The sequence below is a fragment of the Vanacampus margaritifer genome, chromosome 19 (assembly GCF_051991255.1).
Source record: "Vanacampus margaritifer isolate UIUO_Vmar chromosome 19, RoL_Vmar_1.0, whole genome shotgun sequence".
In the NCBI taxonomy this organism is placed as follows: domain Eukaryota; kingdom Metazoa; phylum Chordata; class Actinopteri; order Syngnathiformes; family Syngnathidae; genus Vanacampus; species Vanacampus margaritifer.
The window spans coordinates 15,402,406-15,524,301 of NC_135450.1; the positions used below are offsets into that span (position 1 = coordinate 15,402,406).

Genomic DNA, 121,896 nt, shown 5'->3' on the forward strand with positions numbered 1-121,896 from the left:
TCAAACACGATGACCCCCCCCCCCCCTTCCGACACATCTCCCTTCCTCTATAATGCCAGTTTGCTGAGTTTTTGTTTTCCCAAATCCAAACTGTTCTTGCCTTTCATGAGCTCATTCTGGGGTTCATCCTCACGTATTCTTTTGTTTTTCTTTTCATCTGCGAAAATGGGACACTGTAAAAAGTGACCTGGCGGATTCCTTAGCAAACAACATAAAATTGTCGATGTTGGATGGATGTAGTTCACTTTTCTTTCTTTTTTTTTTTGCGAATTTACTGAAAATGCGCAAAATGGACATGCGACTAAAGCCCGTTTCCGTCTGTTCTTCTTAAGTGAGTATTGAGAGGGGATTGTAATAACAATAACAACAATAACAGGAAACGACTGCACCGTGCGATGACGTCGTATGAGTTTGCTTTTTGTTATTCTTGATAAACGTTTCTTTGCTGTTTTCCATCTAAAATTGCATTCATATTCGCTCTTCCTTAATTAATTCCAAAAAGATTTCTCTTTCGTTGTCCGCCCAAACATACTTTACTTTATCGTCCGCCATTGCTTTGTGACTACAAAGGTACGTGTGACGTCATATCCGCTCAAAACGTGCGACGTGTATCCGGCCTTGTCAGCGTTTATTCGCAAAACCAAAGTTCGCGTTTACCTTTCATTCGTTACTCTTCGAAATCCACCCCGGTCGTAAAAAAAAAAAAGCGTAAAAATTTTAATAAAAATGGGTGGATGGAAGCCCCACTTCGTTCCATGGACTCCAAGCCTTTGCATCTGCACCTACGCTTGATTCCGTGACTGCGGCCCAGGCGACTGCATTCCGTCACGTCTCTAACTGTGTCGTGACCGATCGCGCAAACACCCGTCACCTCGACACGATCGCACCCGGAGGGTCAGCGCTGCGCGTTGTCGCCATTCGCCGCGCTTTCGCTAACTTGCATCAAAGCGGGCATGTAGTCGTCAGGATTAGAGGAGCGTGGAGAAAGGAGAGCCCCCAACCCTTTCACGGCTGGCACGGCCGCCGCCGCCGCCGCCGCCACCTCCTCCTCCTCAGCACCAGCGAGTTTTTAATGCATCCCATTTAAGTTTAATTACTCCAATCTCGGCGAGGGCACACAGGAAGAAAAGGCCCGGGCGCTTGTGCCGAGCAGATTACCCCACTGCCCTGCCAAGTCCGCGGCGCGCTGCATCCTAAGATAGAATTCAAATTCAAATGCGGGGCTAAAGAAAGTGCAGCTGTCACCCCTCTGGCCTGCGAAGCCCCAACCAGATCAAAGATGAGCTGTCCTCCTCCCCTGCCTGTGTAAAAATGAGCTGTCCTGGCCGTGCCAGTGTCTCGTCCCCCCGGGGCAGCTAATCCTCCTCTCCTGACTCCACACTGACAGTCTGAATAAAGGCGTTAAACCCCGCAAAATAATTACCAATTAAAACGGATGGAGAAGTCATCAGGTAGAGGCTGCCGCCGCCGCCGCCGCCGCCGCCGCCGCTGTTGCTGCTGGTGGGGCGGAGGCTTTTCCTCGTCTTCTGCTCCTTCTCCGTCTGTGCCAAGAACAACCTGTGCTTGCTCCTTTATGGCTGAGTGACCTTACAGAGTCCTATCACAGCGCCAACAGACTTCTTGGATGTCGCAGGAAGTTTGTTACCGCCCACGACCCCCCCGGAAGAAAAAAAAAAAAGCAGCCTGTACGCCAGCCAGCCAAAGTTTCGCCAAAGAGAACTCGTCTAATCTTCTTCCTACCTGGACCGCTCTCAGGGTACACGCTCATGATTGGCTTACACTGACAACTTGAAGGAAATCTGCTCCAACTTATGTTGATTCCTACTAATACTGACAAGTAGATTCGGCCTGGATGTTTTACTTCCAAATTTGTGGCTTGAGATACAAGAGCATCGGTGTCAAATGTACGGCCCGCGGGCCGGATCGGTGGTTTAATCCGGCCCGCGAGATGATTTTTTGAAATTGTATTGTTGGACCATTTAACCCTGTAGAACCCAAGAACCCTTTCTTCTTTGGAAAATTATGAATTATACATTAAATGATTGCTATAAATTCACTGAACACCAAAATATATGTTTTTTCAATTTTAACCCTTTTTTTTTAACTAGCTCAGAGTTGCTAATTTATCAAAATATATATATAAAACATACTCCTAGGCATTCTGCAACATGATATGAAATAGATTAACAAAAAAAACCCACAATTTTACCATCTGATGGTTTGCTGAGTAGATGGTTTTTGTTTGGATTGATTTCCAGCTCAACAAAACAGCATGTTGCCAGCCATCTTGTCACCACCACTCTGGCTCATGTAAGTGCAATATTCATCCACTAGATGGCCCCATGCATGGGGTCAGAAGTGGCACTCTGGACTTTTGAAGTTAAATTTGTAAAAAAAAAATAAGGTCTTTGTTATTTGAGTAGCAGAATTTATAGGGGCCAAATTTGACCCCGTGGGTTCTCCAGGGTTTATATAAATATATATATATAAATTCATAATTTCACAAGCAACTTGTACACAAAATCGTCCTGGATGTCATTATATTGCACAGCCTGAAATCACGGTTTGTTTAAAAAAAAAAAATATATATATATATATATATATATATATAGCCGTGCAGAAAAACGAAATATTGATTCCGGCGTCTGCAGGGTCGCACAAATATGTTTTTTTTAAATGACTGTACAAAGTCTATTGATATTATTATTATTAAATCCGACTTAAGTCGAAATTCGGGCTACATCGCCTTGCACATTGTACCTGTTTGAAGGAGAGAGAAAAAAAGAGTACGATATAAGGAGTTTAAACGATGAACGTCAACATGGCGGAGGTTCACTGACTTGTCATTGAATGCCTCACTTCTCGCCACCACTCATGTACTTGAATTTGAAAAAAAGAATGTCACCCGGGCACGGTGACCATGAAGGTGGCGTCCTAAACGACACTATTGTAGCCTAGCTGATGGTGGCCACAAAGAACGTCTCTCTTGGCGTCCTAATGCGTTGAGAGGCGCTCTGACATCACTCGGCCTTGGAGCAGCACAATGGCGGAGAAGACGAGCCGAGGCCTCAAAGTCTGCGCCGGTGATTGCGCTTCAATAATGACGCCTTCGTTTTTTTTTTTTTTTTTCTCACACGCACGCCTTCTTGTTTGTCCTTCACGAGGCAATTATCGAACAATGTCGTCAAAAGGCTTTGGACTTGCTGCGGTCTGCTAATGACGAGCAGGCACGGGAACTAAAGTGGGCTCTCTAATGAAGATGGCCTGGAGGCCTTGTATCGCTTTTATAGGCAAATCATTTTGTTTTGTTGTCTTTGTCCTTACTAAATGATCAAAATTGTCCTTCCACCTTAAAGATTGTCGTCTTTCAAGCAGACACTAAAACGCCAGGCCGCTCGGGAAAATGCAAATGAACGGAGAAAGCTTGAGATTGACTGTTGATTACACAAACATTGCGCATGTTTGTCTAGCGCCTACTTGATTTGATTTGTACATCATTTACCTTCCTTTTGCCATAGGAAATAATCAAAGTAAAAATGATTGCAGGGTCAAACTGTCACATTATCATATTCGGGAATGGCACACAGGTGGGGAAGTCAACCGTTCGTCAACGGTAAAAACTATGATTCTGAAAGACTTAATTCTGTACCCAAAAATGTTGGTCAAAATCTGAACTCCTTAACCTTAATTACAATCTCAAAACTATATGTTTACTGTAATGTAGAATGACAGCGTCGCAATGTGCCGTACATGTCTCATTAATATTCATAAGTCATAAAATGAGCTTCAAAATCATTCAACTGTCAATCAAATACCAACCTGGAAAAAAATGGATGCTACTTTGTGTAGCATTTTTCTTATGGGAATTATAATGTTAGGGCTACCTAAGACTGATCCTATCTCAGGGGTGTCAAACTCATATTAGCTCAGTTATCCACCGTTTTTTTTTTTGCTATTTGCCGGCAAGCCTTAAATTGCGGGACTCAACTGTAAATATATTGTTCCAAAAATAATGCAAATGGAACACGGCAACACTTTGCCCGTATGAGTTTCGGGCATTTTATATCTACCTGTTTTGCATTTATATTGTTCCCGGAATGCATTGTGTGGCGCAGTTAATGAAGTTATAAGGATGTTAATCCTTGTTAAATGTGTTTGTGTCACCAATAGTTGAATGTGTGTCGTATTTAGCATGTTTAAGTTTCGTTTATGTTGATCTGTTAACAATTTTGTATTTTTTTTAAACATTGCTCATCTGAGGATTGCTTGTGGCTGGCCGATTAATTACTCATAACAAAATCTTGCGGGCCTGATCCGGCCCACGAGCCGTACGTTTGGAAACCCATGCTCTATTTCACCAGGTTGACAACGAGGCGCTCTAAATTAGCCATACCAGCCCAAAGCCGAGGTCCACACATCCTAAGTTCAGACTTTTATTCTATTTGATCTCAACTCCTGGTTGCTTCGAGCTTTCTCAGAGTGACTTGCACACACACTCACAGCCAGCAACGAGGCACTCTAAATTAGCCATACCAGCCCAAAGCCGAGGTCCACACATCCTAAGTTCAGACTTTTATTCTATTTGATCTCAACTCCTGGTTGCTTCGAGCTTTCTCAGAGTGACTTGCACACACACTCACAGCCAGCAACGAGGCACTCTAAATTAGCCATACCAGCCCAAAGCCGAGGTCCACACATCCTAAGTCCGACTTTTATTCTATTTGATCTCAACTCCTGGTGCTTCGAGCTTTCTCAGAGTGACTTGCACACACACTCACAGCCAGCAACGAGGCACTCTAAAGTAGCCATGTGAGCCATCTGAGGGGAGGATGTCATTTTGAAGTGTAGAATTAGCTAGCTACAAAATAACCAAAGTCAAGGTCAACTGTATTTTTGCACAAATCAACATTGTTGCTCTCAAAAGCGTTCCGACAATTCTTCTCTTCATTGGGCTTGAAAAATGCTACAATCTGCTCTTTTTTTCTTTTTTAACAACAATTGGATGTGGTTAAGCATTCAATCCGTTTCTTGAGCCCTTAAACGTCTTTTAATGTGCGACACATCAAAGTGGTCAACGCTCCACTGACTTTGTCTTGATTGCATCAAAACATGACATTTATTCAGCGCGCGTTTGCACCCCAAATCCCGAATTAAAAGCCTCTCTGGTTGCTTAAAAGTCTTTATACAGATCGCAGGCTTTACAGCGTGTCAGAGTTTGTCAGTCCGCCACCGCGCACGTTTGCGCGCCAGCTGCATTAAAGCTGTTCGACGAGTTAGTCCGACCATTAATGACATGCGAGTGTTCCCTGCTGAAGGTTGACTGAGTGCAAACACTTCCAAGGATCAATTAAATCCACAGGTTAACTCAAAGCATTCTGATCTTTTTTTTTCGTTTTTTTGGGGGGCGGTACATTTTGTATTTGATTGTATTGATATTTGGCCATTCGTGCTTGTAGGAACTTGGTATCATAAAACAAAGTAACAACAATCAGCTCAATTCTTGACACAGTTTGAGAGTCAAAGACAGTAGAGGAAGACGACGTACATGTTTTGAAGGTCATTCCTGGTGACCAGTGGAGATACTTTGCGTTAACGGTTGTCAGAACTTTGTTGTTACTTTGTTATACTAAACTAGCTGCTCGATTCTTGATGGCTTTTGTTTATCCTCAAACTAAAGTCGATGGCGTAAGAAGTTGTACTTATTTTGAAGGACAGTTCTGTTAACCAGTGTAGATAATTGTCATGAACCGTTGTTGGTTAGTTGCGTAAAACAAAGTAACAACAATCGGCTCAATTCTTGACGATGGTGGGAGCCTTCGAAACACAGCAACGGCAATCGGCTCGATTCATGGCCGTGTTGGGAGTCTTAAAAACAATGAAGGAGGAGACCGTGTGTGTTTTGAAGTGTTCTTTTGGCGATGAATGGAGATATGTTTCATCCATGATTGTCAGAATGTGCATAAAAACAAAATAACAACAATCGGCTTGATTCTTAACCGTTTGTGTTGTCAGTCCGGAAAACAAAGTGAATGAGGAAGAGTACATGGAACGTCCAAAAAATGGACTTGAAAGGTTTGCAGTTTGGTTTATTAAAACAAAGTAACAACAATCAGCTCTATTCTTGTTTGATGTGGTGAGTCTGCTACGAAAAGTGAATGGAGGAAGTTGATGTCAGCGTTTTTTTTTTTTGGTAGGTTTTGAACTAAAATCAGTCAAAATGCTCTTAAATGGATGAGAAACTTCGCTGAAAACAGCTCGCAGTCAACGAGCTAAACGTGTTCCCGTTGGTTCTAATGTTTACCTTTGTACTTTTAACAGTACACGGAGAATGTCATTCAAACTGGTGGACTTAATTAACTCTTTGACTGCCAAAAACGTTAAATAACGTTTAGTAAAATCCTATGGAGGAGTGCCAAAGACGTTAAAAGACGTTTTTTTCAAAACAGAGGTGAAACTAACCATTTTCTATTGTTGATTACTGAAAAACGGAATAAGGTAGAAACAAACTTTTTTTTCTGATGAAAGATGAGAGTCCAATCTTTCATTTGGTAGTATGTGTGTTTCCATAGTCCAAACACATATTTTTCTGTGGACCTTGAAAGATCAGTCAAAATGCTTAAAATCGGCTGGCACCCACGGCATCCCTTTTCTGAAAACGTCTGGCAGTCAAAGAGTTAACAAGGTCATCGGCGGACGGCGCTAATTCTCATCTTTATCGTCTTTGCTTAGCGTATGTTGGCGAAGGTTTTGGGAAGAGTGAGGAGGTGTCACCTTGCAATAAGTGGATTAAACGTTGGCCCGTCAGCAGCCAATGCGCCGTAATGGGAGACGATGGTTTGACAAGCGTGCCATCAAAAACGGGATACCGAGCTGAAACAAGTTTCAACCCTTAAACCGATCCAAGGAGAAAGATTAAAACACCCACGCAAGCTCGGTAAACGTAGCGCACGGTAAATACGCGCCGCTCGGCCCGGGAGACAAACTTGAATTACGGGGTTAAAGGCAAGCAGGCAGAAGAGTGCCCCCCCCCCCCCCCCCAAAAAAAAATTTGTGTTCTCATAGACATTGCGAGGTCCAAAACGCGGCGGCGGTGACGAACACACCCACAGTACTTTAGCCCTGGGTCATTCTGGCGAGCTCTCGCAGGACAAAAGACAAGTCGTATCAGCGATGCAAAGCGTCCCTCGGGTCACGACTCATCGGCCGCATAACAACGTCGCCGCCAGGGTGACGAGGAGGGCTTAGCTCGCGGGAACTTGAACCCTTTCCTTGCACACCTTCACGCTGACCTGATGACGCTTCATATCAACTTAATGGCATGGATTCGTACCGTCATAAAAACTTTATTTAATGGGAGTAGAAGAAACATTTTGGCTGTTTTTAAGTATAAAAAGTAATCAAACAAATCAACAAAAACTTAGTCCTAGAAAAGTAGGATTTATTAATTAACTAACTTTTATCAACAGCATATTTCAGTAAACACAGTACGGATATTAATTACCCTGTGTTGTAATTTATAGCTATGATGTTTCTGAATCAACGGAAAGAGAGAAAAAAAACCTGATTAAAAAAAATTGTAAAAAATAGTTAACCAGTCTTACCACTTGTAGAACAAAGTTGTAACTAAAGTGATTTTTAAGAAAAATTTATTTTTTTGCATGACCCAAAAGTATTATCTTGCAAGAAAAACATTTTTTTTTCAAAGAAAAAAAAAATTCTCAAAAAAATGTTTTTAAACACGCCCAGAAAAAAACAATTGTACAAGTCAATATTTTCAACTTATTTCTCAAAAAGGATTTATTCTTTCAAAAAAAATGTCATGCTTTTTGCCCAAAATGTTCAATTCTCAGCTCAACTTTTTTTTATAGGGCACTTTAACAACAAGATAGAACTCGATAAATAAACAAGAGATCAAATAAAAATGACAATATTACAATCAAATCAAACTTGATTTATATTTATAATAAATCAAATAAAAATGGCAATATTACAATTTTTGATTCTAGAAATCTAGAGAACACATAAATTTGGAGTTCTTGAAAAGAGGCTTCATGTTTTTAAAAACTGTATCTATGAAGACACATTTCATTAAGTTCGTGCTTTTTGTTCACTTCATCAGGTGCGCAATCTCATGCAATCCAGTGCTTGATTAGATCACTCAAATTCGGCCTGATTGATATTACAGCAAATGTAAAAAGTGACTGAAAAAGTGCCATCAGGTACAAAAGCGTATTTGCAAGTTGCCTGACTTTGGTCGTTTAAATGAAGTGCAGACACAGGACAAAGACGCCGGTCGTCCGTGACGTTCCCGAGGAAGGAATTTCACAAAGAAACACGGTCCAGTCACAATCCCTTTTCTGCCTGCCGTCAAAGAGGAGATTAACTTGTCAAAGTGTGGCTGCGGGTCCAGACGGGGTCCTTTTGAGCGGATATTCCCTCCCCGTCTGATCTTCCTCACAGACGCTAATAGTGGCGGCGGCCCCAAAAGGCCGAGCGGGAGAAAAGTGGAGGCAGAGCTTGGGCTTTAGGATCGCTTTACCGGGGATTCGGCAGCGCGGCGCTAGTGGATTAGCGCCCGTGCGGGGGCCTCGTGGCGTGCTCGTCTGCAAACACGGCCGCCATTCACGCGCTACAGGTGGACTCGCGCACATACAAAAATATTACTTAGAAAGGTAGTCAACTTCAGTGGAATGTAGGAATTTGTATCGTTGGAATTTAAAGACCCTTTAAAAAAGATAATTGTGTGGCAAGAAAATGTACCATTTCAGTTTTCCAGATTTTTTCTCGGGGGGGGGGGGGGGGGGGGGGCGTGGCTCAAACAAGACTCAGCGGCACAGCTCGACCCCAGCATGAGTTGTCCCTCCCCCGCTATATAAACACTTTACCGCTGTTAGCTAGCTATGCCTACTGCCTACACTCCGAATATACAGTACATCTTCCTTTTGGCTAGTCCGCTGGCGTGGCAGCTTTAGTGCGCCTCGTTGTTGGCTATGAGTCCGTTGCTGTTGACCACTGTATTCTGTTGGCTCGTTTGCAGCACCAGGTGGGCATTAGTGGCAGCACTTGGCAGAGTTTTTTTTTTGTGTTAGCATTGCTTGCTCCGAGTCTCACGCTGCCCCATTGTCATATGGTGTTCCACAGGGTTCAATGTTGGGGCTTCTGCTGTTTTCATTGTATTTGCTGCAGATTTATGTCCCGCTAAGCAAAAAGGACACTTTTGTACTGCCTGGAAGAAACCAAAGCCGGGATGGCACTGAAATTCTTAACTGTCTTTGTTTTCATAATTCTTTATGTCCAGGACTTTGTATGCAGCTATGGCCGCTATAAATAAAATTGGGCGAGTGAATGCACGTCATCGAGAGAAGGTGGGAAATCCCTGGAAAAATAACGTCAGTTGTTGCAGCCAGCAGGGACTTTACACTGGTGTGTCTGCTTTAGAGTGCCTCATTGTTGTTGCGTGAGAAGAAAAAAAAAAAACGGTGGGCTATATTCCGGCCAGCTAACGCTTTAAGTGGATAGATTATTTGTTGTTAAATGATGAACGATGTAATGCTGAGGAAGTAGCATCCATTTTTCCAGGTATATTAATTGAATTTGATTTCGATATTTTGATAGGGTGTGGTTTCAATACATTCGTCGGACACACCTCCAGCATCTGAGAACTCAGAGAAGGGCTTAAAAGTTTGAACAATTTCCAAGCCTCATTTGAAATATTTGGCTTTTTTTTTCCTTAATGATTCAAATGTGGCAGAATTGTTGGTTTGTCAGATTTAGAAGACATTAATGTTCACTTGACATGGACTTTAAATGTAACACCAGTAAAACAACAAAGATGTGCTTGAACTTGTTTTATTCTTAATTATGTTCATGTGCGGTTAAGAATATTTATATATATTTATATATAATAAAGGTCAGTATAGATTACTTTAAATCAGATATGTAACTTGTGCGTATTTATATTCAAGTAGACTGCAGAAGAAGAAGAAAAAAAATAAAATAAAAAAAAAATATATATATATATATATATATATATATATCACTAAAATTCGGTCCAAATTGTCACCATTTAAAGTTAAACGCAAACATTTTTAAAGTCCCTAATGTCATACAAACCCAAATTAGACCCAAATCTGCAAACATTGGACTTTTAATATCAGTGGTTGTCCTTAAAGTCATGAAAAAATGTTATGAAGATGAAAAGGTGTTAACAGATTTCTATTTCTGTCCTTCCCTCGTGTGTGAACGAGTCCATGTTACGCTATTAATTGTTTGTAATTGAGCCGCGTTGTGCAAGTTTAAAGGTCACGTGCATTGGTGACGATCAATCATTGTTTTCACCATTACGTGACGATCAGTCACGTAATGATGAAACAAAAGAACAAGGGCCCGCTCATTATCTTTTCTGGCCTCGTACCGTCGACGCGAGTCGGCAGGGAGCGATCCACCTGGCCGGTGTTTCGTAAAAAAGCAACTAGGTCAGGAATTTCCACGGCCAGGGGTGCATTCCGCCACTCCTCAAAGTTGTGTGGCTTGGCGCGCTGCCACGCGCAGCAACAAACCGACCCAAAGAACAAACACTCGTCTCGGAAAATGACTCCACATAACCTTTTGGCAGCGTGTGGATTCTAGGATGGCAGGAAGTTTACCTGCCTCTCATAACGGTGGTTCGAACAACAAAACAAAAACACTTTTGTAATTACAATTTTGGATGCTTTCCGAATTTTTACAATTTTAATGACAAACCACTGTTGCGTTCTTAGAGGATGGTGTTTTTGTGCAACTTTAAGCACATGTTTTGTTCTGGAAATGGCCAAATTCTGAAATTTTTTGTTGAATTTGTAGTATTTATGACCTTAACGTTCTTAACTGTGATCCATGGAAACACATTTGTTATTAAAATGCCATATTTTCCTCCCCCAAAAAATTTCATTACAAATTATATGGTCTCCAAAAAAATTCTTAAGTGGAAAGATATTTTTGTCACATAAATGTGGTTTGTATTTTGTAAAATATATGTAAAAATGAACAAATTAATGTTAATAGTAAAAGGTTTAATTTAATTTAATTTTGGCAATTTATTATTATATTATATTATTAGTATGGGATTTTTTTTTAATGGGCTTTAGGTGAACTGATGAATACACACACGCTCGCACGCACGCACGCACACACACACACACACGCACATACACATACTCACCCACATACAAAAAAAGGGTATATATATATATATATGTGTGTATATGTGTATATATATATGTATATGTATTAAAAAAAAAAAAAACATTTATTAAATTTTTTTTTAATTGATTTGTTGGATTTATTTTTTTTTGTTTTAAAAAAGGAGCGCAATGATGATGTCAAATCGAATGAACAATACTGAGCTCTCCTGTAAAAAAAAAAAAAAAAAAAAAAGTAAAAGGTTTAAATTTGTGACTTAGTGCTATAATTTCTCTCAAAAATGCTGGTTGCTGCTACCTCCAAATATTTTTGCTTGACTCATAAATTGTCCAACCATTTCCGTTCTTAACTCATTTGCTCCCCAAAACATATAAATATGTTCTATATTAAATGTTTTACGTGTCCCAAAGATGTATTTTTACGTTTTATTTATTTATTTATTTTTTAGAAATAGTAATTATTACACAAACGACCAGCAGGTGGCAGCAGAGCAAAAGAGATCAACTAGGGCCATGTTGAAAAAAAGATCCTTTACTCACATTTCAAAATAGATTTGTGAAGAATGGAATCATTCTTCACAAATCTAAAAACTTAACTATATTCTAATGCTAATTGCTGCAGAACAGAAATAAATAGAAATATACTTTTTTCCTGATGAAAGAAGAGACTCGAATCTTTCTTTTGGTAGGTTCAATGTTTTTATAGCAATCGAACACAATATCCTCAAAATCCAGTGAAACAGCCGGGAGCGAAGGGGGTTGCTTCAGTGAAAATGGCTGCGAGTGAATGAGTTAACGGTCACACAAGTGTAAGTTCAACAATATGATATTAAAATGTTTTATATGTACGGTGCTACATATTTCAGTGGAATTTGGAACTAAGCCCTCAAAAGTGCGCTGTCTCTTTAAGGGACCGCCTCGCCCAAGTGCGCAGAAGTCGACTCCCAAAAGATGCCAGCCAAGTTGGGGAAAGGACACACTTTTGGCAGCCCTTGGTCAAAAGTGTAAAAGCGACGACATAAACAGATTAGAGGAGCAAGTGACATTTCTGCATGGCGCGGAAGCAAGGAGGGAAAAGGGGGCGTCGTGCTAAGCTACACGCATTAAGACCCCCCCCCCCTCCTCCTCCTCCATCCCTCATGTTTTATGTATCTTGCGATCACAAGTGATTGTAAGAGAAATTAATCAATAACAAAGCCGGCGGGATGTGAGGACGACACATGCCGCCACTCTTTGCCACCTCTGCTTCGTGCATCCATTTTGATTTGGGAATGTTGTGGGGGGTGGAGGGGGGGGGTTATGGTGTTGTTCGCCCACGTCTAGGTGAGGGATTTTTTTTTTTTTTTTTTTTCCACAAGCGGGAGGAGCTCCATATGGCGGGGATCAAAGGTGTCGCCGGGTGCACGGTTCTGCTTGGTCGCCAGCCACCGCCGTTAATTAGAAAACAAGATCAGAGGCAGTATTAAAATCCAATTAAGGCCGTATGAACAGATTGCCAAGTGATGTTCACTAATGCATTACTGAGCACCATGCAAATTTTAGTGGCAGCATTTGGCTTTATGTGATGTGTTTGTGTCATTAAGGCTGTGCGCGTGCCTGTGTGTTTGTGTGTGTGTGTGTGTTGCGTGACATTGCCTGATCTCTTGCTTGATACACACACACACACACACACACACACACACGCGCGCACACACACACACATATCTAATCTCATCCAAACAATCAGCCAAAAGCTCTGCAGGGTAACAACACACGCGCAGTCAGATGGGCTGATACGCCGTCTTACAATTAAAGAATAATTGGGAATGCTGAATTATTGATCCGTCATAATTGAGTTCTCTCTGCGTTTGATTTGTTTGGAGAATGCGGGGGCTGCACGGGAAAATCCGCTAGATTTGGATCAAGATCTGCTCCAATTTGCAACCCACTCAAATCCACGCCCCGCTTGACAAATAAAAAAACAAAAAAAAAACAGAAGTGGACCCAAATCTCATCCACTTTCACTGTTCATCTTGTTGATGTGTTTGATACGTACAATTACATGATAGCAAAATGGTACCGCATTACATATGGGGGGGGGGGGAACGTGTTGTATCGGCTCATATCCTATCGTGACGTATCGTAGTGGAGTGTGGCCTCCTGAAATCGGAGAGAATCGTATCATAATACATTGTATTTTATTGTCTCTTATCGTATCATATAGCGAATCATATTGTGTCGTGTTGTATTATCTTGTCTCACTAGCTTAATGCTAACATATAATGGGAAACACCATTGATGGGCTAACAGAAATTAGCATAGAATTTACAGTAATTACAAACAAGGCAACAAATTTGCTCTCTCTTTTTCCTGTTATTTGAGCTCAGCTGGATTTGTGACCGTCTCTGTCTCTTCTTCGTTGGTTTTGATTACACTGAATGTTTTCTAGTAAACCAAAGCGCTGTCCGACTTGTTCTGGCACAACGTGATGCAACACTGAAAGCGCACAACTCGAAAATTGTGACTCGCCTGTATACTAAAAAAATAATAATAAAGAGGATGAGTCAACCCCCCCAAAATTTTGGGACAATAATATGCTCTATGCAGCCCCACTATTCTAAATATGGTATTCTGTTTAATTATATTTAATATTTATCCATCTCAGGGGGCGGCCATTTTGCCACTTGCTGTCGACTGAAGATGACATCAGTGTTGCTCGCCTCTCAGGTAACGACCAATCACAGCGCAGCTTCAGAAAACAGGTAAGCTTTGATTGGCCGTTGTCTGAGGAACAACTGTGATGTCATCCTCAGTCGACAGCAAGTGGCAAAATGGCCGCCGCCTGAGCCGGATAAAAACGGCTGCGTTTTGCTTTATAACTCACATTCCACAAATGAAATATTAATTGAAATGTTATGTCAGTGAGGTCACATAAAACATATGATTGTCAAGAAATAAATAAATAAAGATGAATGATATTTCGCTGTAATTGTATCATGACGCCTGGCATTTTTAGTACATTGCATCACTTTGAGAGTATCCAAATGTATTTGGTTGTCAGTGTATCGTGATAGCGCCAGTGACGGACGCGCGCATCCCCTAACGTCAACATGCATAAAAAGTGTGTATCGATGGTCTTTTATGGAGCGCCGCAGACCGATTATTGAGCTCGCGAGCAAGCGAGGGCACGCGCGGCTCGGAGTGACAAGTGGATGCAGCTGGCGGCCCGTGGCCCCGAGCAGCCACATTAGGGCTGACGAGGGCTGCTAATGTGCGTCTGAATGGAGCCCCTTTTGAGACGCAAAATAGAATTCTGATTAGAAAGGCAGGAAATACACATGTGGAGTGCCGGAAATTGTTACAATGTCGAGCCGCGGCACATTTGGCAGCGTCTCAAGCTGCGTGGGGAGCAATGAGATCTTAATGAAGGCATGTGCCGCCGACGCCGCGCACACATTTGCATGTCTTTTATGGCTCTTCACTCGCTTTCAGCCGCAAGAAGAAGACGGCGGCGGCGGCGGCGCCGAGTCCTCGCGTTGCGCTCCCCACTTTTCCACAGGAAGCTTCAACTCGCAGCTTTTCATCACACGCTCACGGGCCACAACATTAGGTACACCTGCGCAATTAAAAGACATCCAGTACAGGTGCTGCGGCAGTGAGCAGTTTGACGACATTATTCGACGTCGACTCCAGCGAACGAAGAACTAAAAAAAGAATCTTACTGGAAAGCTCGTTATTTGTCACGGATCATTGAGTGGATTGTTTTATTCCGGTTTCTTTCAATTCGGTAGCCAAATGGCAAAATTGGCTTTTACTGACTGTTACCAAAAACAAAACGTGCTTGGTAAAATATTTTTTTATTTTAGTACAATTTAGACAACTATGCTATTAGACTAGCAAAATGGACAATCTGATATTTATTGTTTGCATTTTTTCAATGGAATGTATGTTTTTCATAATTTTTTTTTGTAGGAATATTTATAATAATAATTGTTTTGGTCTGTAATTATTTTACTTAATGAAACCAATTTATGTTCATTGTTATCTTTAAATGTTTTAATTACATACTGTGGAAAAATGAATACTTTAGCCATTTTTTGCAGTAAAAAGTTCATTTCTTGTGTATAGTTAATGTGATATTTTCATTACTTTTCATGTACAAACGCATTTTGCAACTTGCTGTCGACGTCACGTTTTCAGTAACAACCAATCACGACTCGAAGCTTGTGGATGTCACATGACCAAACCCGGAAAACAGGTGAGCTGTGATTGGTCGTTACCTCAGCCCTGAGAACGTATGATGTCATTTTCAGTCGACAAGTGGCAAAATGTGTTTTTAAAGGTATTGATTGGATGTGAAAAATCATGAAAATATCAAATTAATTATACACAAAAAATAACTCTACTACTGATAAGAGCTTAAGTGAAGTATCCCTTTAATTACCTTTTATTTACAAAATAAGTTAAGCTTTTTTAATTTTACCAATTTATAAAACATTCTAAATGAAATACTTAATACTGTTTTATTATATATAAATTTGGCTAAAATGTATCCTTTTATAAAATATTTTAAAATATGCAGTGTTGTAAAAAAATATATATATATATGAAAATTAATTCATTTCATATTTTTTACAATACTGCGCTTGACATTGTGTTATTAATTACATACAAATGAATTATTTAGTATTACAAGTATTTAGCTATTCCGCCTCACAGTTCAGAGGTCGTTGGTTCAAACATACAGTATACATGTACACATAAAGTTAGAATAGGCTGCCTCATGTTTGTATAATTATCTTTTGGCAATTTCCATTATTTTTAGATTTTATTGATTTTTTTTTTTTTGGGTGGGGGGGGGGGGGGGTCATGTACAAGAAATATGATACATCACAGTGAACACAAACTTTTAGCATATTGCTCAAGTACGCCACAGCTGCGTCCAGAGCTGGTCTTGGACCAGGGTCCCAACTGGGGCAAGTGTAGATCTTATCCACACTTCAGGTGTAGCAGCATGTGGATTACCAATCACGAATGACTATGACAAAAATGTAGTCAGGAGGTTCCACACACAATAACATGGTTGGAATTTAGCATGAGCAAAAAAAAAATTTGTTTTTTTTATCAAATTCAAGTCCAGGTGTAGCTCATAGACAAGTGACGAGTGTAACCTCGTCAGGACTGAACGTGGGGCAGCTGTGACCCCCCTCGAGCCGCCTCCTCCCGATTGGTCAGAACTTGCCACTGGCAGCATTTAAAAAGCATCCCCGCACTTGACCGAGTTACGACTTGCTCCTGTGCTGTCATCATGGCCGGCTGTGTGGCTTATGGGTAAGTGACCGTGAGCATTTGTCACGGTTATGTTTCCGCTTCTCTGATTATTTTTTTTTTTGTGGAATTGAGGAAAAGTGGTTCCGATTATGGATGGCTGGTTTTGTTCCAGGGCTTTGCTCCTTGTGATGGCAGGTGCCGCTCTCTGCTACCCGTTTAGGCAAGGTAAACTGAATATCGTCAACTCAAGTTTATCACTTGAAATCGAACCTATAGGTCAGAGGTGGGGCCATCTCGGTCCTCGAGGGGCTGGAGTCCTGCAGGTTTTGGAGGTTTCTCACTTCCAACACAAGCTGATTCCAATCACGTCGTTATCAGGCTTGCTGATCATATCAGCTGTGTTGGAGAAGGGCAATATGCAAAACCTGCAGGACTCCGGCCCTCTTGCAACTGGTCTATGGTCTGACTCTATTTAAAACTTGTAACTTCAATATGGTACCTAAGCAATATTATTGGCTGTAATTCTGGCTAAAGCACAAAAAAACGCTAATGACTTCAAAGCAAGACAAATAATTTTGCTAGCATCACATCCTGTTTTTGAAGCCGGGATGAAGTATTTTATTTTTTTGTTTTCTCAGATGTTCACCCCAGGTCCGTCCCTAGCAGTCACTTAAGACCCCGAACTCTGTCGAACCAAGCGCCAATGCCTCCCGCTGTGCAAGAGGACCCGAGTCACTCTGACTTTGCTGTTTGGGCTTATGGTTTGTATCTTTCGCTTCTTTTGTTCTGACTATGGGTTTTCCTAACGGCGTCTTCTGCTCCCAGGTAACGAACAACAACCAGCTGCTGGTGGTGCTCAACATTTTCCCAACGCGGCGGTCTTGGGTGAAAAACCTGACCCGTCAGGCGGCGTTGCGGTCGCAGAGTCTGAAGTCTCTGGTTCTCTCACGCCTGGCGTGTCTAGTTTTGTCCCGATTCCCCCGCAACACGAGTTCCAACCTGGTGAGTTGTTCCGCCTGGAGAAAACCTTTGAGCACGGAGACTACGAATCGGAGCGTGAAACCCAAGGCGTCCCGCAACACCCCCGTCCCCTGCCGGGACCGCTGCCAATTGCTTTGGATGTGGCGGAACCTGGAGGTGTTGCGCCTTTCCCTCCTGACTTCTTCCCACCACCCGTCGGCAGACCTTACATGCCTTATCCTTTCGATTACTACTTCCTGACCGGCCAATATCCTCCCGGCACGGCCACTCACTTCAGCAGCAGCTTTGAGCGCGGTCGCAACTACAACCAGGACCTTCACTATGAAAAGTATGAGGAAGATGAGCCCGTCTGGCCCTGGGCGTACTCTGGACCGCCCCAGAACCCTGAACCGGCTGGTAGTGACGCGAGGGTCTCATATCTAGATCCAGCCGCCCCCTCGGACTACTACAGGCCTTACAACCAGCCTGGGGAAGTCAAACTACCTCCTCGCTACTACAGTACTTACAACCACGCTGGTCATGTAAAACGCCCGCCTCCTCCCTATTACCACAAACGGGTGAGTATTAGCACAACGCTTGATTCGGTTTGTCCTGTATTCTAAATGTGACCAACTTCTGTTTTTGTTGGCAGGTTGTACACTAAGGCGCCTTGGAAAGATCTTGTGAAACCGAATAAATGGCGGAATCTCACATTGTTCTCGACAGTTTTGTTTCAATCTACTAGGCTTGGGCTGGTCTCCATGGCAACCATTAGGGTAGTCTAATAGACTAGTGGGGCACCATGTGACTTGCCCCTATAAGATGGCAATGATTACTAGAGTTTCAAGCCCTGAATATAAGACTCCAAACTTTGCTTGCCTAACAAAAGAGAGAAACTCAAATTTGAGACACTAATCCTGGTCTTGGAATTCAGTAATCCTTGAAACCTTAACCTGATTTTTTTATTTTTATTTTTTTATTTATTTTTTTGGATCTTACTCACACAGAGGTTGTGTATTTGATGCTACTGATGCCGTGTCATCAGGTGAGTGAAGCGCTTTGAATGCCTTCACAGGTGGAAGTGATATGAAAGTCCAAGACTATTAGAAAATTACGTTATCCCTAACCTGTTACCTCCAAATGTGAAGCCCTGACTTGAAATCATCTAAATTGAAGTTGTGTATTAGAACACTCATTTCTAAATGCCAACTTTATACATAAAAAAAATCCTAGTCAGGCTTGAAACTTTAAACCCAAACTCTAACCCCATGTTGGAATTGAACTGTAAAAACCCTAGCCAGGCTCTAAAACACCATTCTTGGGTTGAAACTCATGTGTTGTGAACGTTTCAAAATTCTTAACTAACTTGACCAACCATAATTTATGATTTAAACTTAAAATTCAAACTCTGTTCTTGGGTGGAATTGTATTGAAAACACAAATCTGGGTTTAAACATTAAGCTGTAAAGGCAACATGAATATCAAATTCTGTTAGCTTTTTTTTTTTTTAATGCTTGAACATTAACTTAATCCAAAATATTGGTCTCATGCAGACCCTTGCTTGAAACTGATATCTGGAACCCTAACACAAGCTATTAAGCTGTACCTGAGAACCCAAACTCTAAATTAGAAACCCTAACCCGTGTTGTCCTAATGTATTGACTTGAGTAGAAATGTCTCAATCCAAAGCAGCTCCTCATGGTGTATATGGCACACATCCGTCTTGGGATGCATGATATAAAAAGCCATACATTGTGCGGCACATCTGGCTACCCTGGCGGCGACTCTTGACGGATGTGTGACATTTCAGCACGCCGCCAAAATAAAAGCCCGTCCATAAACGGCATCTCATGGGGGGGGGGGGCGCGGGTGATCTATGGTCTGCGTGGCGGTCTCCGGCGAGCGGCCCAATCTGTTACTGTGACACGGACGCCGTTAATGGACAGTGGGCATCCTAATTTATGTAACAAATCACCTTTGAAAGCCCGGCCATTGATCTTTAATTAGAGGCAGCTGTTAATCAGCGTTATGACTCCTTGGTGGCGGCGTCATGCTTCCTGCTGCAGTCTGTTCCTGTGCCAGAACAGCAGCATCAGCATCCTCTTTGTGTACCGCACAATTAAGGTGTGAGTTTCACAAACAAGGATAAAGGCCCAACGAATAAGAAACTAATGATCGTATCTTTGTTTATGATATTGCAGATTCCAGGCTAATGTTTTTACAGAAGACCGTCGAGTTGAGATTACTCTGCCTTTTGTTTTGTCTGTTTTAAACCCTAGCCGTGCCACTAAAACATACAATGTGTAAGTCTGTTAACATGCTAATGTGCGCAGCTAACGTTAGCCCACCAGTTGCGCAGAATTGATCTCTTCAGGAGGGATTAGAAAGAATCATGTGCTAAAGTGACATTGTAGCCAACCCTTCTTTTGTTGTTAAAGCTCCTTAACATTGTCTTAATTGACTGTATTTTTCATAAAGTCCAGGAACTTGCTTCCTCCGCGTTACCTGTACAGACGATAGCAAACGCAATAATTGCTTAGCTTCAACGACAATCCATGAGTTATGTTTTCCGTTGTGAATGTAGCGACTGTGTTATTTTATCAATGACATAATGTACCTTGTTGGTGTAAAGCCTTGGACCAAGAGAAGATGTGTTCTAAAGAAAGAACATTTTTTTGTTGGTGACAATCTTTTTTTTTTTTTTTGCCTGTTTTCACATATTTGTACAAAAGACTTATTTACATAAATCACACTTTGTTCCATTTACCAAGAAGAATTTGTGTTTCGTACATTTTGGAGTTAAAAAAAATATATAATAGACTCAACTTAAGAACTTAAGAGCGCAAAGGTGGTTAAGAAAAAATGGCTAGTCATTCTGTCAGTTCATTTGCTAATTAGTTAGCTTTTTTTTTGTTCACTAGCAGTTAGATGATTTGATATCTAGATAGTTAATTGCTTAGATAGCTGGTTGGTTGGTTGGAATCAATCAGCCTTTTGTTTGGTTGTCCATCTACTTTATTAACAAGAGAACTAATTGGATAGTTAGTGAGCTAGCTGGTTGATTTATTAGCTCTTTCACTAGTTAGCTAGCTATCCAGCTAGTCATTCGGTTGATTTGGGTGTTACTTTGTTTATTAGCTGGCTATTATTTACTTAATTAGCTGTTCGGTTAGTTGGTTTGTTGCCTTTAGCGCTTCTGCGTTGTCTGAGTTTTTGAGACTTTTTGCCAGTTTAGCTTGAAAATAATGACCCCAATAGTGAACAGATTGTCATACTAATACCTCTCTGTTGGCGTCCTTCTAATCTTTGTAAAGGAACGACTTGGCATCTGGCGTCACTTGATGTGAAAGGTGGAATGTGGCGAGACTCGGCCATGTGGCAAACAAACACACATTTATGCACGCATTCCCAGCGTGTGACTGTACGAAGCAAACGCACAATAAAAAATCTGATAAAAGGCAAATGATTTCCTTCATAAAAGCCATCGACGTGGAGTGTTTTGCGACTGTCTCTTAAGTTAATTAATTTCCCACGGGGATTGGCCGTCATCATCGTTCCGAAGTCGCTTTTCCCTTTGATGGTCATCTCCTGTCAAAATCAACTCATTTATCTGCACAACTTCACATGCTGTACGTGGACAGCAAGGCCTTCCTTCGAAGTATTTTCATATGTTTGTGTGGCGTGAAAGGCAATGTCATTAAGGAAACACAAGTAGCTACTGAAATAAGTCACTCGTGTTTGTTAATTAGTTGGCTAGTTTGCTAGGTATCTATCTGGTACTTAGCTAGTTTTAAAATGATCATTTTAAAGAATTTATTTAAAATAAAATAAAAATGTGACAGGCATCAACAATTGAAATGAATGATTATTTTTATGGAATTATTTTATTTTTATTTTATGCATGAATTGTGTTCTACAAATTAATTTGCCCTTGCCCTGTAGTTTACCAACAACCAGTTATTTAGTGTTCCGGTTGATTGGATGGCTAGCTAGAAAACTACTTGGATTGTAGCCCACTAGGTTTTTAGCTAGTTAGTTATTGTTGTGGTTGGTTGATGGCTAGCTAGCTAGTTAACTAGAGGACGTCTTCGATTGTTAGCTTGCAAATGAATTAGCTAGCTGGTTGATTAGTTAGTTAGGACATTTATCCTGGCATTTGGTTGGTTGAATACCTGTTTGGCTACTTTTTTTCCTTTTCCTTACTTGAATACTTTGTAATGGCGGGAAAAATCACACGCTGAAGCAAAGATGCAGCGACATCACATTCCATTCGGCCGCCGCAGCTCTCAGGATTCGTGTACGGGCCGGTGAGGAAATCCACCGCAAACGGCTTCGCGTCGCCTTGTGATTAACACACAATAAAAGAATGTGTCAGGGGGAGGGGGGGCTTAAAAGAGCACTAGGAAAAAGCTGCCCAGCGAAAGATGGCTACGCAACGCACTCTATAATTAAGTCTGGATGAAAGCTCATCGCTCTCAGCTTCACACACACTTTGTTTTTACGACATAATGACAGTCAGGCCAAAATCAAATAGAGGAGCTTTAATATGGCAGCGCCACGCCTGGCCAACCGGGGCGATGCTGACCCCCCTCGGGCGGCGTCTACCTGAGACGGGGCCCACCTGGGAGGTCCAGGTGAAAATGGGCTTGAATGCTTTAAGATGTTGTGGAAACAGTTTGGGCGTTGCTCGTGTTCATATGGCGAATATTTCTAGACGTTCTTGCGCAGCCACAAGCCATCAGTCCTTTTAAGTCGCCAATCCGACCATTATCTCATCTCGAGTGTGTACAGTGAACACCCGTTCACATTCCAGACCCGACCATGAAAAGAAGACTGACTGACTGAAGACACATAAAACAGAAGACTATTAAAAATTGTATATTATTTCGTCCGACAAACTTTTATTAGCTTAATACTAACCTGTAATACAAAAGGCTAAAGATGGGCTAACAGAATTTAGTATAGATGTTGCAGTAATTATACACCTTTGAATAATAGCCTCTTTACCACACACGGAGCAACAACACATACAAACAGAGCAATTGGGGACCTTCTCTGACTCTTCTTCTCACTGTTAATTTCTGAATCTCTTAGTATTTAAAGTTTGTGGGAGCAGTAAAACTATTTAAAAACGTTTCCCCCACTGTAAATACTGAGTTCATTGTACCTTGTCCCATATTCTTAAAACTCTTGGCGTTAGTAACCGGGCTGTGTCTACTTCCCCACTAGGGGGCGGTAGGCTCTCTTTGTCATCTTAGAAACCAACAAGAAGAACATAACCAAGTGCTGACCAATCAGGTTTGAAACTCCCGAGTTGTGCCGATGACTGATCATTCCAAGAATTACATGGATTCCTCGACTCAAGAATTCCTGTGAAAACGAGGTACAAAGGTAGGAACATTTTGTTCATTTGCTGATTTGTAGACAACCAGAACATCATTGCAGTGTTTTGTTGTGGCTGCTAGCCACTAGCTACAAAGCTGTTTATCATATTGTTTTTTGGGAAGTTTCACTGATTTACCTTTTTGTTAGTTAGCTAACTCATGTATTAATTAGCTCGCTGGTTGTTAGCTTGGTCATTTATTAATTAGCCAGCTGGGCGGTTAACTTGCTTGGTTAACTATTTACTCTCTTTTTGGTTGGTTTGTTGGTTTGTTTTTTGTTTTAGCAAACCGTTTAGTAAAGTTGTTGGTTGGCTGGCTGGCCAGTTGTTATGTCGGTTAGCTAGCTAGCTAGCTGGTTGGTTAGTTAGCCTGCTAGTTTGTCAATCTCTTTGTTTGGTTTGTGAGTTTGTTTTTATTATTTGCTAGCAGGATTTTGCTTCTTCTTTTTTTTTTCCTTGGCAGAGGTCCTCCATCCAGTGTTGCACATTTTTCTAAAATTTCAATAATTTCACAATTTATAATGACATTATAATTATAATCGCAAGAATTAAGTGGAAGACATTATATTAGAAATCATTGTGGTTTTATAGCTAATCACTCCACACACAAATTCCCTCTACCCTCTAAACCTTCAGTCCCCACCCAATCAGCCCCGTCCCCCCGGCCCCACAAAACCCGAACCAATTAATTGCTCGTTATTAAATAAAGGCATTAGGCACTTATATTATTTATTTCTGCCTAATCTGTAAGAGAGTCAGTGTCATCCTGTCCTGGTTGTCCAGAACCGTAGAGATTGGTAGTCCATTGACGCCCTTCTAGCTGCAAACTAAATCGCAACACTTTTTTTTGGAGGGGGGGGGGGGGTATTTTCTTTGGTGTGTTTGGCCCGTACCCAGCTCGACGGAAGGCTCCTTTTCTATGTATACACTACCGTTCAAAAGTTTTGGGATCACTTAGAAATACTGTACCCTTTTTAAAAGAAAAGCACTGTTTTTTTGTTTGTTTTGTTTTTTTACCACATGGGGTTAGGGTTACGGTTTTCTTCATTTAAAAAGTGGTCAGAGGACGAAAAACACTGAAAATGTGACTACGAGCTTGAACCAGCACTGTGAAAGCCTTGGGCAGATTAGATTGACACGGCAACAAAATACCATAAAACCTGAAATCTGATTGAACAAAAAAAAATGTAATATTCAGTATTGGAAGAAAGGAATGCAGCCAAGCTATGAAAGCAACATAATTGATTGTTAGGATATCAAAACAATTCAATGGAACTATTATTTCAAATTTAGGTCAGGGATTTTGATCATTTGATGAGCGCCCGCTGGGGTTTGTGTGCCTTGCTCAAGGGCACCACCACCACGGTTGTGACCCAGTATCCCCGCGGTGTCCTCCAATGAAAGAGTTTTTTTGTTGGTGCGGTGGCGGTTTTCCGGAACCATCCCAAACCACAACTGTCAAGTGACCAGCGCCCCCTGAAAGGACTCGCTGCCCCTCCCACCGTGTTTTCCACACCGCTTCCCAAGTGCCGGCATCTGGGCTGGATTTGCTCTCCCGCAGTGTTGGTTGGGCGGGCACGGCCGCTCCACTGGGAAGCCCCGGTCAGGGACGGCAGATTAGTACGTGGACTTGTGCCTGGGGGCCGGCGGGGCCCGCTGCCTGTGATCCGCCGGTGAAGTCGGATCTCTGCGGTTCCGTGCGGCCCGGGCGGCGAACCGCAGTCCCTGCTGACACCCTGTTCCAGCGAGGATGATGGTTTTACTCCACATCGTGATTTCCCCCCTCTGACTTTTGACGGAGACAGCCATGGTCCGACGCCGGTTGAATATTTATTTCTTGGCCTTGATCGCCAGCCTAAGGTCCAGATACTAGTACAATCTTTGTCCTCTATAGCAAGATGCAATTGTAGAAGGTCTTACTATGCTCTTTAAAAAAAAAAAAAAAAAAAAAACAGTTGGAAATTTAAAGCTAACAACCCGTTGAAATTTTAAGCTGGGCAATTCAACCAAATATTTAAAGTATGAAAGTTCATTAGTAAGACAATTCATTGCACTAGTAGAACTGTTTCGTACTAGTAACGTTTTCCTCGCGCACATTCTATACGCTAGTAGAGCAATTTTGGCATACTAGCAAGACAGCTATATGTTACAAGTGAGGAAAAACTGTGCACTAGTTGACATCAGGGTACAAGAAACCGTTATTGAGATTGTCATCCTAGTGAAGACTAACTAGTACCTGAACCTAAAGCTTTTCAGAAAGGCAATTGAATATGTATTTAATATCGTTGATCCAATTCAGAGTACTAGTAGAATGACTTTGTCTTACTAATAAAAAATTTAAAAAATCCAACAACTGCCACTTTTGGCCTCCTAGTATACAATTAAACCTAACTAGTACCAATACTAAGCCCAAGTGTAGTGGGCATGTGTCATGCAATAGTAGCCTCCTTATCAACTTAGCTTTAGCATGCTAATAGTACAACAACTTCTCGTGGGCATTTTGTTGCTACTAGTTTAGTCCGAAGGCTGCTAGTGCATGATACATGCCTACTAGTGTTACTAGTGCAGTACAGTCGTTAGCTAGTAAGGACTAATTGTGCATTAGTAGGCCAAAAGTGGCGCTAGTAGTGGCAAAAAGACTCCATTTCTCTACGAGAGCAATGGATCGTCTTGCTAGTGAGGAGAAAAAACGTACTAGTATGTTGACCTGGATCCGGATCTGAAGGATCTTGACTCCAGCAGCTTCGCTCGCCCCCGGTGACGAAGACGCGGCACCTCTCCGCCACCCACAGGCGCCCCGGGCCGGGCGGCTCTCGGCCGGAACATTTGTGTGGCCTCTGATTATACAGCGGCGGGGACGCTTAAAAAAACCGGACGGTTTCGTACGGGAATAATTCTGCCAGATTAAATTGCATGATTGCACGTTTGAGGTCGGCGACGTGATTTACGGCTCGGTGGAAACGCGACGGGCGAATACAACTTTGTTCTCGGGCATGTCAAGATGGCGCCCGGAATGTCGGAGGAGATCGTTTGTCACGGCGAGCTTTTAAAAGTTTTATGGTGACCTTTTTTTTTTCATTTTTTTTTTTTTTCATTTTTTTTTTTTTTTTTCTCAAACATGTGCGGCGAGTCATGCGAGTCCAATTGTTGTGTCAGTAGTGGTGCCACGGCAAGGATGAGACTTGTGTGGGAACATGACATCCTCTCAGCGTGCACATTTCTGCTGACCAGAAGACCCCAAAAGCCTCAACATGGCACCCAGATGTCAGCACACGCTCGGGAATGTCTCTAAGCTGCCCCCCCCCCCACCTAAAAAAAAAAAAAAAAACATTGGCAATTTGTAGCTGCATTAGGATTTATTTTTAGAATATATCTCACCCTGGCAATTATTTCAGAGTGCTGAATTATGTATGATGCCGCCACGCTTCATGCTAGCATGTGCCCTGACGATCCCCTTGTTTTTCATTTATTTATTTATTTATTTTCTGCTGGGGGAGGGCTCATCCTTCTACACTCTTATTGTCGCTCGGAGGTCGGAGGCTTGACTGATGTTGGCCCGAAATCAAGAAATACCTGCCGGCTCCCCTTACTCACCCTCCTCGGCAGCCAGGCCAAAGCTCGCGGCCCACCAGCCCAAAAACTGGGACTCATATTGGTAGTTATCTCGTTTAGATACCATCGTCAGATACCCCCCCTCCTACACACACACACACACATGGGTAAAAGGGAGAATGTTTGGCAAAAGAACCACCAGCATAAAGATTTTGTTCTGTCTAAACATCCTTAAAAATGTGCATATGATATATTTTTCAAAACTTAATTTTAAAAACAAAAAAAATAATTATAAAAAAAGACCCCACCCTATCTAGCCTCTTTGCTCACCATGCATACCACCACCCTCACTCTTCATCCCACTAGTTTCATTCATCTCTTCATTCCCAAAGTCCGCACTACTTTTGGTGGGTCTTCTTTTAATTTTGTTTGCCCCAAACAAACAAATCTAATAAAACTCACCTCATTCCTATAATCAGTATATCGTTTAAAAATTCAGTGACGGATCGTGTACATGATCGATGCACCTGTTTTTAGGCTTTGTTTGTGATGCAATATTTGTTGCAAGGAAATGTAAAATATAAAGATAAAATTTTAAAACATGTTATTTGTGGGGAGTCACAAAATGTGCATAGGAAAAATACTACACATTTTAAAATATTTTTTTCAGTTTTATAAAAATTTTATTTTTGAATTTACAACAGAGTACTTAAAAAAAAAAAAACATGAGACTGTAGTTTGAAATATTTTATGCAAATTAAGTACGATTTCTTTTTCTGATGCTATTTTTGCACACGATCATCAGTCTAACCCCCAAAATATTCAGGGATTTTTTTCATATTATATATTATTAATTTATATAATATTTATAAGGTTGAAATCTATTAATGTCTAGTTAGTTATAAAAATCTGTAAAAATGGGACACTGGTTAATGAAAATAATTGTTGTAAATGAACCAATGTGCATCACCGATTTTGGATTTGAGTCATTAGATTCATCAGGAAATGAATATAATTAGATTATTTTACTATCGTGTGTGTGTATATGTGTGTGTGTGTGTGTGTGTGTGAGTGTGTGTTTTGTGATCACTCCGGTGTGACTGGTGTCATAAAAAACAGTGTGATTCACTCTCACGGAATGCATTCACATCCTCCTCCTTTTGCCGACGTGCGTTGCCATGGGAACGGTGTGCCGATGACTCCATCTCGGCGGCAGAACAACAACAACAACAAAAAGAAAAGCAATAAGATGGCGAGCGCGTTCAATCGTAGAGCAATTGCAACATTTATTGAAGTGTTGGCTTTCTTGTATTGATTCTTCAACACATTACAAAAATACATATATGCTCAAAACAGCAGGTGTTCTGAGATGACTTTTTTTTTGTTTGTTTTTTTTTTTTCTTTTCACAACAATGCACTCCCCCCATTCCCTCCCCCACCCTCACCCGCCCTCGCTTCCCGTCCCCATCGGAAATAAAAAGCAACAAGGAAAAAGTCTTTTTTTTTTTTTTTTTGTACAAAGAGCCAAAGTGAAAGTTGTGAAAAGTGAAATTGGGGTCTCTTGTTTTTTTTTTTTTTCTTTTTTTTTTTTCAAATTGTGAGTGTCATCACAAGACCTTCACGCAACCATGAGAACACACACACACACACACACACACACACACACACACGCATACAAAACCTAAAACAAAACAAAGGAAAAAAAAGTCTCAGTAGGTGGAAAAGTGTCCCTGCAATTCCTCTTTTTTTTAAAAAAAAAAAAACAAAAAAAACATGGCACCTCTCTCTGGCATGATTGTAACTTTAAAATCCCTCCACCGGCAAACAAAAAAGGAGGAAACAATACTTATTTGCACGAAAGAACATGTCATGGATGGCATACTTTTGTAAACGTGTGAATTCCTGATCAAAATTCAGGGATTATTTTTTTTTTCTTCCCTCTATTGGAACACAAATAACGACGAGGCTGTTTGTTTATTTATTTATTTATTTATTTATTTATTTTCATCCCAAGTGAAATACGGCTCGGGCTGCTTTTTATGTGGCTTTCGCTGTCTTCCCTCCCGCCCGAAAAGAAGATGCGGCCCCGTCCAAAAAAACACATTTCATATGCTTCCAATTTGATTTGAACGACTCTTGTGAGCCCGGTCAAGGTCCCGCCGCCAATGCCGCTCACACATCTTCATCCTCCCGCCTTTCATTTTGACATCAAGTAAGAGGGGAGGTGGGGGGGGAGCCTCCTTCAAGGTCACGCAGCCAGATGTGCTCAACATTATCATAAGTCGTATCCAATCTTTTATTATTTTGTGGTTATTTTCTTCCCTCCCTGTTCATTTTCGTGCGGAATGGCTTTTGTTAACCCTTCCTGTTACATGACTTTGTCAGCAACAGGAAGGAAAAAAATGTGACCGGGTCAGTTTGACTCGAGGCGTGTGTGTGCAAGTTGCGTGAAATAAATTAATTTTCTTGCATGTGCTGATGACACTAATTAAGACGAGCAGAAGACGTTTTTTTTAAAAAAAAATAGGTCAGTTTGACTCGGTGTGGGTAAGAAATATTTTTTACTAGTAATTGCCAAAAAGTGTTGAAATTACTACTATAAAATCACTCAAAATCATTTTTTTCTCCGTACTTGTGTATAATACGGTCCCCCCGATTTTCTGGAATCCTTTATTATCAAAGGAAATAATTTCAACGAATAACGATTCAAAACCTTGTAATAAAGTGTGTAAATGCTTTTAAATCCGGTTTAAGAACTCTGTTCTTTTGCCGTAACTATGATCAAAGGTCTTTAAAGAACACTCTTTAAGTAAGCAATTTTTTTTAATTTTATTTACTTTTAAATCTCTTTAACTCTGTTTTGTACCTGCTTTTAAATGTCAGTTTGTGCAGCATATTGAATTACATTGTGTATGATCTTATTTCAAAACCGGTCGGGACTGGTAAACATCTAAATAATGTGAAAAATGTTCTTTTTTTCTTATTTATTTATTATTGTCGATTTGTATCTTTTATTTTCTTCTTCTGTAGTATTATTCATGGGATTTCACAGTAATTCATCATTAACAATTTAATTAATAATTTTATTTTATAATTTAAGCAAATCAATTTGACCTGGGCATGCGTAAGTGTTGAAACGGTGTCCAAAATTATTAGCAATTTTATTGCAATAATGTCAAATTAACTTCTTGCCACTAAGCAGAAGACACCGAAAAACTAAAAAAAATTCCACTTTTTAAAACGAGTCAATTTGACCTGCAACGCAACAGGATGGTTAAGGAGGGACGAGGTGGGAGGGGCCTGAGGCAATAACGCACATTTAGGCATCCACTGACACACACTCAAACTCTCACACACACACACACACACACACGGGATGACGACGCAAGGAACTGGTCTTCTTGATTGTTTTTAGGTCGCCTCTTTCGGGAAAAACAGTCGGGGCGCGTATATATATATTTTTTAAAAAGCTAACAAAAAAAAGTAATATATTTACATAAACGGGAGTGTTCCCCTCTCACATGAATCACAAGTAGTCTTAACTTAACAAGCAGACATATTAAATATGGTGGTTCAATCCTACATGGGCGAATGCATTAAGTGCATTTTGTAATTTTTTTTTACGTCCTGGCCGACAGCAAACACAGCAACTGTATTTGCTTATTTTTAAGCGCACGTTGTCCCTCTCAAAATTCATTTTTTAAAAATCAATTATTGGCAGGCTGACATTGAGCAGTGCTGGGGAGGAGGGGTCCGAGATTGTAGTCCGCTGCTGCACTTAGCATATAGAAAACATCATTTACTCATTCACATGATAATAAGCGCTTCCTTGGAGGACAAAACTGGATTATTAACATCGTTACTAAGGGCAACTTCTTTCCAATTATTTTTTTTTTAGAAAAAAAAAACATAAAAAATTTGAGCACATTTAAAAAAAAAAAAACACGCACAAAAAGATGTATCTGCACATGCCAAATGTTACAAAAAAAAAATTCCAATAAATACAGAAATTATTGCACAGTAGAAAGGCTCCATGGAATTCCTAAAATCCTCAGAGGTCTCCGGACAGGGTTTAAAAGTTTTCTCAGGCGACGGAAAATAAAAAAAAAAGAAGAAAAAAAACACCAATCAGTCTTGTTTTTGTTTTGTTTTTGTTTTTACGTAAAGAGAGATTATCCAGCCATGCCCCTGGTTCGAAGTAGTCATAGGAAAGACGTCTGTGGAGATTCTCAGTCATCCGGGTCGAGGGCATCCGCAAACGTTGTATTGAGTCAACTAGATTGCTCTTAGTTGTCCAGAACATATCAACTTTTAATCCCGAAAGATTCTTCAATTCAAAAAAATGTAGGTGTGGAGTCTCTACGCTGGGTCAATTTGACCCGGGTGTGTGTAAATACAAAAAGTATGAAATGAACCGTTCTATATGATGATGATAAGAGTAGAACAACTTTCAAGCCAAAAGACAAATTCAAAAGTGTTATTAAACAAAAAAAAATATTCACATCTGCAGCTGTGTTAACTTGACCTTTTTAGGCACGGATAACGTTTTATACTGAAAGACTCCAACCTACTATTTAAAATGTGTCATTTTGACCCGCAAATTAGCAGAAGGGGACTCCACACTTATATAGAATTGAAGAAGCCTTACGGACTAAATGTGAAACATCTTCAACAACCAGGAAGAGTCCAGTTGCCTCCATTCAACTTGTACAGACCGTAGGGGGGGGACGAGTGCGCGGACATGTTTGTTCACGTGTGTGTGTGACGCTTAGCTTCGCTCGGCTTGCTCCAGTTTGACCTCGCTGGCCATCAAATGTTCGCCGTGCCACTTCTTCATGTGTTTCTCCAGCGTGCTGTAGACGCTGAAGGGCATGTGGCAGATGTCGCAGCGGTACACCTCCTTGCCGAACTGCCCGTGCGTCTTCATGTGACGCGTCAGCTTGGAGCTTTGGGCGCAGGCGTAACTGCACAGGTCGCACTTGTAGGGCCTCTCGCCCGTGTGGCTGCGCCGGTGCACCGTCAGGTTGCTGCAGTTTTTGAACACCTTACCGCAGTACTCGCAAGTGTCGTTGCGACGGTCCTTGGAGCTGGGCGGTCTGCCGGGCCCCGGCCCGCGCAGGAGGTGCGGCGTGCTGCTGCCGCTACGGCCCGAGGCGCTGCCACCCTCCATCAGTTCCCCCGGCGGCGTGGAGAAACGCAGGCTGCCCGTCTCGGAGGAGGAGTGCTCTGAGGATGTGGCGAAGGGAGACTGGCGTGAGTCTGTGAAGCCCAGGAAGGGCTCTCGAATGAAGTGGCGCGAGGCGGCGTACCCGGCCAGGAGTTGGGAGTAGACGTTTTCCGGCGAGATGAGCGGAAGGGTGGGCGGGAGTTCCAACTGCTCCCGCTCGATCTTGATCCTCTTGTTGTTGTTGGACGGGCTCGGGCTGGTGATGGGCGTGGGTCGGCGCTGGAAGAGCCCCGGGAAGGACTCGGCTTCAGATACGCTGATCCTGCCGTTCATCACGGGCCTGGGATTTGGCTCGTCCGCTTCCCTGCTTTGCTCCCTGTCGTTCTGCCGCTCTCGGTCCGGGTCGCCGCCGTTGGTGCCGTCCCCGTTGGGCTGCCTCTCGAGGCTCCTCTTGTTGGGGTTCAGTCTGAGATGATTGTCAAGATGGTTATACGGGTGCATGATGCCCACCCCTCCGCTCTCACCTACTCGCTCCCCGCCCAGGTGCTTCTCCTTGGGAGACTGCCTGGGCCCGTTTTCCCGGTTGGGGTTGAACTCTTGGGAGTCCTCGCTTAGGTTGGAATCTGGTCGACATCCGTTCCTTAGCTCTTCCTCCTCCTCTTCTTCCTCCTCTTCCTCCTCCTCCTCTTCTTCTTCCTCCTCATTGTCCATCCCCACAACTCTTCCGTCGGACTCCCGGAGCTTGTCTTCACCCTCCCCAACGTCTCCTTGGTTTTCCGCCTCAGGGGAACCGCCCATGGAGCCGGACTTGTTGTGCATGTGTGTCTTCATGTGCCTCTTGAGCTTGCTGGCTTGAGAGCAGGCGTGGTCGCACAGGTGGCACTTGTACGGCCTCTCTCCGGTGTGGCTGCGGCGATGCACGATCAGGTTGCTCTGGAATTTGAAGAACTTGCCGCAGAACTCACAAGATTTGGATTTCGCTGCCGACTGGTTCTGACCCTGGTTGTCGGGGGAACTGGAGGAACCGTGTCCACCCTGGGGAGTGGGCGGCTGTGGGGCATAGGTGAGAAAAGCCGGTGGCTTGGAGCCCGGCTGGAAGAGCGTGGGACTTAGCAGGCGGTGCATGGGCGGCACACGGTTGGGCGACAAGGGCGGCGTGGGCCCTCCGTTGTTGTTGGTGTTGCCCGCCAGTTCCCTCAGACGCCGAGAGAAGTCCATGGACGGTGGCTCCATGGGGGTCAGACGCATCACCCTCTCAAAGGCACTGGGGTGCTGGGAGAGCATCCCCATCTCTTCTGGACCCAGCCTCTCCATCGGGGGCCTGGGAGGCGGCGGCGGGCTCACAAAGGGCGGTGTGGCCGGCAGCCGAGTCTCCATGAAGCCCGGCGGCGGGGGATGTTCCCTGAGCAAGGGTGCGGCCATGCGCAGGAGGTGGAATGGGTTGTTGGTGTCGCCCAAGAAGGTGGGCAGCGGCGAGCGGGGCAGGGCGTTGGCACCCGGCGGGGGCGGCAAGGCCATGCGGGGGGTGAGCGAGCAGTTGGCCAGGTGGTTGTCCAGGTAGATGCGGATTCCATGAGTGTGCTGGGCGTGCTGGAGGAGGAACCAGGCGCTGGTGAAGGTCTGCTTGCAGCTGGTGCAGATGTAGCTGGATGGCTCGTCTTTGTCTGCGGGCGGGGGCGACAAAAGAGATTTCCAGTTAATATTTGGGATAAAGGACTTTAAATACTGTTTCAAACTAGACAATATGGACTCAAGTATTAGGACGCCAACAAAGACTGTTCTATCTTCTTTTCACTCTTCGGGTGAGGTCGGGGGATTCTGTTCCAACCGCTAATTGATCATTAATTAAGAAAAAGACTTTTGTCCAGATAGTGAATGCATGTTTGTCCGTCTGTGTGTGATGTGTGGTGCATGCGAGCGTGCATCGGGGGGCGGGGCTAATGCAGATGGCAGGTAGCGCCCTAAGGCCACGACACATTATGCAAATGTTGATGTCAGCCTCGGCTTTAATATACAGATCCATCTCGTCTGTTCTGTCATTTCCATATGGAGGCGACGGGGCGGGGGGTGGGGGCAGGCATGCAAAAAAGTAAGGGGGGGTAAATACAGGATGTTAATATGAAAAGATGGAGGGGTGATATCGGACAAAAAGCGAGATGCACAAAAGAAAGCAGCGGAATTATTGTGTGGCACGTTTTTGTGTGGTTAGTGTGCCTACAACGCACACACACATTCAGGCGCACGCCAAGTGCACACGCCGGCGACCCTCATTGACAAATTGCTCGTCGGAGTGACTTAATAAGGCCAAATGAATCGATCAGTCACTGCGCCCGAGCCCTTTGTTAGGATTTATCTAATTCAACGCAGACTCTCCGCTTCCCTCCGACGGCATCTGCATCTGCTTAGTCGGCTACTGCGGCCCCTCATTGCGCACCTCGCGCACATTTGTGGGGATCTTCTTGGGTGGGAGGGGGTTGCTACCAGGAAGCCCTTCAGCAGGGGTAGAATATCTTTCAAGGACCACCTTTTGTAATTGCCACGTTTATTTTAAACTGGACCTCTACCCGTGTATCGTTCCTACATTCTTACGTAAGAACTTCAAAAGGCGGAACAATACTTGGTTGACTCCATTTATGCATTGCCGAAGATGGAAAATGGCAGCTTTTACAGGAAGTGGCAGGTTTTTTTTTTCAAGCCAAGGTTCTCGGTAATGCCTCTAAAAGCAGAAAATTGCCAGGTCAATTTCCTCCATCCATTTACGTATTGTTATTTATGATATAGAACGGTGACATCGGGAAGAAAGTGGGAAAATTGTCGCTTTCACAGGCTTGTGTGTTTTTTTTTTTTTATATACTACTACCACCAATTCTTCCAAACTTGGAATTGGCTGTAGCTGGGTATTGTACTGGGACTCTTGACTTTTTACTCTAGTACTTTGGATATATAAAATTCAATCTAACTCAATGACAAAAAAAATTGAGCAAAGACAATTCTTTTAATACATTTCTAAATAAGGCCGATAACCTGGTACTCTTTATCTCAGTTCTATCAAAACACGGCTTCTTTTCTCTCCTTTCTTAGAATTGTTCATTTGTGTATCTTGTCTGCTGTCTTCTAATTTCCACTGTGTTGTATTTGTTTTGTTTTGCACAATAAAAAGGGCAAATGTTCAAGTAACGTATCTTAAAGCTTTTCGTGGAGCCTCAAGGGCCAGTTTGAGAACCGTTGCTCCTATCTGACGGCTGATCTTAGATCAGCGTCTGCTCCGGAAGCTGGTTTAGCGCTCTGATTGGTTGAGCTCTTTCTGCCGGGTGGGCTCGGGTGAGGAGCGGTGGGGGATTGGCGGGGGGGGGGGGGGGGGGGGTTACGGTCAGCAAAGGCTAATGAGGAGCTCATTTACTGATTCTGTCACTTTTTCGCTGCTATTAGCGAAGATCTGTTGCACTGTTTTGGCTGGGAGGGATGCGACCTGACTCCTGCTACTAATGTGTGTGTGTGTGTGTGTGTGTGTGTGTGTGTGTGTGTGTGTGTGTGTGTGTAAGAGTGTGCGAGTGGCGGGCTGCCTGCCTGTGTTTAGTTTGGCTTGGCTTCACACGGCCGCTTGGCAGCAGCGAGCTGGACAGCTTAGCAGCTTGGACGGGGAGACGAGAGCGCAAGATGGAAGGAGGTGGCGGCGGTGGGTGGGGGTGGGGGCGTCTGAGGAGGGGGGTGAGCTTTGAGGACTACACTTAGTTGGGCACACGCAGACGTACAACACTCACACCAACACGCGCGGTGTATTTACAAGCCCCTGAGGACTTGGCAGCTGTATAATCTGATCACCAAACAAGGATCAATACGCAAAATCGTAGCGAGAGCCGCCTTGATTTGTCGTCGTTGTTTTGTTTATTTTGAGTATTCCATCCATCAGCGCGTGCGTACGAGCCAGCGCAATAAATAAGTTGTTCTTCCCGCCGCCACATCCATCCCTCCCTCCCTCCCTCCCTCCCTCCCTCCCTCGCTCGCCCCACCCCTCCCCGGCCGCCACAACTGCAATGCATTTGCATCTTGTCATAACTTTGCCCGCCGCGCCATATGCCGTTAAGGGAGGCGTGTCGGCTAATAGAGTGACAGCTGATGGCTGCTGCCTAATGACCGCCAAAGACACATTTCATCAACTTCCCCAACAAGACAGAAAAAGGGGGAGGGCAGGGGAGGGGAGGGGATGAAGGGAGAAAGTATCAATAGATAGTCAAGCTTCACCGTTTAATGCATGCGGGAGATGTTAAAACGTCATTTGCAAAGTTTCGGCATCACTTCCTGTGCAGACAGGAACTAGGAAGCCATACAGAACTGAAAGCAAGATATGTATTTTTAAAATATAAATAACAGTTTTTATACTTTTTTTTTTCCCCACACACACTTGGCTCAAAGGCGTCCTCATTCTAGCCAATTAGTGAATGAAGCCAGTCCGTGCCGCGTTTCACTTTGCGGCAATTAGAGGCTAAGCCTACTGGTGACCACCGTGGTCAAGTACCAGTTAGTGGACTTAATCACATACACACCGTCAACTATTACTTATCTACAAGATGACAAAGAAATTGAGCTTATTGTCATCTAGCAGCTCACTGGAATTTGAGCATAATATTAACTAATTAATTTAATGACATTATTGTTATTATTATTATTAAATGACAACACAAATTAATTACCAAGTTTATACTAATGCACATTTTATAATAATTTGACTAAATATTTGTATATATTTAATTAATTTTAATTTTGATGCACAACACTAAACACTACATAAAGCTGCACTTATAAATAAATGTGACACTTTTTCATATATCTTGAAAAATTCCACTTTTTAAAACTTAAAAAAAAAAAAAATTTTAAGAAATATTTATCTTTCTATTTTTCTTTTCTCTCAACCTTTTGAAGAGGCCTGTCTTTAATTGTATGATTAGATTATAGCGAGCCAATTATTATTATTATTATTATTGCAGCGGTTGGCAAATGGATCTTAATCGGACTTTGGACACCTCTGGGCATGATCCTTTCAGGTAGACGGCTGTTCCAAGGATCGCGTCCAGGTGCGCGCGTACGCAGGCAAACGTTTTCCCATGGAAAGAGGAAAAAAAAAAAACACAATGGCGAGGTTGGCTCGTGAGGGCCACGCTGGGCCGCATGCATCAAAACAAAAGCCAATGGCCAGGAGCCCTGCAGGAAGTTATTAAAACCCTGGCACATGTACACCAGCGCATTTAAGGTGGGCTGCTAATAACATTCTCTTTCTCCTCCTTTTCTTTTCTTACTCGAACCGCCGCGCCAATTAAAGATCTGAGCTTTACATCACGTTTTATTCCTTCCAGATTGCGTTTTATAGCCATTATTTTTGCCTCAAAGTACAAACAAAATGCCAGCCGATGGGCTATTGACTGCTCGCATATGGCCGCCGTGGAGAAATTGGTGCGAGGAGCTCGTCGAGGAGGAGGCGCTGATAGTTGGGAGTCGGGGGGTGGGGGGTGCGGGAGGTAGACAGCGGGCATATGGTGCAGACATGTGGATTTGTCTTTAATTTAGGAATTCACATATGCCGTCGTTCCCGCCATCCTCGCCTGTGTCGCAATCTTGCGCTAATCCGCACTGAAAAGCTACCAAATGGAAGCACTCGTACTCAGAGTTCATGTTGATTGCACACTTACACCGCAGAAACTTTACGAGGAACTTTTGGAGTTCTGTTGTGTTTTCAAGATACATAGCTACGACACAAAAAAAAACGACGCTGCCTGAATGGGCAGTCATACCAAATCTAAACCGAAAGAGAGTATTATTTGTAGTCAATATTGCAACGGCTTAAGTCCCTACTTTTAAAAATTACTTCCAGACGAGTTTGTTGCCTAGACGGGCTGTGGAAGAAAATCAAAGCAGGATGTGAGGAATATTTGGAGCCGAGAAATCATGTATTTAGTTAATTTTGCAACAACAGAACAGCCTGACTAGTTTGCTGCCAAAACCCGTAGTCAAAGAAAATCCAAATAGGATGTAAATGGTAACAGAGCAACATTTTGAACGTAATGAGCTATGTTCCTAAAATTAAAAACAAAACTGCCAGATCAGTTTGGTTCCTAAACGGGAAGTCACAGAAAATCAAAACAGGATGTAAACAGTAAAAAAAGCAACATTTGGAACTATCATAAAGGTCTATGTTCCTAAAATTAAGAAACAAAACAAAACTGCCAGATGAGTTTGCTGCCTAAACAGGTTGTCTAAGAAAAGTAAAACCGGTCATGGGCAACATTTTAAGCCAATTAGTCATCTAGTAGTCGGTTAATACTGCAACAGCATAAGTAGCTGTTACATAAATAGCCCGACAAATTTTCTGCCTAAATGGGCTGTCGTGAAGTAAACCAATCAAGATTAAACAAAAGGTGTGCTACATTTTGATGTTAGTCATAGTTTTTACTCAAAATTGTGAATAGCCTACATTTCTAACTATTTAAACAGCCCGACTAGTTTGCTGCCTAAATGGGCTGTCGTAGAAAATCTGAATGTGTGTGTGTGTGGCATTCCCGGGGGGTTGCAGGTTGGCTGCGCTGCTCCGACATTCCATCAAGGGCGACGCGGCACAACACATTTACACTCCGAACAAAGCCGCCTGCAGGCGAGGCCGCTGGGACGCCAACCTGTCCCCGCCGGCCCCTCCCCATCTCCAGCCTCCATACGCACACATACACACTCACACACACACGTGTACACACGAGGGAGGACGCAATGTGCACCTGTCAGGGGTTAGCTGAAACCTCTCCTGCTGGCAAAGCAGCTCCTCATTAGCATGGCTGTGATCTAGGGGTCCCCGGGGGTCCCAACCTCCACACCGCGCCCCTGTGCCCACCTCTACACCTCTGCTCCTCCTCCCTCCTCAGGCTCCCCACTCCGCTCTGATGGCTTGTTTGTCATGAAGGCGGCTAATCAAGGGGGGCCACGGGGGCCGGGGGATCAACCGGGGACGGCGAGCTCGGGAGAGGAGACGCTGCCGCCTCGCCGTCTTGGTGCAAGTCGGCTGGCTGGCTGTCATGCGCACGGCATTGTGGGTATGGGGGGGGGGGGGTGCGGAACCGGGGAGTGGGAGGGAGGGAGGTTGGTACGGGACGAGGCGAGACTACGGAGGGTGGCAGTAGCAGGCGGGGGGTGAGGCACTCACACAGTGGAGCTGGCTCCGTCTTAAATGGAACCAGCTTCAGCTTATTAACCATATACATCTGTGTGTGTATGCGCGCGTGTGTGTGTGTAGCCAATATGAGCACAAAAACAAGATTTAAAATATCCTATATCAACATGATTGTTTTCACAGCACATTTAATTCAGGCCCAACTAATTTGCTACCTAGTCGGGTAGTCGTCATAGAAAGTCAAAAACAGGAACTATTCCGCAAGTGTGCATCGCTACGACTCAGACTTATGGAAAGCCAATGGAGTGAGGTTCCCCAGGCTGTTGGACGGGTCTGGTTAACGTGACAATTTTCCCGTCTGCTACTTGTTGAATGATTGTGTGGCATTACATCAATTGCGGTGGGTATAAATGAGGTGATGGTGAGGTCCTGACTTGTTGACTGCCTAAATGGGCTGCTGTTGGACTCAAAACAAGAAGTAAACAGAAGAATATAAGTAAGAATATAAGTAATAGTAAGACGTACAACATAGACAGGTGAGTGATGTTCCCCAGACTATTAGACGGGTCTGTTCAGCCAGTCAATTTTCCTGTAACTTGTTGACATACTCATATTTCTATACAGTAATGTGGCATCACCTTAATTCATGTTAGTACAAATGTGGTCTTGTTACGGTGTTGTTAGTTTGCTGCCTAAATGGGTTGTTGTGGAAAATGAAAAATCGGGAAGTCTACAGGAAGATAATAAAGACAGATTCAAGTCAATATTGCAAAAATGTGTACCACTGAAACACAGACAGATGGAAAGCTGGTGAAGTGAAGTTCCCCAGGCTGCTAGACGGGTCTGATTAACATGCCATTTTTCCTGTATGCCACTTTGATTGCCATGAGTATAAATGAGAATTTGCTGCTGAATTAGAAACAACCAGCTGAGACTCCCACGTAGTTTCCTGCCTAAACGGGTCTCATTTTTTAACATGAAAACAGGTGATTAGAAAAGCCTACATGGCAAGCAACTATACAGGCGGCCCAATTAGTTTCCTGCCTAAATGGGCAGTCGTCGAAAAGTACAACGTTTTGAATGAAGCTCATGAATGTATTTTTTTGTAAATATTATGAAAAAGTGGCTATTTGAACACCCTGACTAGTTTGCTGCCTAAATGGGATGTTGTAGAACATGTCTGCTCTGAGCTTCAAACCTATCTGATCTATTTTTGCCTTTTTCATTCATATCTTTTCATTTTTTCCAAAATAATTTCTAAAATTGTAAATATTTTGAAATGTAAAAAGAGGTTTCACTGCAATTCAGCCTGATGATTAAAATAAAATAAAAAGTTTGACAAGCGCATAAAAATGCAAACATCAAATATTAGGGGGTTTGTTGCGAGGCACCGGAAATGAGAAGGCCACCTGTAGATAGAAAAATACGTTTGCGTGGAAAGGAAATTAAACTGTTCGTTCGCTTTCATTTTTGCCGAGCTGGCGCGTGCAGGCTGCCAGAGGCGACGCAACCCGTCTAGGCGATGACAGCAGGACGTGCCAAAGCGGCCCAGCCGTTGCAAAGTGTCAAGTGAAAACTGCCACTAATTGAATTGGAAAGTTGGAAAGTGATGAAAACACGATGAGTCAAGACCCCCGCCTCGCGCCACCCCCCCACGCGCGGGTAAAAAAGAAAGGGGGGGGGGGTGGGGTGATCAGCTAAAAGACAAATTGCTTTTCTTTTGTAATACGTCAGACAGACACTCTACAAAAAGAGTCGCTGTGATGTAGTATGACCAAGTCAGGATGTTGTCTTCTCAGCAGGTGACTTACAGTTTCATTTTATGCCGCATCATCAAACTTCACTGCCATGCTTTAAATCGTAATTTCACATCACCCATTTATCTGAGGTACGAGGTTCAAATTTGGTCGCAATCAGACAAAAATCTGTAGGACAAGTTTGCATTTTACGCACACCTGACTAATGACTGAAATGAATCTTAAAGGACCACTTGAAACTAAAATGTTTGACTTTCTGTGTGTTTTCGGGCATGGCTTCTTGAGACTTTTTTGTTGGTCTACCAATGATTGACATGTCTAGTAAATTGCATCCTGCTAAACGAAACTGGCTTTGGGGGGCCAAATTTTCCAAACCGCAGGACCCATGAAAATGGCCACTTCATAATGGCAGACTCATCGGGTATGGGTTCTTATGAGTTTTTTTTGTCTATTCATAATCTCTACCGAATCTTATGTTGTTCAATGAAACTGGTTTAATCAAAGACGGCAATACTAACTCAAAATGGCCACTTCAGACTTCCTGTAACTTTTCGGGCATGGCTTCTTCAAACTTTTTTATGGGTCTACTCATGATTCATGTGCCTACCAAATTTGATTTTGCTCAATGAAACTGGCTCTTGGGGATGAATAAAAAAAAAGAAAAAAAAAGAATGGCTTGTGATTGGTGGAGAACCAGGAAGAAGGCGAGTGCGATCTGTGAGGTCTACCGCTCCAACACCGACAAAATGAAGAGGACACTCGGGCAGCGGCGGCCCAAAAGAAAGAAGAAAAGAAAATTGGCGTCTGTTGAGGAAGCCGAGGGAAAATGCTTTTATCACCACCACCTGCCATTCTATTGTTAATAGCGGAATTACCGGCACTTAAACGCGACATTGTGGCACTGCGCAGCGGGCGGCGACATCAAGGAAACAATGGCGTCATCGGCGGCTTCAGCACAAAACGCGCATCTTTAATGATAATAGGGAGGCGCAACAAGCAGAATGTGGAAAATTCCCCGGGAAAAGGTCACCACCGGGCCTTTTAGATGCCTTTGAATGGATAAAAGGCAGCTTTGACGACTTTGAGCGTTTTCCATCCAATTGAGCTTGAGCCGAGCCCCTGAGGGACGCCCACTTTGTCCGCGCTGTCAGTGTCCTATTCACCGCTGTACCGTTGCCTTTATTGACTCCGACGTGCCAATGCTGCTTAGACGGGTTGTTAGATGTTTGGCGGGATCAATGCGCTTCATAGCGAACGCGCCCACGCCTTCCTCTTCTCGGGGAAGCGGCGGGGAAACATCCAGCGCAACTTCAATAGGAGAATGTCCTTCTAAGGAATGACTCGGACCAGGCGAACATAGTTTCCTTTTGTGGTTCAACACATCCTCCAGACCCGCTTAAGCGTCTTCAGACACTCGTAATGTTGCCCAGCTGGATCGGACACTCGCGGTTCACATGCGGGAAGCCTTGAGCATATTGAGCGTATTGCGCAATACAGCAAGTCGGTCCCTACTTGGTCCCTGAACGCGGTCCGCCAAGTTTTTGTGTTAAAACTTGCATTAGTTGAGATGCCAATTTGCCAGCAAGCTAATTAGCGTTAGTGCGCTAACACAAAAAAAAAAAAACAATGTGACGGTGATTGCGGCGCGCTCTGCTCGAGCTTGTCGTCAAATTGCAGCCGGCTAAATGTTTGTTTAAATGATTAGCGGAGTGCCGTCAAACGTCTCCGCTAATCAATTAATGATTTTTAAAAACAATACCCCTAATCTCGTCGCGTTCACTTATGATGTGCGGGGCATTTGGTACACGGAGAAATGATTATTATCTCATGTACAACGTGACACTTAACATTCAACATGGCAGCATGTTCGTTTTAGTTACAGGGCTCCCCCGAATTGCAGAGTTCAGCTTCTGATGCTAGCAAGATAACTATGTTACTGCATTTGTGGCTTTGTATCAATTCTGTAACTTTGAGCTTTGATGTGAGATGACGATATGATACCGCTTGGCACGGTATCATAAAAGGAAAACGATATCACGAAACAGTATCACAATATCAGAATTTGTAACAATTAACGTTTTGTAAATGATGGTATGAATTTTTGATACAATTCTATTGACAGCGTATCGTAACATCAATACCGATTTGTAATGCTAGCGTATCAATACTGTAGCAAAACAGATGGTCGAAAGCTAAAGATGCTAAGTTGGCTAGTCCTGTGCGATGTATGTATGAACTTGACTTTAAGAAATCTAGAAAGGAATATTTTTTATTTAACAGTAGAACACTTTGTCATTTTTATCTTTCCCAGTTTTTACGGTATAGCGGCTAAATATACTATTTTGAAATGTTTGTGTACATAACCGTTGTCCATTATACATGCTCCAGGCTCATAAGTACATATAAAAAGAAAATCAACTTTTTTTTCTAAATAAAATCAAAATGTAGAACAACAGTAAAAGTTATTTCTCAGAAAATGAGTAGTTATTATCCGCTTAGTGAAGTAACTATCACCATAGTAATGAACTGTTAGCCATGCTAGTTAGCTAATTAGCTCCCTCCGTAGGAAGTATAGTAACCTATTTACTTCACTAACTGTAGACACGCTAGCTCTTGTAGCTGGTTGCAAACATTCTTTTCAAGACAGGTACATGTAGTAATATTGTTAGCGTTTATATCGTTAGCGTTAGCTTAGATTAGTCGAAGAGTGACACACTGTGTTATTGTATTGGAGCTACTCTTCGTAAGCACGTTTGGCATATTCTTCCTCTGCCAAGATCCAATACAAAAGTATCCAAGCACGTGGAACACATCATTGTGTTATGTCCAATAACATAACAACCAAACAACCCGTTTAGCTCATCTTGGGTCGTCATATCGATGTCTACAACAACACTCTATTAGCGTTATTATCAGGTCCAAGTGCCTGTTGTGTTCACTTCTTTCGCCAAGTTGACTTTCCCATGGCCCGCCAACGCAAGCATCTTTCATCATGCGCCTTTTGCTTTTCACGCCGCGGGTCCTGAAACCTTCCCAGGTGCGTCCAACTGCCTCCACGCCGCAAATAGAGACATGCTCGTCCCTCAGCGCGGACACACCCTGCGCATAGTTTTCCTAAAGTGTGTGTGTTTGACGGGTCTCCGTTTGGCCTCGGGGCCTCCCCGGAGACTTTTGTGTGGCCTCTCTCTCTCGCTCTCCCAATTGGTTCTCATTATCTCTCTGTCTTTGCGGCTGTTATCACGCTGATACATTTCCTACTGTTGGCACAGCTCCCGCATAGCTGATGGTTCAAAGAAAGCTGCTTTCATCTAGCCATTGCCTTTAGGACACGCACGCACGCACGCATACATATACGAATGAGTAGGGATGGCGCGGTTGGGGCCAGCGTTGCCCCCGCCAGACCACAGGCCCAGACAAGCTCCACTGGCACAGATCGGCCCGATAGCATCTCGACTTGATTTCATTTTTGGAAAAGACGGGAAGAGAGAGAAGAAAAAAAAAAAAAAACAAACGTGGGGATTTTGAAGTCGGACGGGTTAAGGTTAGGCAGGCAGGACGTGGCACCGCGCGACACGTTGTGCTCTTAAGTCATAGCGCCGGCTAATAAAAAGCAGATTTACATTTCTAATGAATAAAGCCAGCAGTCAAATTGTCCTCATAATCCTCTTATTTATTTAAATAACCTCCACCCAAGTTAACCCCCCCCCCCCTACACACACACACACACACACACACACCTTCCCTAAAGGAAAATATAGAAAACATGCAAATAGTTTTAGGGCTGTAATATTTCCCAGATATGTCTAATCATTTCTGCCCGCCCTCGTAAATTTTAGCAGCGCTCGCAGCCACAAAAAAAAAAAAGAAGCTGCTGCTTTTTATTCGCAAATAAGTCACTTTAGTATGCACTTTCTTTTCTCTTTTTTTTAATTGATTTTTCATTCGGTTGCAAGATTTTCTTCTCCAAATGGTTCAACGCACACCGCGCAACTTTACCTTCTGCTAGCGTAATGCTAACACACTATGCAAACCGCCATCAACGGGCTAACAAAACTAGCATGAATCTCGCTCTAGATCTAAATGTTTAAATACTTGAACACAAACAGCCAAACTTGTAGGCACTACTTCTTCGTTCGTTTGTTTGCTGATGATTGTTATACTGCCACCTGCTGGCCAAGTCACCAAAAGGCGATGAAATTAATTTATCGTCTGTTTAATTCTTTAGATTCTATTCACTTAAGTGATGTCATTAGTGTGTGTTTTTGTAAAGTACACAATTATCAAGTGCTTTTTATTTGAGGGGGGGCTTGAACACTTTCCCAATAAACTGGCAGCCAAATATCACAACAAGAAATGTCCCCGCTGTGATGTTTGCATTTACCACCATCTTGCGTTTTTGCGTCATCGTAATTGCACGAGACAAGTAAGTGGATGCAGTGAGGGAACTTTGGGAGGGAGGGGGTGGTTGTATTATGGTGGGGGGTGTAAGTGCAGCATGGAAAGCTCTCAGCATCTTGGCGGTGGCTAAAAAGCCAAATAAACGGCGTCACCGAGCAGGACGTTAATGAGATAAGAGGAGGAGGGCGGCAGCGGCGGCGTGAGTAGGCGCGAGGCAGTCCGAAGCGCTAACAAGACGAGTCGCTCCCTTTTTTCACAACTAATGGCGGGAAAAAGAGGCTCGTGCTAGTAGGACCCGTAAATTGCACATCTTAGATTTCAGACTTGACCACAGCCTAAAAAAATATTTCTTCAATGTCAGAGGGAAAGTAAAATGTGTAAAAAATAATAATAATAATAAAAAATAAAAATATATATATTAAAAATAAATAAATTAATACTATATAAAAAATAAAAGATAAATACACATTGATTCTAACAATTCTCAAAAAAGGTTGACCATATTTTCTTATAAAAATTACTCTATTTCATGAAATTACAAAATTTCCCTGTTAAATGTTACAATTTTATTCTAATTTCTTCGTATAATTTTTCTTATTCTAACTATATATAGAGAGAGATATTTCAGCATTTTTATTTATTTATTTAATAGTGTAATAACATTTTTTGGGCGTAACATTTTTTACTTTTTTCCCTGACTTTTTTATTTGATCAAAATGCAAATTCAGTCACAACATAAAATTGTGACTAAAAGATCAAATTTAGCTTAACTTGGATTTTTAAAGACTTTTTTTGTCAGAAAATAATACTTTAAAAACTTAATGTCAATTAACTACATTTTTGTTGTAAAATTCTTAATTTGACTTAATTTGATTCTCGGAATTTTAAAACCTCGCCATAAAATTGCAACTGAGAAAGATCTCATAACATTTTGGCTTTAATTGTTGTAAAATCGATGTTGGCAAAAAAAATTGCTTTATGACTTTATTCAAATAAAATGACATCTTGCTCCTGTGAATTGAACTTTTTTTTTTGTTAAAAATGTTTTGGGAAAATTATGGCATTTGTAATTTTCCAACTTAAGTTTAAGGTATAAATCACAACTTTTTTTTTTTCCTTCAGTAAACATTTCACCAACTTTACATGAGCTTTATTTACAGGTAAAATCTAAACACTGGAAACGCCACAGCAATTGTGTGAAGAAAGAAAATTGGGGGTGGGGCGAGGGGGAGGTCGGGACAGCGCAAACTTCTCTTAATGGCTCTTTCTTTCTTGGGGGGGGGGGGCAGGGGTGCAGAGAGTGCGCACACATGTGGAGCGCGCGGCACATGCTGCAAGTTAGCAGTGGCGCTCGCACTCCAAATTAGTGGCCACTTTTATTCCCCCGCTGTGGTAGGAAAATATCAAATCTGCTGCCATATGAGTGCCATAAAGCTGCTTGTGCTGCGTTTGATGCCTTCATGTGGGACTCCTTAACTCACGCGTATGTATGTGTGCAATGTGTGTGCGCGTGTTTTTAGTGAATGTCGTACTTGTCAGCGTATCCTAGTGTGAATTTTTCCACTCGTGGATTTCTCAGCCATCATTTTTGGGCTTTTACATTATCCAGATTCACCCAAATCTATATGCTAATTTCTGTTAGCCCATCTATGGCATTTCACATTTAATGCTTGCATCAAGCTAACAAAAATGAGGTAGTAACAGATTGGTGTTCAAAAGTACAGTTTGGTTCTCTTTTGTTTGTTGTCTTCAAACTAGGACTCAAAATGGAAAATTTAATGATGACTTTTCCTCAAATTGTCACTACAGCGGACGCTTTTTGCATTTTGGCGGTTCGTCTTTTGCAAATTCACCTATTTTGATTTTTTTGCAGGGAACCTATCCTGTAGTATTCATGGAAACAGCTTAATTGTTTTGTTTTTTTGTTTAGTTTTTTTCCATTTCAATTTTATTTTTTCTAATTTACATTATTGTCGTAAAAGGGCGGCAGTTTTTATTTATCTCTTATTTTAATATTTCCTAAATTAGGACTATATCCTCAAGAATATATTTTTGAAAAAATCTTGTAAATCTGCTTTATATATATATATATATATATATATATATATATATTGTGATTTTACCCCCCCCAATCCGCCATGCTTTCCTCATAATGTTCCAACTATATTCTCATTTGTTTGTTTTGTCTGACTAGCTTGTGATCGCCGGCCCTCTTAAACGAAACCCCGAAAATGAAACCCCGGCCAACTTTGACACGATTCCCATGTTGTCGTCCGAGTTTGTGCGCGGCCCTTCTTGATGTTTACTTCCTGTTTACGTGTGTGCCACGTCGTCCTCAAGGAGGTCAAAACATCCCCCAAAACATGCGAGCGCACCCCATATGTAATGCATGCATTCCGATTGAACATGTTTTTCTTATTTAATCTGCCACTTGACGGCATGGGACACACACACACACACACACACACACACACACAGTCCTCCACATTTGTAGCTACAAAAAAGGCATTAGAGGGAGGTCGGAATCATAAACAAGTTGGTGTTACTTGTGGAAAAAAAAATGCTTAAAATGGAAGCAGCGTACTCTGCGCTCCCCACTGACTCACACACACACTCGAACACACTAAGAGAGAAAACCAAAATAGACACACACATGCCTCTCAGCAGACGTAAGATGGATGCGCTGGCACGCTTTCAAAACACTCCATTTCGTAAACACACACACACACGCGCACGCACGCACATACACACAAGTGGCACCCATGTTCACCCCTAATCACAACCCGTGAGCTTGGACATCAAAATGAAGCAAGTTTTTTTTTTTTTCGGGGCGGGGGTTGAAGGAAAAAAAAAAAAATCATCGGGAGTAATTAACGCATTTTCATATGCAAATGTGATTAATGCAAAACTACAAAGTCATTATGCAAATGAGCTTTTCCTTGAGCCTCTGTACAAATATTCGCCGCTCAAATCAGGGATCAGTCTCGCCATCTTTTTTTATCTAGCACCCCACAACCCCCCTCCCCCCCTCTTCTTCCCTCGCTCTCTCTCGCTCGTAGAGATAATACATAAGTAGCATGTGAAGTTATTTGGAAGTGTGTGTGCGTGTGTGTGTGTGTGTGTGTGTGTGTGTGTGTGTTTGTGTGTGCGGGACGCCGCCTGCCTTGTGATTGCGGGGCTGCTCGGCACTGGAGCGAGACAAGGAAGCGGACGCGCAGGGGAAGGTATGAATATGCAAAAGCCTGATTGCTTTTCATGATTAAAGCCTATTTAATATGCAAATGAGAGCAAGCCAGGTGATTAAAAGAGCACTGGGTGGTGGGGCACAAAAAAAAAAAAAAAAAGAAAGAAAGGGGTGAAGGGGGAATCACATTCAACGTTTGACCTCTTCGGCCGGGGAAAGTCATTTTGACTTTTGGCTTTATTTAACACAGTAAAATATCAATTAGGGCAGCTTATCAATATTGTGATATCGCATCTCGTAGTACAGAAATTAAGAACCTTTGATCAAATATTAATGAAGATGATAGTGTAGAGAAATTTAATATTAGTGATCAAATCTCAATAATATTATTAATATGTAGATATCTGAAAGCAGGTGCCGGAAGGAGAGAACGCAAGAAAACGTCAACATACTTGTATGTATGCAAATTTAAGATGTGTTTACGTTGACCAAAACTATGTGTGCAATTTACATTCAACACATTTTTTTTTTTTTTTTACAAATTTTGCACAATATTCAACATAAAACGAAAAGCAATTACGTCCAGAAAGCCTTCTGACAGAAAGAAAAAAAAAGTCGACACATGTCCAAATAAGTAAATATGACTTAGCTATCTATGTGTTAGCATAGACTACTAGCAAAAAATAACATTTTGTAACATACTGCATATGTATTTTTTTTAAGTATAGTAATTTAACGCTTATGATGAAATATTAATGAGCTCACATCTCACAAATCACCATATAAGTCATTTACCACTTTATATAAAATATACATTTTGTGATCCTAGCATCTAATAGTTGTGTAATTTTGCACTTTTGAGCAAATATTGATGCAATCTATTTTCGGGCGCCAGAAGCAGCAGCTCTTACTTGCTTTCACTCACTCTCTTTTAAACTTTTTATTCTTTCTTCTTGATTTTATTTTCCCCCTCATTTACCAATTTTTTTCCTTCAGACTTCCCTCGCTAATGAGGCTTCACTCACAAGGGGTTCGGTGCTGCCTTTTTTTAACAGCTTCCTTCCATTGATTATTAAGGGGAATGTGAGGGGCGCATCTCTTCTTCTCTTCCTCCTCTTAGGAATCTGACTACAATTTTATACACGTTGAGGCCACCAACAGGCCGCTGGTGGAACAGCAGGCAGCCTACATTAGCACTGTGACAGTGCGGTTTAAAGAGACAGATGGAGTGGCTCAATGTCACGGAAACTTTTTTGTTTTTTTTAATAGCATCGTCATCCTCTTTTTTTTGTCAGCAAGTCACGACTTTATTGCGGTAAAATGACAACTGAGTATTGTCGTATGCCCTGTTTTAATGTGCTGCCGTGTGTGTGAGAAAGTAGCAGAAGATTTCTGATTACCGTGAGCTCGATGCTAATTCTCGTGGCGTTTTGCATTATATATTAGCACTAAGCTAGCAGACTTGGATAAACATTTTGCTGATTTTAATATACAGTAAACTTCAACGAGGGGGAGGACAGGTGCTAAGGACTGTCTTTAAATAAGTTTCAATGTTTTGAGAGCATTACATGGTTAATCAATAATTACATTTAGAATGTATACCCAGCAATAAATAGGGATACATTGTATTAGCCATTCTTGTTAGCCTTCAAAGCAACATTGGCGCAGATGGTCCCAACAGTATGGGCAACGCAAGTGGGTCGCCCCCGCCCCCGGATACCCTACAGCCCCTCCTCCTTTCCGGGAAAAAAAAAAAAAAAAAAGTTGACAGCCCGTCGACGCCAAGTGGACGAGAAGGCGGGAAGAGAGATGTTTGAGGATGTCGCTGTCACCGCCGCGTCTTATGAAATATTCACCCCCTGATCTCTTTCGCGCTACGTGCGTGTGCGCGCTCGTGTGTATTTGGGCGCTTGTCACCATGTGATGGCGCGCCTCAAAGTATTCCAAGGGGGTGCGCCGGCGGCCGTCCTGGGGGGAGGTTCAAAGCTGGGCCAGGCCCATCTTAGCTCTGCTAGCGTCCTGACACGCCTCATTCTTTACACACACACACACACATATTAGCATAGCATCACTAGCCCGCAGCAGACAAAAAGGCCTGACAGGATGTTGTAAAAGCAGGTAGAAAAAAAGATGGCAAGGGCCGAGGGTGAGCACATGTTCGCCGTGTACGCTGCAAAGCTCAGGTGTCGGCCAGACGGCCTGAGTTTGTAGCATGAGCCGCTAACATTTCACGTTTCCATAATTGGCCATCTCCTCGCTCACACAAACAAATTCACCAGTTTGTGTTCATCTAGCAAACACTCACTGCTCACCAAGCATACCACCACCCAAACTGAACTCCATTTTTGCAGTAATGTTTTGCAACTAGATCACACTGTACAGTTTGTTAATCAATTGCCGCCAGAGTTTGCGCACCCCCTCACCGACTGGTCAAACCGTCCTCCCCCACCCCCCCGCATCACCCCAATACAAAAATTCTTAGCCGGTGATCCCAGATGTTTTAAGCCATGCACCCACTTTTACGTACCGATAGATTTGGCGCACCCCCATATGCTTGACAATCACCTTAATAAAAACTTGTAGTTACAGAATGAACATGATCTAAAACAACTCAACAGTAGTCCAGATCCAGAATTTACTTTTTAAGCTTCACACCCCTTTTCACATCCCCACAGTGTTGACGCACCACCCGCTTACCCCAACGCCATTTCTAAGAAATTTTTAAGACACACATTTTTTTTTCGATGTCACTGCAGAACTGGCACACCCCGATGCCCCTTATGCCTCCCCCGGAAAAAAAAACCTAACTATGCCGGATGTAGATTTCTTATTGTTATAAGGCAAGAACCTTTGAAACGTAACGTAGATCTAGAATTGACTTTCTAATCTGCGCACCCCCTTTTACATCTCAACAGTCAGCGCATCCTCATCTCACACAAACGCTTCCGTTTCACTTAGATTCAGAATTACTTGGAGATCCCAAACGTGTTAAGCCGTCCGTGCCCCTCAGAGCCCTTAGAGTTGGCGCACCCCACTCGCCCCAGCACGCACCCTAAAATCCTAACCTATATCCTGAATTATCTTTTTCAGACCTGCACCCCCCCTTCATCATCCCAAAGTTAAATGTGCTTCTACAATCTTGTGGGTGATCCATGACATCCGTTCTCAAACACACCCTTTTAAAATCCCCAAAGCGTTGGCGCACCCCCCGCCCACACGCCAGAAAACAGTTGTGCTACCATTGATTATTTTGTATTTGTATTTAGTTCAAAGCACCTTAAAAAAAAAATGTTTGTCTCATTGAACGTTGACTAAATCTGCATCATCATCCAGATTTTGCAAGAAATTCCTCTTTCATCACGCCCCACCCCTACTTCCTGGAAACTTTTTTTTTACGTAATCTAGTCCGCAAACAAAAGACGATAACCTCCTTGGCGGAAGTAATTATGCGTCACTTCATTAGGTACACACTCCGATGCCATCCAATACAAAAAAAGTGACAATCATGCTGACTTTTGATTGACACTCTCAGGGAAATGTTCATTGGCCAATTTTGTTTTCTCATTTTAGTTAGCATAACACTGAGATCTTTTTCTAATAATATCATCCTGTGTTGATTTACTTTATGAATTAATTGTTGAGCTTCCAAAAATAACAAGATGACCCGGAATACCTAAAAAGTAGCTCATTAAAAGATTTCAGGGACTGAGCGAGTGATTTTTTTATTTTTTTCTCCAACGTGACAAGTGACGCCCATTGAGGAGCTGTCACACGGCGGTTATGAAATAAACATGAAAATATAAAAAGAGTTTGTCATGCGCGCACACACAGATGCGATGCCTAAAAATGTGCTCGCCGTCTTTCACAGGAAACCGTGTAAACCTTCAGAAAAATCAATTTCATATATATAAATTGTGAAATTTGTAAATGGCTTTACAGACTGAATCTCTGGTATGTGTTTGCGTTTGTGGTAAACATTCAAGCTGCCGGCCGTGCGTGACTAATTTAACGAGGAGCACATTTGAAACGTCGTCTTTCCGAAACGAGTGTGACATCACGTCTCTGCTAATTGTTTCCGACGTGGAAATTGTAAATTATCAAACCTCCCGTCGACGTAATCCCCGCCCTGATGGCCGTGGCTGACTTGACTCCCCCCCCACCGTTAGCAAGATTATGAATCCGCTTCTCCTCAGCACGTACAAAGATGAATTTTCATCTATTAAAGGGTTTATATTATGAAATACCGTAATGATTATTTTCAAGTGGAGGATGCCGCATTTAGGAAGAGTGGGAGGCGGAGGTGTCCTACTCGTCACCTTCTTGCTCACCCTTTACAATTGGTTTCAGCTCAAGACCTCCCGCAGGCCTGTGTGGGTGTGCGCATGTGTGCGTGTGTGTGTGTGTGTGACACAATACACACACAAACACACTCAAGTCTGGCTAATGAAATCATCTGTGGCTACATTAATCCCTCCTGAAGGCCACAGTCAAAATAACAAGGATTCTTTTAAAAGCAGCTATCTTTCGCAGACAGGTGACACGCACACACACGTGCGCGCACACACACACACACACATTCTAAAAAAAAAAAAAAAAAGGAGCTTATCGAAGCATTTTTCTGATGCGTACAAGCCAAAATGTCCTCGCAAAGGAAAATGTCCCCATTACAAGAGTGCCATGTCAAAGTTTGTGCTGCACAAGTGCGTGTGCGTGCGCATTTGCAAGTAGTGTTAATTTCATCGACACACATTTTTCACTGGACTAAAACTAGACTAGACTAAACCAAAGGCCTCATTAATAAACAGTAACTGGGACTAAATCGATATGCATTTTCGTCGACTAATGAAGGCAAAGACAAAAATGTGCTTCACTTAAAATCTGGACTAAAATCTATGGACATTTTAGTTCATGAACAAAAATGAGATAAAAATTATTTGATTTTGTAAAATCTTGTCACTGTCATGTGAACTCGTTTCTTTCTTCCTATTCTTGTTTTCTTTTTGACTTCAATTTATGTTTTAGACTTGTAATGTGTTTTCTTTGTGTTTATATGTTCAATAAAACATAAACCAAAAAAAATGGAAACTTAGTAGCCACTTGTTGATATGCTGTAATTGTGTGTCAAGTTGTTTTTAAATTAATTTTAAAAAGATTTGAGAAAATTTTATGTGAAATAGTTTTTAGATCCCAAAAAATACAAAACAAAAAAATATATAACAGAAGTAAATGTGACTGTCCTGAATAAAAACAGGATGAGGTTAACTAACTATTAAAAACGATCAAGCGGAATAGAAACTTTGCTAAAACAGACTACATTTTAAAATGGCTGATAAAAATAACACGATATGCAAGCGAAGTGAGCATTTTTTTTTTTTGTTTACCCGCCAAAATGTCGCCGCAATTAAAAATCACCACAAGGCCTGTGCCATACTGCCATAGAAAGACAAGTAAAAGTGTGTGTGCTTCTATTACACACACACACTCAGTGTTCCAAAATGGCTTCATAATGAACAGTTATGACACACTAACATAGAAAGACAAGCATGTGTGTGAGTTATTTTCTGATGGCCCAACAGACAAAATGTCCTCACAATTAAAAAAAAATAATAATTAAACATAGTGCCACACTAACACAGAAAGAAAAGTATTTGTGTGAAACTTTTTTTTAAAAAAAAAAAAAGAAAAGTAAAAAGCACAAATCTTAGAAATGATTAAGGATTATAACCCAAATAGATGTCAAGTCAAAATGTCCTCACAATGAATAAATGTCCACACTAACATATAAAGACAAGCGCAGATGTGTGTCCTCTTACCTCCTTTCTCCTGTTTGGGGCAGATCCCCTTGGCCGGAGTCAGCCTCCTGTGGGCGTCCTCGTCCCTGCCGGGCGTCACCTGCACGCCCACCTCCACGGGCAGCATCGGGCGCCCCCTCCCCATCTCCAGGGCGTGACCCCGGGGGGAGATGGGGATGCTGGCGGCGCCGCCCGCCTCCCCCGGCTTGACGGAGAAGGAGCCCGGCGCCCCCTGCGGGGGTCCGCGGCACAGGCGGCGCTTGTGCTCGATGAAGACCAGGATGTCGCCCAGAGGGAAGTTGGTCTGGCACTGGCCGCACGTCAGCAGGTCGTGCTCCTCGGGGCCCCGGAGGGCGGCGGCGGGGGCCGGCGACGGGGATCTCGCCCTGGCGTCATTGCCGTCGACTGCGGGAGGGAGACGGAGGAAGAGTTAGTTTTTAAGACGAGACTGCAAAAAAAAACAGGTGACAAAAGTCATCACTGTGTTTATTTAAATCACTGGTGTGCAAACTACGGCCTGGGGGCCATTTGTGGCCCACCATCCATTTTTTAGTGGCCTAAGACATATACTAAGCATTTGACACAGTTAAAATAAATAAATAAATGTTTGGAGGTGGTCAAAGTAAGTAAGTAAAAAAATAGGTGCCACTATTGCAAACACATTTGTTTATATACTCGGCATGCAAAACAACACAAATTGTGTCTACAATTTATTTTTTTTACGACTCAACACAATTTCTCGTCATAATATTATCCTTATATATTGTCCTTCTGATTTTCTGTATATGGCCCTCAAACGAAAAAGTTTAATAGAACTACAAAGGGGCTTGGTACAGAGCCCTGTGGTGAATAGCTAAAATCCACAAGTAATTAACACCCAGCCAAAATGTATTTGAATTGTCTATAGAAGCCACAAGAGGGCAGCAAAGCACATTTCTTTCTCAATAAGTCTAAATGGAACGCCTCGCCTCACTTAATTGGTACCAAGATGACACAAAATGGCGGCAAATAAATAAATTAGTTTTTAATGGATGTTGCTTTGGCCTGGCTAGTAAAAGTAGAAGTTTGATTGTTTTTTCCTTTTTTGATAACTTCTGCACACAAACTAGTCTCTCTTTTATGAACTTTAACTTCATATTGTACTCGTACTGAGAAGAAGAAAAGAAGAAGAAAAAGATGAAGTCTCATTGATGGCAAATATCAAACTTCTCCAAATCTGTTGTGCATGTTGTTCATCATCCATGGCGATTTCGCTCCTGTTTTTTTCACCCCCAAAATCGACATTAATCAAAATCTCAAGCGCGGCTGACTTTGTCGCTCTATTTTTGTTTTGTTTACATTGTCATCGGTGGAGGTTGAAAAAAAAAATAACAAGCCTAGTAATGAGTAGAAAGTACACATCCGTTTCCGGATATATAGAAAGTAAAAAAAAAAAAAATGCTTAAAAAACGAGAAAAAAAATCTAACAAAGAACGTATTACTCAATGTGAACAAAATTGTTTGTCTTTAGATGATAAAAAATAAACTTGGCAAGATTTCTTACAAGCAAACCTAATAGCCTCACCAATGTCCTAAAACGTGTATTTATACTACGTACTACCTTATACTGCCATTATAAAGTGTAGTTATACTACCTACCTTGATAGAATAATTATATTTCTTATTTTACTCATAACAAATAATAAAATCTCAATATCAGGCTTTTAAAGAAACAAATACTAAAAGTAAAAAACAACAACAAGCACACTCAACGTGCGACCCGTCATCTTGATTACATTTGACTTTTCCACCTGTTTCCTCCTCAAACTTCAGGAGCGATACCTCCACCAAGGCACGCGTCCTCATTTCTTTCCAACCAACCCCGCCGCATGCTCGCCGTGCGGTGACGAGATCGCCCGATAAGAGGAACCCGTCGCCACCGCACGACATCGTCGTCCCCCTTGCAAGTTCCGAATTCAGGGAGCGCGACAAGCCGCCAGACACCTGCTCGGCTTATCCGACACACATCGGCGTGGGCGGCGCCCAGAAACACTACCGAGCGTCTGTACCGTGCGTGTGCGTGTGTGTGTGTGGCCAGGAAGCTCTTCATCTCACAGTGCATGCTGGGTTTCCGCTAGCGGCATTCGCTTCTTTTGCAGAGCTGTCTCACACACACACACACACACACACACACACACACACACACACACACACACACACACACACACACACACACACACAACAAGGCCGCATCCATCCTGTGTGTGTGTGTGTGTGTGGCACATTAAAAAAACGGGACGTGTGTGCAGGTGAGTCAAACAGTGTATTCTCCGCAGACATAAAATCTATAGAGGTCCTGTTACCAGAGTAAATCTCATTCTTCACACATCTGACACGGACATTAATAACCATCTCTCACACACACACACGCACACACACACACACACGCACACCCTATGGCGGCGATTTAGTCCCTTAGCTTAACGCAAATCCCAAACGGACGACCTCGGAAAAAAAAAGTGTCCTTTTCCCCAAGCCGGAAGCTTCGAGGAGGCTCCAGGTGGGATGGAAGAGGAGGGGGCGTCAGGGCCAACGTGTACCCAGGGAGAGGTGCTGATGCCTGGGAGAGATGCGTAGCCTCCCCCCCCCCCACCCCAAAACCTCCATCTCCCTTCTCTCCAAACATGACACCCCTAATAATTGCTAAGGCTAAGATAACGACTGTGTGTGTGTGTTTGTGTGTGTGAGTGTGTGCGTGTGTGTGTGTGTTTGTGTGTGTGTGTGTGTGTGTGTGTGTGTGTTATCAGTGCATAGATCCTAAACTCGCTTATCTCCCGTCTCAGACTGTCAGAGCGCCGTTCCTCCTCCAAACTTCCCGCCGCTTCTCCATCCCCCAATTTTTCCCAAAATGTTTTGCTATTCATTCACCCCCCCCCCCTTTAAAAATAAATAAATAAATAAAATAAAACGCCCCCCCCTCCCCCCAGCACTCGCCTACGTTCCACCCCCGACATGGAAGGACTGGCGCGGCGCCAGATCATTTCCATCTCATCATCTTTGGCGGCGGCGAAGGAACACAAACGCATATTTACCTGCGGATCACACAGCTTGCGGCCGCCGTTCGCCGAGACGCGCCGCTAATAGATGCGCGCGGCGGCCATGTTGCACGCGCGCGAGGTATATTAGAGGCGAATCTCACACGCCGCCGCGTTCATATTTGCGGCCGAGACGATGAGGCAGGTGGCGAGATGGCGTCAGGGGAGGGAAGCCATCCATGCGCAGTTTTTAGATGAGGGGTGCGCAAAGTGTGGCACGCGGCCCACATATGACCTGCTGCCATTGAGATTTTGCTAATAGCGTAGTTGCCCGAGTCATTTTGAACGACACGGAAAAGTCAACAAAGAACGAGTCTCGTGTCCGCCGCACAATTTTTAGCAAGCACATCCCTATTTTTATTGATATTGTGACAGTAAGTTAATAATGACTTGCCTAATGTGTGCTATCAAGCTAACAATTTGTTACATTAATTTAGCCTTTTTTTTGCTAAATTTGGTTCATCAAAATGTGTTTTTTTTTTTTTTTTTACTTACTTCAATAAATAAAGTTACAAATACAGAATTAGGCACAAAAGCGCTTTTATTACCTGTGAAATATTTGTAATTGTGTGTTGTTGTTTTTTTAAAGGTTCCAACTGACACTGAATGAGACACCAGGCAACCGGCAACTTGACCTCCTTGTGCCACTTGGACAAAGGTAGGCCCATGTTTGTTCACCAGGTTGCAAAAGTACTCACACTGTGTACTTAAAAAAGAAGCGCCTCTGCTACAAGTATCGGTTCAACTCCTGTACTGAGGTGTCGGTTAAACACAAAAGTCAAATGAGTTGTTAGGGTCAAACTTGGCGCAAAGTAGACGTTCTCTGAACACAAAATCATTTTCATCTCGCAATACAGTCATGCAGACGCAAATAAAGAAGAGTTTCACAAATACTGTAAATGACTCTACATGTGGTTTGTGCTCAAAAATCTCTTCCTTTGTGTTATATTGCCACCACATAGATGCTATTTGTTAGCCTGTCTATGGTGTTTTACATTGTGTGTTAGCATTGAGCTAGTGGAAGGAAAAGTGTGCAGTGGTTTTAAATACAGATTGAAGCGCCTTTTTTGGGGGGGGTGGGGGGTGGGGGGGGTGTCCACTGTTTTCCAGACATATGTAGAAAAAGTCCTAAGTCAGGTCACTCGTATCTCAAGGAACTCAAATACAGTATAAATATCTGAAGAAGAAAAAAAAAACTTTCTATGCACACACAGTAGTGTCAAACTTGGACATCTCACTCGGACCCTTTCTCACCTGTGGGGAAGTGCACGTGCAGGCAGCAACCGAGCGTGGAATGTTTGCAAAGGGGAGCCTGTGTGTGCGTGTGCGCGTGTAAAAATGGAAACACGCTAAAGTCTGTAGCGGCGTGAGAGCCTGTCAAACACGCGGTCGAGCCGTGAAACTCAAGCTGCTTGGCCCGCTCTCACTCTCTCTCTCGCACATGAACACACACACACACACACACACACACAGAATGGCGTCAGGCAGCCTTAGAGCGCCCCCTATCTGGCACCAGCATCACTACTGCACGTCCATCTGCACACAAAGTCAGCTGAGGGCCTCTTTTGTTTGCTACTATCAAGCGCATTAAAAAGATTATTTGACTTTCATTATATATTTTTTCTTTCAATTTTCTGAATATATTCATCCCTTTTTCTTTTTTTTCATACAAAACGAGAAGAGAATTTTTTTTATTTATTTCGATTTAAAAACTTCACCATTTCTATTCTAAGGCAAAGTTTTATTTATACCAATTTCCAAATCCGTATTACTTTTAATGGCGAGTTAAAAATAGTACTTCTGCGGTTATTTGTAATGTTTCGTCACATATTTATTAGGCACGCAGTCATAATTCAGACGGACAGCAACAAGACACCAGAACAGAAATCAACAAGACACTTCATACGGCTGACGGATTTTGAAAATCATCTGCGATTTTCTTTCATTTGATTTTTATTCCTCCTCATTATTTTCAAACACAAGCAATACATTAATCTGTATTACAATAAAAATAAGATTTATTATACAAACTGTAAATATTTTGGGTTTTTTAGGTTTGGCTTACACAAAAATGAATGCGACTGGAGCCATAAATGAATTTGAAAGTTGTGAGTTGTTCACTTACTAAACACTTTGACTTCCAAAAATTCAACAAAACGAAGCGTGGCGTCAACAAAAGTCCGTTTTTCATAAGTCAGACGACAGCAATAATGCAAACATATGTGTGGCTTCATCACGTCAACTTGTCATGAAGCAATGATATGGAAACATGTGGACTGTCCTTCCTAAACACTCAACTTATCTAGACACAACATAAATAATACGCCCCCCCCCCCCCCTTCCAAAAAAAAAATATATTCCAACAGACTGCAGCCATTGCAACTTGAAAATTAGATTTATTGCTCAGCCCTACAACAGTTAAGGTAACTGTCATATATGACGACAAAGTTCTATCTACTCCGGATTTGTATTGGGAAGGCAAAGGTAGCTTAATATCTCTAATCTTTAAAAAAAAATAAAAAATCATAATAGGACAGATTTTTGCGATTGTTAACCTCATTTGTGCCGCGGCTTTGTTACATGAGCATCATTTGTGCGCTGGCGGAGGTTGTTCAAAGCGAGCTCGGGGGGGGGGGGGGGGGGGTGTTTTGCGAGCTTGCATCAGCGGCCTTTAATAAATCTCATAAAAAGCCTAATGATGGCGGTCGGCCTGAGACAAAACGCTGCCTGCCTGGGAGGGGGGCACAAATTCCCAGCCAGGTCTGTCGCTGGAATTTCAAGGAAAGAGAATTTTGTACTAAATGGTCATGTTGCAAACCCCCCCATGCATGCGTGTCTTTGTTTGCATTTTCCCAGGGAAAAACACACACACACACACACACATGTTCGCCCCCAGTGTGATGCGGGGGAGCGGGTGGAGGTGGTGGAGGTGGTGGGGGTCTTCTGTTTATCAAAAAATGACCAATGACAAACACCAGTGTCAAATACTAATTTTGTGAGTTTTTATATCTTTGTGATTTTTTTTTTTTTACACCAAAAACTTGAATTTTGTCAACTTTTCTTTCTTTTTTTGGTTTACTTGTTGGTGCTATTTTTTCCTTTCATTTTAGTTTGTTTTTATTTTATTTTATTTTTTCAAAAATTTTAATTTTGTCTTTTTTTTGCTTATTATTGGGTGTGTGATTTTGAAATTGTTTCTTCCTTTTGTGTGCATTTGTTTTTTCTTCATTTTATGTCTTTTTTGTTGCTTTTTTTTCACAACTTTTAAATCTTTGTTCTTCTTTTTTATGTAGGTTTTTTCTATTTGTCCCAAACTTGAATTTTGCCCACAATATTTTTGGGTTATTCTGGTTATTGTGTTTGAGCGTGATTTTTTATTTTTTTTTTATCTTCATAACTTTTACATTTTCTCATCCTTTTTTTGTTTAGCTTTCTTCTTTTTATTAAAAACTTGAAATCTCACAACTTTTTTTGCCATTTTGTTTTTGCTTTGAAATCTATTAAGCAGATTTTTTTTAAATGCTTTTTAGTTTGTATATAAATTGATATATATTTATTTGTTTATATATCTTCTATTGGATTTTTTATTTCATTAAAAAAAAGGAAGATCCATTAGTGGAATTTAAAGAAAAAATCATTTTCCACAAAAAAATCACACTCCCCTCCCCTTCTTGTCTTTGTTTGCGTTTTCCTAGTTTAAAAACACACACACACACAAGTACGCTCCCAGGGGCGGTGTGGGTGCAAAACGGGGGTGAGGGGGGGTTGACGGGGGGGGGGGCTTACATGTGTGTGATTGTCACTCCCGTCGGGAATAAACGACACCGGCGACGACATTGCAGATGGCTGCAATCAAAAATTCAAACAACAAGCGGCTTCGCTTTAGCCTCCGCCTGGACGAGGAAAGGCGGACGAGAGCCCCCGCCGATCCTCGCCGTTCGCCGCCGATGACTCGGAAAGGCGACGAGGCGCAATGTGGGTAGATAGGCATCGGCGTTTGACAACTTTTGCACGATAAGATAGCGAGCAAGCGCGGCGTGCAAAATTCATCAGATGTGCTCGGCTGACGACGCTGAAATATTCAAGCAAAATGAGGGAACAAAGTGAAATGGCCGACAGCCAATCGGGAGCCAATCAACGCCTGCGAGCTTGTCGTCTGCTTACTTACACTCTGTGTGTGTGTGTGTGTGTGTGTGCGTGCGTATGTGTGTGTATGTGTGTGTGGCCATATGTTGCAAATAAAGCAGGAAAAAAAGTGTTGAGCAGATCAGATGAGGGGAAGGCGCATCCGTTATACGGGTGACGCCTTTCGTCAAGCGGCTAACGCACGCTAAAGTTCACGTTAGACGTCAAAACAAAACAAAAATGGTCTTTGTTGGGATTTTGTCGCGTGGCGGCCACAATATCCACGTTATCGGTCGATAATCGATATGTAGGCAAGAATAGCCAGAAGGTTGCTAGCTGTGTGTGTCTGTGTTTTTTTTTTATCCACAACTAGGTGTTTTTGAAAAAAAAAAATTTATTTATAGAATAAAAAAATATATCTTATTTTTTTTATTTTTTTTACCCAAAGACCAATGAAAAACACATAATCCCAATTTTTTTTGTTTATCTTTTTATCAAAATATAAATAAAGAAATACCGTTTTGCCTTTTGCCTTTTTAATCCAAAATTTAATGTAATTTATTGTTATATTTCACATTTCAAATGTTGTTTTTTGTAGACTTTAGTGATTTTAGTTTCCAACCTTTATTATGCTTTTTTTTTTTTGGTTTTCTTTCTCACCCAAATTTTGAACTTGTTTTTTTTTTTAACATCTTTTTTTAGTTAGTTTTTTTTCTTTCATTCTTTTTATACAAAACTCGATCCACAATGAAAATCGTATCATCAAATTTTAGCTACCTTTTTTTTTCTTACTTGCTTTGATGATTTTTTTTTTTTCGTCTTTCCATCGACTCCAAACGATTCAGTTTACAAAGTATCACAGCATTATGCATTTTTAATTTATTTTTTGCTTAACTATTCAACCAGGTGAGACTTGCATAATAAATCCGTAGTATTCTGGAGTATTTTTAGTCTGCTTTGATAATATTCAATATTCCACTTAGTTGTTTATCACTGAGAATGTTGTATAAATATAGCCGTGTGTTTTTTCATTAAGGCTGCGTTGTGCTTTTTCTCACACCACGTAAACATCATGTCTCAGATATCCTTTTTCGTTGCTCTAAATGAGCCTTCAGAGAAAGTGAAAACAGCTAGCGATATTGTCATTAGGAAGGCTAATTGTATTACTTTTGAAAAAAAAAAAGAAGCAAAGCATGAGAAATGGTGCTGGTGTTTGTGCAGTTAGTTTTGGCTCAAGCTACCGTTTGTATGCATGCTAAGAACAGAGGCAGTAAAGGCAGCACAACGATTCTTCTTCTAGAAGACCTCAAATTACAGAAGAAGTGGAAACATGATAGTTGCTGTGGTTCAATGAAGAACGCTTGTTGGCTATGATATGTGAAAAGGCGACATTTCAGGCCTTCCCAATTATTACTGTGCCTTTTGAGATCATCAGGTCTGCTGCAGAAAATATCACATTTCAATGAATTGATCCCAAAAATAAATGTTCACAGTGTTCCCTGCATTTTCACTGCGGAAAAAAAATTTTTTGGGGGGGGGGGTGGGGTCCCTATCTTGTTATTGTGTATCTAATATAAAAGTATTGCTTTTACGCCACCTTGAGGTGTTTTGGTGCCGAGGAACTATGTTGAATCAAGTTGAGGAGCTTCATATAGTGCTTTGGCGCCATCAATATCAATCAGCTCACTTAAACGTTGTGATACTGCACTCTTTTTTTTTTTTTTTTTGCCACATACTGATTAAAGTAAAAGCTAAACTTGATCTTGGGACTAGAACACATTTGGGGTTTTTTTTCCTATACATTTAATGAGCAACAAATATTTTTGCTTCACAAATGACGTCTCAATAAAATAAAAGTACGTGAGTTCTGTTTCAGCACCCACAAAAAAACACCCCAATTTTATTTATGCAAGCGTAGTAACAACAGATGTCGTGTAGTGTGTGCACCTTTAAGGGGCGTGGCCTTTTTTTTCTTTTTTTTTTACTGAGCTTTATTTTACTTACGTAAGTAAACACAACACAATAGTTATGATGTGATAGTCTTTTTACTTTTTGACGCCGACGAGGCCACAATTCCACAAAGCCTCGCTGTCCAGAAATATGCCGCCATTCTGGTTCGAGCCTTCGGGGCTCATCGTCGGCGTGACTCGAATGACTGCAAAAAAAACGGCAGCCGGCCCACCTGCGGCGACTTCTAGTGTAAGCGGACACCCGCCTGACAGTTGACACCTCAACTCATGCTCACCTTTTTACGTTATTCCCATCAAAAAAAAAAAAAAGTACATGATAATAACCACTCGTTAGGTGTTGACTTAATCAAATGTGCTCTCCTTCCTCCAGCCTGAGGTGCGATCTGACTCTGGGTAACCGGAACAATCCACCTTAAGGAAACAGCCCACAGTGACAAGCTCAAGTCCAAAGTGAGACAATTTGACCGTTTTTTTGCGTGTGTGTGTTGTCCTCGTCCTTGTTGTCTGAGTGTAAACACTAATTGGAATTGGCCCGCGGCGAGGCTGCTTTGCGTTTGTCCCCAAACCCAGTTCCAGAACAAGTTGGGCTTGATGAGTGCGGCCTGCTCGCCACGCTCACCAGAAAACGACGACGCGCTTTGCTTTCATAACACGCTCGCACGCATTGTTATACAAAAAAAAAAAAGTCTGATTTTCTTGTTCTAGGAAATGTCACCCATACATGCTTCCATTCATTTTCTATGCCGGGTTAGCGTTAGCGTTAGCCTATCCCAACTGACTAGGGTGAGAGGTGGGATACACCTGGGACTGGTCACCAAACATTAGCAAACACAAACAGTATACAGTAGATATGAAAAGTCTGCACACCCCTTATCAAATGTCAGGTTTTTGTACCATAAAAAATGAGGTCAAGATAAATCACTTCCAAACTTTTTTCACCATTAACCTGTACAAGTTAAATTAAACCAACACCCCCCCCCCCAAAAAAAGGGCAAGAATATGTGGTGTTTTTCAAGATTGAGGAAATTCTGAAGTTCCAAATAGCAGTCTGTGTTAGCACAAAACCCTCAAGCTTTTCCGAGAAAGCAAAAAAAAGCCTACTAGAACATCTGAACCTTCACTGGAGTTAATCAGAGCCACTGAAAATTGAGGCAGCTGCGTTCTGATTCCCATTTAGCACGTGCGTTTGAATTTGATTGGCTCACCCTGAACAGAGCCACAACCCCAGTTACAGGAGGGTGTGTACACTTGTGCAACCACGCCAGTTGTTATTTTCTTCACTTGTAAAAAAAATTTTCCAGTTGTGTTGTTGGGTCACAATGGTGGAAAAAGTTTCGCTTTTTTTTTTTTTTTTTTTTAAATACATCAGTCCCCCCAAAAAAGGTTCATTTGAATAGGGGTGTGTATACTTTTTTTTTTTATTAAACATTTGCTGTACAGTTGTTTTTATATATATATATGAAGGACAAAATGAACTGTAGGAGTGTCTTTACACCGTCCAAATTGTGATTGCTTTTTGTCTTGGCAGGGTGCACCGGGGGTGACATTCAGACTTCCGCTACACACACACACACGCACATCAAACCTATTTTTTGTTGCTTATAGAACAGCATTAAACCAAATCGACTATGTCGAAACTTCCTAACAAACACACACGAAATAAAAAGAAAGTGTGTGCATGTGTCCGGATTCGGATGGTTTGGTGGAAATGTGCGCCCTGCCGAGGTTGACATCGGGCTTCCGCTCGACAACACACACACACACACACATTCACTTCTTACATGTCGTTCATTGCAGTTGCTCGTTCTGATTAAACCAACGCAAAATGGCTGATTGGGGGGGGGGGGGGCGAAATGTGGATGGCGTGGCCTTGGCGTGGGGTTTTGTTTTACTGAGGTGACATTCAGGCTTCCGCTCGACACACACACACACACACAGCCGTAATAATGATTTGACTCATCTGTTTAGGCGTCTGGAGCGAGCTTGAGTAAACAAGACAAACATTATCGCTTCTGCATTGTTTGTGCGAGTGTCTGTGCGTGCGCGTGTGTGTCTGTGTGTGTGTTGTGTTAAAACAGGTAGGACCAGATTGGAGGCCCTTCTATTTTTGCGCGGCCAACCATCTTGCACTCCGAGTCCGGAAGACACTTCTTCGCACCTTCGTGTGGATCAAGTTCAAAAGCAGGTGTGTGTGCGTGTGTGTTATGCAAAGCGACAAAAAAAAAAAAAAAAAGACATCAAACAAAGTGACCCATGGCTGCGAGCGGGGGTGGGAAATATTTAACTGTTACGCCAAATTTGCACCCCCCCCACCGCCCCTCACCTCGAGAGCCCTGCAGCAGACAAATGAAAATATGCAAACTTCTTTTTCTTTCTTTTTTTTTTTCTGGCATGATGCGTGCAGGTAAATGACACACACACACACATGCACACACTTGACACTTGACACACACACCCTCAGGTACAACTGTAGTTTGGAATGTGTTTTTTTTTTTTTTCTCTCTCTCGCTCATCCACACTGTAAAATTAATTGTCTGCACATCAATCAACGCGACTAATTAAAATAATGCAAAACGTCCAATGTGGCTGGCTGATTGTAATAACAACAATCGTAAAAGTGTGCAATCGTGAGGGAGAATTGCATGAAAGAGCTCCTCAATTGTCTGACTAAGTGATGAGGATCAATAATTTGTAACACACATAAAATAAAACATTGGCCCCAGATTACATCATGAGGCTGGCGTGCATTGAATTAGAGCGATTAGGCCTCGTCTATCAAATTGGATCGAGCAGCAGAAAGCACGAGATGAAGGTTCAAATTGATATTAGGATTGGGATTAGAGGACACTTTTAATCTTTGACACACTGCAAATAGATAAGTGTGTATTATCACAAATGGCTGCGACGAGATAAATTCTTTTAAGAAATCAAATGAGCAAAAGTTCTTATCTCGTCATGCATGATTTCGTCTGTTTAAACAAACTTTAGTGCAGTGTGCGTGTGCGCGTGTGCGTGTGTGTGCGCGTGTGTGTGTGTGATGATTGCAATAAGAAGCAAAAACAACTTTAACGTGACGAACACGTGCGATGATTTAAAAGGCGATTGTTAACGTTTTGTACGAGAGAAAAAAATGTTTTTGCAATTGTACAAATAACACGTTCGTCAAAACAACACGTTGTTTAAATAAAAGCCTGTTTGTGTCGCTACTAAATGACGACAAAATTAAACGCGAATGTTTACAAAACACGCTTGAATTTTCTGTGCCTATTTCAAGTTAGTTCCGTGATGTTTTAAACGCGTTGGACACCCACGTGGCGAAATCAGATAGCGAAAATGCCCGTTTTTAAATTCGCTCGCCTGCCAGTTGAAATGAAAACCATCTCGAGGCGCGTTTTCTTCGTAGCGGCCACAGAAAAGATGTCGCGAGGGCATCGGCGTGCATCTCACCTGGCGCCGTCTCCCGGTGGCTCAACGACAAGTGCTGCGGGTTCACCTGCTTGCGGCGGGACATCGCCCCGGCATTTACTCTGGCATCGCCCGGTGAACGGCACTTGGAGTCGGCTCGGACCGTCGTGTCGGTCCGCTGAGGCTCTCGGCTGGACCGGACCCTTACTCCTCCGTTTTAAAATTGGGATTTGATTCGATTTGCTCGTCTTCCGCGAGAACTGGTGCGCAAGTTTGGCGGGCGCGCGAGGATGCGCGCTGCACGCTGTCCTTCTTCGGGCCGAGAGGAAACAAAACACCTGGACGTGCACAGCAGCAGGACGAAGAAGCCACGATGCCAAAACAAAAACAAAAAAAAACTGCAAAATCCTGCGCTGTGATGCTGCTTTCTTGCCGGTGTTAATTTAGGATCCCGCTGCAAGCAGTTTCCTCTTCTTTCGCTGCTGGTGCACTAAAAAAAAAAAATACAAATGACCCTTTGGCACCGGCTCCTTGTGTGCGTTTTGGCATCTGCGCTCGGAACGGCAACTCTTGGCTCCTGTGGCGGGAGACTCGCTGATGGAGAGAGAGAGAGAGAGAGAGAGAGAGTGAGCGAGTGAGAGAGAATGCATGGGCAGACAAGACACCTCCTCCTCTTCTTCCTCCTCCTTGTCCAACAACACAGTCCAAATGTTTCCTCCTGCTTTCCCTGTTGGGTCTTGTTTAAGAGGACGACCCCATTTGTGTGTGCGTGTGCGCGCGCGTGCTTGAGAAGTGCCTGGCAGGGCCGGATCAAGTGGGGCCGATGGCTGGTGTTGCATATGCCCACCCCACTTAGTTGTCTTTTTGTTTGTTTTTAATATTGACAACAAAAATCTTAAAGGTGTAAAATAATTGACATAAGGTGCGTTTGCAGGATGCTACATGCATGCCAGACCTACAGGAGGCGCTGCTTTGCACCTTTGTCGTTTTAGCTAATCGGAAGAGGGAAGAAAGTTACTCTGCTTTTTTTTGTTGTTGCTTGTACGTTTCTCCTGGCTGTCATACTTAAGTAAAAATAAAAAAATAAAAAAAATAAACAATTTTAATGCATAGCAAATAAACATTTCAGCCAATCAAAAGCAAGAAGAAAGTCTTGCAGAAAAGGTGTCACAGAGGGTCTCCCAAATGTTACGCTTTAGTATGTAGGTTGAAAAAAATAATAATGACAACCAAAACAAAAGATAAAAATATATTCCAAATCTATAGGAAGCGTTATAACCATTAAGGCCATTTTAGCCAATCAGAATCTAAAAGAAAGTAATCAAAATAAATTTTCTGACCTTTATTGACATTTTAGACTTATTATATTTTTGATTCATCGTATCAAACTGCCATTCTTCAAATTGGCAGGGGTTGTCCTCTGTAAATGAAACATTTCGTTGACAAAACAGGAAAACGTAAAATTAAATAAATCTTCAAAAAAATCTTTTCATTACCATCTTCATCACCTAATTCTCAATTAAATATACTTTATCTATTTAGTATTATGTGCATAGTTTTTGAAATAGTGTAACGTTTTTTTTTTAATAATAAAAAGCATCAATTAAAAGTCATGGAAAAATCATTATTTTCAGTTTGCAGTGAGTTGGCTGACATTTGAAGGACTTAAAAGCATGTTGATGCCATGACCATCGACACGCATGTGAGACAACAACGCCCTCTGTTGGCTCACGAGGGTAGGCCGCTTGTTAAACGTGCCAAGTGTATCTGCTCCTCTCATCAATTGCCTGTTTAGAGCTGCAGAGATGGCAAAAGGACTCCCACGCTCCACTTAAATTGAATTACAAAAAAAATTATCAATAATAATCAATAAGTACCTCTAAAAAGTACATGCTCTGAAAAATACTGAAGAAAAAAACAGAATTTTTACTGTAACTTACAATACCTATTTTGATAGCATGAAAAAAAAACTTGCTAATTCTCATAACTTTTTTTTCTTTTCAGATATGATGGAGAATTTCCAAATTAGTATTTTTTAGCAAACGACATCAACAAATACACCGCTCCAATCCATCAAGGTACGGCAATGCCCTCGCATGCGGGCAAGGAGAGCCACATTGATGCCCTTTTACTGCTTCTTTAACGCAACCCAAATTCACACACGCGGTCACTTTTGGACAGTAGTTAGGAAAGTCTTCTTCGTTTGCGTCTTCTCACTGTATTATACTGCCCCCGCTGGACGAATCGTGCACACCAGCAGGAGTCACAATAAATCACCTAATCTTTTCATTGCATTTAATTATGCTATTACAGTATGTTTTATAAAGCGCAAGGCTATTAAAAAGCAACTAATGAGCCGTCATCATTCACAGCGGCGAGCTGATGTAAAGCAGTAGAAATACATTGTCCAATATAAAACCGCAGCGTTTAAATGTTGACACCATTTCCTGGTGGAGCAGCAGAAGCAGAAGAAGAATCCGCGTTTGCGCTCCCGCTCGCCACAGCGGCGATACATTTAACGCCGGGCCATTAATAAAAGATGCTGAGCAATTTTAAGAGCATTAGAAGTTTGATTGCTGCGGGGCAGGCCTGGGGGACTTTCAGGCCCACTAATTATTTATATAAATGAAATGTCATCTCGGCTCTGGCTCAAGTAGACGTAAGCTCGGCAGACGCGGCGCCGCGGCCCGGGACGGAGATGGCACGACGACGACGGCCCTCGGCCGAAGTGGCGCACAATACATTTGGAAACTTTAAAGTTGTTAGTTCATCATTTTGTTTGGACTTTTGTTTTTTAAATACAGGCAGTTTTGATTCGTTTTTAGAACGAGTTTTTTTTAAATGCCTTATTTATTTGTTTATTTATTTTAAATACAGAGTATTTGTCGAGCAGAAGATTTTTAAAAAAAAACGTCAACTCCATTTTGGTTTGATGCAGCGTCTGACCCTCGCCGCAGTGTTGCAGTAAAATTAGTCGTTCTTTACCGAGGATAAATAATATATGCCTATGAGTGAAGTTACATTATCAGTCTGCATGTGTTTTTGCACAGTTTATGGTGAAGTATAACAACACCACATGCATGCAGATACTATTGAACTCGACTATGGCGTTTTGCATTGTTAGCATTAAGCTAAACAGACTTTCCTGTTGAGTGTATCCCTACCGCCAATTTATTTTAAAATTTCAAAATGATAGCTAAGTATTACAACAACAACAACAACAAAATTGTTTCCCTCTAAATCAAACCACCCCACCTTTGAACTGGTAAGCTTATCCCTACACATTTATCCAAATTTCAAAATAAAAGCCAAAAATTGAATATTCTTTGTTTTTCTCCTCTAACTCCTGAATTGTTTGACGCATTCAGAACGTTGAAACTTTAAACTAGTAAGCTTATCCCTACCACATTTTTTTTTCTAAATAAAAGGCAAAGATTATGATTTTTGTTTTATTTTTCTACTTTTTTTTTATCGATTCAAACCATCGTAACTCAAAATGTCTACCCGTTCATCTTCGGTTTCCACATATAGTAACTGATCCAAACAATTTCAACTAAAACATGTTCTGCTCATTCCAGGTCATTGTATGTCACTCCATGTCATCCGTATCATTCCACAACATCATTTAGCCTCAAAGAATTTACACGCAATTTCTCAAGAAATTGCATTCTCTAATTCTCTTTGTTTGATGTTAAGTTTGACAGTCAACCAACTGGGAGTGGCAAAAAAAATAGTAATTCATGTCGAGCCGTTAGTATCTCAAGGCACCAGTTTCCTGGGGCAGATGGACAACGCTAAATGATGTGATGCTCGATTAAACATGCGCCCCCAACTGGCAGAAATGTGTAACTGTACACACCTCCCAACTTTTTGGGGGGGTATTTTCAGCTTTCTGGTATTTTTTTTTTTTCTTGTTGTAACCAGACGGATGCTAAAAGAAAAACACAAACTGGAGTTCACGCACACTCTCTCCGGCTCCCTTGATCCTCACCCGTGGGTGCTCTCAATAATACATCAATGTCTCCATTATAGCTTGTACGCGCAGGCAGTTTAGGCTGCACGCGGGGTGGCGCCGCGCACGCGGAAAATACCCTTTGTGGACACGGGAAATGTTTTAAGTCCAAAGTGTTGCCTCCGAGGGGACACGCTGAGTGCCGGCGCCGAGCCGCTCGGTACCTGAACGCACCGCGGGGTGTTTAGAAGAAACCGGGCAAAGCGCAAGAAAGTTTGGGCGTGCTAACACTAACTTTCTAATAATCTATAATATATATATATATAAAATCAAATCTAATAAAGCATCTTCATCTTCATTGGTGACTCTATTCAGGACAAGCACTACAGACGATAGATGGATCAATCAATTAAACGTAAATAAAAAATATATTTTTTAATTATTACATTACAGTATCCTCTCATATGGAAAATAAAAACTATTTTTTTAAAGGGCAATTACTACATGAAATAATGTAAATTATTTTTTAAAAGACTTCAAAATGTGTACAGTACATAAAAAATGACTAAATCAGTCAAATCAAAAGGAAATTATAATGTAAAATATGTAATTAACACAGTTTAAAAAATATATATTAAAAATATTCAAATAGACAAAAAATTAAAAAGCGATAACAAATGAATGAAAAATGTAATTGAAATATATACAAATATATGCAACATAATATGTACAAAAAAAATAATAAAAAGAAAATTACCAATTTGGCCGATGTGCAAGAAAATAATATAAGATGATATGAACAATTAATATGTTGTATGTTGCAAATAAAGCTGTGAAAATAGATCGAATTTTTTAATTTAAGTAAATAACTTTGAAAAATAAAGTACATTTGAAAACATGTTGAAATTATAAAAAAAAAATAGGCCATTGCATACGAGGACAAACGGGGCACACAATGCAGTTTTTATGAGTCAAAAGTGGGTTGAAAAAAGAAAAGAAGGGAATGTGGCACCCTTGGGGTCAAAGGCCGCGCCCATTTGGATGCGTCAAAGCTCAGCATGACATAAACAATGAGAGGTCCACTTCATGGAAATATGAATATTGCACTCATCTGAAGGCACAGCGCTTCATTATGCAATGTTTAATATTAATAAAGAAAGTAGATAGATATATTATTCATAAGCTGATTTACTGTGGAATCCATGAATGTGTGTGTGTTCGCGTGTGTGTGTGTGTGTGTGTTGACGTGAGTGACACATTGAGACGCTCCCTTGCTACGGGCGATACAAGCAGACGACGCTCTTACTCCTTTTCCATCCTGACAATTCCTGCCAGTGGTTAAGAGGATTTGTCCGAGCACGGATGAATTTATAATGAATGCAGATTCCCCATTTTTAATCGGGGGGGCCTAAATGATTCACCGCGGGTGCGTCTCAGAGGTGCGCCCGCCATGCGGTTCGACTGATGTCATTGAGGAACTTGTTTTTCACGGCAGGTCGTGACATGATGTCACTTTTAATTGTTGGGGATATATTAACAGCCAAATGAGAGTATCGCTGCATTTTTGGGGGGTAGTTGTTGCTTTTGGTCTACAAGCTCCCAAAAGTATTCTATAAGCGAGGGCATGTTCATTTCTTCTTCCCATCGTGCATTTTTAATAGTAATATTTTTCATGTCATTCTAAAACTATCCAATCATGGAAGGGGGATTTGAAAGTAATGTAGTAGCAGGCATACCTACCTATCTGTATTTTGACTATGTGAAGCACTATGTAAATCTCCTCTGTGAAAAGTTCTGTATGAATACATTTTATTTACTCATGAACAACGCAAAGCAAAATGCACTTTCTGTGATTATAGCACGAGTAATAATTAAAAATACTGTCAAACGTCACATTTGATTCAATTAGACGCCACTTGTTCTCTAGCACTTGATCTCAAATACCTTTTTTATAAACGATGTCAGGTGTCACATTTGATTAAATGAGACATCGCGTCCACTGTTTTCTCCACATTGACAAGTAGTTATTTGGCTCCCCCTAGTGTTCGTAATTGCAAATACAGGGTACGATGCAGTACATACACAGACAGTGCAGTAAAAAAAAATGCGCTAGACATGTTAGTTTATCAACCAAAATGTAACTCTAAATGTCACATTTTCTTGTTCAGCTCCCCCCCTCCCCCTATCTCCGTAGGGTTCGGAACATTTTGGAGTCCATTTACCAGCAATTCAAGTGAGTTTGTGGCACAACTAAATAAAAAAAAAACGGTCTGGTGTGCTAAATAACAGAAAATAAATATTAAAAATAATATTCAGCAAAAAATGTAATTATATCTTCAATTGTCAATATTCAAAATAAAAGTTTTAAAACGTTGAATTCGCCTGCCGTCGTACCGGATATCGTGTGTAAGCGTCATTACGTCACAGTACGTCCCATCCGCCTGAAAGCATAATGGCGGCGCTCTTACCACTCACAATGGACGCTGCTTGTTAGCATAGTTTGAGCCAACCCCCGATTGTACCTGCAAATCGTTTGGAAGGATATTTTCACGCCGACATGTTAAAGGTAGGACACGCTCTGTCTTTAGAAATATAAATTAAGCCTTTGGCAAATATTAATCAATTTGTATCCGGTTGACGTATTGCATCGGACTTAGCATGCTAGCCCGTTAGCGTGTTAGCTAGCCGGCAACGGTTAAATAGCAAAGTGACACGTTCAGGTTTCTCATTATTTCGCATTTTACATAATTCTGTAACATAAATGCTGTGTGGGTTGTTAATAGCGTAGTGGTTATGTGTCACTCATGACCTAACGTAGCTGTACAGCCAGGGTTAATAATTTGTGAATAAAAATCGGACCTCTAACTGTCGAACACTCGCACGATGAGGCACTGATAATGCTGGACTAGCATTTTTAAACATGTTTGTTCTTTATAGTCGGATTTTTTTTTTGTAAGTATTTTTAAAAAAACAAGTAAGTCCCCACCTATTAAAAAAATACTCTTTATAAGGTTTCTTTTCTGGGGGAAATGCAGGAACGACAAATAAGAAGTCAATGTAATAAATATTAAATACACGCCTGTCAATAATGTGCCCGGCACTTGTTAGAGAAAACGTTTTATTTACTTGCTTTTGCACTTTGAAATTATTGGGGAGCAGCTAGCCTAAAATCTAGTATTAGCATTATTTTAGTGTAATACAACTGCAGCACTAAATCAAATGATGACAATGTTTGAATGATTTTTTTCAATGGCCAGCAGGCGGTCAACGCAGGCCCCTCGACCTCGGTGGCCTCCCCCCAGCCGGTGAAGGAGTCGAAAGACAACGCGACGCTCGGCCAGCAGGCCATGTTGGACCACATCAAGCCATGCTGGTACTGGGACAAGAAGGATTTGGCACACACGCCCTCTCAGTCGGAAGGCCTGGACCCGGGTACGGAAGCCCGCTACCGCAGGGAGGGGGCCCGGTTCATATTTGACGTGGGCACCCGACTTGGCCTGTATCCTTTTCCATGGCACGTGTTTCAAAAGATGCTCGTAGGAAATAATATAGGCAGTGTCAGTATTTGTTTTCTTGACCACTGGCAGACATTACGACACACTGGCCACGGGCATCATCTACTTTCACCGATTCTATATGTTTCACTCGTTCAAGCAGTTCCCCAGATATGTAAGTTCACAACGTATGCCTGGGAAAGGACAAAAAAAAAAGGTTTATAAATGTCTTTTGAAAAATCTTTTTTTTATAGAGTTCAAATTTATTTGGAGGAAAATATTTTTATTTTTTAGATAAAAGTCAAGAAAGTGTCAATTTTTAGAGACACATTTTCTAAAAGAAGAAAAACTTTGTTCCTTAAAAGGTTGGGGTTTTTATTGTGAAGAAAGGTTGTACTTGGAAAAAAATCTTTCATTTCTTTACATTTATTGTGAGCAGAAATTTGTATTTTAAGTGTTTTTTTGTTTTGTTCTTTAGCCACATTTTGTGAAAAAAATATTTTTAGACATCCTTTCATACAATTTTTTTGTTAATTTTTTTCAGGAGGGAAGTTGTATTTTTCACTGACTTTTTTTTCTGTCAAGTAGATAAAGAAAACATTCCAATGAACAACAAAATTGATAATTCTTATGAAAAACAGAAAATGTTATTTAATAATAATAATAATGTTAATGGCATGTTTGTGTTTGAGGTGACGGGAGCTTGTTGTCTCTTTCTGGCGGGCAAAGTGGAGGAAACGCCCAAAAAGTGTAAAGACATCATCAAGACGGCTCGCAGTTTGCTCAACGACGTGCAGTTTGCTCAGTTTGGAGACGACCCCAAGGTCACCCTCGCAAACCTTGCTAGAAAATCAAAATAAGTTCACTACTTTTGCTTAAAAAACAAAACAAACGTGTGTTGCAGGAGGAGGTGATGGTGTTGGAGCGAATCCTGCTGCAGACGATCAAGTTCGACCTGCAGGTGGAACACCCGTACATGTTCCTCCTGCGTTACGTCAAGCAGCTCAAAGGTTGACGCAGGCATATTAAAATTGCACACTATGGGTATTGTCGTCTTTAGTTGACGTTTGACATCTCGTGTGACGTTTGACATCTCGTGTGGTTGAAAGGGGAGAAGAACAAAGTGTGCAAGGTTCTCCAGATGGCGTGGACCTTCGTCAATGACAGGTGAACCTCTCGTTACGTGACCGTGCACGTCAATTCACATTGCTGAGCAAGGGGCGTGGCTTCCAGACGACCTGTAGTAACCCCTTTCACGCCCCCCCCTTGCAGCTTGTGCACCATGCTGTCGCTGCAGTGGGAGCCGGAGATCATCGCGGTGGCCGTCATGTACCTGGCGGGCCGCCTGTGCAAGTTCGACATCCAGGAGTGGACGGCCAAGCAGTCGTCCCGCCGCTGGTGGGAGCAGTTTGTCCAGGACGTCCCCGTCGAGCTGCTCGAAGGTACGCAAATGCCGGCAAACTCAAACAAAGCATAAAAACCAACACACAACGTCCATAAGAAGGAAAAAGTAACTGTCATGACAAAAATCTCAAAGTTGATAAACGCCGCTGGATGTTGTGTTAGACATCTGCCATCAGATCCTGGACTTGTACTCCCACGGCAACAAGCCCATCCCCCAGCAGCTGCAGGACAAGCCCGCCGCCCCTGCCCTGACTCCCGCGCCCCCGGCGCCGCCGTCGTTGGTCGCCAACCCGCCCCCGCCGCCGGCCAAGAAGACGTCCCCGCAGGGCGGCAGCCCCGCGCGGCAACTCAAACGAGCACACGTGAGACAGCGCCTCGCTTGCTTCCATTTTGCTACTGCGTCGCGCCGCCGGCCACTAAAATCTTTGTTCTCCCTGCAGACCTCCCCCAAGGAAGAACCAAAGCCCCCAGGTTCGCCCCCAAACCATTCTGTATTACATCTACTGGTAACACTTTGAATATTTGAACATGTTTAATATTCTTTCATGTTCAGAACAAGTTGGATTAAAGATTCCTCGACTGGAGAGCCCCATGCCGCCGCTGCCCACCTCGCAGCCGCCACCGCCGCCAGGTACGGAAAAACCCAAAATGCACTTCATAGTCCACCTCTCACAACAAACACACGCAATCTAGACAAAAATTGTTGAATGTCATTTTATTTTTGTATAATATGTAATATTTTTGCCAAAAATAGTTTTATATCTTTGGGAGGGAAATTATTTTTTAACCTTTTTTTTTTCCCCAAAAATTGCATACTCTTATAAAAATGATTTTTTAAAATAAAAAGTGCCTTAAGTTTGGAAAGGGGTTTTATCTTATTTTAAAAGTTAATATGCCTTTTTTGTAAAAATAAATAAATACAAAAATGTTATCATACTTTTCAAAAAGTTATGAATTTAAAATAGCATTTTATATATCAAGAAAGTTGTTTTATTGTTTTGTTTACTAAAAAAATTAATGCATGTTTTTTTCACAAATTTTAAGCATTTAAAATTTTCTCAACTTGCTTTCAAGAAAGTTGTAAATTTTATTTTAAAAAGTTCGAGATTTATTTTTTTAGTCATGCATTTTTTTTTACAAAAAAATTCTTAGATGTTTACAAATAAATATTTCCCAAAGTTGTATATTGTACTACTAAAGGTTATGTGTTCCTTTTTTAAGTTATTTTTTTAATATGAAATTAATGTAACAACTTACTCAATTGTAAGTAATATAATTTACAAAAGTCATGTATTTAAAAGTAATTTTTCAAAAAAATATTTTTCTTCTTTCAAAAAATAATGTCAAAAGTAATCTTTTCAAAAAACAATTTATGTATATATATTTTTAGGTGGGGGAAAAAGTTGTATATTTAAACAAAAAAGTCAAACAAAAAAAATATTTTTCTCCCACGCGTGTAAGCTTTCAAAATCAAATATTTTTTTCAATTTTTCATTTAAGAGCGCAAACCCGCCGCCCCCGCCCCACCCACTGAAGCGGAACCGCCGAGCGAAGTGGCTCCCCCGCCCCCTCACGCGCCGCCGCCCAACCAGCCCCACGCGCCCCCTCCTCTCCCACACCGTCCGCCCCCGCCGCCGCCCTCCAACTACGTCATGTCCACCACCAGCTCATACATGTCCAGCGAGGGCTACCAGAGTCTTCAGTCCATGATGAAAACGGAGGCGGCCGCCTACGCGCCCCCCATGCCGCCTACCTACGCCCCACCGATGCCGCCCTACCACGTGTACCCGCCGCCAACAGCCCCGCCGCCAGCCCATCCTCCGCCGACCGGCTATCCGCCGCCCGCCATGCCTCCCAGCTACCCGCCACCGGGCTACACCAACTTCCCCCCGCCGCCCCACATGCCCCCGACCCACGTGCCCCCGCCCATGGGCCTCCCCCCTGCCGGGTACCCGCCTCCACCTGTGCCGCAAGGCCAGTCGCAGGTTCCCCTGCCCCCGCCGCCTGGCATACCCATGAACCGCGGCAGCTGGATGAGATGAACTTCCATCAACAGAATCGTCAAAGTGAGTTGTTATTTTATTTTACTGTTTAGGTTTGGCGGGTACAAAATGTTCACTTTTGACGCCGTTTCCACAATGTTGTCTGTTCAGCCTTTCAAGCAAATAGTAGCCTTCCCAATCACTGAAATTAAAATGTAGCTTCATGTAATAAAATAAAAGTAGTTTCTTCTGAACAAAATGTAGCTTCGTGTAATGAAGTACAGTTTCTTCACAAAAAATATTCAAATAAAAGAAAAAGTGTGTCGCAAATATACTTTGAAAATTGTGGAATTTGACAACTCACCAAACGAAATAACCAAACGTTCCCATTTGTGCCACAAGGGGGCAGTGTCGGTGCAGAAATCAAGCAAGCATGCGAGTCGTTGAATCAACTCTTGTTTATTTTTCTCCTGATTCTAAACTCGGCCAATTCCGCCAGCTGCAATCAGCTCGGATGGCTTGAGGTGGACGGGAAGACGTTACGGTCATGCTAGCCACTACGGGCGGGAATGTCGGCCATTCAGCATCGTCGCTGCGAGTGTTCCAAATGCAAAAACATGTACAAGTTTCAATGTCTAGTATACATTTTTCTATAAGAGAATCATGGCTTCCAGTCACTTCCTAGAAAAAAAGGACACTTTTTACTGGGAATTAAATTCATATTGGGACCACACTGGAGAATTAAAAAGAAAATGGGCCGTCACATTTTACTACCAAAATGTACGATTAAAACTTCCATGATAACTTTACAAATAAACAAAAAGTGTTTTCACAGTGGTGGGTGGGGGTACATGTCCTTTTCCCACCCAAAAAGTTTTTTTTTTTTTTTCACCAAAAACCCTATTGCAGTTTAAAAAAAAAAAAGACTTTTTGTAAAATAAATTGTATTTAAAGCTACTGTTTGGGTTTTGTTTTCGAGTGTGGCCCTAATACTGTTTGCTCGTGAATGGAGGCGCACAGTGGACACGTTTGATTTCGGAAGTGCAAGCTTAAAGAAGGGAGTGTTGCGTCCATCTCTCGGTGCACTCTCTTGCTTCTGACATCAGTTTTTTTTTTTAAGGTTGGGGGGGGGGGGGTACAGCTAACTTCAAAATCCTAAAAAGTTGCAAAGAACATGCACAGCGTCGAGACACTTTCCACTTGCGCGTGACGACGACCTGAGAAACGTGATTGTCGAGCATGCACAGCATCAAACGGGCTCGTTTCAGCGTTTCAAAAGTCCACAGAATTTAAAAAACAAACAAAACAAAAAAAACCTTCTTATTCCCCAGGAGAGAACTAGTAGCCACATAATAACAAATGGTATTCACAATAACGGCAAACTTGTCATTTGTGTTCTAAATAGTTGATCACATGGCCACGCTAGGTTCGCACCCATGACAATTAGCGCAATGCTCAAAGGAGAAGAAAAAAAGAAATTACAAGAATAAAGTTGGAACGCTACAGGGGTATTTTTTTTTAGAATAAGTATTATTTTAAAGGATAAAATTAAGTTATGAGAAGGAAAAATATATAATTTTGGGAAAACAAAAAAAAGTTAAGAAAAATAAACTTATCCTAAGAAAATTCTTGAACTACTGTTTTACCTTTCTATTAAGTCAATTTTCAGTACTTAAGTAATGAGAGAAAACTGATTTTAAAAGTAACTTAATTAGGACAAAATGTCATAGAAAGATGTAATATTACACGTGGTTCCTTTTAATGAGGGGGCGGGATTAATAGTACTTAAAAATATTGTAACATGATCAAAAGTTGGACTTTATTCTCGAAGGTAAAACGTTAACATTTTATCCAGAATTGTGATAGCTGTATTATTTTTCATGTACAATTAATACTTTTAAATGATTTTTTTCCCCACTTGCTATCAACTGATAATATCACATGTGCTGAGGAAACGGGGAACAACCAATCACAGCTCACCTGTTTTCCAAGTGGCAAAATTAGTTTTTAAATGTATTAATTGTTCATGAAAAATTATGACATTATGGACCAAAAATCTTCTTACTGTCAAAAATGGCTCAATGAGTCCTAAACGAAGAAAAAAAAAATCTTGTTATTTTCCAACTTTATCCTTGCAGTATATCTTTCTTTCCTATCTGAGCGTGGCCCTAATCATCGTTGGTGAAATAGAAAAAAGTCAAACATAAACAATGAAGTCTTCCTCTCGTTTGTTTTTATACAGAATATACAAAGTTAACGAGCCCAAAAGGTGCTAAGTCACAGTGGGTCCACGCCACTTAACACTAGAACCGTTTAGACCGTTTTCTACTCACTAGTGATAATAAACATGACAGGGCACCGCTTTGCAAGTGATTCGTCAACAATAAGAAAGTACAATTTGTCACCGTCAGGCTACACTTAAATCTTAATTGCAAGACTTCGTATTGCGCTAACGCTAACAAGAAAACCCTATACGGTCAAGCTCACTGGAGTCTGAGGGGATTGGAAAGCGGTACCCGTAACCCGAGCTAGGGGGCGCTACAGGAGCTCATTAAAAAAAAAAAGGGTCGATATCTTGTGTGCTTGGAACCACCTCACGTTGGCACCTTCAAAGTCAAAGTGGCTGCAACATTGTGGTGAAGGTCAAAACTAGCGCTCGCTAATTTCTCTTGTGTTGTCGGCGTGTTCCAGTTTTTTTTCTAGGGCGGTGGGACATCACGGACTAACGCCCCCTGGTGGCGGGCGGCGCTACAGAGGCCCCTTGAACTGGTTGCCCGACAGGTGCTGGCGGATGGACAGCTTGGAGCCGGCCGCGTCACCCAACTTCCTCCACACCACCTGCACAGCCAACATTTACAAACACAGAATAAATTTGAGGGAGAAAAAGACATGTTTTTCCATAATATTGACTTTTGTATATCCCGCAAAAATTATTTTCGGAAGGGGGGTAAAAAGCTATTTAAAAAAAAAAAAAAACTCTTATTTGCAAACAAAAAGATCATTGAGTGTTTTTGAGACAAGTAGTTTTTTTTTTTTATTCACATTTCATAACCGTCTTGTTCCGCCTGCTATTCATTTTGGCTGTAATTCCACTGTCAACCACCAGAGGGTGGCACCTCATTTTGTGTACATATGAAAGAGGAAGTGTTTCAGCTCGGCCTCGTTTATACTGAAGATGATTGAATGTTAAATCATGTTCAAGTCTGCTTTGTTGTTGATTTTGTCAAGGAAAACATGTTCTTTACTGTAACTACAGAGGGGATTGGTACACTATTTTGAGTGCATTTAAAGACCTTAAAAAAATATATGCGCTGTAGATGCTACAAAAACATACCTATGGACTATTTGTGGTGGTCTTGAACGTGTGTGTGTTTGCGTGCATGTGTTGACCTACGTTGCACATCTCCCTGACGATGGCCTTCTCCTTCTCGCTGAGGTCGTCCTCGTAGTCTTCAGGAACTTGCTTGTCTAAGTTGTCGTGGACCTCCAGAACCTGCAGGGGCCCAAAGTCAACGTGAGCCGCGGCAGCCTAAGAAAACTCGGCTCGGTGGAAGCCCCGCCCTCCCGCTCACCTTCATGGCGTGCACCACGGCCTCGGGCTTCTGGACACACGACAAATATCCCGTGGCCGGAGACGATTCGCTGGTGGGGAGACGACCTGAACCCTGCACAATAACGACAAACACATTAGCGTTAGCGTTAGCATACCTGACACACTGGCATGAACAGAATACTGTGATGACTGCGTGTGCTGACCATGTTGTGCATAGCGTCGTGTCGCTGGGGCAGCGAGGACAGCTGCGACTCGGAGTGGTACAGGGTCATCCCTTTCCGCAGGGCTCGCAAGTCACCTGGATTACACTGAACACGCAAACATCGTGACGATTATGACTATATGAAGAGAAATCCTGCCGTTAAAACAAACAATCCGCTTGAACCCGCAGCCCCTCCAAACAGAAGCACAGCAGAACATGCACCAAATTCCAAGACTGAAAAAGTAGGCCAGATTTACTCAATGTCGGTGTAAATATGCGCCAATGCTATAAATGGCGGCACATCTCCGAGCGTGGCCTCACCCGAGCGCGTGCTTTAGCGTCCCGCTAACCTTTTGCAATCCTTCCGTAGCGCCGGCTGATCTTTACAGTGCTTTACCATCATTCAAAAGACGTTTGTCTGCCGGGCTTGTTGGCCGAGAAAAATGTCACGTCCGCTGGACTGAAACAAAGCCTTCGATGATCTCATCCGGATAATAAGAGCGACGGAGCCCGCTGGATAACTTCCAACTTTAGCATCACTAACGACAAAATGGGACTCGTTCTCGGTTAAATTCACATCTTTCATCTTCAAATAAGATACAAATACTATTAAGTGTACTAGTTTTTGTATAAATAAATAAAAAAAGCCTTACTATACAAGGACATGTTTTTGTTTGAACAAAACAATGATTTGGTCATTTATTATAAAAAAAAAAAAAAAGACGCCTTTCTATACATGGTCTTTTTTTTTTTTTGCAAAAAAATACTTTGGTCATTTATTATAATAAAAGACGCCTTTCTATACATGGTCTTTTTTTTTGCAAAAAAAATGCCTTTCTATACATGGTCTTTTTTTTTTGCAAAAAAATGTTTTGGTCATTTATTATTTAAAAAAAGACGCCTTTCTATACATGGTCTTTTTTTTTTTTTTTTTTGAAAAAAAATGCTTTGGTCATTTATTATAAAAAAAAGACGCCTTTCTATACATGGTCTTATTTTTTATTTTTTTGCAAAAAAATGCTTTGGTCATTTATTATAATAAAAGACGCCTTTCTATACATGGTCTTTTTTTTTTTTTTTAGGAAAGGTTGCGTTGGTCATTATTAAAAAAAGACGCCTTTCTATACATGGTCTTTTTTTTATTTTGCAAAAAAATGCTTTGGTCATTTATTATTAAAAAAAGACGCCTTTCTATACATGGTCTTTTTTTTGCAAAAAAAATGCCTTTCTATACATGGTCTTTTTTTTGCAAAAAAAATGCCTTTCTATACATGGTCTTTTTTTTTTTGCAAAAAAATGTTTTGGTCATTTATTATTTAAAAAAAGACGCCTTTCTATACATGGTCTTTTTTTCTTTTTTTTTTTGAAAAAAAATGCTTTGGTCATTTATTATAAAAAAAAGACGCCTTTCTATACATGGTCTTATTTTTTATTTTTTTGCAAAAAAATGCTTTGGTCATTTATTATAATAAAAGACGCCTTTCTATACATGGTCTTTTTTTTTTTTTTTTAGGAAAGGTTGCGTTGGTCATTATTAAAAAAAGACGCCTTTCTATACATGGTCTTTTTTTTATTTTGCAAAAAAATGCTTTGGTCATTTATTATTAAAAAAAGACGCCTTTCTATACATGGTCTTTTTTTTGCAAAAAAAATGCCTTTCTATACATGGTCTTTTTTTTGCAAAAAAAATGCCTTTCTATACATGGTCTTTTTTTTTTTGCAAAAAAATGTTTTGGTCATTTATTATTTAAAAAAAGACGCCTTTCTATACATGGTCTTTTTTTCTTTTTTTTTTTGAAAAAAAATGCTTTGGTCATTTATTATAAAAAAAAGACGCCTTTCTATACATGGTCTTATTTTTTATTTTTTTGCAAAAAAATGCTTTGGTCATTTATTATAATAAAAGACGCCTTTCTATACATGGTCTTTTTTTTTTTGCAAAAATTGCTTTCGTCATTTATTATAAAAAAAAGACGCCTTTCTATACATGGTCTTTTTTTTATTTTGCAAAAAAATGCTTTGGTCATTTATTATTAAAAAAAGACGCCTTTCGAAACATGGTCTTTTTTTTGCAAAAAAATGCTTTGGTCATTTATTATTAAAAAAAAGACGCCTTTCTATACATGGTCTTTTTTTTTGCAAAAATTGCTTTCGGCATTTATTATAAAAAAAAGACGCCTTTCTATACATGGTCTTTTTTTTTTTTTTTTTTTTTGTAAAAAAATGCTTTGGTCATTTATTATAATAAAAGACGCCTTTCTATACATGGTCTTTTTTTTTTGCAAAAAAATGCTTTGGTCATTTATTATTAAAAAAAAGACGCCTTTCTATACATGGTCTTTTTTTTTTTTTTTTTTGCAAAAAAATGCTTTGGTCATTTATTATAATAAAAGACGCCTTTCTATACATGGTCTTTTTTTTTTGCAAAAATTGCTTTCGTCATTTATTATTAAAAAAAGACGCCTTTCTATACATGGTCTTTTTTTTTTTTTTTTAGGAAAGGTTGCGTTGGTCATTATTAAAAAAAGACGCCTTTCTATACATGGTCTTTTTTTTATTTTGCAAAAAAATGCTTTGGTCATTTATTATTAAAAAAAGACGCCTTTCTATACATGGTCTTTTTTTTGCAAAAAAAATGCCTTTCTATACATGGTCTTTTTTTTTTTGCAAAAATTGCTTTCGTCATTTATTATTAAAAAAAGACGCCTTTCTATACATGGTCTTTTTTTTTTTGCAAAAATTGCTTTCGTCATTTATTACTAAAAAAAGACGCCTTTCGAAACATGGTCTTTTTTTTGCAAAAAAAATGCCTTTCTATACATGGTCTTTTTTTTTGCAAAAATTGCTTTCAGCATTTATTATAAAAAAAAGACGCCTTTCTATACATGGTCTTTTTTTTTTTTTTTTTTTGTAAAAAAATGCTTTGGTCATTTATTATAATAAAAGACGCCTTTCTATACATGGTCTTTTTTTTTTGCAAAAAAATGCTTTGGTCATTTATTATTAAAAAAAAGACGCCTTTCTATACATGGTCTTTTTTTTTTTTTTTTTTTTGTAAAAAAATGCTTTGGTCATTTATTATAATAAAAGACGCCTTTCTATACATGGTCTTTTTTTTTTTTTTGCAAAAAAATGCTTTGGTCATTTATTATTAAAAAAGACGCCTTTCTATACATGGTCTTTTTTTTGCAAAAAAAATGCCTTTCTATACATGGTCTTTTTTTTTTGCAAAAAAATGTTTTGGTCATTTATTATTTAAAAAAAGACGCCTTTCTATACATGGTCTTTTTTTTTTTTTTTTGGCAAAAAAATGCTTTGGTCATTTATTATAAAAAGAGACGCCTTTCTATACATGGTCTTTTTTTTTTTTTTTAGGAAAGGTTGCGTTGGTCATTATTAAAAAAAGACGCCTTTCTATACATGGTCTTTTTTTTATTTTGCAAAAAAATGCTTTGGTCATTTATTATTAAAAAAAGACGCCTTTCTATACATGGTCTTTTTTTTTTTTTTTTTTGCAAAAAAATGCTTTGGTCATTTATTATAAAAAGAGACGCCTTTCTATACATGGTCTTTTTTTTGCAAAAAAAATGCCTTTCTATACATGTTTTTTTTTTTGCAAAAATTGCTTTCGTCATTTATTATAAAAAAAAGACGCCTTTCTATACATGGTCTTTTTTTTATTTTGCAAAAAAATGCTTTGGTCATTTATTACAAAAAAAAAGACGCCTTTCTATACATGGTCTTTTTTTGCAAAAAAAATGCCTTTCTATGCATGGTCTTTTTTTTTTTTTTTTGCAAAAAAATGCTTTGGTCATTTATTATAATAAAAGACGCCTTTCTATACATGGTCTTTTTTTTGCAAAAAAAATGCCTTTCTATACATGGTCTTTTTTTTTTTTTGCAAAAATTGCTTTCGTCATTTATTATTAAAAAAAGACGCCTTTCTATACATGGTCTTTTTTTTGCAAAAAAAATGCCTTTCTATACATGGTCTTTTTTTTTTTTTGCAAAAATTGCTTTTGTCATTTATTATTAAAAAAAGACGCCTTTCTATACATGGTCTTTTTTTTGCAAAAAAAATGCCTTTCTATACATGGTCTTTTTTTTTGCAAAAAATGCTTTGGTCATTTATTATTAAAAAAAGACGCCTTTCTATACATGGTCTTTTTTTTGCAAAAAAAATGCCTTTCTATACATGGTCTTTTTTTTTTTTTTGCAAAAATTGCTTTTGTCATTTATTATTAAAAAAAGACGCCTTTCTATACATGGTCTTTTTTTTGCAAAAAAAATGCCTTTCTATACATGGTCTTTTTTTTTGCAAAAAATGCTTTGGTCATTTATTATTAAAAAAAGACGCCTTTCTATACATGGTCTTTTTTTTGCAAAAAAAATGCCTTTCTATACATGGTCTTTTTTTTTGCAAAAATTGCTTTCGTCATTTATTATAAAAAAAAGACGCCTTTCTATACATGGTCTTTTTTTTTTTTTTTTGCAAAAAAATGCTTTGGTCATTTATTATAATAAAAGACGCCTTTCTATACATGGTCTTTTTTTGCAAAAAAAATGCCTTTCTATGCATGGTCTTTTTTTTTTTTTTTTTTTTGCAAAAAAATGCTTTGGTCATTTATTATAATAAAAGACGCCTTTCTATACATGGTCTTTTTTTTTTTGCAAAAAAATACTTTGGTCATTTATTATTAAAAAAAGACGCCTTTCTATACATGGTCTTTTTTTTGCAAAAAAAATGCCTTTCTATACATGGTCTTTTTTTTTGCAAAAATTGCTTTCGTCATTTATTATAAAAAAAAGACGCCTTTCTATACATGGTCTTTTTTTTTTTTTTTTGCAAAAAAATGCTTTGGTCATTTATTATAATAAAAGACGCCTTTCTATACATGGTCTTTTTTTGCAAAAAAAATGCCTTTCTATGCATGGTCTTTTTTTTTTTTTTTTTTTTGCAAAAAAAATGCTTTGGTCATTTATTATAATAAAAGACGCCTTTCTATACATGGTCTTTTTTTTTTGCAAAAAAATACTTTGGTCATTTATTATTAAAAAAAGACGCCTTTCTATACATGGTCTTTTTTTTGCAAAAAAAATGCCTTTCTATACATGGTCTTTTTTTTTGCAAAAATTGCTTTCGTCATTTATTATAAAAAAAAGACGCCTTTCTATACATGGTCTTTTTTTTTTTTTTTTGCAAAAAAATGCTTTGGTCATTTATTATAATAAAAGACGCCTTTCTATACATGGTCTTTTTTTTGCAAAAAAAATGCCTTTCTATACATGGTCTTTTTTTTTGCAAAAATTGCTTTCGTCATTTATTATAAAAAAAGACGCCTTTCTATACATGGTCTTTTTTTTGCAAAAAAAATGCCTTTCTATACATGGTCTTTTTTTTTTGCAAAAAAATACTTTGGTCATTTATTATAAAAAGAGACGCCTTTCTATACATGGTCTTTTTTTTTTTTTTTTAGGAAAGGTTGCGTTGGTCATTATTAAAAAAAGACGCCTTTCTATACATGGTCTTTTTTTTATTTTGCAAAAAAATGCTTTGGTCATTTATTATTAAAAAAAGACGCCTTTCTATACATGGTCTTTTTTTTTCTTTATTGTAAAAAAAAAAAAAAACTTTTATTATACATGGTCATTTAAAAAAAAATACTACATGGTTGTTTAAAAAAACAAAAACGCAATTGCCTGATGGCAAACTATGCCTCTGGTCCACAGGAAGGTCAACATTCCTGTGATAAGAGACTTTTGTCCTCCTCAAGCTTACAGCGGGACGTTTAACAACCACTTGACTAATCCCCCCCGTAAGAGGCCCACCTCCGTAAACTCCAGAGACTTTTTAGTCCATAACGTAACAAAACATAACAATCATTCCAAAGAAGAGTAAAAAAAATAAAGCACTCACTGCATTATGAATGTTCGGCTCTACCTGTGACGCTCTCGTCGTCTCAAATATTTATGCCGCCGCCAGCAGACATCCCGACAAGCCGAGACAAGAGCAACTTTTTGAATGCGCCACACAGCAACTGTAGCCTTTTTGCTCACCTTGCCAGGAAATCATTCGTGGACAAGAGCCAAAAAAAGGTCCGGACACACGCGACAAACATCGCGCTCGCAAACTGCTTTGACTTGAGACTAAACTAGGCTAAAGACATTTGCTGCTTAGATAAAAATGCCTTCAGGGTTGCTATTGGTCGTTATATTAGCTCATTTATTAATGTAACAAATTAGCTTTGAGTCAAGTTTAATGTTTAAAGCCAATTGCATTTCCATCTTAAAATGAACTCCGTTTGTTTATATGACGCATGAAAGAGTATCACGCGGCTAAAGCTAAAGCCGTTAGTTGTTACTAGCCTTTTGTGATTATGGAAAAAAGTTAGCCATCATTTCTGAGACAAAGTTCATTTGTAATGCAGATTTGATTTAAATCATCAACCTATCATATATATATATGTTGTTCAGATTCCAAATTTAAAAAAAAAATAGACAAAAAAACACAACACAACAAACAAACACGAGGCTAAAGCTGTTAGCTTATATTAGCATCCAGACAAAAATGAAAGGCTTGATTGGTTTGAGTTTTGAGATGAGATGGCAAGTTTTTTTTGTGTACGTGTGTGTGTGTGTGTGTGTGTGTGTGTGTCCACCCTTTGTAGAAGAAAGCCAAAAAAGCTGTGCTGAAAGTTCCGCCACCAAAGAGACAAGCCAGTGGAAAACAGACAAGCTTACGAGTTACCTTCTTCATTTGTATCTGTGATAAACTAAAGCGGCTATGAGCCTGCAGAAGGAAAAACAGGAATGTTGTTGACCACATATGAGGACACTGACATAAAAAAAAAATGAAAAAATTAAATAAAATCCAAAAACAAAGTGAAATTGATCATTTAAAAAAAAAAAAAAGTCAAAATATACATAGTTAAAATTAAACAATGATAAGCTTGTAAAATAGATGAGGGGGGTGGGGTGAGGGGGTAGTACAAATTAAAGCGTTAGGTATGACAATCCAATGAGTTAAAAAAAGAAAGTATGTAATGAGGAAAAATAACTCCAATCGACTTTATTTCTATTGCAAATTTTATAAACAAATGTTTCCAAAGTGCTTTTTATTAAAATTAAGATTCGCACACTATCATACACATAAAATCTAGTAAAACCAACTTTAAAAATAAAAACAACCACTAAAATAATAAAATAAATATGTAAAAAAAAAAATGTTTTAATTAATCATTAAAAAAAAAAATTAAATTAATCATTAAAAAATATATTTAATTAATCATTAAAAAAAAAAAAATATATATATATATATATATATATTAAATAAATAAATAACAGAAGTCGTGGTTACGGTATATGATGAAAGAGAGTCGTTTTTTTTCCAGAGCGCCGTCGTTGCATCTAACGAGCAACCCTTACGTCTCTGCTGGTGTGACCTCGCCGTGAACCCCTTTCTCTTCCCCGAACACCCCCCCCCCCCTCTCTCCCCCTCGTCCCCCTCCCACCTCCACGCTGGCATCTTCCAAACGTGGGCGAAGTCATCGAGAGGTTAACACCGCTGGATTCTGTCATTTAGCGTCTCCTCGCTCTTTTGCCACGGGGGCTAACCGACGCTCGCCATTGAAGCCTCCGTCATGAATTAAACATGCATCAACACCGAGACGCACGCAGACATCCGCCGATGACTCGCATCATCTCGTGTTGTGGGCTCCGCTCCAAAAAAAAAAAATGAAAAAAAAAATGAAAAAAATAAAAAATAGCGCTTCTTCTGGATGAGTTCAAACGCAGGCCGCCGGCGGATCTTTTGCTCGACCGCCGTTTGACCATTTCGACATCATCGCAGTCTGGATCAAAAATACTCAAAGCGTCGAGCGCCTTTCCAGAGCTTTGGATAATCGACGTGAGCTCCCAGAAACGGCTCGAAAGACACTCATGTGGATTTCTTTTAAGCTGAATACAATTCAGACAGACGATTAATCAGCTGAATACTTAAAAAAATATATATATGGTGCAACGATTAATTGACAAGTCCATCATAAAATTAATCGATAATTAATTTTGATAATTTAGTGCATCATCAAATTATTATTATTATCTAAAAAATAAACAAATAAAATAAATTAAATTCATTATTTTTGGTTATCGAGGAATCATTTAGAAAGCTTTTTAACTCATTTACTGCCAGCCCAGTAAAAATGGATCTTTGACGTCTATAGCCGTCAATGGCAGTGAATTGATTAATTTGAAATGGTCAAAAGGAATGAAATTTCAGCTTCTCAACATTAAATATTCTCAGATTTCTTTTTATACGGGTTTGGTCGATAATATGTCAGAAAATGAGCAAAAAAGTTTATCATTGTTTTCCCAAATGAAAGCAGATGTTTGTAAATCTCTTATTTGATTCAACACGATTAGTCTGCTGTCAACAATTCTGAGGATTTTGGACAATGTCAAAAACTATCAATTGATTTGCTAATCGATTAGTTGCCGATTGACAGATTACGGATCTTTACTAACGGAATTTGGCCCCCGCGCTGCCTCACCTGCGACAGCAGCTTGTTGTTGTCGTCCTCCAGGATTCGCACTTTGGTCTCCAGCTGCCGGATGTAGTTGGAGGAGGAATCTGCAGCAGAAGACGAAGAAGAAAAGAAGGGAGGAGACGCCATTAGCATTTCAAAAGACGTCAAGACGGGGAAGAACGAGGCGGCGGCCGGTGGCCGGTGGCCGGCGCCAGAAGACCCGCAGGAGCTCACGAAAGGTTTCACGCACTTTGCTATACAACAACAGACGTTTTTCAAATGGAATTGGTGGAGTTTATATAAAAAAAAAATCAATTTAGTTCACCTCTTTATTTTATCTTTTAATTGATGAATCAAAAATAATTATGAAAAAGTGACAGTGATGGAATCATTAAAAAAAAGAAAGCTTAAAAAAGCTGCTTTTTTTTCCTAAAATGATGCCCGTAAAATTACTTCTTTTTTTAAATACATTTTTTTTAGTTACTAGTTCAATTCTATTGAGGATTTATAAAAAAATATATATATATATTAAAAAAATATTAAAAAGTGACAGTAATTGATTTTTTTTTTTTTTTTTTACAAATGTCTTAAAGGAAATGTGAGTAGAATTATTAGAAAAGCATATTAATTTATTCACATAAAATGTATTATTCACGTTTTTTAAGTTTGAAATCTGATTGGTTGAAATATTCATAAAAATGATGGAATATTTTATTGTAATTTTAGTTGTTTTTTGGGGGGTAATCTAATAAAACAGGAATAAAAATATATACAGTATATGCATTTTTTAAAATATGCACTACAAATGTTATTGTTCATTTTAATCATTTTTAAAGTGAAAAATAAAATTTGCTACGGCAAATATTCTTAAATAATTATGAACAATGACAGCAATTGAAAGGTTTTTCTTTCAATTAAAAAAAACTTTTTAAATGAATTTAAATGATTCACATTAAATGACTTATTTTTTTTAACTTGTTTTTTTGCTGAAAATTAAATTTGATAGAGCAAATGTTGATTTTAGATCCCCAAAAACATTTTAAAAAATTATTATATTTGTTTTTATTTTAAATAAACCCCCAAAAAATGAAAAAAATGAAACTGGTAGTACACAGTATCAATGTTCAAATAATAAAAAAAAATTTTTAAGTCACACTTGGCAAATACCCCCACAATACCCCCCCCCCCCCCCCCCCAAAAAAAAAAAAAAAACAGCTATTCGTTTTCATATCCCCATATGCACTTGGAAAGGGGGAAAAAAACATCTGTTAAAGGGTGTCGGGTTGAAAAGCATCAACATTCCTTTGGCGATTCTCCCTGTGTGACCCGACCCGACGTCCTTTAGCATTCTTTCCCGCCGCATGTTTGCGGTCAAAGCGGCAAACGAGCATCACGCGTTTCCCCGCTTGTTTTGCGGCGGGTTCAAACTGTGGACAGGAGCCACGTGACGCTCGTCATCCCGGTCCCTGTAGGTGGCGCCGAGCCCGTTCTCCAAAAAGGCGCGTTTCATTTACAGCACCATCAAAGCTGGAGTCAGAACGGCGCGCCGCGTGGTGACGGGTTCGGGAGGGATCCGCCTGCTTTTGTCAGACAAAAGACACCTGACCACGATTTCACTTGATATATTTACAGACGAGTTGGAAAAGTTTTCTTTGGCGGTTTTTAAAACACAGGCAAGTCTAAATGTGTTAAAGTTGTAGTTTGCCAATTTCAAATATTATTGTAAACAGGAAAAGGCCGATTACGGTTGACAGAAATGTTATGTTTTTTTTTAAACCATATCCATTTCTCACAAATCTGGAGCATATACCCTCAAAGCGACGTAATACACAAACGGCGGCGGCGGCGTGTCCGTATAAAGACTCGGTGGCCACTAATCTCCCGGTTGTGCCTTGTGACCCGCTAATCTGGACTCATCTGATGCCGGCCTGACCTTCCGCAACCACTCAAGCCGATTAAGGTGAAGGTTCTTTAACCTTCGTCGGGCAACATGGATGGACCAATCAACGCGCATCCTTGCTTGTTTATGGTCGTCTCTTATTGGCCGGAAGAATGTAAACAGGAAGTGAGGTTGTTTTTTTTTCACATTGGAGGCTAATTCGGAGTCCCACTATTATGCTAGCATGCTAGCTGAAATGCTAAATTGACACACACTCAAACCCGCATTCAAATTGCCTGTTTTTGTGGGTATCCAAAGCAGGACTTGACTTTGAGCCACCAGAAGCCCCCGCGGGGGGCCGCGGTTAAACTTTAGCATCATGTCCGAGTGGTCGTGGCGCTAATCCGTCACGGAGGGTCCCGCTCGCACGCACACTCGTCAAAAGCAAGATCTTGCCTCCAATGTGTCTTTGTTATTACAGTTCTTACGACTTGTAGGTTTTACAATAAAAATAAAGCAAAATCTCTCATTACATTTTAAATGTATTTTTCTTGTAAAAATATTTTTTTACTAAATAATTTTAATCTAAAATTGTTAAATATTGGATATTTTAAAATGTTTTGTTTACCACAACTATTCGATTTAACAATTAAAAAATTTTTTTTTTATTAAACTAAAAAATTCCCCCTACACAATTTTTTTTTTTAATTTTCAATTATTAAACTACTCAAATGTATCAAACAAAACTAAACAAAACTGTCTTGATTACTACAATTTTACAATATTTTCTAACCAGTTAAAATATTCTTCCTAAACAAAAATAATTATTAAAATTTTAAAAAAAAATTGCTACCAGTATACTATAAAACAAAGTATTTTATAAAATAAATATTTACTTCTAAAAATGCTCTTTTCTAATCGAGTTACTTTGGAAACATTCGCTGGCCCAGCAATCAGAGCCTCGTCCACCCCCCCCGCCCCCCAAGGAAGGCGGTCCGGCCGAAAATAAACTAATTAGCCGTCGGGACGGGAGTGGGGGGCTCGCTAGCGACTGTTTGAAAGGCGACCTTGTTAATTAGGCATGAGCACAGCAAAATTCACACCTCATGTTGACTCCATTGCAAGTGTCTTTAAATATGTGTGCGTGCGTGTAGTGACGTGGACGCCATGTCCCCCCCACCACCCCCCCCCCCCTCCCACAGCGCCCTACCTCCATCCCCGCCACACGTCACTTTCAATCGCGTCAGTGCGCCACTGTGACCCACTTCCAGCAGCCTCTCTCCTCCAACCCGTCCCCGTACTAGCGAGCTTTGCCCGCCGTCCCTCTCTGACCCGACCGACTGCATCCTTTCTGCATGCGTGGACAATGAGTAGGAAAAGTCTACACACCCCTATTGAAATGCCAGGGCTGTTTCTAAACAATCCGCCATTGTGCTGCTCAATTGCCATAAAAACAAATAATCTTTTTTTCATTAGGGTATGGAAACAAAACAATGTGATTGCAAAAGTGTGCACACCCTTTTACATAGTTCAATGTGATTGCAAAAGTGTGTGCACCCCCTTTTACATAGTTCAGAATGAACTAATGCCATTCAAACGAATGTTGAAAGGGAGACACCATTTAACGGGTATTAACTCCAGATAAAGTTCAGCTGTTCTAGTAGGCTTTTCCTGACACTGCTTTTGTGCTAACACTGACTGGTATTCACAACTGTTCATACTTCTCCACCTTTGACGAAGGCATGCTTGTACAGACTTAACAATTTTGTGCAAAAGTAGGGAAAAAATACAATTCAACTAAATCCATTCTGATTTGAAGTTAGTTTGGTAAGTGAAAATATAACATCTGTTCTCCACAGTCCCACTTGTCCACTTTGTTTCCCCATCTGCATTTTTTGTCCGGAACACACCCTTTCCTACCCAGGGCGGAGTTTAGCGCAGGTCAACGCGGGCCGTTCCTCCGGGAGGTGAGCAGCGAGTCAGGCGCTTTCACAACAAATAATCCCACGCGGAACGGAGTGTTGGCGCGCCGGCGCGCCCGGGATCAAAGGCGCTAGGTAAAATGGTGTTCGGGGGGGGGGGGGGGGGGGGGGAGCCCCTCATGTTTTCAAGTCGGATTGTCAGCCTGTTTAGTAGCCTGCTGAGAACGGAGATCCCCGAGCTTTTAGGGGTCCACTTTCATCTGCTCCAAGGCAGATTTGGAGGCTCCCCTGTGATCAGCTTGTGTGCTCAGTCTGGTCAATTAGCTCAAGATGTGGAAGGGGAAACGGCGCTCAGAGGTTCAAAGCAGCAAAAGCAGAAATTCTAAATGGGTTTCGGCTTTTCTATGGCTATTTTTGACAGCCTTTTTTTTTTTTTATTGCAGTGGTTGAATTTGCAATCTAATGATGAATTTGGAATTTCAAAACTCAAGATGCAAGACTTTTCAGTATTTTGAGGGTTAAATTACATAAGAATTAAAAACGTGTTTTTTTTTAATTAAAATAATGTGTCTTGTTTATTAGATGTATATAATTTAAAGGACTAAACCACTACAATATTTTTTTGTATTTTAGTATTCTCTTTTTTTTCTTCTTTTTTTTAACCAAGCGTGATTATTAAAAAATGTGACCTCACTATATAATAATAATAATAATAATAATACAATTATTCAATGACATATAACTTTAAAAAAAAATTGTTTTACTTATTTATTGACATTTTCAAATTTAAAGTATTAAACTAAAATGTTTTAAGTAAATATTAATTGTTAATATTAACCTTAAAACTTTATTATATTACTTATGAATCAATTAATTATTTTAAACAACGTTCTTTTTATTATATTATCTAATTTAAATTAGTAAACTACCAAAACATTTTTTAATTAAAAATATCTGTCTTGAGAAAAAATATTTTATCTCTAATTTTATTGTTTTAATTAAAATGTAAAAAATTAATAAAACATTTATTTATTCGATTTAATTAAAAAAATATTATTATATTATTTGAGGGGTTCATTACAAAGATTTCATTTAAATTATTTAAAGTCCTCCAAAAAATTGAACAGAAAATGTGTCTTCTTCAGTACAATTATTGAATTGACAATTTTGAATTACTAGAAATCTACACATTGAAACGGTGTCAACCTATTTTAGCTGGAAATGAAAATGCCAAATAACTTCAATTGTGACTGGTGTTTGTTCCCTCAACGCAACTCCCTGGCGGCGTCTTGAAAACAATTGACTTGCTGACACGACGGCGGATGTAATTACAGTCCCCGCCGCCCTTCACTCAATTTGCACTGAGGTCGCCCGGGACACGCTAATGTTGCCACGCTAATGTTGCCACGCTTGTTGCCGTCTATGAAGCGGAATTTGCGTCTGATGTCTGGGAGCAAGTCGCCTGTCAAGCAACTCCGGGCGGGGAACGTGCGCGGGGACTTTTATTTATAGCCGTCGCAGACGCGCGTCGTGTTGCGATCACACGCGGTGACGACGGGTCGCTCCCCTGTCGCCTCCGTTGCCGTCAGCGCTGACGCTTGCGTTTTTTTTTTTTTTTTTATCACATGCACACTTTGGGATAAAATGACAGGATTTTTCTTCGTTATGTTCCGACAACGCAAAAGCAGAATCGCTAATCATGAAAGTGCCACGGTATGACGAGACGGTGGAAATTTTGCAATGTAGCGAATATATGCCAAAAAGTATTGTTAGATGCTGTTTGTTTTAAGGTTGGGTATTGATCGATTCTATTTTGATTCACAAGAGTTCAGTTCGATTCGATTTCGGGTTGTTGTTTTTTTTCTTTTCGATTCGATTCAATTCAATCCGATATTGATTAATTTTGAATCATCAATTCTTTTTAAATAACAAGGACATGATAAAAACCTCCACAAACATTAAATATAAATTTAAATTAAAAAAATTGTCATAAAGTGCCATAAGTCAAGGCTTTCTTAAATATAAGAAAATACTTTTAAATTCACGTGAACAGTAAATTTCAAGAAAACAGTAAAATACCCCAAAAAAATTTAGCCTTTAAAATTCTATTTTGTTGTTTAATTTATGGGTAAAAATAAATACTAAAATAATCGATTCATGGTTCTATAAAACGATATCACGCTCGAAAAGAAAAATTGATTCGATATTGATTATTGGATTTTTAAAACCCAGCTCTAGTTTGTATGTGTTGCTGCTCCATTTGTAAGAAGGTTTATAATTTCGTATCTATTCGTATCAGTTAGCTCAATAGTGTTTCGCATTCTATGTTAGCATTAAGCTAATGGATTTTTATTAGTTGAAGTGAAATGGTTTTTAACTGAAATGTCATTTTAATTATTATTATCGTTTTTATTATTATTTTTATTATTATTATTAGCAAAAGTCGGGGAGAGAAAATAACGGTCATTTTTAAAAGCATTGGCCGATACAGCTAGTCACAATCACATGATGAAATGGCATTACCAAGTATCTGTGCTTGGTATCACCATTGGTATCAAGTACTCAAGTACTTATATTCTTACTCTTAACCAAAGTGGTATCCATGTGGCCCGACTTCCGGCCACGTGGATGTTTAGTGGACCCCTAGCGCGACGTGGCCTTAATCTTTTGATTAGGCTGGAAGAACAGCAATATGGACGCCGTTTGGATTTAATCCCGTGACATCAAAGCCGCGGGGATTATATTTGCACCGCAATCTTAATTACTGCCCTTGTGTGTGTGCGTACGTGCCTGCGTGTGCGCGCGCGCTGGCTATTTACAGAGCAAGATGCAACAGAGCAGATTAGCGCCGGATTGCTCGGGGCTATTGTTTGTTTGTCTGAGGAAGGCCGCAACATTTGATCTTCTCTAAGGACGCAGACGTGTCTCGAACCCGGGGGGAAAAAACGGAAGCAGTTGAAAGGATGCGATCTGATGAGTCAGTCGAGCTAATCACCGTAACACCCGCAAAAAAGTGTATTTATAGTTCATAGTTTGAATACTAAATGTCACAAATTTATCATAAACAATATTTTTTAGAGCAATTGAGCGAAAGTGACTCATTTCCTTCAGCGCCAGATGATCTGTGGCGAAGTGATTGCGATCCGCCGCGAGATTTATTTTCAATGTAGTTTCCTCTTTCGGCCAGCCAGCAAACGTCGCGATAAACAAAAGGCCGATCTTCCAGCAGCCTCATTCCAGCACGCGTTGCCATGGCGTCGGTGCCCTCCCTCCCCCTTCATTTGCATAAATCTGCATAGCGGGCAGGTTTCCTTTTGAAAGAGGGCGGTGCTGAGCTGGCCGAGGTCGCGCTTATGTAAGCAGAGTCAAAGAGCGAAAACATTGCCGGCTGAGTACGAGCACTCCAAAGCCTTCTTATGATCCGGCGCGGGACCCGGGACAATTACCTCATCATGTTCTTTCTAGTCATATCAAATCAAAAATAATACATTGAGACCTCACAAAGTGGCAGTTCACACACATTTTGTTGTGTGGATCTCCAGCTATTTGCTGCTTTTCTGCGCTTTTTGAAATGCCACAAGATGGCGCCAAAGCCCTATCTAGTAGAAAAGTAGTATGATCTCACAAATGCCATCAAAACAATAGACCAAAAATGTTTCGCTCTGACAAATAGTGACTATTTCTGAAGCGACAATTGTTTGTCATTAGTACATTTGATTACATTTCCCGGCGGACACATTATTTCCCTGTCAGAAAGGACAAAAGGTCTCCAATGGCGAGACCTGATGGAACAACAACTCCCTTGTGTCACGCGGAGCTCCGCCGCCGATTAGACGGATGAAACGGCACGTCGGCGGGGCTATTAGCGCTCTAATTGGCGGCCAGAGAGCGAGAGGAGTTGCGTAACGGCTGCTCGGTACTCTCGGCTCAAATTGGACGGATGTTGGCACGGTTCCGTGGCCTCCCGTTGACCCCCACGCTGGGAAGACCAAAAAGTTTTAGCATGCTAACACAGCCAGCATAGCATTATGCTAACACATTATGGTACGTAGCAATCGGGTAGCTAAAATTTCTCCTGAAATTTTGTTCCATTACAAATTGTTATTTGTTTATAAAAAAACTTATTATGACCCCCATACTGGGAAGGCGTTTGTTTTAGCATGCTAACACACCGAGCATAGCATTATGCTAACACATTATGGTACGTAAAAATCAGATGCTCTGAAAATGTGTTGGACAAAATGTTTGTTTTGTTTTACTTTTTTTTAATTTATTTTTTTTAACTTAACTTTTCTAATAAGTATTTTTATCTACTGTAATATGAAACTCGGCAAACAATAGTCGTAAAGTTATCAACAACAGGAAATAAATGGAAGTGTGTCTAACGGGACGCCATCTTAGGTAAGGCAACCACCTTATGCAAATGTCATGGTTAGCAAAATGCTTCTGGCAAATGTGTTTAGCTAATATAAATTATTATAAATGTAATATCATTGCAACACAAAAAAAAAAAAATAATAATGTCTCAAAGTCTTCAAACTCAATAAAAGCATAAACAAATTATATTGTTAGCATTTTTCTAGCATTATTGACACCATTCCACCTGCTATTGTTGAACCCTTGTTTCATTAAAAAAAAATATATATATATATTATTATTAATGACTTTACACTTTCTTAAAAAGAAAAGACGTCTAGATGTAATAATAGTCTATTCATTTCACTGGACTTTTCTGGAATAAACAAGAGTTTACTTTTACGCTTAGAAAATATCAAACGCGGATGCGCATGAAACATCAAAGAGAGGAAAAGTCAAGTTACATAAACGCCGCCGCCGCCTCTCGGTGGGGGGAAACATACGTGACCTGACAGGCCAAGTCGGCTGCCGCTGCTGCTTTAACGCTGTCACGGCGCTGCCTGCCGAGCCGAGACGCACGAGAGCCGCATCCACAACGTCTTGTTTTCGGGCTTTTTTTTTTTCTCCTTCTTCCCACACTTTGATCGGAGCTGCCGAGCATTCCCGACGTTGTCTGATCTTGTCTAATGGTTTTCCTTTCAAATAGACCCCGAGTAGGCATCAAGCCCTTTAAAGATCATATTGGAGGAAAATATTTCACTGATTGAACTCAAGCAGTAGCAGGCAAACTTTTGTTCCCACAGAGCAGAAATGAACTGCAGTATGTTATTAAAATAGTTTGAGCACCATAATGTTGATGCTAATTTCTGTTAGCCTGTTAGCCGTTATATCTTAGCATTAAGCTAGCAGTGATTGACTATTTTGGTGTTTCTATATACATTGTCTTGCTTTATGTGTCAGTTTTCAACCGCTTCCAGCCCAAAAAAATCCAGAGCGGAAAGTGACATCATGATCTTCAGGAAAGAAACAAACAGGCCTCATCAAGCAGCCTGAAGGCCACGATGACATTTGCAGACATTTAGCAAATTTAGGGCATCGCCTTTGATCTGATGACAGGATCGGGAGAGTTTACGGTACACAGCCGGGATTTTCACCGTCGCTCTACGATAACATGGCTGCCGCACTCATATTGGCTACTTTAGAATTCATCAAGATGTCTTTATCACAGTCAATAATAAAAAAGTTTGACCCCTCCCACATGCTTTAAAAACATTTCAACCTGTAAAACTACTGAATTGAACATTGTATATGTAAAACTCCAAAATGTTTGACTAAACCACGCCATTTTGTCTCGCCAAGGTCCCTTGTTATGCTAACATAACGTGATGGGGCTAACAGAGATTAGCATTGATGCTAAATTTGACGATCATGATGAAGAACTGCTACGACAGCAACACATACGGAGCATATAACAATCTGATCTAATCATAACTTTCTCTACTTTAATTAGGCCGAAGCACCACGTCAGACATGTAGCCATTAGTTTTATTAGCGTAGCTTTTACCCGTACACACACACACGCACATATTTATATACACACACACATCACTAAAGGGGGGGACAAATTCCATTAGCGAGTGGGTCTAAAGGTTTATAGCCAGATGGTTAGCCCACCCTGGATCAATTCGATGGAAGGCTACAGCGGGACGCCGTCTCTCACACACACACACACACACACACACACACACACACACACACACACACACACACACACACACACACACACACACACACACACACACACACACACACACACGCACACACACACACACACACACGCACACACACACACACACACACACACACACGCACACACACACACACACACACACACACACACACACACACACACACACACACACACACACACACACACACACACACGCACGCACACACCTCATAAACCCTAATGGAAACTCATCAAGCGCTAATTTCATTACAGCAGACCTCGGTGATACCCCTTCATGCGGTCGTCAAGTGTCGCTTTCGGGAGTGGGTGGGTGTGTGTGTGTGTGGGGGGGGGGGGTGTTGGGTTTCGCTTTACGACTTACGCGGCGGGGCGGTTACGACGGCACTTGGGTCTGCGCGCTTCCTCATAACGGGAAAAGTACGCCTCGACAATTTGGCCAGCAACCAAGAGCTTGCGTGCCGACATGAGCGAAATGTGAAAGTTAAAACCTAGACTATAAAATATTACGTTGACATGAAAATTATACATGAGGGTGACATGCTGCAGCTGGATCCTTTTGTTTAACCTGAAACCTCACACGTCCCTACTTTGACTTTCTGTAAATTCTGGATGCGCACTTTCAGGACTGAACTTGGAGTCCTTTATAAAGGAGCTAAACAGCAAAATTAATAACAGGTGCTTGATCCATTAGTCGACAAATACATTTATCTGTTCTAAATGTACAAAAAAAAAATTGTTTTCCACACTCTTGTTAACATAAAAGTGTTGGGCGGGATTAAAACTAACAGAAATATGGCTTCATCGTTTAGTCATTCTTACAGTAATTTCATAATAATTCATAAAATTGAGTTAAAATTAAAAAAAATGGGGGGGGACGAGTGTGATATTGATTTGTGTTGGTCATTTTTCTGCCACTAGATGGCATAATTGCATTTGTAAGATGTTGATGACAGCTCAGTGCATTTTTCTTTTCATATTAAGAGCTATCTAATCTTTAACATGAAGTAACTTGTCAATTTCTGCACATTTTTAAAATTGTAAAATACAACTTGACCCCAGTCTCCACAAATTTGTATTATTATTAAATGTATTACTGCTAAATTTTGACATGTCTCCTGCGTTGCGACTGGAATTCCCCCATACAGGCTTTCCAAGTAAGGGGCGGTCATTAATTGCGTGTTAAAAAAAAAATGAGTGGCGTTAAACAAAACTTGAAATTAACTCAAAACGCACTAAATTTGACTAGCCCTAGTTTATAGTTGATTTTTTATCCATTTACTGAAGTAACCATTGGGGATAATCTCTTGAGTACAGTCATCGATTCTAAAAAAATATTCAAGATGTCAAATAAACTGGCATGTGGTCAGCTTGGTGGGCTTCAGACACTTGGCGGCCTCCATTGTCTGCCGGATGACCTTGGCGAGACGCTGCGTCAGCTCGCATTAGCCGCCAGGACACCAAGAAGGACCCGCGGGCCAGCGGGTGGTCCCGCTCGGACTCGGTTAGGCGCACCAAGCGGAACCCGTGACTCCTCAGAATTGTTCCTACGGAGCTTTATTTGAATTCATGCTTGTTTTAAAATCAAGTAAGCATTTAAAGGAGGCTAAATGGACCTGCGTTGGTTGGCTCCAGACAATCTTTTTTTTTTTTTTTTTAATGCAGGGTTATCAATCCTCTAATCATCTTACTATAAAAGCTGCAGATTAGCGCGGGGAACATATGCTAGCTCGCCTCGCTTCCTACTGGCTGGGATTCAGGGCGGAGTTTGCGTGCTCCATGTTCTGCGTGTTTTGAATCAACGGTCAATCAATGGACTGGGACCAAGATCCGGGCCCAGATAAAAAAAGGTGGTGCAAGTCCTGAATTTTGCTAAATCAGGTTGAAAATAATAGCAGTGTGCTTAAAAGGAAAGTAAAAGCGCTTCACATCTGGGTTGCATGAAGTCCACTAACTGCAATTACAGCCCGGGACAATTTGACATTTGTTCTCGCTTAGTTTGTTATCTTAATATATGAGTCATGTCATGTTTGGTACACGAGGTAGTCGGCCGACGTTCACGGAGAAGACGCGTGACTTGCTTAACAACACTTTTTTTTCTTTTTTCTTTTTTTTTTTTTTACAACGCCATATAACGACAATGTGTCGCGCTCGCTCCCCTCAAGATTGCCTGTCAGCTCGCTTCCGGGATAATTTAGAAGGTTCCGAGCAGAACGCTGCAAACGAGCGAGGCCTTGCCATAATGACTTGGCGAGGACTGGCGGCTTATAACTCAACAAGGGCGCCGTAAATAAGTCGGACCGCCGACTGGAAAACACCGGGCCAGCGATCAGGCGTGGCGTCTGTTTGAAAAGAAAAGAAAAAAAAAAAAAACAAGAATCGGGCTGGAATGCGAGGGAGTGTGTGATGTGTTTGTCCTATTGCGCAATCAGTGCATGCAATCACTGCTCGACTCGACACTGTCGGTCCGCGTGAAGTCATTCGCCGGCTTTCTATTTCGGGCTGACATGACGATCGCTGGTACGACGTGCGTGAGCCCGACTCGCTGCTAAAAAATGCATACGCGCTCGCACAGGCAATGATGTAAAAAGAGCAGAAAAGGCCGGAGATGAAACGGATGTATCTATTGAAATATTTACTTCCCGCTAAAGCAGAGAGGGGGGGGGGGGGGATATGAAACCTCTGTAGTTTGCATTTTTTAGCATTCTGCAGGTGCGCTGCTATTTCCAAACTCGCTTTGTGTGTTTAGAAAAGCTTGGAATGTAGGACAAAGAAAGTCTAAAGATAAAATCAAACTCTATGGAGGAGAACCACAACAGATATGGAATTGTCAATTGAATCTGTTACGTCATATACACGAATATCAAACCAATTGTCCCCATTGAAATGAATTGAAATGCCATTAATCCGTCCGACCCCCCCCCCCCCCCAACCGAAACCACCACAATTCTACGACTGCGTCTACCTCATTCTGTCTGCATTTCCTCTACGCCGGTACCCGATAGAACGCTGATGCGAGCTTGGCAAAAACACGCCTCAGTCAGCTTTTCCATTATTTGCCACATCTGTGTTGAATATAACCAAGGGGTTGAGAAAGGGGGTGGCGGGGGTGGGGGGGGTTGGGGGGGGGTTGTCCGTGCCTCGACTGTCACTGAACTTGGCGAGCTTTTTTGTGATGCAACTCCAGAACTTTCCAACCGGCTCGCGATGACGTCCGCAGCGAAACGTTTGTCATCTGCACGGCCCTGGGAGAGCTGCTAAGCGCTAGCATATGGCTCCTTCGGAATCGGGTCGGCACAAAAGTGACCAAACTTTTTCCACTGTGGAGGACAGAAAAATCAAAGGATGATATTTTTTCTGTTTCAATTCATGAATTGTAGTAAAACTTACGCAATGTAGGGATTTTTAAAAAAAGTAAACTGGCCGCCGCCCAAGAAGTTTTCAAGAAAATGTATTAAAAGTATTTAAAAACATAATAATAATAATAATTAGACACGTACAATTTCAGTTAGAAATGTATTTCTTTGCATCTTTGTATGTCCAGAAAAGCTCTAGCGTTCCCCTGCGAAAAGGTTTGCGTAAATGTCACAAGATGGCGGAAAAGCACTTTTTTTCTCTATTAGATAAGGCTATGGCCTGACTAAATTCTTTAGCACGCTTCAACACAAATCCACGGAAAATATGCTGCAGTTCACTGTATACGTATAAAGCAAATTTATTACTAGTAGTAGTAGTGGTTTTTCACACTGCTTGTTTTTTTTTGAATAGCATTCTCTCAAATGATAATTTAGTATATGATGCAGCAAATGACCCACGGGACAGTTTTGGACCCCCCTGGTTTAATACGTTGCCCAACAGACTCTTCACAGTTTCGCCTGGGAAGAGAGGGGCCAATGACGCGCACCCCATAATACTAAATAGACGGGCACCGTATCCTAGCAACAAGCAAAAATGAAGGGGGTAGGGGGGGGGGGTTCTCCTTTCTTTGTAGCGCCCTTGGATCTTCCTATCAACTCTCCGAGGAGACCGGCACCCCCGACAAGGGCACTTTTATCAATGTGCCCTTTAACGCCGTTATATCTCCTTAAGGGGTTTAAGTGTGTGCGCTCTGGCTAGAGATACCAATCGCACTCTTGAAATCCTTTTAACGTTATAAAGCCCTACCAACACAAAAAAAAAAAACACTCCGCCACGTTAAACCGCCACCACAGCCGCACTTGAATTCCCTTTTGTCGGCGAGCCAAGCGAAGGCGACGAGGAACGTATAGGAAGATAGTTGGCGCGCCGCACGAACCCCCTCTCGGCTCGACTTTTTTTGCGCCGTTAATTAATTTTCAGATCCAGATCAAATATCGCCGAGGCGTCGCATACATCGCGGAGGAATCATCAAAGAAACTGGCTGAGATTCGGATCGCGCCCGAGCGTTGGCGTGCCGGGTTCACGCGCGAGTCAAATCGCGGCGCTTTGAGATATACGCCGTTAAATCATTCATGGACGCTGGCAGGGCGCCGTGTGAAATTTGATAACTATATTCAGAGGGGCCGCGGTTCATGAGAGTTTCGCTTCTATGGCTAAAACTAAACTTGTGTTTCACACGCATCCCAAATTCCAAGGTGGTCAATAGTGCGCGATGAACTACAATATCGGAATAAGTGAAAATACAGTTTAGGGTATTTTTTAAAGGGACGCTTGAATAATTGAGCCATTTTCAGCAGCAAAAACTTCATATTTTCATTATATTTCATGTACAATTAATACCTTTTTAAATACAAATTTTTCCACTTGCTGTCGACTGAAGATGACATCAGCTGTGCTGAGGAAGTAAATAACGAATAATTATGGTTCAGTTTGCTGACCAAACCCAGAAAAGAGGTGATCCATGATTGGTCGTTATCTACTTCCTCAGCACAGGTGATTCGTTTTGAAAGTTATTAATTGGACAAGAAAAATATGACGTTATCAAATTCATTCTAGACAAAATATTAACTTTTTACTGCCGAAAATGGCTCAATGAGTCAAGTATGCCTTTAATGTTATCACAATAATACAAATGGTCGATTTTGCCAACCCGAACTCCGCAGTGAGATCACACACAACATTCTCATGTTTAGAAAGTGACACGCTGAAATACATTAAGGCTCCCTAATAACTTTCTCTCCGGCGTCATTTGGAGCCATACTGAGGGCTAATTTAAAGCAAATAAAACAGACACTTGCAATGTGTGCCGCACGGAGCCAATGATGTTTACGCAGCGTGAGAAAAAGCACAACTGAGCCTTCCCCGCACGTCTACGCCAAGACTGCTCGGGAACCGAAAATAGTGAATGAACTGAGATACTTTTTTTTCCTAAGTTCCATTGTTCATTTATAGCCAGAAGTGTTTTTCTTACAAATATTTAATGACTTCACATCGCATAACTCAAGGATCCCTGCAAATGCTCACAATGATATTTTCCTGGGTTGCCATCAAGCGACCTCACTCCCAAATTTTTTTTTTGTCCACTTTCCAGCAAACAGAAGGACTCTGGCTTAAATGGGCCTGAGAGTCATCAGACATGATCTGATCATCTGCCGAACCTGCGGCCAACTCTTCAAAGAGGATCGGAGGAAGAAACCAGGAACATCTCCAGAGTTGCAGATAATCGCACGGTCACGGCCGGCGGTCGGCCCGCTAGCGTCAATACGGAAACGCGCGCTAACAGATGGCAAGATAAAAGGGCATTTGCGCGGCGTCCCGTTGCCAGCCATCGATTTAGCCAAACTCGCCTTTATCTGCGTCTCAACTAAGCGCCTTACGATTGTCACAGCGATGTCGAAGTCCAAATAAATAACAACTCTGATCGAGCCTGTCCCTGCACCCGCATAATCTGCGTGGCGAGGTCTTAATACGTTTTGTGATGGAATTTCATCATTGCACGGATTGTAGCCTGTCCTGAACTGCCCGACAGGAAAGACGACTCTCAACAGAATTTTTTTTAAAGCTAAACTCTTCATGACCCTCCCTGGCGATTCACCTGATTCTCATCTCAAATCTGTTGTCAAGAGGATGTTCCTCTTGAATACTTACTTTTGGAACCGAGAGGCTTCTAAAAGAAACATGTGACTCTTGGTTACATTTATTTCAAGCTCTCTCACGGGGTGACCCCGGTACAAAAGTCCTCTTAGTTTGGTTCAACTCAAAAATAGCGAGATGATCCCAATTTAGGCACGCCACGGAGGCCTCGAAACAAGAGGAAGAGTGGAAACAGTCGGGACAATAGACGCGGCGGCAGATGGTCCATTGCTTGCCTTAATGTAGGGCACGGTGGGGGTAGGAGACGAGGAGGTCACTGCTAAAACCCCCGAGACCCCCACAGCATGGGAAAATACCTCCACTCATATCCCACAATCGGCTCGCATTCAACAAGTGAGCAACACGGAAAGTGACGACTTTCCGGAGAAAAATGAACAATTCTTGGGCAAAGGCAGCAGAAATCCTGATCAAAGTGTTTAACATGATGAAATGGCCGACAAGTAAGCAGCATTTGGAGTATTTGCTCCTCAACTAGGGAAAATTCCTCAACACCTGCTCAAACTGCCGATGCAGCTTCTTGGGAACAGATACAAGTAATCGGATGCGTAAAGTTGAAAGGTCAAGTCGTCGATTAGTCTGTAGACCCCCTAGTCTATCGTTGGGTCTCTTATACCTCAAAAGTCGGAAATGTGGCCCGTCAGCTGGGATAGGTTTCAGTCATCCTGCTAAAAGTTGTGTTCATTGAAGCCAGATAGCCAACAAAATGCCGGAATATTCCTGAGTTTATTGTGTCTGGGTTCTAGAGTCCAAACTTTGAGGATGATCGCGCTCTGCAATTGTTTATAAATCTCTCTCTCTCTCTGGCACGCCCAAAGCAAAACAGAAACATTGTTTCTCCGGCTAACTCAGTCCAGTCGTTGGCACTCAGCCCGAAGAAGGAAATTAGCCTCGGGAGGAGCGCGGCGAGGTTACCTGAAACCGTTCCAGAAACCTTTCTGGTGAACAATTCGATCCAGATGCTTCAGACCAGCCCACGAACGCATCGCATCCATCACGAGCGCTCGCCGCCGCTTACATAAGGTGGGAGACGCTGTTTGTGAAACTGCTACGATCACATCAACACGCACACACGTTTCCAACTAGTGCACCGGTACTGCTCCGTGGGCCATTTGGTACCCGGCGGCACCGAGACTCTTAACAAAAAAAAAAAAAAACGCTTGGGGACCACTTAAGTAGTGGACAGGTAAGCAAGCCGAAGCCATCTGCTGACACCGACAAGCTGACAGGCAGAAAATCCAGACGAATGTCTAATGACTCGCGGCTTGCGGATGAGGAATCGCTCGGTCGCCGACTCGCTGACTTTTTGGCAGCTTGGGACCGTCGAAGGTCACGGGATGTGTTGCGTAGACAGAAGTGAAGTGCTGATATCGTAGCTCAGGTGTAGGCTTGTTTTCTCTTCGCTGTTGATGTCACAGCAGCTGCTTGACCTTCCCGACCTTATCCCGCATGTCAGGTTTGCATCTTAATAAGATTTTTTTTTTTGAAATGCACCTCATAAATCAATACGTGTTGGAGGGCAACGGAGCACCTTTTGACGAAAGCCGTCAAGGACAAACGACAAGGCGGTCAGGACTCAATTGTTCCAGTCCAAGTATTCGGTCGAGAAACAGTCTATGCGTCCATTTTGTACACCGCTTGGTAACTGGAGTCGATCCCAACTCACTTTGGGTGAGAAGCGGCTTCCAGGAAATTCTAAACTTGGAACATGTCAAAGCGCGATCTCGTTTTCACATAAAAGAAGTGACAAGGTCTTATTTACATTCAGCAACTAATGAGAAAAGTTCCGCATCAAGCGACTGGTGGGAATGCGTGACCCCCCACCCCCACCCCATCCCCTCCGCCCCATGTTTGTTTTTAGAGCTTTCATCAAAACAAGGACCTGACCTAACTGAGCCTGGCATCATTCCGTGCGGGTGGACCCTCCCCCCACCCGCCCAACTCCCCCTGTCCGACCCCTTCCTCCTGCTTCAGTGATTCCGAGGCCAACCGGGGCCCCCGTCCCCTCGCCCCAATGATCATTGCCGTTGCCCTGGCGACCGAGCAGGCCCCAGACCCTGCAGCCACCCGCAACAAGGCCACAGGAATTGATTTGAAGCAGAGCGGGAACTTTTGACGTATCCCGACACGCCAGATGAAGCGTGCGGGACTCGGAGAACACATTTTTCCCCGATTGAAGTCCTGGAATAACATCGAGCAACGGAGCCAAATCTCTCACCGCATTCTGGCGGGTGACGAGGAGTTTTTGGGAATGAGGCGGATCAGACGGCAGGTTGACAGGAATCCAGACGGATGAATGCAGACTGGAAAGATTGGGGATGCAGTAAGACCGCTTGGGTTTGTGGTTCACAAATTCACATATTTTGCAGTTTTTGTTTTTCTCTTTCAGAAATGTCCTAAGATCATTTCTAAACGTTTTTTTCTTCTTTCTAGCAGAAGCCTGAAGATTGACCACTATTTGCACCTGGTCATAATTCCTTCCACCTTTACTAAGGCCCAAGTGTGAGCTGAAGAAAAACAGAGCCCAAAGTATGTTGTTGCCACCATCACGCTTGCCTGATCACAAAATATCCGAAAAGGCAAAATCGCAAATGGCGATGACGTTTTTTCCACTTTCCTGTTTCAGTGCAGTCTGCCGCGACGCCAGGATGACACGGCTTCCTCTTTTGTTGCTACAGGAATGTGGGACATCCTGACGGGCCAGCTTTTCATTGACAGTACACAGCTGAGAGTTTCCCCCGCAGGGCTCTTTTGTGCGCAGGAGGGTGTGTGCACCCTAGTTGTTATCGGCGTTATCAGCTAGCCGGGCCTCACGGCGGGCCGCCGGCATGACGCAAGCCAGAACGTCCTCAAGTGAAACCCGATCAGGCCGCCCGGTTTCACTTGGTCGACGCCAGGTTAGCAAGAGCGAGCGCAGGATGCGAGCAACACAAACATCCTATTCCGGATTGACGACATTTAGACGCGCGACTTGAAAGCGCGGTCGCGAGGAAACCCGAGCTATTGTGTCGTCGGTCCTTCAGTTTCCTGTAAAACTTTTTGTAATGTTTGTAAACAACCGGCGCCAGGATATTTCTGGCCGGCAGAACACGCGTGACTATCGCTGTCCCGACGTGAAAACGAGGACAAAAGCCTATGTTTAGATCCCCTGTTTTTTTTAGTAATTTAGCAAAACAGAACGGTTAGCTTGCTAGCTTGCTAGCTAGCTAGCGTCAGTGCTACAGCAAATTATTTCACGGCTTGCGTTCCATCTACCTTTCGCAGCAATTTACCTCACAATCTCCTTTCTGACTGGCACTTGACGTGTTCAAACTACGTCGCTAAAAGCTAAAATCATCATTCAAGACATTTAGTCCGTTTTCTCAAACGCTTTGTCTTGGTCGAAAAATATGGACGTGTTTGTTTACCAATGGAAAGCTCAGTCTGCTGCCACCTGCACACGTGTGAAAAGATGGACCGAAACAAGAACAGGTCTCAGGCCTCTGGTCCGCTGTTGCTCAGTTTACGGTGAACTCGCAGCAGATATGAACAAACTCCAGCCAAACGCTCAGAAGTCTCCCCGACCACGACGACCCAGAAACACGGAGGACTAATTTGGATCGGCGCCACCAAAGCGGCCTCGTCGGTGGCCGACTGGGAGAGCTGCTTCTACGGTTTCATTGAGAGCTTTTAGGTCACGTCTCTCCCCGAGGGCGAGGGAGAGAAGCAAAGTGGAAATCAGGGAGGCAGAGAATTCTCTCAAGGGTGGGCGGCAACTCGCACATCCCGGCTGGCTGCTCGGGAAGCCTGCTTGAAACCTGCGATTCCCCAGTCGCTTGATTAGGACTTATTGGAATCGAAGAGTGTGCGACTCCGTGACTCCACAAAGACGAAACACTTACACAACAATTATTATCTTGGGTGTTTTGAATACTCTAAACCAAGTGAAGTCATTAAGAACCCACTGAAAAACCACGCCAGGAGTGACACCAAGAACAACAATGAAAACAAAGTCAAGAAATAACACATCCAGAATTACGTTAGGAGCCAAATCAAAAACATAGTTATTATCCAATACCATGCTTTAGGTTCTATTTTTCTCAAGTAACATTTTTCAGAAAATTATTGGCCGGCTCAGACTCCACATAGATGCAAGAATTAGGTTAAGAACCAAGTCAAACATCAGTCAAAAACATGTAGAGAAACGATGGCTGAAGGCCAAGAACCAGCAGGAACAAGCTAAAAATGGCCAAGAAATAGGTCAAGAAAAACATCCCAACCACTTTCCACATGAATCAATATCAGATCAATAAGCAGTTCTTCTACCCAAAGAACCAGTCAAGATTAATTAAGAAGCAAAACCAGCCAAGTATTGTGATTTTGCAAGCTCTAATTTGAATTTTTACAAAATTCTGCTCTCTTTTTGTGTTCCCCTTACAACAGATGCCTGAACAGCACACACACACACACACACTCACACACACACCCTGTGCAATAAAAACACACAAGCTGGACGCCGAAAGAATGGGTTGGGGAGGGGTCACAACAGAAATTCAATTACGTGGACAGCAGGCCCCACCACCACCACCTCCCTGAAACCAGCCTCTTTTGAGACAAGCCAGCCCCCCTTTAAAGTTTCCCAGCCAACACCGACCCCCCCCCCCCCCCCCCCACCCCACCCCACCCCTCTACTCAAAACCCACCGAGCTAGAATGAGGCTAGGGTGCCTTTCTCACACTCCTCGAGCAACTCAAGTTATTAAAGTAGCGATAAAACCGCATAGCTGCTATTGGTTAGCCTGCCTATGAGGTTTCCCTTTATGTGTTAGCATTAAGCTAACGGACTTACATTACGTTGTAGCGTTCAGGCGGGCTGGGTTTTCTTAGCACAGTTATTTGCCTGTGGGCAACATTTGGACAGTGTTAAACTACCCGGCGGATGTCACGCGGTCTCACGCCGCCAATTGACAAAAATCTCGGCCGCGTCCTCGTTAGCTAAGCGTTATTCGCGCAAACACTGATCGGGGCTGCTCGCCTCCGGGCTCGCGGGAAAACGTAAACATAGATTAGCGTCACTCCTGGACGCTGCTACATTCACGTGGACGCCTTTACAGGAGTGTCCAACTTGGTTTCATCCATGTGGGACGCATGGTCATAACGTTTAATGACCGTTTATCCAGACCCGTCTGCAATAAGTGAAAATTCGCCTTATAAAGACGATCGGGAAAAAAAAAAAAATTAAGTTTGACCTTTCCCTCCCACTTTAAACTTCTTAAAATATATTTTCCAAGTATTCCTTTGCGCCTGACCTCACTAACTCGTGGTCAAGAAATAAGACGTGGCATTAACATCACTTCAAAGAGACGCAGCCAATCATTTGATGCTCACATTTGCTGAACTAAAGGAAGCAATCCGCACTTCATGCAATGTACGGGCAGTGCGAGCCATACAGCAGCTTAGAGGGGGGGGTTCTATAATACTGATGTTACGTAAAGACAGCTAAACACCGTTAAAAATACGTGTTGGCGAGTGTGTGTGTGTGTGTACACGGGGATTAAGGTCTCCCTCGTGCACGCTTGCATGCTTTTTCCCGATTCGTTGCTACCTTCACCCACAATTCCAGGAACGGATGTCGCATGCCAGCCGAGTGATCCGACGGGAATCTGCTGCTTTTAAAATGTGAGGATGGAAGGAGGACGGGGGGGGGGGGGGGGGACAACAAACAAATAAACAAAGCCAAGCCAAGAAGGGATGAGGGAGCGTTCCAGCTCGTTTGGGGGTTTAGTGTCATTCCGACCATCCGTGATGGCGCTTTCATCCCGAGCCGCCTCGTTCTTCAAAACTGGGATGCTGCCTCTTTCGCTGCCAGGAATATTGAAACTGAGCAGACCAGCACGCACGCACATTTTATTTTGGAAGTTGGAAACATCTCCCCATATATACATACGTAATCTATATATTTTGATACTATATTAAACATATTGATAGCGACCAAAACTGGCCTGTAAAATTTTTATTAAATGTAATTTATTTACACTTAATCAAGCAGCAGATCATATTTTTGTTACAAGAATGTGAAGATAAGCAAAAGAGCAGTGACCCAAATGGGCTTGGGGGGGGGGGGGGGTGAAGCCACTTAAAGATGCTGTGCGAGTGCGTCCGATTTAATCTGCCCAATCAAGACTTGGTGGTGGGGTTAATCCAAGTAGCCCCCCGCCTACCGCAACCATAATCCTTAAAAGCAATTTTGATCGGCATATGCTGTCGCCGTCATCACGCGCACGCTAGCCACACATTTGCCTTTTTTATTTTTTAAATAGCAAATCACAGTAGAGGATCATTTGCCGATCCGTTTTGATGAGTTTAAAACGATAGCCTTCGGTGTAATACCACAACAAACAAGACGGCACCGAGATCGACGAGAGATGCACTGAGAAGAAGAGGCAGAGAAGGTCTCCAACTAAATCGCCATGAATAGTGATTGTTCCCGCAGTGTACAAAAAATATGTCCGTGTTATGTGTTGCTGTGGTGTTAAAATAGCAGTTGTTTGAAAATGTCGAACTAACGTAACAATTTTTTTAGTTCTATCCTAGCTTTAAGCTACCAGACTTTTTGTAGACATCATGATCATATTTCATGCTATAAACTAAATAAACCAATTTCTGTACAAATTGAATTTTATACTTCAGAAAACCCCTATTTGAAATATTGTCACGTTTTTTTTTTAAAAGGAAATGGAAATTCCTGTTTCATCATAAAAATATTCACAAATGTTTTGTTCTATTAAGAAAAAAAAAGCCTTTACTCATGCAGAGATGTCAGATTAATGACAATCAAATCAGAACTTAATTGTCCCAAAGCTTACATGTAATTGGTTTCTCATGTTGGTTTTATTGCCACGATAATCCTCTTATGCACTTATTAAAAATCCTGCAACATAAAAAGTTATTGCAAATAATTTTTGGGACCCCCCCCCCCCACCCCCCAAAGCTATCTCTACATACCCCCAGATCCCAGGGGACCCCTAGTTGAGTTTCACTGCTTTATTTTAATGACATGTGAACCAGTAAGCAACAGCTCCGGGGACCCCATTTTGAGAATGACTGCTCGCTCAAGCCCACCAGCGATACTAATGAGGATAAGTGGTACCAAAAATGGATGGATGACAAGTTTGTGGACCCCTAAGAATCACCATTTGAGAACTACAACTTTGAAGGCACTTTGAGCTTGGCAAAAAAATGACAGCTAAAAATGTCCACTCACCATTGAGTCCATTGGGGATGCTCCTGTGATGGTGCGGCAGCGACAGGTCGTCCATGGACCTCCGCATGGGTTGGCCCAACTTGGTGGCCTCCGGGGCGGGCTTGTTGACATGGTTGTGATGGTTGTGACTGTGGTGGTGGTGGTGGTCCGGACTCCCCGCGCTTCCAGCGCTGGAGGTGCTGCTCCCATCCCCGACGTCCCGAACGGTACCGGTGCCCCCGTTGAGGTTGCTCAGGCTGGACTGGCTGTCTATGGAGCTCCTGGAGCCCGCCCCGTTCCTCTCCTCGTCCAGCATGAGGATGATCTCCTTGAGCTCGCCGTTCTCCCGCAGAACCGTCTCCTGGTTGGCCTCCAGCTCTTTCAGCTTCAGCATGTAGGCGCCCACTTCCTTCCACATGGCGCTGGCCGTGTAGCGGCCGAAGCGCTGCCACTCCCGGGACAGCTTCTTGCCCTTCTGCCGGTCGTCGTCCAGGAAGCAGCAGAGCTCGCGGAGCTCCTGGTTGTCGTCCTGGAGCTTCTGGTTGACCTCCTTCAGGCTGCGGATCTCGTGGAGGTGCAGCTGGAGCCGCCGGTTGATGTCCTTCATCAGGTTGCCGTGCTCGATCATCAGGTTCATCTTCTCGCCGTCGACGCGGCGCAGCAGGCGGAGGAGCTCCTCCTTGCCGCCGCGGAGGAGTTCGTCGTCGGTCAGCTGGCCCGGGTCGTTGCCCGCCACCTCGGACTGGTTCTTGGCCATGGTTCGGTGTGTCTGGAGGGTTACTTCGAAGCGGGGAGCGCGCTCAACCGAGCCTCAACTGCGGAATGGTGTTGAAACACATCGCGGAGGTAGCACGGAAATATGTCAAAAGTAAAAACGAAAAAAAGAGGAAACAATTAAATCACGCACACATTCCGTCGCTCACGCTCATCAAGCAATAACGTCCGCGCGGTGTCACTGAGCCCCCGCCAGACATCGCACCGAACCGAACCGATACTGAACTGAAACGCGCAGCTCAACAAGCGAGTCAGCGGAACGAGAGGTGAGATGACAGGTCGGTTTCGCTCGAGCGTTCCAGTCCAAAACAAGAGTCCTACTTTGGTTCGCGACGCTGAGTGCCCTCCTGCCACCAGGCTGCTAAGCCTCTTTAGCGGGATTGGAGCCTCACAGGAGCGGCTAGAATTAGCGGCAGCTGAGAGACCCCCTCCTTCTTCCGTCCTCGGCCAAACATTGGACTTTGAACGCGGCCAATCAAGACGAAGGAGGGGGCGGGCGGGCGTGGAGTGAGGGAGGGAGGATGACCGAAAGAGGGAGGGAGGCAGCGCAGGTATCAAGAAGCGCGACCAGGTCTCGCGAGATTTGCACTTTAAAGAGAGGGCATAAAGACGCCGCCTTGCTGCAAGACGTCAACATGTCAACCATGTTGGATGTGGCTAATCTGCCTGTAGAATTGACGCAAATAAATAAGACTAAATTCTTTAATAACAAAAATAAAAAGAGACATACCTATAAGTGCGTAAAGTCAATAGACCTCATTTACAGACTAATACATTTGGGATGTATTCAGGGATGGGGCCACAGGTAGAAAAGAAACACATCCGAATCTCGTGAGATTTGATTTCAAAGAGACTTCACTTCAGTCATACACATGAAGGGCAGCAATTCGTATGGTGGTACGTTGGCTCTGTCTACTGTATTATGCCCAAGAATCACTGGATTGAACAAATATAGAAATAAAAAACACTTTTCCCAAATAAAACACACACGTAATGAAATACACTCAAATATTTTAAATTAAACGCCAGTACTCAACTCATTATTCAGAATTACCCACGTCCCACACTTTATAGGATTTGGTAAATAAATTCAATATTTAATATTAATATCATATTGCATTTGGTGCATACCAATATTGCTGTTGTGGACCAAGCTAAACATTGCTCATTAGTTGCTTTGTTATGAGTGTGGCTGTTCTGATTCGTTTTGCATGTCCAAGTGTAGTGCATCATTTGGCCACAAGAGGTCAGCAAAGACTTTTTAAGGGCGACATTTTAATCCTGAACACGTGTTAGGTTGTTAAACATTTTAGATTATAGAATACGTTAACAGGGTCCATATTTATATCTATTTTTTTTAAATACAATAAAACATGTTTAATAATTGAATACAATTATTTCAGTTTACGTAAATGCCATTTTACTTGTGTTTTGTAAATGATCACTTTTATTTACTTTTCTCAATATGGAAAACCGAGGTGATGTTTTACAAAAGTAGTCTGATGTCGGAATATAAGAATAACATCGTAGTTTTTTTACAAAAATATATTTTGTGCCTTTATATTCAGATTTTAAAAAAGTCTACATTATTTTTGCTATAAAATCAGAGTTGATCTTTGAGGAGATAAAGTTCAGATTGTTTTTCCCTCTCTGAACTATCTCCTAGGTGATAAATGTTGACTTCTGAAAGCACAAGGTCCATCTTAGATCATGTGGGCGGTTCGGCGAGTGTTGTGATTACGATAGCAGCCTACATTGTTGTTGTTCGTTCAGAGTCGGGTCTGTCCGGAATTCTTGCTGCTGTCCATGGCGACGGCTTTCTCCTCATATCCGTCGTCCTCGGCTTTCGTGGAATTCTTATACTCGTGGTACTCTACCACCGGGTAGGTGACAACAGTCAGCAGCAGCACGGCCAGCAGGATGTACAGTTTGTACTCCAGACACAGGAAGGTACTGTATGCAAATGCAATCACGAAGCCCAAAGATTCCCACATGCGGTAGTTGGCGAAGGCTGCCTCCTTCTCGGCTGGGAACAAGATGCCGTACAGAGCTGCCGCAACAACAACAAAATTAACAATAAATATAAAGTGTCTATATTTATGCAATTTTTATGACAGCGAATACAACAAATACGTCCATAGTTTTGGGTTCACAGTCCTACTATTTTTCTGCGTGTAAGTCCAATGTTGGCCACTAGATGGCAACACACTATTTTCAATTTAAACGAAGAAAAGTGAAAACAGGAAGTAGGCCTAATTCAGGAAGCAATTTGTTTTTGCTATACATTATTCATACATAGTACATATTTGGGCATAGTTATTGCTGTATATTGTGAAATGGGTGAAAAGTTTTGAAAAAAGATTTAAGAAAAACAATTTTTTTTTACTGCGGGTATTTTTGTCAATATGTTTTTATATGTGTTTGTATTATTTTAACAGTGTGTTTAATAAATACCTTTAAAAAAAACATGTGATGTAAATGCTATAACAACATGGCTAGGGAATATTTAAATCTGATATTATATTTTAGACGTATTTCTCATTTACTGTACAATTACATTTAAAAAAAGTCAGCAATTTTTGTTGTGTTCTGACCGTTGGTCTGTGTCTGCCAGATGGCGTCAGCCATTCCCCACAAGGCGGGAAAAACAAAGAAGACGCCCAACTCGTTAGGATGAGGCCTCCAATACAACAGCACGATGATGCATGCGAAGTTAGCCGCCGCCGCTAAAAAACACAAATACATGGCACAAACACAAAATGTTGATGAATTGTCAATATAAAACAACAACACGCAAAACAAAGGGGAGACTTTTTTTTTTTACCCAGAAAGAATAACGCCGCCCTGCCGGTGTAGCGAGCCAGCCGTCCGAAGAGGAAGGAGCAAAGCGAATTGGATGCCCCGAAACACATCATCACGTAGCCCACGTAGTGAATACCCAGCGCGCACGTCACGTAGTTCTAAAAACAACACAACAATACACTCAGTTATACTTAAGTAAACTTTTGATTAGGCAGGCAATTCAAATTTGTAATCGTAATTAATCGCATGACTGAGTTAACTCGCGATTAATCGCAAATTTTATATCTGTTCTAAATGTCAAATAAAATGAACAATACACATTTTTTTCTAAGTTTTCACACCTGTTAAAAGTGGGGGGGGGGGAATAAAAGTGGATTTAATTTTTTTTAACTAATAGCTACAACACACAACTTTCTCGACAAGGCGAGGTGACAGTGGACACGATAGTCGTCCATTGCTGGAGCTTTCCAATGCAAGCCGGCGAGACTTCCTTGTTTGCCGAGCCGCTCACTCGACCAATAAAAGGTAGTTTGCAACGGCGGAGTCCAACCCAAGACACGCTTAGGACCGCCCCCTCATTTGAATAACATTTCGACCTGGCAGTGTGGACAAAAACTGCCAAAATTAATTTTATATATATATATAAATATATATATATATATATATATATATATATTTATATATATATATATATTTATTTATTTTTTTAATTTTTGAATTATATATTTTTTATGTCCGTTTTTATATTCACTTTTAGTAATTTATTTTGTAATTTAGTTATTTTGAATTTTAGCAGTTTTGGTCCTCCATAAACAATGACCCTGTGGTGTAATACAGTAAGTGACCTTTGTGTACTCTCCGGCCAGGAAGCTCTGCTCAAAGCCGCTGTACATGGTGAGCGGGATGAGGGCGAGCAGCCTCCAGTCCTTCAGAAGACGGAAGGTGGCCAGGAAAGTGTGGCAGAACGGCTCGCGGTTGCCACGGAAACGGCTGGTCTGCTCGCGGTCGATGTTGTCCAGGAATATGGCCACGATCAGCATGGCCAGCACGCCCACGCCTGTCCAGGAAATATATCAGGACTCGTTAGATAAACACTAACAGGACAGAATTATTAGAAGTATTCCAAGATTTTTCTTCAACAACAAAGACATTTTTAATACTACTTTAGTTGTTTTAAACATAAAAAAACAGCTTCTGAACTTCTCTTCAACAACAAAGAAATGTTTTAAAACCCAAGACAAATGTGGGTTGCCATGGTTACCAAGTAGCAAAGACATCAGGAACCACCAAAGAACGTCCCCGTTTGACGTTGCTACGTAGCTAACAATGCTACATGTCATGTCGTCCATACGCGACATTACCGATGTAGCATCCGACCAGGGTCCACACCAGTTTCTGCGCCGGCCTGCTGGTGGTGCTGTTGGAGGAGATCGTCAGGCCGCAGTCGGCAGCCCCGCAAGACTGCAGCTGCTCGTACGAAATGTCAGCTGGCAACACATCGTTGACATGTTAGCGATATCAACATGCAAGAACATTTTTACAGTTTTATGAAATGTGTTTTATGATTTTACTGATGTTTTTTTACTTAAAGAATTGGTTTAGTGTATTTTGCACTTTAATTTAAGTTTTATATTTGTATGTTAGTTTTTTCATTATTTCTAAATTGTGTCTTATGTTCCTACGTCACAAAATTTACAATATTTTGTGTGTATTTAATCAATATTTAAGTTTTTATTCAATATTTGTTCATATTTTTTGTGTTAAAATGTTCGTTTTTTTCCTTATAATTTGTACATTCTTCCTTACTTATTAATTGATCATTTTTGTTTGTTTGTGCCAAAGTATTACATTTCTTGCATTTCAACTTGTTAATTGCTCTAAAATGTATCTTGTGTTTTCAATCTATTTATTTACATTTTTACCGAAAAACATTGCCACTTCAACAAGACATGTTTTTTATTACTTCATGTTTTTCATTTTCAGTTAATTATCTCTACATCTTTTGGTCACATTTTTTTGATCACAATTTAAACTTAATGAGCTCCGTGGAGACAAATTAGTTTGCATCAAATACGCTCCTAGTCTCGGTGGTTGTTACCTATGTTGGTGTCCTGTCCAAAAATGAGCGAAGACATGAGGTTCCCCCACACGGCGGACGACTGAAAAATGAAGAAGAAGATGCCAAAATACTGGTTGATGATGTCCGGACCCCTCTTCCCCTCCTTGACCGCCTGCTTGTTGCCGGAGATGGTGAGGTACGTGCACTTGGCCGACCACAGCGGGGAGCCGCCCAAGCCCAGGATCACAGAGGTGGGCATGAGGGTGTACCTGAAAAACGCATGCGTCTTAACTCAGACAAAGATCTGCAAGTTAAGAGAGTCGTCTTCAACAGTAATGTCCCATTGATTCTCTCATTGTCCCACAAAGTCCTCTTAAATCAATAATCCGATAACCGCTTTAAATAACTCTCCAGGGTTTCTATTCCCGAGAGAGGGTTCAATACAAGCGGAGGAGAACGTGCAGTACCACGTATGGTTCTTACCATCCCGGGTAGAGGTTCCCAAAGGAGTAGGAGACGTAGCAGGCCATGCCGGCCACGATGGTCCACTTGCAGCCCAGGTTCTTGATCATGAGCGGCGGCAGGAACATGGACGAGATGATGATGGACGCGTAGATGACGCTCAGAGACGCCACCCCCATGCCCTCCTCCGCATTCAGGCTGCTCTGAAGAGGGAAGCCGCAGATATAGAATTGGTTAGCATTATTGTTATTATCATTATTATTATTTTCAATTGCGATAAAAATAAATCACACACATTTGTATTTACAGTTTCAAATATAATGTGATTATTTTATTTAAACTTTATTGTATTTTAGCTGATATTATTTTAAAATAAATCACAATTATTAGTATCTCATTTTTGTTTACAATTTTTTTATAAATATATTTTATTTTTCACATTATGGTATTATTTTAAATTAAAATGTATTGTATTTTATGTCATTTTAGGTTGTGAAAATATTTTACAAATGTATTATTGATTATTGTATTTAATATTAAAGTGCTTTTTTGTGTGTGGGGGGGCAATTTATTTTATTTTAAATTGCAAAAAAAAAATTGCAGTTGTATTGCATTTTTTAAATATTTTATGTTACAAAAAAAATCTAATTTTTGTGTTATATTGTGGAATTATAAAATGGATGAGCAATAAAGAAAATCATTTTTTTAATTATTTATTTACTTAAAAAACTATTTTGAATATTTTTTTAAATGAAAAATAAAAGCATGGAATAGAAAAACTAGGAATATACAAAAAAAACTCTAGTAAAAAGAGTAATCAGTGCTACGGACGAGTAATGACTCAAACTAAAAATATGTTAGTATTATGCATAAAAAAATCAATTTCAGTAAGTTATACAAGAATAAAGCAAATAATTGGAGGTTACCTATTTTGCTTATGTCCATTCATGGAAAATACACTTTAAAAAAACAACAACAAAACTTCAAGCACATACACTTCATTGCACTCTCATCCTTTTTAGTCTAAAAAAAATAATATGAATATTGTGTACAGGTCCATATACGGTAATGCAAATATTAATAACAAGCTTGTATTTACCTGCAGGCTCTGCAGTCCGCCGTACGCCGTGAAGAGCGACAGGAAGCCCAGCGACACCACCAGAACATTCTTGAAGTTCCGGCTGATCATGGCTGTTTTGCCAATACCTCAAACACAAAAAATCCAGCAAACTCTCACAAGCTTAATAATAATATTCAATGAGAAATACAAGGTGGATTAGCTTGTGCTGGTTACTCCCTAGAGAAACTTGACTGCTGAGTGGAGGAACCGTTCTGATAAATAAGCTTTTAACTAGCAAGACCAAAGTACACACGCCCGTACTTATCTTTAAACCTCCTTTCTATCAATATTTGACAATATGATGCATTAAAAAGCTTGTGATGAGTACCATTTTATCACTACTGATAGGAAGTCACTGTTGCACATGACGTCATACATCCACATCCACACCCATGCACACACGTTACACATCTTGGGTGTGTTGGGAATTTCTCCCAAGATAGCTTTCACATGATCGCTATGTTTGTCCATCATGTTGCAGATCCAGATTGTCTTGCACGGACGTACTGGGCCCCAAATTCAGCCCGGGAACATCAAAACATAATCTCACCTGTTTTCTGGGGTTGGTCACGTGACTTAGGCAAGCTGAGGCCATGACAACTTTGACGTCATTTCAGGCCACAGCAGGACAAAATGGCAGCCCCCTGAGATAGATTTAAAAAAAAAAAAAAAAAAACGTGTATTTTTCTGCTTACTTCATATTTCACAAAACAATCTATACAATCTTGTCACAAAGAAATGTTTTGACTTGACACATTTAAATACAAAATAAGTAAAATAGTACAGACATGTCAGGTCGACATTTTACTATAAATTGTATTATGGTTTCTGCGAATCAAAACAATTTGAAATAAGCAGCACATCTCAGGCCTAAACTTCAACTCTGAACACTTATCCTAACTTTCAAATAAATAAATCAGAGCAGGTAGATTTCAAGTAATTAAAAAAAACTATTTTATTGTTGTTTAATGTTTACCTTCGAGCAATATCTCGGTAGCTGCACTGAGGCATCCTTTAACGAGCGTCGCGTCGCTAAATGCTCGTTTCCGTTGTCCCCAAATCCACCAGGGAACATTCATTTGTTCTTCAGTCATGTAGCTCTGCTGTTTTGGATGTTCGGTCCAAGGATAACGATGTATTTGGTTTAATTACAGCCACCGTCTCGAAACACAACAGGTTTGAGAGTGAGAGTAAATTGCCATTAAACTGTGCCGCATACACACATGTGATAGCATGTAAGCTAAGGCTAGCATGCACCTTGTGAGTGAACCACCGCCGTGTTAGCTTTTCTGCATTGGATAGGGAAAAAAAAAAACTTCCTTTTTTTTCTTTCTTTTTTACTTCTGAGAATGTGCTTCCATAAAAGTTAGAGACTGTTTAAAAAGATAATTTAATAAAAAAATTAATTAAAAAAAACACTGGACCGCTGATGGAAAATTTCCCAACTGACGCCCCGCCCCACACCACCCTTACTTACTCATTCACTCACTCACTAATCATGTACAATACATGTAGTGGACTCTCAAAAAACTCAACAATATAGAAATTAGTGACTGATTCCCAATCCCAACACATCCCTATTGTAGTCATTCTATCAGTAACCTGTGACTTCGGATTTACAAATATGTTTTTTTTTGTGTGTTCATATAAAGTTAATGGCTCCGTTATTTATGTTTGTGCTGTAATTGCTTATACTCGATGTCAAAAGCACAACACGATCTTTTCCATATACAATAACGACAACGATCACGATTAAAAAAAAACAGTTTTGCCTCCCAGGTTCACACACACCTGACGCTCATTACCTTGGGCTTGATTTAATTATTTCCTGGGGGCCCATGCAGTCACACGCAGAAAAGGAAAAACAAAGAACACTGTGTAATATGTAATTTATATATATATATATAACTAAGCAAACAGGTGAATCCACAAATGCATAACTTTGAGAATGCAAATATCCCTCATGTTTGAGAAAAAATAATCAAGGGGCCATAAGGGCCACCAGTTGTCTGTCTCTGGCATACGG

The 121,896-nt window shown here is 41.3% G+C and overlaps 5 protein-coding genes and 1 long non-coding RNA gene across 18 annotated transcripts; 3 read left to right on the top strand and 3 right to left on the bottom strand.

The window, feature by feature from the left end:
* The first annotated feature begins 16,374 nt into the window (after positions 1-16,374).
* On the top strand, positions 16,375-18,101 carry LOC144039615 (uncharacterized). The gene is made up of 5 exons (XM_077553161.1): positions 16,375-16,490; positions 16,603-16,655; positions 17,069-17,191; positions 17,256-17,968; positions 18,043-18,101. Exons 1-5 carry the CDS (start codon positions 16,468-16,470, stop codon positions 18,052-18,054), a joined length of 924 nt encoding a protein of 307 aa, XP_077409287.1. The 5' UTR covers positions 16,375-16,467; the 3' UTR covers positions 18,055-18,101.
* A 9,687-nt stretch (positions 18,102-27,788) lies between these two features.
* bcl11bb (BCL11 transcription factor B b) lies at positions 27,789-67,021 on the bottom strand. Of its 2 annotated transcripts, XM_077553149.1 has the most exons (4): positions 66,390-67,021; positions 53,795-54,178; positions 31,635-33,156; positions 31,313-31,551 (listed from the first exon to the last, which is right to left on the bottom strand). In XM_077553149.1, the coding sequence occupies exons 1-4, from the start codon at positions 66,451-66,453 to the stop codon at positions 31,467-31,469; spliced, it is 2,055 nt and encodes a 684-aa protein (XP_077409275.1). In that variant the 5' UTR covers positions 66,454-67,021; the 3' UTR covers positions 31,313-31,466. The 2 variants fall into 2 exon arrangements, with proteins under 2 accessions (XP_077409274.1, XP_077409275.1); XM_077553148.1 differs by having other exon boundaries at positions 27,789-33,156.
* On the top strand, positions 54,026-80,512 carry ccnk (cyclin K). 8 transcript variants are annotated; one of them, XM_077553150.1, is made up of 15 exons: positions 54,026-54,237; positions 57,437-57,505; positions 63,313-63,392; positions 64,973-65,127; positions 73,557-73,798; positions 73,887-73,968; positions 74,486-74,617; positions 74,698-74,803; positions 74,903-74,960; positions 75,066-75,235; positions 75,360-75,559; positions 75,638-75,668; positions 75,751-75,828; positions 76,698-77,263; positions 79,871-80,512. In XM_077553150.1, coding segments are annotated over exons 3-14 (1,797 nt in total). In that variant the 5' UTR covers positions 54,026-54,237; positions 57,437-57,505; positions 63,313-63,391; the 3' UTR covers positions 77,240-77,263; positions 79,871-80,512. The 8 variants fall into 8 exon arrangements, with proteins under 8 accessions (XP_077409276.1, XP_077409277.1, XP_077409283.1 ...); XM_077553151.1 differs by having other exon boundaries at positions 73,560-73,798; XM_077553157.1 differs by lacking the exons at positions 54,026-54,237; positions 57,437-57,505; positions 63,313-63,392 and adding an exon at positions 72,468-72,532 and having other exon boundaries at positions 63,402-65,127.
* On the bottom strand, positions 77,623-113,867 carry ccdc85cb (coiled-coil domain containing 85C, b). Of its 2 annotated transcripts, XM_077553158.1 has the most exons (7): positions 112,675-113,867; positions 89,484-89,563; positions 87,683-87,724; positions 80,936-81,040; positions 80,752-80,844; positions 80,574-80,672; positions 77,623-80,017 (listed from the first exon to the last, which is right to left on the bottom strand). In XM_077553158.1, the coding sequence occupies exons 1-7, from the start codon at positions 113,408-113,410 to the stop codon at positions 79,928-79,930; spliced, it is 1,245 nt and encodes a 414-aa protein (XP_077409284.1). In that variant the 5' UTR covers positions 113,411-113,867; the 3' UTR covers positions 77,623-79,927. The 2 variants fall into 2 exon arrangements, with proteins under 2 accessions (XP_077409284.1, XP_077409285.1); XM_077553159.1 differs by lacking the exon at positions 87,683-87,724.
* Positions 107,472-109,021, top strand: LOC144039616 (uncharacterized). Its single transcript, XR_013289497.1, has 3 exons — positions 107,472-107,755; positions 107,866-107,961; positions 108,059-109,021. It is a non-coding gene; the product is annotated as an uncharacterized LOC144039616 (long non-coding RNA).
* Positions 113,868-114,177: 310 nt separating the features above from the next.
* Positions 114,178-121,315, bottom strand: unc93a (unc-93 homolog A). 4 transcript variants are annotated; one of them, XM_077552881.1, is made up of 10 exons: positions 121,128-121,315; positions 120,847-121,031; positions 119,850-119,956; positions 118,772-118,953; positions 118,328-118,557; positions 117,591-117,716; positions 117,075-117,286; positions 116,252-116,387; positions 116,022-116,153; positions 114,178-115,477 (listed from the first exon to the last, which is right to left on the bottom strand). In XM_077552881.1, exons 2-10 carry the CDS (start codon positions 120,962-120,964, stop codon positions 115,197-115,199), a joined length of 1,524 nt encoding a protein of 507 aa, XP_077409007.1. In that variant the 5' UTR covers positions 120,965-121,031; positions 121,128-121,315; the 3' UTR covers positions 114,178-115,196. The 4 variants fall into 4 exon arrangements, with proteins under 4 accessions (XP_077409007.1, XP_077409009.1, XP_077409011.1 ...); XM_077552883.1 differs by adding an exon at positions 120,421-120,514 and having other exon boundaries at positions 118,772-118,948; positions 120,847-121,315; XM_077552882.1 differs by adding an exon at positions 120,421-120,514 and having other exon boundaries at positions 114,179-115,477; positions 120,847-121,315.
* Between the last annotated feature and the right edge of the window lie 581 nt (positions 121,316-121,896).

Bases quoted from the DNA above. Each gene is read 5' to 3' on its own strand.
- LOC144039615 (XM_077553161.1), top strand. From the start codon at position 16,468: ATGGCCGGCTGTGTGGCTTATGG. The intron at 16,491-16,602 runs GTAAGTGACCGT...GTTTTGTTCCAG, and splicing joins GCCGGCTGTGTGGCTTATGG to GGCTTTGCTCCTTGTGATGG. The intron at 16,656-17,068 runs GTAAACTGAATA...TTGTTTTCTCAG, and splicing joins CTGCTACCCGTTTAGGCAAG to ATGTTCACCCCAGGTCCGTC.
- ccnk (XM_077553150.1), top strand. The intron at 65,128-73,556 runs GTGTGTGTGCGT...TTCAATGGCCAG, and splicing joins TGGATCAAGTTCAAAAGCAG to CAGGCGGTCAACGCAGGCCC. The intron at 74,618-74,697 runs GTCACCCTCGCA...CGTGTGTTGCAG, and splicing joins AGTTTGGAGACGACCCCAAG to GAGGAGGTGATGGTGTTGGA.
- bcl11bb (XM_077553148.1), bottom strand. From the start codon at position 66,453: ATGTCCCGCCGCAAGCAGGTGAACCCGCAGCACTTGTCGTTGAGCCAC. The intron at 54,179-66,389 runs GTGAGATGCACG...TCCCTCCCGCAG, and splicing joins CCACCGGGAGACGGCGCCAG to TCGACGGCAATGACGCCAGG. The intron at 33,157-53,794 runs GTAAGAGGACAC...CCCCGCCCGCAG, and splicing joins CCCCAAACAGGAGAAAGGAG to ACAAAGACGAGCCATCCAGC.
- ccdc85cb (XM_077553158.1), bottom strand. From the start codon at position 113,410: ATGGCCAAGAACCAGTCCGAGGTGGCGGGCAACGACCCGGGCCAGCTG. The intron at 89,564-112,674 runs GTGAGTGGACAT...CTTCTGCTGCAG, and splicing joins CATCCCCAATGGACTCAATG to ATTCCTCCTCCAACTACATC. The intron at 80,845-80,935 runs GTCAGCACACGC...GTTATTGTGCAG, and splicing joins ACGACGCTATGCACAACATG to GGTTCAGGTCGTCTCCCCAC.
- unc93a (XM_077552881.1), bottom strand. From the start codon at position 120,964: ATGACTGAAGAACAAATGAATGTTCCCTGGTGGATTTGGGGACAACGG. The intron at 117,287-117,590 runs GTAATGTCGCGT...TTTCCTGGACAG, and splicing joins CCTGGTCGGATGCTACATCG to GCGTGGGCGTGCTGGCCATG. The intron at 116,388-117,074 runs GTCACTTACTGT...TGTTGTTTTTAG, and splicing joins TGGCCGGAGAGTACACAAAG to AACTACGTGACGTGCGCGCT.